This window comes from Poromitra crassiceps (genome assembly GCF_964638095.1).
Source record: "Poromitra crassiceps genome assembly, chromosome: 19".
Classification (NCBI taxonomy): Eukaryota; Metazoa; Chordata; class Actinopteri; order Beryciformes; family Melamphaidae; genus Poromitra; species Poromitra crassiceps.
In genome coordinates, this window is record NC_139646.1 from 5989695 (window position 1) to 6129694 (window position 140000).

Genomic DNA, 140000 nt, shown 5'->3' on the forward strand with positions numbered 1-140000 from the left:
TCAGGGAGGTCACGTGACGTCTACCAGACAATTATATCACTTTGAATCAGTTACATTTCTGTATCAATCATTACAAGTAGCTCCCGTGAGGTTGGGAGCAAAACTCGGCAGAACACCTGGCGGACGGCGCAAGGCGGAACGCTATCTTCCGTGCCTTAAGGCACGCGCAAACAGTGCGCAAAGCGCTGTTTAGGGATAGCGCCTGTCGGAAGATAGAGGCCCGAGGTGGGCTGCTGGAGGATGCTTTTTCGCTGGGCCCTGGCAGCTCTGTAAATAAAATAAAAAATAAGACTGTCCCATTGGCTGTCCCATGCCATTAGTACTAAGTTCATTGAAAGAAACTCTTAGTCTCTGACTGCTTCTCTTCTGTGCTGTTCAATCACAATAGCAGCAATCCTCACACCTGTGGCGGAGGGGGGCAACACCTGAATGAGGTTATTGTTTCTCCCATGTCACAGCTCTATACTCTATAACCCTACACTGTTGTTTTACATTGAGAATATAATGTCTCCTTCACACATACACACACACACACGCACACACGCATACACACACACACACACACACACACACGCACACACACACACACACACACATACACACACACACACACACGCATACACACACGCATACACACACACACACACACACACACACACACACACACACGCATACACACAAAATGTGAGAACAAATGAGTATGAAAGATGAGGTAGCCGTGTGTGTGAGCAGTGCACACACGGGATATCTCCACTGTGGTTGGGCTGGCAATGAATGATGCAAATAGGGAAAGAGGCCGACAGACTCTGAGCAGTTTCTTCTGCTCATATCATCATGTCTTAGACAAAAGGAGGCCAAGTGTAAGCCAGCAACTGTTACTGTACCACTCTGCTTGCTTTCCTTTACAGCGTCTCTGCTCTCTGCATGTCCTGCACTTTGGCTTTTTCTTCTGGCCTCTGCTTGCTTTCCTTTACAGCGTCTGTGCTCTCTGCATGTGCTGCACTTTGGCTTTTTCTTCTGGCCTCTGCTTGCTTTCCTTTGCAGCGTCTGTGCTCTCTGCATGTGCTGCACTTTGGCTTTTTCTTCTGGCCTCTGCTTGCTTTCCTTTGCAGCGTCTGTGCTCTCTGCATGTGCTGCACTTTGGCTTTTCCTTCTGGCCTCTTGGTCAACATCACCGGTTTTAGCTTGGTACAAAAAGAGGTCCGGCACAAATCACCCGTCACTGCATGTTACCTAAACTGTCCGGCCTCTCTGCATGCTTTCCACATCGCCTACTCCTTACTCAATAGTTTGTTTACCCTTCTTTAACCCTACAGTAGGTCAGCAAAATGGCCATGTCCTGTGTGTGTGTGTGTGTGTGTGTGTGTGTGTGTGTGTGTGTGTGTGTACGTATGAGTCTGTAGCTGGCAGCGGTTCCTACCCTTTTTCTGGTGACCTAACCGGCTAGTTTATCTCATGCTATGTGGGAGGAAGTATCACCATCAATTATAGATTCTGCTGACTGGGTGCAAATGCCTTGGGTGTGTACACACACACACACACACACACGTACACACACACACGCACGCACACACACACACACACGTACGCACACACACACAAACACATGCACACGTGTACAAATGCACACATTATGCACAGAGTGATGTTTACGTAAGAATATGAGAAAAAAACCATCAAGAGAAGAGAAGGTGTCAATTCATTCACAAAAGTTATGTTCTCATTCAGCCTCTGAGGAGGCACCTCATCTCATCTCTGTCTTCACCCTCTGAGGTGGCACATCATCTCTTTAAATGTATTTATTTGAACTATCCTTTTGATCTAAAACAATACCTAGTTCCATGCAGATCCTGCAGAAATTGGGTGTCGCTGCATCGGGCCTTTGAATTGGAAACGGCAATTTTGATTGGAATACTATTGGAATAACGCTCTCTGATCCCTTTCTTCTGTTTCTTAGGACATCACTAAAGCAACTTGTTCTCCTTTCTAATTGTGTTTCCTTCATTAGAAATGGTTTGTTGGGTGCGCGTGGGATGGGGGTGGTGAGTGTGTGTGGGAGTCGTGTTTGGAAGTGTGTATGTGCTCCTGCACTTTTCTTTGGATTTGTTGTGTGGTGGTACGTGGTAGATGTATTTGCGTTTCAAGGACCCCCTTGAAAAGGAGATGATTCATCTCAAGGGATTTATCCTACAATCAAGTTCAATATGGACAGAGTGGAAGCCCAAATATCTTTGGGGGGAAGACTGGACCTTACGCTCTTTCCCACTCTCTCTTAACATGAGCTTACCTCTGTGACATCACATCCTGTTTGTTGGTCTAAGTACCCAGAAGAGGGCTCTCAAAGACGAGGGGAAGTGACTGTTCTTCTAGCAAATTCCCCTGATGGAGGAACACTCTACATTCTTTCTTTTTCTCACAGACTTCCCTGGGTTCCTCCTCACCTCCTCCACCTCTGTCTCTCTCCCCCATCTCTCTCTCCCCTCCCCTCCCCTCCCCCAGCCTCTCGTGGACCCGATTTCCCTCCTCCACTCCTCCCTACTCCATAGCTCTTTCTTGCCTGCTCGTCTCCCCCTCGTTCTCTCTGCCGTTCCATCAGACATCAGCTGTTTTTCCAGGGAAGTGTTTTATTTATAGCAGATGAATGAATTAGATACAGTATCAGAGCCATGTCCATCCTTAGCCCGGGCTATCAGGGCCCTGAAGCTAATGCTGTGGCAGAGAATGTCATGTGTGTGTGCTAATTGGACTCGTCAAGAAGTGTCTTTTGTGCTGTAGGATAGTTGTGTATGGATACCAGTGTGCACACGCACACACACACTGTATGTGTGTGTGTGTTAGGGCATTCACAGTCGACTAGTAAAACCACTAGTCGACACTGTGCTTAGTAGTCGACTAGTCGTTTTTTTTTTTTTTTTTTAAGAAAGAACATGAGGTATTTACACGACATACATGGACTATCATATCCCATATCCCCCACAAAGAACAGCAAAACACAGCAAAACAAAACAAGAAAACTGCATAGGCTAAGATACACAATAATCCAAGAACAAACAAGACAATTGGACAAACAACCAAACAAAAACAATGCATTCAAAGTAAATACATAGATCTTGCCCTGTTGGCAGCTAGGAAATGCATAGCTTTAAATTGGAAAGCATCCAATCCCCCAGGTGTAGTTCACTGGTGGAATAGTGAACTCTCAAGCTACCATAAGTTGGATAACATTTACTACAAGAGCAAAGGCAGATTCTTAGACATCCCCAAAATATGGCAACCACATGAAGAGTTTGACTTTAAGAACTTTTTACCCCAGTGTCATTAGGCTTATCAGGATAGGAGCTGAATGCATTGTTTTTGTTTGGTTGTTTGTCCAATAGTCTTGTTTGTTCTTGGATTATTCTGTATCTTATGCAGTTTTCTTGTTTTGTTTTGTTGTGTTTTGATGTTCTTTGTGGGGGATATGGGATATGGGATATGATAGTCCATGTATGTCGTGTAAATACCTCATGTTCTTTCTTAAAGATAAAAAATATATATATATATATATATATATATATATATATATATATATATATATATATATATATATATATATATATATTAAAAATAAAAATAAAACGACTAGTCGACTACCTTTACGGACGACTAGTCGACTAGTAAAATTCACTAGTCGTGAATGCCCTAGTGTGTGTGTGTGTGTGTGTGTAAGTGCACCAGACTGTTACATAAGTAGACCTAGCTACCTCTATGTCATCATGCTGGTAACAGGGTTGAGCTTGTTGCTCTCTCACAAAATAAAGCACAGTGTTTCATTAGTGCTTCTTTTCTAACACCTCCCCTCTCCATCCTGTTTGTTTCTGTCTCCCTCTCCGTCTGCAGGGAGCGCTTCTTTTCTAACACCTCCCCTCTCCATCCTGTTTGTTTCTGTCTCCCTCTCCGTCTGCAGGGAGCGCTTCTTTTCTAACACCTTCCCTCTCCATCCTGTTTGTTTCTGTCTCCCTCTCCGTCTGCAGGGAGCGCTTCTTTTCTAACACCTCCCCTCCCCATCCTGTTTTGTTTCTGTCTCCCTCTCCATCTGCAGGGAACACTTCTTTTCTAACACCTCCCCTCTCCATCCTGTTTTGTTTCTGTCTCCCTCTCCGTCTGCAGGGAGCGCTTCTTTTCTAACACCTCCCCTCCCCATCCTGTTTTGTTTCTGTCTCCCTCTCCATCTGCAGGGAACACTTCTTTTCTAACACCTCCCCTCTCCATCCTGTTTTGTTCTGTCTCCCTCTCCGTCTGCAGGGAGCGCTTCTTTTCTAACACCTCCCCTCTCCATCCTGTTTGTTTCTGTCTCCCTCTCTGTCTGCAGGGAGCGCTTCTTTTCTAACACATCCCCTCTCCATCCTGTTTTGTTTCTGTCTCCCTCTCCGTCTGCAGGGAGCGCTTCTTTTCTAACACCTCCCCTCTCCATCCTGTTTGTTTCTGTCTCCCTCTTCGTCTGCAGGGAGCGCTTCTTTTCTAACACCTCCCCTCTCCATCCTGTTTGTTTCTGTCTCCCCCTCTGTCTGCAGGGAGCTCTTCTCACACCCAGCACCACCCAGCGCTGAGAGATGAGGAGGAAAGACCAGAGATGCTTGTCCAGTCAGAGATGCAGATGGCCACAGAAGGCGGCGGGAGCAGCAGCCAATCTGGCATGAGGAAGAGCTTCACGTGCCAATTCATACATAACAAATCAAATGCGACCACCCCGCAATTAAACAATTGATACAGTTTACTTAGACACACTTACTGCCAATGAGGAGCTGCCCTAACCTCATTTGTTCATTAGTTAATCCTTTATTTCTCAGGCAGATCCACATCAAGGAGGAGCATAACTGGAACTTCAACACACACACTGTAAGCATTCGAGTTGAGTGAAGCAGGCACAGGGACATTTTATTAAAGCTATATGGTTTGCCTATATGCCTCGAGGCACGGACACAACTCAGAAGAAATAGGCAACAGCAGACGAGGCACTCTGAGATATTATCATATAAACGAGCCACATCGCTCACTCCCTTTCTCGATGGCTCTCGCCTGCATGAGTCAATGTTAGATGGCAAGCACCTCTGGACGGCTTCCTCCGATGGATATTGTAAAGACATCCCAGATGGCCCAAGGGGGGGCAGGACTGGGTCGGCAGAGACACAAAGTGACTGGAGCTTCGTCGTCGTCAGTGGCCCTGTCCACCGCCAAGTCCTTCCTCTATTGGCTGGCCCTGCTGTCCGTCATGCGGCTGCCGACGGTGACGTCGGACTGCTGGCTGATCGAAGGGGAAAAGGGCTACGTGTGGCTGGCTATCTGCAGTATGAACCAGCCGCCTTATGAGGCGATCCCCGCCCACATTAACAGGTAAGAAAAAGCCCTGGAGGAGGAACGTGCCATCCTGAAAAGCACAGCAGGTGTTTCCTCCTCCGCAAGTATTTGACACTAACAGTCTTCACACCTTTCTCTCAACAGCACTATTGTGGACCTGAGGCTGAACGAGAACAAGATACGCTCGGTGCACTACTCTTCTCTCAGTCGCTTCGGCAACCTCACCTACCTGAACCTCACCAAGAACGACATCAGCTATGTGGAAGACGGAGCCTTCTCAGCACAATTCAACCTGCAGGTTAGTCATCAGACAGACAGAGAGACGCGCGCACGCACGCACGGACGCACGCACGCACGCACGCACGCACGCACACACACGCACGCACGCACGCACACACACGGACGCACGCACACACACACACACACGCACACACACACACACACACACACACACATTTTGGCATACAGAAATGCTCAAGCAAGAGCACAAAGTATTTTCACCAGACTGAGCTGCTCAACACAGGCGGCCATAATGAGCTGGCATTCTTACACATCTACCACAAGTGCTGGCACTGCGCCAGGAGGGAAAATGTGAACAAGGCTTAGATCAGCAGGTGAAGCATGAAGGATTGTACTGAGCAGTTTTGTGTTTATACCGTACGTTACCTGCTGGCCAGCTCCTCAGAGATTATACTAATACTGTATGTTACCTGCTTGTAGCTTGTGATGCCTGGTGCTGGCCAGCTCCTCAGAGATTAGACTAATACTGTATGTTACCTGCTTGTAGCTGGTGCTGGCCAGCTCCTCAGAGATTAGACTAATACTGTATGTTACCTGCTTGTAGCTGGTGCTGGCCAGCTCCTCAGAGATTAGACTAATACTGTATGTTACCTGCTTGTAGCTGGTGCTGACCAGCTCCTCAGAGATTAGACTAATACTGTATGTTACCTGCTTGTAGCTTGTGATGCCTGGTGCTGGCCAGCTCCTCAGAGATTAGACTAATACTGTATGTTACCTGCTTGTAGCTTGTGATGCCTGGTGCTGGCCAGCTCCTCAGAGATTAGACTAATACTGTATGTTACCTGCTTGTAGCTTGTGATGCCTGGTGCTGACCAGCTCCTCAGAGATTAGACTAATACTGTATGGCTACGTTCACACAGCCATCCTTAGTGCTTGAATCTAATCTTTTCCCCCCTAAGTGACTCAGATCAGTCTTTTTCATGACTGTGTGAACAGTACAAGTCACATTGAAAGTGACTTTTTTAAAGACGACCTGGGCTACTTTCAAATGTGGTAAAACATCAGATTCGAATCTGATGTTTTTGAAAGTGACTCCGGTGTGAACAGGCATCTGGCCCATATCTGACTTAATGCTTCAATGTGACTTCTTCTTCTGTTGAGTTTTATGGCAGTTAGCATCTTTAAATGGTGCATTACCGCTACCTACTGTATTGCTAAAACTATAGTGCAAATACAATATCAATAAAAAGTGTCCACCCAAAATGCGCCCATTCACCCCAATATCCATACTGTGGCCCAGACCAGTCGTCTAGGCCGACGCGAACGCTTCATTCAGCGTTTTCACAAGTCATCTCCCGAAATGTCTTCAATATCCAAAGATTTCCTGGCAGCGTCCACCACTTCAATGTGACTTTTACGTCATTCCAGAGCCACATTCGTCACTATTCTGCGCTGGCGGGGGGAGGGAGGGGGAGGACCAACACGCGGGCATTGAAATTAAACCGTGAACAACAGATGAAACAACATCGTCAGCTACTGCCATGTTTACTGCTGTCTTCTTCCGGGTTGACGTAGAACAGCAGTGTGCTGCGTGTGACGTTATTGTTGTTCTTGTGCGCATGCGGGTCACTTCATGTCCGTGATCTGTTCACACTGGAGTCGGATATGGGCCACTTTTAAAAAGTCTGTGTGAACAGCCACACATAAAAATCACATGTGAGCATCAAGTCAGATTCAAGCACTAAGGATGGCTGTGTGAACGTAGCCTTAGTTACCTGCTTGTAGCTTGTGATGCCTGGTGCTGGCCAGCTCCTCAGAGATTAGACTAATACTGTATGTTACCTGCTTGTAGCTTGTGATGCCTGGTGCTGACCAGCTCCTCAGAGATTAGACTAATACTGTATGTTACCTGCTTGTAGCTTGTGATGCCTGGTGCTGGTCAGCTCCTCAGAGATTATACTAATACTGTATGTTACCTGCTTGTAGCTTGTGATGCCTGGTGCTGGCCAGCTCCTCAGAGATTAGACTAATACTGTATGTTACCTGCTTGTAGCTTGTGATGCCTGGTGCTGACCAGCTCCTCAGAGATTAGACTAATACTGTATGTTACCTGCTTGTAGCTTGTGATGCCTGGTGCTGGTCAGCTCCTCAGAGATTATACTAATACTGTATGTTACCTGCTTGTAGCTTGTGATGCCTGGTGCTGGCCAGCTCCTCAGAGATTAGACTAATACTGTATGTTACCTGCTTGTAGTGTGTGATGCCTGGTGCTGGCCAGCTCCTCAGAGATTAGACTAATACTGTATGTTACCTGCTTGTAGCTTGTGATGCCTGGTGCTGACCAGCTCCTCAGAGATTAGACTAATACTGTACGTTACCTTCTTGTAGTGTGTGATGCCTGGTGCTGGTCAGCTCCTCAGAGATTAGACTAATACTGTATGTTACCTGCTTGTAGCCGGTGCTGGTCAGCTCCTCAGAGATTAGACTAATACTGTATGTTACCTGCTTGTAGCCGGTGCTGGCCAGCTCCTCAGAGATTAGACTAATACTGTATGTTACCTGCTTGTAGCTGGTGCTGGCCAGCTCCTCAGAGATTAGACTAATACTGTATGTTACCTGCTTGTAGCCGGTGCTGGCCAGCTCCTCAGAGATTAGGATAATCCCCCCTTGTCTTTCTCTCCCCAGGTTCTCCAGATGGGCTTTAACAAGCTGAGGAACCTGACAGAGGGGATGCTGCGAGGCCTGGGCAAGCTGCAGTATCTCTACCTGCAAGCCAACCTCATTGAGACTGTTACACCCAACACCTTCTGGGAATGCCCCAACATCGAGAATATAGACCTCTCCATGAATAGGTACAGGCGTGTGTGTGTAAATAAGTGTCCCGTGTGTGTGTGTGTGTGTGTGTGTGTGTGTGTGTATGTGTGTGTGTGTGTGTGTGTGTGTGTGTGTGTGTGTGTATGTGTGTGTGTGTGTGTGTGTGTGTGTGTGTGTGTGTGAGAGAGAGAGAGAGAGAGAGAGGATACATCGAAGTGTAGATGCCTAGTTGTCGAATGTCATGAAGTTAAGGGGAAATAGATGCTACTTTATCTCAGTATTAGTGATCTATCTTGCATTATGTCTGGTCAGTTTGCTGTCTGATGTATTTTTCTTATTCAGTGGATAACTGGCAGTTTTTTCTGCTAAATGGTTTTTGTGTTAGCCCCTCTGAATACAAGAATAAGGGCTTTGTGTCTGTGTGTGTGTGTGTGTGTGTGTGTGTGTGTGTGTGTGTGCGTGTGCGTGTGCGTGTGTGTGTGTGCGTGTCTGTGTGTGTGTGTGTGTGTGTGTGTGCGTGCGTGTGTGTGTGTGTGTCGCCAGCCCTCAACCCCTCCCCCCCCCCCCCTCCTCCATCCACAGAGGTCAACTTATTTTTAGTTACAATTGTGATGAACAAAACATGGTGACGCCTCTCTGAGGGAAGAAGGCTCTAACAAAACTATACTAATTAAACAAAACAATATCAAACAATGGAGAACACAATACAGCCTAATGTTGGTGATGCAACTGAAGGGGACAGAGATAGACTGAAGGACCAAAGGACACAGACAGAGACATGGACAGAACAAAGAGGCACAGGACATAGACTAAACAACTAAAGAAGTCAACTGATATACATTATAGACGTAGACAGATGACATATTGACAAGGAGATAGGCATGACTTTCAGGCTGAGGTTACTAGCAATAGTAATTGATATGTAGGGTGGGAGATTAAGAAGCATGAGTGTATGTACTGTATGTGAGAAGAGAGATGTGTGTGTGTTGGTGTGAAATAGATGTGTGAGTGAGTGGGATTAGTTAACAGGCAGGTTTGGTGAATGAATGAAAGGAGTTTTCAGAAAGCGAGGGCTGATGTTCAACAGATGGATATGTCTTCTTTGATATGGATATGGATATGGATCTTCTTAGAGGAGGTTTAGCCATTTTATAGAGTTTATTGTGATTCTGTATTTTCCAATTAAGGGGGATGGTTTTCAAGGGCATCGTTGTACACTCGCCAATTTGTATCGACGTTCAGCAATCTCACAGGGAGAAATGCAACACGAAAGAGTTCTGAAATCTGAGGATAAAATCTGAATTTGGACTTTAAAAGATTATTATTATTATTACCGTATTATTATTATTATTATTATTATTATTATTATTATTTTTTTTTTTTTGGGAAATCACGGGGAAGGTTGTGGGAAATGACAACACTCATAGCTCACAGATTGATGCTATATAGCATTGTAAGTATCCAAGGTTTGGAATTTTTCTTTAAATCTGCGATTATTACTCTTATCTCTTTCTCAGGATCCAGGTGTTGGACGGCAGTTTGTTTTCTGGACTCACCAAGCTGACCACCTGTGAGCTGTACACCAACCCCTTCAACTGCTCCTGTGAGCTGCTGGGCTTCCTGCGCTGGCTCTCCGTCTTCCCCAACAGGACCAACGAGCGGATGGTGTGCGACGCTCCCGCGGGTTTCTCCGGCTACAACCTCCTCAGCCAGAACCCCCGGATGCCCGCCCACCGCAACGCTCTGCACATGCTCAGCATCGTCTGCACGGACGACGGCAGCAGCGTGACGCCGTACTTTGTGATCGGCTCGTCCGACTCCACCACGCCGCCGCAGGACTTCGCCTCTCCCTGTGGATCGGACGATTGTCCTTCTGGGATCCCTCCCGACGAGACCATCAGCCTGAGCCCCATCTTCTCCGATACCAATCCGGTCATGAAGCTGAAACAGGTGTTGCACTCGAGCGCCGTGATCACGGTTCAAATCCCGCACCCCTACCGGAAGATGTACATCTTGGTGCTTTACAACAACAGCTTCTTCACGGATATCCAGAATCTGAGAAGTCAAAAGGAAGATATTGAGTTGAAGAACTTAAAGGCGCACACGGACTACACTTACTGTGTGGCTTCCATAAGGAACTCCCTGCGCTTCAACCACACCTGTCTGACCATCTCCACGGGGCGCCGGAACGGGGTGGGGAGGGTGGCCAACGAGTCGTCGGCCACCCACTACATCATGACCATTCTGGGCTGTTTGTTTGGCATGCTGATCTTCCTGGGCGTGGTCGTCCACTGCCTGAGGAAGAAGAGGCTGATGGAAGAGAAGGAGAGGAAGATGAGCAGGATACAAAGGACTCTGATAGAGCTCAAGTACGGTGGAGGAGGGGAGATAGAGGGAGGAGGGGGCGGAGGGGGCTCTGTTTCCCAGAAACAAATGCTCGGCGCTGGAGAGAGTCTGTCCAGAATGCCCTATCTGCCCCAGGGTGGCGACATAGATCCATACAAGCTACAGGAGGTGATCGAAACACCGGCACACAAGCCTGCTAAACTGAACTATATGGAAGTCAGAGGGTCCGGTGTGGAGAGAGAGAGAGAGAGGGAGAGAGAGCGGGAACGAGAGAGAGAACGAGAGATGTCACCGCAAGCCAACCCGCAGGGGTCAGTGGCGGAGATCTCCACCATCGCTAAAGAGGTCGACAAAGTGAACCAGATCATCAACAACTGTATCGATGCTCTCAAATCTGAGTCGACCTCCTTCCAACAGGGGATGAAGTCGCCCTCGTCTGCAGGCGGAGGGGCCGTGTCGACAGCTGAGCCGCAGCTGGTGCTCCTCTCTGACCAGGGAGGAGAACGAGGGGAAAGAGGAGGCGAGTTCCTCTCCCCGGTGTATAAGGGAGGAAGAGGAGGAAGGGGAGAGGAGAGGGGGAGGAGCTACCACCACTCGCTGCAGCGACACCACAGCATGGAAGCCCCTCCCACCTCCAAACGGCCCAGCACCTCCTCTTCTCCCGGCTCCGCCCGCAGCCCCCGCTCGTTCCGCTCCGAGGGAGGCTACCACTCCTCTGAGACCCGCTACATCGAGAGGAGCTCGCCCGGAGAGAGAGGAGGGGGCGAGAGGGGAGGGGGCGAGAGAGGAGGGGGCGAGAGAGGAGGGGGCGAGAGGGGAGGGGGAGAGAGAGGAGGGGGAGAGAGAGGAGGGGGAGAGAGAGGAGGGGGCGGAGGAGGAGGAGAGGCCATCCGCACGGTCACCCCGGCGGCGGCTATCTTACGAGCCGAAGCCCAGAGGATCCGCCAGTACAACGAACACCGTCACTCTTACCCCGGCTCACAGCAGCACCTCCAGGACCTGCAGCACCACCCTCAGGTCCTGCAGGAGCTCCACCACCACCCGGGGGGACGGGGGAAGCCCTCTGTCCTCGACCCCCTCACCCTCAGCCGGCAAGCCAAGCAGCGGGATCTGGCCTACTCCCAGCTGTCCCCGCACTACCCCCTCTCGCCCCAGTACCACAACCTCAGCTACTGCTCCAGCCCCGAGGAAGACGAAGAGGAGGAAGGGCTCCTCTGCACCCCGACCCTGGGGCTGTGGGAGAGGTTCAAACTGCACCGCAAGAGGCACCGGCAGGCTTCCATGGAGGAGGAGGGATACGTGGCGGCGGGACACGCGCTGAGGCGAAAGGTGCAATTTGCCAAGGATGAGGATCTCCATGACATCCTGGACTACTGGAAGGGCGTGTCCGCACAGCAGAAGGCCTGAGGCCACACCTGGAGAGACGGAGACCGTTCTGCAGATGGAAAAACATAATGCACTGCATACGTACCATGTTGACAGAGATACACAGACCTATATGAAAAAGACCTGTAAATACACACACACACACACACCCACACACGCACACACACACACACACACACACTAGACAAACTAAGCCTTCGCTTCTGAGAACATGGACCAAAACTAATATATTAATTACATTGAACGACAAAAATCAGATAACTTATAAAGACTGAATTACCTTTTGTAATGTAATGACAATTATATAGCTCAGACTTATGTAGCTATTTGTACTAAGTTTTGAATGGGAGAAAAAAATCAACATCTTGTGAAACAGAAACCATAAATGTTGCCGAGCAACCCATCCTGAAACAGATTTTCTGCCCCCCCGCTACCCTTTTAATCTGCCCGGAGACTGACATTCATCCAAACTGACCACGGCGGCGGGGCTAACCTCACCTCACCACACAGTGAGTGTGTTCTCATTACGCCAGTGGATTGATGGAGATCTCCATCTGAGAGAGAGACCATCCGTTTGCCGGGGAATTCGTTTTTTTGCATCTCTCTCTGCAATATTTGCTGTGGGAGCAGATATTGAGAACGACAGCGGATTCAGACTGATTGGGGAGAAGTGAAACATTACAACAACACATTCTGGATGGGTAGCCAGGCAACAGTATTATTGTTCAACTGTGCTGAGAGAATGAGTAGGTTGCTCTCACCGGAGAGCCAGTATATAATGTGCCAAATCAACCAGGGGGGGTAGTAGAACCCTACTGTGTACCGACTTCTCCTCCTCTTCACTCTTTTTTATATACAGAATTTAAAAACCCTAGAATGATATGTTGTTATTACTATTATAATTATTATTATTATCATTACTAGTCTTCTTCTTATTACTACGATCATCATCATTGATATTCTTATTTGGATATGGCATGGCTCTGTCGTGTGACTGTGTTTTTGACTGTTTTGAACCTCTCGGCTGAGGAGAAGTTACACACCAACAGAGACATTATGACGGACGAGACGCTTCAGTTCTCCTTTTCTACCAAGAGGAATGTGCTCCCCACAGGGCCAGAAAAACAAACCCATCTTTCTCTTGGTCGAGCCCTGCTACGTTCAACCGCTCCTCCTCCTCCTACAGAGGGAGCGCTGTACAGACGCGAGAGAGAGAGAGAAGATCTATATTTGCAACAGAGGTGACTGTTTTCGTTTGTACAACATGGTTTTTTGAAATCTTTCAGACTTTTCAGAAACCAGAATTCCAAGTTAGTTAACCTACCTACCTACACCTACTCACTTACAATGGTACGTTTTTGATTTTGAAAATCAACCAGAAAAAATTCTGATCTTCAATGAATGTCTTGAATTCCGCCACCGGGGGAAAACGTATCTGCACTGTTCAAAATCAAAAAACGACTCTTTGGAAAGACCTAAAACTCTCAGCTTCCTTCCCGACACACTGTAGCTTCACTGTGTTTTTACCCACGATTGATTTCTCCTCCCGTCTCCCAGGTTTTTACTTTTTGGATTCCTCTGGTTCCACTGTGGTGCCATTGTGCCAGGCAAACTTGATCAATCACAAACAAGTATTTGAAAGGATTTTAAATGCCATTTACAGACCTCTTCTCCTTTGCATCGGTACACATCAGTTTGCCAGACAAACAATTTGCACAAAATGACCCACCGCCATTGGCTCACTGCTCTCCTCCTATCCTCCAATCACATAAGACCAAAGTACTGTGGTAGCAGAGTGACCCTTGTAGCCCCTGACCTGGCCCCGAGTATTTTCACACCATCATCGCACCAGTCACTGCTCTAGCACACGCACACGCACACACACACACACACACGCACGCACGCACACACACACACACACACACACACACACCGACATACATACATACACACAGATGAATGTATTTTCTGCGTAATAATACTGTTTATCAGCTGGATTTTCTGTTTCTGATGTACAAGCTGTATTCAACACAGTGTCTTGATCTGTCCATCGGACTTGCTATTAGCTTCTCACCACAGACGGCTTCACAGTTTCTCAAACAAACAAGGAACTATTGGCTTAGAAAAAAAAGAGAAAAAAAAAGAAATTCTAGACAAGATTCTCTTGGATTACTTCCCTCGCACCAGTTTGTGTCACCAATTCAACCAAATGTTTACTAGGAAAAATGTAATAGCTGCTATAAAGCAGCTGCAACCATTGTGTATTAGAATAGCAAAGGATTAAGTTTTACAATATTGAAGAGATTCAACTGAAGAAGTTCCTGACATGAGAAGTGAAACAGAGAGGAAGAGCGATCAGTATCGCTTGCGTGGTGAAAATGGGACTACATGTATATCAATACCTGTATCTGCAGTATCTTACATGTATATCAATACCTGTATCTGCAGTATCTTACATGTATATCAATACCTGTATCTGCAGTACATGTATTATCAATACCTGTATCTGCAGTACATGTATATCAATACCTGTATCTGCAGTACATGTATACCAATATCTGTATCTGCAGTACATGTATATCAATACCTGTATCTGCAGTACATGTATACCAATATCTGTATCTGCAGTACATGTATATCAATACCTGTATCTGCAGTACATGTATATCAATACCTGTATCTGCAGTACATGTATTATCAATACCTGTATCTGCAGTACATGTATATCAATACCTGTATCTGCAGTACATGTATATCAATACCTGTATCTGCAGTACATGTATATCAATACCTGTATCTGCAGTACATGTATATCAATACCTGTATCTGCAGTACATGTATATCAATACCTGTATCTGCAGTACATGTATATCAATACCTGTATCTGCAGTACATGTATATCAATACCTGTATCTGCAGTACATGTATATCAATACCTGTATCTGCAGTACATGTATATCAATACCTGTACTGTATATCAATACCTGTATCTGCAGTACATGTATATAAATACCTGTATCTGCAGTACATGTATATCAATACCTGTATCTGCAGTACATGTATATCAATACCTGTATCTGCAGTACATGTATATCAATACCTGTATCTGCAGTACATGTATATCAATACCTGTATCTCCAGTACATGTATTATCAATACCTGTATCTCCAGTACATGTATATCAATACCTGTATCTGCAGTACATGTATATCAATACCTGTATCTGCAGTACATGTATATCAATACCTGTATCTGCAGTACATGTATTATCAATACCTGTATCTGCAGTACATGTATATCAATACCTGTATCTGCAGTACATGTATTATCAATACCTGTATCTCCAGTACATGTATATCAATACCTGTATCTGCAGTACATGTATATCAATACCTGTACTGTATATCAATACCTGTATCTGCAGTACATGTATATCAATACCTGTATCTGCAGTACATGTATATCAATACCTGTATCTGCAGTACATGTATATCAATACCTGTATCTGCAGTACATGTATATCAATACCTGTATCTGCAGTACATGTATTATCAATACCTGTATCTGCGGTATCTCTGGAAGGTGGAGGCCTAAACGAGGGGAGAACTGTTGATGATACAAAAATAACGAGCTGTGAAAAAAATCATTTAAGTGCAGAGTGAAACAGGGATGGGTCGAGGCCATTTCAATTCAATCGATTTTGAATTGACAAAGATTCAAGTGTTCACATGGAAAAATATTTTGTAATTCTAAGCGCTTAGATCGACCGAATTGCATCCACTTTTCTTCGTGAATTGAAATAGAATTGACTCCAATCTGGATACTCATTAAAAAGACACGATAGAAGCAACAGAGCCAGCAAACTATGAAAAGTTTATTGGTGAAGGGAAACACTGTATAAAACATTTTTTTCTCTGCTAATGAATTTAGAATGCTCAAGTCATTAAGCCCAGTTAAAGCCATAATCGTGGGTTAGTGAGATCGTCCACAGCACATTTTGTGTGGTAAAAAGGCAGTTCCCCCCGCACACTGCAGGAGGAGCTACAGGTACTACTGTACTACAAGGATCCTACAGAGAAACACTGCTTCTACGCTACTGCAGCAAACGTTGCAATCCAACTCGGATCCAAAAGGAAGCTGGCGAGCTGTGGTTGGTTCTGTATTACGTATCCCAGATTGCGGCTTTAACTAAACAACAGCCTTAAAACATTAGATTTTCTTTAATCTTTTGAACTTGAGCATCATTTTCCTGGTTTCTTTACTTATACTTTTCTGTCTGCAATTTTATAATTGCTTGATTCTTAAGCCTCACTTGAGCATTCTTTGAATAACGGTAATATCAATGTAGCGATGTATTAAACTACTGTTTTTGTTGTTGTTTTTTCCCCTTCTGTTTACGATCAATGGCCTGTATTTATCCTGTGTCTGAGAGTAACAGTGCTAGTTTAGAATCAGACGATAACAATGAGATGGTCCAGGGACCAGTCGACAGCGACCCTAATAAGCACTGCTCCTCCTTGAAGCGTGATGAAGGGAAACTGTGTTTTAGAAGCAGCAGTGCCAGGAAAGTAGAACTAGAGGTCCTAGAGACAACAGACGGAAACAACCAATGGAGCATGCTGCGAGGAGCTTGGTGGAAGCTTGTTCTTCTACTGAATGACTCAGGAAAGAGAGAGAGAGAGAGAGAGAGAGAGAGAGAGAGAGAGAGAGAGAACGCTTTGCCATAGGATCTTCTCAGAGGTTTCTTCTTTTATTTTTCTTGTCGGAAATTAAAATGAGCACAATAAAATAGCCTTTCTTTCACTGTCTCCTTTCCTGGAGAAATCGTACGTGTGGCCAGAAATGTTCAGCCTTTCTTAGGACATTCATTTCATTTCAGATTCAAAGATGGCTGCCTACTCTTGCTTGGGGACTACTGAAGCTACAGATGTGTTGGCTCATCACATGGACACACAAACATGCTATTAAAAAAACATTCTCCCGATACCGGATATGTGGTAGCAAAGAATATCACTTCAATAGTACAACTGAAGTCCCTACCATATGCCAAGCGCAAATAGTTTTATCAGTTTACTATGATATTATTCAGGTGTGCCACTAGGCCACCTGACAAGTAAAGTAGCCTATAATAATAACAACAACACCACCCACACAAACACACATATACATACACTCTCTGTGTGTGTGTGTGTGTGTGTGTGTGTGTGTGTGTGTGTGTGTGTGTATGTGTGTGTGTATGTATGTATGTATATATGTATGTATGTATGTATGTGTATATATATATATATATATATATATATATATATATATACATACATATACACACACACACACACACACACACACCATATATATATGGCTTTATAATAGTCATATAACATGGAAACGTCCAAAGTAATAAATAATTAAAAATGAATTGCTTAATCCGTGACTGTATTTGTGAACAGTCTATGGCGTGTAGTTAAATACAATCCTGTTAAATAAATTGCATAATCCCTGTAAAATATTAATTCTGGCAAAAGTACACCCATTTTATATGCACACTCAGTCCAAACAAAACGAGGGCAAATGCAGCAGAAGTGGGCTAAAACTGCTTCAAGAAAACGTGAGCGTATTTGACAAAGCCAATTCTGTAAGTCAGGATATTTCACATAGACAACTGTAAATAAAATTCTGTAAGTCAAGATATTTCAAAAGAAAGCACACGGTATGGTGGTACTGTAACCTCGCACCACAGACGCTGTGGAGAGCCTGGTTTCTATTACTGTTCAGGTTCCGATCCAGTCTAGAGACTATCTTCGAAGCCACTACAGAAGTGTAGCGGTGGCTCAGTGGTAAGCGCTGTTGCCACACAGCAAGAAGGTTCTGGGTAGGATGGTTCCTATCAGACATTTAATCCACAAAAGAGACGTCCAGGTACCGACCTTCCAATATGAGCAGAATTGCAGAATTGTTTTTTGGAGCACAGACTGTTTCCGTATCCCGCTCTAGAACCGATCTGCCGCTGCAAAAGCGAATGGCCCAGACTAACATGATCAAGCGCACTTACTTTACACTAAGTTTGTAAACTAACTAACTAACTAACCCTAACCGGCTTGAGCACACTTTCTCCGTTAGACGTTGTCCTTCTCTACAGGCAGTCGCAGCGTCCATTTCAACCGCATGTGTTTGTAATAAGCTGCTCCAGTGGAGCAGGCAGCAGACATCAACACTGGAGCACAAAGAAGCGGCGTTCCTCTCACTTTTCCTGCCCACATTGTCTGATACCGCCACAGCAGATGGGCCCAAAATAAAGCTCCACCGCTAATCCAGCTGCTGGACGCCTCGTCCAAAACTCGAAAGGTTCAATCGCATCGAGTGGATTGAAGCACCTTCAGCTCTCCTGACAACAATAAGAGGGAACACCCCCGCTTGCTCTCCTAACAAAACCTCGGTGTGGAGACACTCGGTGTCGTCTCACAGTGCTGACATGTGAACACATATACTGCTGCATGGGGGAAATAGCACAGGCAGAGACAGTAGTGTGTGTCTGGACCAAGACCTTATCTTTCCGTGTGAAGAAACAGCCTTTGGATTCAGAAGAACGGCAGAGGAACACGCTGGCAGGAGTACAGTCTGAACTCCACGTGAACCGACTGGAGATGCAACTTCAAAACAACACTGGCGAGGTTCATCACTTCCTTATCTTAAGGTTCATCCACTTCCTTATCTTAAACTGCTCTGGTCCAAGTGGCTTATAGGGGCGTGCGGGTGGTGGGGGCCTTCCCTACGGAGAGTAAAGAAACGCAGACACATTCTATCCGTCTCTTCGTTATCTCTCCATCTCATATCTGTCCTATGTGATTGTAACCCAGGGCAGGTGACTGAGTTCGCTATGTCTCCATGGTTACATCATCTGTCTCTCCCCAACCTCCTGTCGAACATCTTACATCTCCCTCGCTCCCGCTGTCTCTCTCAAACACACACACACATGCTGCTGAACTCTGTGTACATGTGCATTTGTGTGTGGGCACACACGCACACACACACACACACACACACCATGAACAACAATAGATACGGGGAGGGGAAATACTATTCTTTTTTCAAACTGAGCCACTTCACACAGCTGATATAATTCAGTTGAAAACTTTTGAAAACTGTTGTGGAACTTTGCTCTAAGTCACAGCACAGGGCAACTTATGAAAAGAGCACTGCTGGCAGGGCGGAACGACACACTTCAGTCTCTCGTAGCCACTGGGGGGGACGTTGGAAAGGGCAACCAAACAGCTACTGGTATTACTGCTACTCACACGGTGGTGGAGAACCTACACGCAGCGCTGTGCTGTGGTGGAGTGCTGCCCTTTCGAGATGTGCTCTTATCAAAACAGTCTGATGCGGAGAAGGAGCCTCAAGCCTGCACACACACACACACACACACAAACACACACACACACATACACACACACACACACACACAAACACACACACACACACACACACACACAGGGGCGTTGGAAGTACTTTTAGGTAGGGGGTGCTGCCACCGATTCAACATTGGGGGGGACGGCTGACGGCGCCCACAGGGCGGCAAAAAATTTGGCCACTTTGTCGCCAGATTAGAGGAATATTAATATTAAGATTAGACTGTTGTGTCATTATTCAGTCACCTTTTCTCACTCACCTCCATGTCACCACTTGCTCCCACTGCTGTGTTGGAATCCTCATTCTCTCTCCCACCCTTTTTGGACTTTTAGCCATATTTAGAGGAATATTAAATTTTAAATTAACATTAGGATTATACTGTTGTGATGTCATTATTCAGTGTCTTCTCCTCTTCTCTGCAGCATTACTCAATTTACCCTCAGGACTCAGGGACAGTGATAGCCTACCTGCTATTCCTCCGATATATCCAGGGCCGGATTAATAGTACCATGGGCCCCCGGTGCTATTCATTTTCTAAGCTATTCATTTAGCCTTTTAAGGTAGTCATAAAGATTATATCTTCCAGACTGAAATGTTATAACAGAAGTGGAGTATTGGCCAGAATTACATGAACATTTGGACACTTATTCAGCGGGTATTTTGCATGTTGCGTTCAGGTGCACTGTAAAAAAAAAAAAAAATTTTTTTTTTTTTTACATCTCTTGCCACCAGGGGGTGCTGCAGCGCCCACCGCACCGTGCTTCCAACGCCTTTGCACACACACACACACACGGTTTACAACACAAGCAGTTGGGTGACGCGTCACAGTCTGGTGGGGCCGCAAATTTGACCACAATATCTGTCTCTCTCTCTCTGTGTGTAGTACCGCCTGTCTCCATGTCACTCTGTAGCCATCCATGCTGATACAATGACACACACACACACACACAAATCATTCCCCACATGCTATTTACACTGACGCCTAAGGCATCAGTGTAAATGAGGGTGGAGGGTAGGAGATATATGAGGACAGAAGAAAGTAAAAAAAAAGGAAGAAGAAAGGAGCAGGAAAACTGAATTAAGAATGGGAGGGGGGCTAAGGGAGATAACAGAGGACACGGAGACAGGTGGGGGGGGGGCTAAGGGAGATAACAGAGGACATGGAGACAGGTGGGGGGGGGCTAAGGGAGATAACGGAGGACATGGAGACAGGTGGGGGGGGGGCTAAGGGAGATAACGGAGGACATGGAGACAGGTGGGGGGGGGGGGCTAAGGGAGATAACGGAGGACATGGAGACAGGTGGGGGGGGCTAAGGGAGATAACAGAGGACATGGAGACAGGTGGGGGGGGGCTAAGGGAGATAACAGAGGACACGGAGACAGGTGGGGGGGGGGGCTAAGGGAGATAACGGAGGACATGGAGACAGGTGAGGGGGGGCTAAGGGAGATAACGGAGGACATGGAGACAGGTGGGGGGGGGGGGCTAAGGGAGATAACAGAGGACATGGAGACAGGTGGGGGGGGGGGGCTAAGGGAGATAACAGAGGACATGGAGACAGGTGGGGGGGGGGCTAAGGGAGATAACGGAGGACATGGAGACAGGTGGGGGGGGGGCTAAGGGAGATAACAGAGGACATGGAGACAGGTGGGGGGGGGCTAAGGGAGATAACGGAGGACATGGAGACAGGTGAGGGGGGGCTAAGGGAGATAACAGGACATGGAGACAGGTGGGGGGGGGGCTAAGGGAGATAACAGAGGACACGGAGACAGGTGGGGGGGGGGGGGGGCTAAGGGAGATAACAGAGGACATGGAGACAGGTGGGGGGGGGGCTAAGGGAGATAACAGAGGACATGGAGACAGGTGGGGGGGGGGCTAAGGGAGATAACAGAGGACATGGAGACAGGTGGGGGGGGGGCTAAGGGAGATAACAGAGGACATGGAGACAGGTGGGGGGGGGCTAAGGGAGATAACAGAGGACATGGAGACAGGTGGGGGGGGGGGCTAAGGGAGATAACAGAGGACATGGAGACAGGTGGGGGGGGGGGCTAAGGGAGATAACAGAGGACATGGAGACAGGTGGGGGGGGGGGGCTAAGGGAGATAACAGAGGACATGGAGACAGGTGGGGGGGGGCTAAGGGAGATAACAGAGGACATGGAGACAGGTGGGGGGGGGGCTAAGGGAGATAACAGAGGACATGGAGACAGGTGGGGGGGGGGCTAAGGGAGATAACAGAGGACACGGAGACAGGGTTCGTTTTCATCGTTCTCCAAGTTGTGATTTCTCTCTGAACCCTGGGGTCTTCTTTGTGAAATAACCTTCTTTTCAAAATGCTTTCTCAAAGATCCGAGTGTAATGTGGGCCTGGCCTGCAGAGGGAGGCTTGATAGAGCAAGATGATCAAGTTCATATTTGGGAAGATTCTCACCACTGTATTAACTCATTGAGTGCCAGCCACTTTTGGAAAACGGATGCTCCCAGTGCCAGAGTTTCAGAGCGTTTTCAGTGATTTCTCGAGGCCCACAGAATATTGTGTGATATTACTATGTAAACACCGAACACGCCCAAAGAACGATGAGACTCTCTTCTATCATCAGCAAAAAAAAGTTTATTGATATAATTTTCCGTTCTTTAGTTATCAGCCGGAGAAGATAGGTTGATTTCACCAAAAACAGACGTTTCCATCTAGAAGCTGAGATAATGAGCCTTTTGTGAAATGAAGCATTTCAAGCAAATCACTGACTCTGAAGCTAATATTTTCTGACCTGAAACATCTGAACAGTAATTTCCTTCAATAAAACAGCACCCCCACCCCCCTCAACTCCAAACTCCTCCTCCGTGGGAGTGTCTCTGGTGGCTCTGCTCGCTCTGCTGCGTGTGTCAGGCGAGTCTCTGCTGCCTGCTATGGCAGGCTCTGCTGCCTGCGGATCCACGTTCGGATGGCGGCCGCTCGTCGGGGGAGTCTGGATCGGGCTCGCTGAGTTCGTCTGCGTTTCTGGGGTTTCGGTTGTGAGCTGGGATGAAGCTGCGTCCGATTCTAGGCTTTCTGCTGCGCGTTTCAAAGTGCGCTGCACCCAGTCTATTTTTGGAGCGCTCCGCCTTGTGCTTCGGCTCCCAGCGTGACACCGAAAAAGCCAAACCATTCTCATGAGAATGGTTTGGCTTTGGTTTTCTTTTCTGGCGGCTAATCGTGTGGAGAAACTATGCAGCAGAGACAGAGGGGCTCAGTTGTGGGAGCGGATTGGCTGCTGTTCGCAGCTAACGTTAGCTCCAGCCAGAGCAATCTGTGCCACTCTGGCTCATGCATCGGTTTCTCTTTCATCACGGCTTTTTCTGCTGTTTTTCCTCAACTTTCTCTAATCTGGAGAGCACTGTCGCCACCTAATGGGTCTGTAAAATAGGTTATACACCTTCAATAGCTCCAATATTTTTACAGGAGATGCATGAGGCTTTGATCCACATCCCACCGTCAAAAAACGCATTTGACGTCGTTCGACGTCATTGGCACTCTACGTTACTATTTGATTTGACGCCAATCGACGTTATTGGCACTCAATGAGTTAATACATATTGAAATCAAGTCTCAAAAAGGAGAGTCTCTAACTTCACACACACACACACACACACACAGACACACATGGAAAAGCAGTATTAATAATGTACAGTGCACTGCAGGATAGAGAGAACAGTGTGGAAAGGCTGGCTGTGAGGGGAACAACACGGTTACACGGGTTAACTTCTCTCTGTGTGAATGTATAACCTGCTCCATTTTAAATATCTCATGAGGCCAACCATCCAAGAAATAAAATCACAGCACAAGGCAATAACATAAAAATAAATAAAGTAGTTGCATTTAGTAAGGAGAACACTGACTGAATAACTACTGGAGAGCTGGAGATTGTTGACCCTGAATCTCTGTTTTCATTATGGGAGTGTAGGGATTGGGGGCCAACATGGAGAAACAGGACACGTGATTGGGGGCCAACATGGAGAAACAGAAAGATACTGTAATGGAATTAGTGTAGAAAGAGAAGTAGAGCAGTGGTTGGACCCCCTAAACTGACACAAATCAGACCACGGACCCCCATTTGACAAGATTTTTGTCCAAGGGTCCCGCTTCTGATAACATTTTAGCTTTCGAGTTGTAACATATGAGGCGAGTCATGACACCAAAGTACAAGTTAAAACAATAATTTATCGCAGTAACTAAAACGAAGGGAAAATGTTCACCCAAACATTGGACCGGGCAGGTGCACTCAATCAGCCTAACAATCCCCCCGACACCAGGCTCCTCCTGCAAGACAGGGCAACACACATATAAATGTTTTATTACAAAAAGTGTATGAAACCCACGGCCAAACTAGTCATAGTACGTTCTGTACTATGACTACTAAATGATTACCCTTTTTTGCTGGGGGACCCTCTGGAACCCTCTCAAGGACCCCTGGGGGGCCCTGGACCCCACTTTGAGAACCACCGACGCAGAGGACAGAGGAAGTTGGGGGGGAGCCTGCCTTAATGACAGATGCTCTGTGGCCATGCAGCCATCTCACCTCTCTCAATCACTATACAGCACAAGGTGACACTGGACTACCTCAAAATACACACACACACACACACACACACACATGACACACACACACACACACACACGACACACACACACACACACACCAAGATTGAAGGGGGGCTAAGACAAGAGATCAAGGAAGTGCAAATTAAAACGGCTCTAATTAGCCCAACTGCCACTCTCCTGTTCTGGCAGCCATATTGGAGCCTGCCTGGAGCCTGGCCTGCCAGTCTGCCTCCATCTCCAGTGGGCCACAGAGCAGAACAGCCATAGAGAATATATGACTGACTGTTCGAACGTTCTTGCCAGATCTGACGGTGAACGGAGAGAGCTCCATTAAGGAAGCAGCCGTGGGAGGATCCGTGGCCACAGTTATGCTTTGCCTCCTGCTACAACTCTTTCACCATTTGTTCTCTTGGCCTGGCACCAGCTCCACATTAATTAACAGGCTTGGCTGGTCGCTACGCCAGAGAGGATGGCAGCTAGTAGTGACAATGACTAATACACTGAAATGTTCCAAGGAGGCAGCATCTTTTGCATAGGGCTGTGTCACAATATCACATTTTCACTACACGCTTAAGAGAAAGAAGTGGTATGTCGTATACGGTCACACGTATATAAAAACATATCATTTAAAAAGGGCATCTTTAACACCTAATAAAATGTGAGCATCGGATATTTGTCTCTTCTTCGTCGATCACAGAAAAGTACGATACATTCACTTTCAATAATGTGTCGTACTTTTCTGCCATTGGCCATACTGTGAATTCTTGTGTTTTAGTTGTTTCCAGTGCACATTTGATTTGATAGTCCCCAGGGAAAACACACACACACACACACACCTATCCCTAGTGTGTGTGTGCGTGTGTACAGTAAATGTGTGAGAGAGCAAAGTTAGCTGAAGTGAGGAGTCACCAGTCAGAGGTTCCTCTGAGAGTCCAGACCTTGACCCACATACGGCCGCTTCAAAGTCACAACGTACTGAACAGATGAAAGAAACGCAGTGTGAAGCGCTGCGAGGCGTGTGTGTGTGTGTGTGTGTCTGCCATGTTATCAGTCTAATGGCTATGGATCGGGACGGAGACACACACCAGGTGGGATTCATTCTCTCCCAGATGCTCGGTACTTTTAATTGATCAATATGTAACACACACACACGCCCTCAGCAGGAGACCGTGCCGAGAGCAGAGAATGAGCAGGGTGCAGAAAATGATATGAGGAGAGTTAAGAGTTTGATTAACGGCTCGCTGACCACACGCATTACCTACTACACCTTAACACTAACACAGATTCACTCACACACCTGCCTCCGCAGTGAGCACAGCACAGTATCATACTGTATCGTTTCTACTCTAAGGAGGAAGCCAAGTTAGAGAAGCTCAGGACTGAACTAAAGTATGACAGCTGTTCTGTGATTCTCTCTCTCTCTCTCTCTCCCTCTCTGCTGGCACCTTAGGGAGGACAGAGAGAGAGAGAGAGAGAGAGACCTTAGGGAGGACAGAGAGAGAGAGAGAGAGAGACCTTAGGGAGGACAGAGAGAGAGAGAGAGAGAGAGACCTTAGGGAGGACAGAGAGAGACCTTAGGGAGGACAGAATGACAGAGAGAGAGAGACCTTAGGGAGGACAGAATGACTGAGAGAGAGAGAGAGAGAGAGAGACCTTAGGGAGGACAGAATGACAGAGAGAGAGAGACCTTAGGGAGGACAGAATGACTGAGAGAGAGAGAGAGAGAGAGAGACCTTAGGGAGGACAGAATGACTGAGAGAGAGAGAGACAGAGAGGTGGGGTGGGGTGGTGATAGGAAGACATGGGCCTTCAAAGAGGATATATAGAACTTTCTGTGTGAGTGGAATCGGGCGAATGGAGAGATTAGTGATGAAGGTATAGACAGGCAGAAGGGAGGGATGAGGGATGAAAGAAAGAACTGGCAGGTCATTTCCTGTGTGGTCTCTCCTCTCTCACTCTCTTCTCTGTGGTCATTTCCTGTGTGGTCTCTCCTCTCTCTCTCTTCTCTGTGGTCTCCAGCTGAGACTCCTAGTGGGGATGTCGCTTCTCAACGGCTCTATCAATATTTCTGCATGGGGGAAATAATAACAATAACAATAACAATAATAATAACTAGAACGACCGCAAGGCGGACTTATGCCTCCGCCATTAGTTCATTCTTGAGTCCAAGTGGATGTTGGAGCCAAATTGGAAGAAATTGCATCAAGGCGTTTCTGTGCAGAATTGGATATTTGAGCCAAATGTGAAGAAATTTAGTCAATGTGTTACTGAGATATGGCGTTACCGAGCTTGAAAATGGCGTCGAGAGGTCACAGTGACCTTGACCTTTGACCTTTGATAACCAAAATGGAATCAGTTCATCCTTGAGCCTAAGTGAATGTTTAAGGCGAATCTGATGAAATTCCGTCCAGGCGTTCCTCAGATATGGCGTTAACAAGCTTGAAAATGGCGTTCGAGAGGTCACAGTGACCTTGACCTTTGACCTTTGACCACCAAAATCTAATCAGATCATCCTTGAGCCTAAGTGAATGTTTAAGGCGAATCTGATGAAATTCCGTCCAGGCGTTCCTCAGATATCGCGTTAACAAGCTTGAAAATGGCGTTCGAGAGGTCACAGTGACCTTGACCTTTGACCTTTGACCACCAAAATCTAATCAGATCATCCTTGAGCCTAAGTGAATGTTTAAGGCGAATCTGATGAAATTCCGTCCAGGCGTTCCTCAGATATCGCGTTAACAAGCTTGAAAATGGCGTTCGAGAGGTCACAGTGACCTTGACCTTTGACCACCAAAATCTAATCAGATCATCCTTGAGCCTAAGTGAATGTTTAAGGCGAATCTGATGAAATTCCGTCCAGGCGTTCCTCAGATATCGCGTTAACAAGCTTGAAAATGGCGTTCGAGAGGTCACAGTGACCTTGACCTTTGACCTTTGACCACCAAAATCTAATCAGATCATCCTTGAGCCTAAGTGAATGTTTAAGGCGAATCTGATGAAATTCCGTCAAGGCGTTCCTCAGATATGGCGTTAACAAACATCGTACGGACGTACGGACAGCCGTACGTACGTACGTACGGACGGACAACCCGGATCCATAATGCCTTCGGCCTGGCTTCGCCGGCGGAGGCATAATAACTGGCCTATTTAATAAATGAACAAATAAAAGTAGAGCATGCACATCCACTCTTCAGTTAGCAGGACAAACAAAATGATCAGCAACAGGTTAAAAAAGGTAGTCTGCACACTGCGTAGAGACTTGCTCCCAGTAGATTTATTGTATGGCTTTACATTTCAGTCAATGCGATCATTCTGATGAAGGTCGCTTTGACCAAAACGTAAAGTCTCTACGCAGTGTGCAGACTCTACGTTTTTTCTTTTTTTACCTATTTAATAAATGAAACATGCATGGCACTTGCTATTTAAAGACTCAGTAGTACTGCCTTGAAATGGCGAAATGTTTTACACTGCATATATTTAAAAATCTGTCCATTTTGTTTAGCCTACTGATTGATGAAAGTGTGTGTGTGTGTGTGTGTGTGTGTGTGTGTGTGCGCGTGCATGCGGGTGTGTGTATGCTGTGTAGTTATAAAGGCCAACCTTGGTATTTTCAACCTCACTCAACCACTTCATTTATTGTTAATGAGATATCAGGAGGTGTAGGTAATTGTTTTGAACGGAGGGTTGATGAGATGATGAAATAAAGATAAAGGAATGAATAAGAGAGTGGAGAGAAGTGGGCACAGCGGAGAGTGAGGGGCAGAGAGAGACCGGAGTTTAATAATAGGTCGTGAGCAGTGTTGGGGGTAACTCATTACAAAAGTAACATATTACATGTAATATATTACTTTTAGCAGTAACTCAGTAATATAACTTATTACTTATAGGATTTCAGTAATATTATACCAGTTACTTTGTCAAGTAATTCAAGTTACAAATTGAGTTACATTCGATAAAATAAAAAGCACATATTTAAAAAAGATACAATTATTTCCTAATCAAACTGTGTTTTTATGCAAATAACCACTATAGATGACAATAACAAAGGAAAAGAAAACATTTAGAATTTTGGATTTCAAGGCGGTTGAAATTATTTTTCTGGATGGTTCCGGGGCGGTCATCAATGTCATTCTGCTGCTGCTGTTGTTTTGGTCAAAGTAATGCAAAAGTAGTGTAATAAGTAACGAGTTACTCTACACAGAAAGTAATATTGTAAAGTAACTTATTACTGTCAAATGAAAGTAACTAGTAATATGTAGTATATTACATTTTGAAAGTAACTTGCCCAACACTGGTCATGAGAGAGAAATATAGAAATAAAAAAATATAGCCTATATAAAAAATCTCTCACATAAACGCAGAACTCAAACTATATCTTCCTTTGCTATTGTCTGTTTATACATTTCCCAACCACATGGTGGGTTGCCTACCAAGATGGCTGTCATGAATGCCTTTTGCATACAATAGCCCATTATAGGCAATGTAACTGTAGTGTTATTATTTAATGTGGTCAAAACATATAGCAACGCCATGATGGAAGTGAATGCTATACCCATAGTGCAGTGGTTCCAAAACTTGTTAAAGTCCTATACCCCTCAAAGATTCAACCTCCTGCTGTGTACCCCCTCTACCTCCAGAAGGTACTACAGATTTGTTTGCAACTGCAACTGCGAGTCCGGCTGGGGGTACATGTACGCCACTTTGGGAATAAGTGCCATAGTGCAACTTGCAACAGATTGGTGTGGAACGGTTAGTGGAAGTGTTTATAAGAGTCTCCAGATTGGTCTTAAAAGGGGAATGCCACCCATTTTATTAAGAATTCACATACAGGACGTTATTGCTGTGGCACAGGACTATTTCAATTCAGTCAATACTTGTAAACATGCAGCACTCTAAATCTAAAGCGATAAACTTGAGAGCTAAGCCTTGAATTTGTGGAGTCACTGGGATGTAACAAATGGCCCTGCTCCATAGACAATGGATGGGGGACTGACTTTGTTTACGCATAAAACTTTGTGAGAATGTTTGCACCCAAATGAAGATCAAAGAAAAAGATCTTATGGCTCCACAAAGTATTAAATAAATTCATTGTGTATGGAGCCCTTGATTTTCCATCTGCAATTTCTAGCTTTAGGAGACTGCTGCAAGTTCACAAACATTGCCTGACCTGTCCTGGGGCAGAGAGATACCTTATAGATTCTTACAATGGGTGGCATCACCCTTTAAGACTTGAACGTTGACCTTGATTTATACCGGGTCTGGAATCTCTCACAGTTCCCTTTCTTTCATTGTTTTTGTAATCTCCTCTTGTCGTTCACATTTGAAAACCTTGACAGGAGGAGGTCAAAGATCTGCCTCTGTAGCAGCACACACACCTACAGCAGCATTGATCGGCAACTTCCCATGGCAGCAGCCAGGCTGTCTGTCAGGTTCACAATGCAGGCAGTTACGTCAGCTACCCTGCATTTCAAGAGATTTCTTGAGATTATTATTATAACTGTGCAGTATTAAAGAAAATACTTCTCAAGACTGGAGAGACATGAAATCAATCATTTGAAATATAACTGGTTTAGTGCACGTTTGTGGTCAAGAAAGCAAACATTTCTCTTCTGAGACTGTAGTATGTTGTGCTGGTTTGAGTATAAAGGTAAGCTCCACTATGCACGTATTCCAAATATATAGGTGTTCCATTAGAACATATTCACATAACATACTTTTCCAAACACCGACACCCATTTTTCTCAATCTCAGAAAAGATTCACCTTGTCCCAGTTGAGGTTTTGGACTCTCTCTCAGCCACCTTGGGCTGTGATCTCGTCTCATCTACTGTACAGTAGGTCAGGTCTTGGACTCAATCCGGTCTCAACACTGCAGTTAATAGTGACACTGAGGCTTATATAACACTGCTGCAAAAATGAAACAATTGTCACATTAACTTTGCTTTGTTGATTTTATTTATAATTATTCGACATGAATAATTTCCGTTTACTTTTTTGACATGTATCGCAGCGTCTTTGCACTCATCTTTGTATTTTATTTTACTTTATTTTTGTTTAGTTTGTTGTGCATCAAACAAGGGAGCTGCAAACACAATTTTATTGTAGTTGTATAATGACAATAAAAAGGAAAATAAAACTATGGCTGATATGTGATGGTGAAAAAACAAACGATGGTGGCGATACAGCTAGATCGAGTACAATCCAGTACATAATACCGTTGAAGGAAAAAGCTCTATGCCATATACTGTATTGCTATACTTGCTTGTGTATCTGTCCTTACAAACTGATGACCTGTATTAACAGCAGTAGGGTGCAGCAGACAAACTGCACTGAAAATGAATGAGTGTGCAGGAAAAGGGGACAGCGCGCGACACGCATAAGACGAATGCTGTTTCTCGTGAGACTTATGGGCTCACCAGCTGGCCTTTTGATATTGTTGTTGTGATAAGTGGCTTCGTTCTCTGTTCTCACTCTGCTGTTGCGTTGTTTTATTGGATTACCCCAATGTTTTATCCCTTCTCTCCATGTTTATTTCAGTCAAGTCTCTTTGTTGCTGCCTGGGAGTATCTCTTGTCCCGTCTCACATTCTTACGCAGTCGAATATTGAGTAATGCTTTAGACTAGTTCCACTTCCATGTAATCGTAACATCACAATGAGTCTTTTTGGTGTGCGAGCTATTTTACGGAGCTTCCTCGTAGTTAAAGCTAGGAGTGATTTAAGTTTATTTTGCACCGTGTGCTTTTATTTTGAAGGCTAGAAATGGAGGTGGGTTAGGTCAGAGCCGTATAATAGAAGAGTTCCGACATCTCCATTCACTCCAATGGACCAGTTTTTTTCCAGGAAGTAGAAAGTGGAACTCTTCAGTAAAAAAAAGCAGCACTGTCGAGTTGCATCAAAATAGACAGTGTTGTACTTTGAAAGGGTTTTTCATCCCTTGAAATGAATCAAATTGTACATTATCGGCTTTATTTTAGCATGCAAAAGTAGCGCGAGACCCATTCCTGGCTGTTCATTGGCTAATGATTCTTGCATTTTGGTCCTCCGCTGACGCCACTCTCTTACTAGAGGACACTAGGTTAGGTTATTTGCCATGCTCTTGAAACTGCTTCTGGTTCTCTCTACTTTACGCCTCCGTGTTGTGTTACTTTCTGTGAAGAGTGCAACAGTTAGATTACCTTACAGCCGCTGTTAAATCATCCAAAATGAACATGAATAATATATTCACACACACGCACTCATACCTGCACACATATTCACTCCTCTTTTCCCATACAAAGGACCACAATGGAAACAAGCCCTTGGGCTTTATTGTGTTTTATTCCTTTTGATCAATATTTTTGTTGTATTGTCTTGCACAATTCTGCTCTTATTGAATCAATAAAGTTATCAATCAATCAATCAATCAATTATGATTGATCCCCCCTCCAAATTATTAATGCCATTAAATAGGAATAGGTTTCTTTATAAAAAAAAAAGTAATAATTAAAATGGACAATTACAGTGCATTATGGTCGCTGCTATAACTTACCGAAATAAAGTCCCAGTTCCTCCATTCCTGACTTGTGACGGCAAAACAACATCGCTGCTGCCTGCTAATGTTACAGCCAGCAGCCATGACAGCTGCATCAAATGACTTACTATTGAGATAGGAGTAGGGCAGGAAGTGAGGCGGTTTTTGGTCTTCAGAATAAAAGCGTTGATTGTGTCACTTGAGAAAAATCTGAGAATAATGCTGTCTTTTATAATTGGGGCCCCCTGGAGAGCACACAGAAAGCCAGAAACAGAAGAGCGTCAGTCAACATAGGCTGAGCCCCCCGGTAACGACCAAGTAAAACATATCAATTAGAGATCCAGAGAACCACACCAACGCGGTGAGCGGTCTCTTTCGCTCCATACAGACTGTGAGTTCAACTTACTGAGGGGAAAAAAACATTTTTATTTTCAACTCACACAGTTAAAAACAAGTTCCAAACCCTGCAGCTGGTGACATATTCAGCGTACAAGTAGGGACACAACAAGTAACTGTTTCTCGCCTGTTCTGATGTGAAAGCAAAATGGAGGTGTTCTGTCAAACAAGGCGCTCATTCACCACAACACTGTAGTGCACTTACTAGTCATGACTCGTGTTAGATTTGTTGAGAAATACTGGGATATTTTCATCACCTAGTGATATATCTTATATCTTATATGTGAGAGAAGGTCAAAAAAAGAGAGAGCGTGCAAGAGAGAAAAAATTACAAGAACAAAATCAGGCATTTCACAGCCGTGGGTCTGAGATGGCGTCAGACGGCGTCAGACACGACCTGTGTCACAGCACAGGTTGTTCGGCTGAAGAGCTCGAGGGTCACCGCGGAGAGGAACACCGGGATGCTCTTCTGGTGATGCAGGTGCATGGTCACCATCTCTCCCAGAGTCTTGGAGAACTCGGTTTCCATGAGCTGCATACTTCCACCGGAGCCCTGCGCGCACAGAAACACACATCCCATCAAAACACACACCACCTACATCTCCAGAGAAGAACTTTCAAAGTGAAGCGAGATCACTTAAAAAAGTTGTTATTGTCTATTGGGGATTCTCAAGTGTGTGTGTGTGTGTGTGTGTGTGTGTGTGTGTGTGTGTGTGTGTGTGTGTGTGTACGCGCGCACGCACAGCAGGGTGAAGGTGTCTAAATCTGTGTGGATTAATTAAAAGGAATGAGGAGCAGCTCGGGGCGATGGAGTGAAGGAGAGAGAGATGAGGGAAACGAGGGATAAAGTAATTAAAGCAATTCAGGGAGGGAGGGAGGCGGAGACGAAGCAGAGTTCCAAGCCATGCTGGGAAGATATTGAGACGTTGGAGAAATGTCCCGTGTTAATGTGCGTATGCACGTGTGGTGTGTGCGAGAGACGCAGATCCTTATTTCACAAGTATTCCCGTTAAACACATACATGGGATTATAAAAGAAGAGGGCAGGAGGAAATAGTAAGAAATCAGGAAATCAGAGGTAAAGAACAAAACACCAAAGGAGAAAAAGAAGCGCGAACAGACGGAGGCTCCAGTTGGTGGAAGGTCAAGTACTGCAGTGCATTATCTATTATCTCCCACATAGAGGCTTTGTATTGAAGGCCCGACCAAGACAATGTTCAGCCAGCGAGCACAATATTGAGCTAAATACCTCCCTAAACTGACACAAGATACTGCTTGATGATATACCACCTTGTCACGATGGCTTGTTCAACACATATTTCACACACAACAGGCTGTGCTGCAACTCACAGTCTTGTGTGAAAAGCCACAAATCCCCGATGGGAGAGCGCAGGATAACTGAACTAATAGCATTCGCTAATGTCGCTGACTGTGCAATGCTAAAACCAAGGTTAAATGAAGTATGAAGAGTGCTTGAGAGAGAGAGAGAGAGAGAGAGATGGAGAGAGAGAGAGAGAGAGAGAGTGAGAGAGAGATGGAGAGAGAGAGAGAGATGGAGAGAGAGAGAGATGGAGAGAGAGAGAGAGAGAGAGAGAGAGAGAGAGAGGGAGAGAGAGAGAGAGCGAGAGAGAGAGAGAGAGAGTGAGAGAGAGAGAGAGAGGGAGAGAGAGCGAGAGAGAGAGAGAGAGAGAGAGAGTGAGAGAGAGAGTGAGAGAGAGAGAGAGAGAGAGGGAGAGAGAGAGAGAGAGGGAGAGAGAGAGAGAGAGCGAGAGAGAGAGAGAGAGAGAGTGAGAGAGAGAGAGAGGGAGAGAGAGAGAGAGAGCGAGAGAGAGAGAGAGAGAGAGAGAGAAGAGAATTCCTTGCTGTTGCAAGTCTCAGTGTTTATTTTCAAGCTAAATGTATTAAGTGGATTAAGTCAAGGCTGACTGCAAGCTAGCATGTAGCTGCTGCTCGGCTGCTAGAGGCTAAGTCCTAATCACAGACGCACGGGTTTGAATCCGGCCTGTGCCCTTTGCTGCATGTCATCCCCTCTCTCTGCCCTGTGATTCATGTCTCTCACTCTCTCTACTGTGACTGTCCAATACAGCAGAAACGCGTGCGCAAGCACACACACACACACACACACACACACACACACACACACACACACACGCACACACGCACACACACACACACACAGATAGATACATACATAGCTAGATCGATGGATAGCTAGTAGCTAGATAGCTAGCTAGCTAGATAAAGTTAGGTCGCAGTCCACTCCATCTACAACTTTCATCTAGTACATACACTATATTGTACGTATTGTACCACTTCAGTCGCCTGGCTCTGTGCTGTAGCACAGAGCAGAGTCAACCACTGTGTAGTAAACTTGCCATTTTCAGCGTGTAGCAACAAGCAAGCGTTGTTGTTGTTGTTGTTTCACAGCGGCGGAGGCATTTGAGATAGACAGATTCGACACGCAGGGAGCGGAAAAGGAAATCCATAAATGGTCACAGCCAGTCAGCCGGAGCCAATGGCAGAGCTTGCAGGGAGCGGAAATGGATTTTCAACATAGTGTGACCCCAAATATTCGACGATTCGTTCGAAGGATCCTGATTTGACTGCCAACGTGCCAATCTCACAGTCCAATACAGTCGCAAAATGTGCTTATGAAACAAGGCGTGCCAGATGGTTTGTTGCACAGAACCACCTCTGAAGTCATCTTTGGAAACTGTTTGGAAAAGGGCGGGCACTTGCAAAAAAATACTTGGCAGGTGATTGGATGAACCATCTGTCTATCACGGGCGACTGGCCATCGTCACACCTGAACCACGCCCGTAGCTGCCAGTAGAGGACACAGGCTGTTCAGCTCCATGTTCGTCTTTACGGCCTGGTTCAAAACATGCTTTTGGAGTAAAATATACGTTAGAAAAGACTATGTTTTGGGCGTGATTGACAGGTTGCCTGTCCAGTGATCACACAGTTTGCCGATCACGGACCAATAGCAGGCAGAGCTGCGGCTCTGGGAAACTCCTGGGGCCGGTCGCACCAACTGGTCTTACGACTGGTCTTAAGCTAAGTCGGTCGTAACTTTACGACCTAACAGCTACGCCGGGCGTAAACCTTTTTCTCACTAAGACCGGTCGTAAATATTACGCCTAGTCCAGAGCAGGCGGGTTATAGACGGTTTTCACCTGTGTGTTGCGCAATAGCTACAAGCCCTCAGCACTCTGGCTGTATTCAGACCCGAGTTATAAACTGGAAACGCAGTACGTTATAAACGTTATAAATAATAGTCATGTTATAAACAACTAACCAATGCTGGGGGTCCGTATGGAAAGTGGAAATCGAAATGGTTAAAAGTTAAATCAAGTTGGTCATTCAGTGGCGTTTTACTGCCATGTAAAGTAACGACAAGTAAGAGTTAGCCGCTAACATTAGCCACACTATTACAGCCGATTACCCATCAGCGGAGCGTCATTTGACGTCAGCACACTCTTCTAAGCAGGTCGCGTGCCGCATCCCAGTGGGCATTCCCATGCTTTCACATGGACGCGCATCGCTACGACCGGCGTAGTTAAGACCTGACGTAATAAGCCCTGTTGGTGCAACAGGCGTAAATCCACTCTAAAGACTGGTCTTAACTAAGACCGACGTAGGAGTTACGACCAGGCATAGTTAAGACTAGGGATGGGAATTGATAAGATTTTAGCGATTCCGATTCCATTTTCGATTCTGCCTATCGATCCGATTCCTTATCGATTCTCTTATCGATTCTCATTGGGCAAGGAAAAAAAAAAAAGAGTACAAACGGGTTTATTAACATTAATTTTCTTTTATATTATTATCATAATTATGTATTCTTATTCAGCTCTGAGATCAGATTACTCTTTTCAATCCCATACCAAGCAGGGATCAGTGTCTGTTAAACTGGCTTTGTTTGGGGGTTTGTATTTTGGGTTGAGCATCTTTGTCATCTCCCTATAGAAAATATATAGTGGGAATGAATGAAACAGAACTAGTGCTTAGAATGACAACATGCAACTTTGACATTTTACTTTAGCTGGCATGTCAGACAAACTACTGCTCGGTGACATTCGTTTACCCTCGCCTCGGTCATTTTACTCTTCCCTGCCTGGGTGAATGGAGGGGCTAGAAGTGCGCAGCACAATAAGTACTCGCTGCAGCCTCTGTCCCAGAGCGACTACCAGCCTCTGAACCAGTCTGACTCTGAACGTCATCATCCTCTAAATTAAATGGATGGAAATGGAGTATTGGTGAAATCTGGTTTACGCAATGAAACAAATGGCACAAACAATAAACACACAATAGACAGGGTCTGGAGGAGCGCTAACGTTAGCCGCGCTGCTGTTAGCCACGTTATCGTCACTCCGTAGCACATCAGAAACGTGACATTCCTCCAAAATTATTGCATGCTGTGTGGACAAATGTTTCTGCATATTGCTAGTATTTCCCCCCTTTGACGAAATAGAGGTTTTGCAAGCATTGCAAGTGGCACTGTGGTCATCGTTTTGCTTCTGCCTAGACGGTGGCTAGACCGGTGGCTGCGGTCTAAACAAAACAAGGCTGCGTTGCGTGCGTGTCGCAGCGTGTGACGTCATCGCGCATGGAATCGATAGTGGAATTGTTAAGGATTTTGGCTAACGATTCCAAGGAATTGATCCACTGGGACCCGGTTCTCAACAAGAACCGGTTCTCGATTCCCATCCCTAGTTAAGACCAGTCGGTGCAACCGGCCCCTGGTCTCGCACGAGATGCACACAAACCCCAAGATGGCGATGGCCAGATCACGGCCACACTAGGCTCAAAACGAGAGTCCAAAAGTCAATGAGTGGAGTCACGCTAATCTGTCCATATTTTTTAGACGGTCTATAGTGAAATATTGGTATATTGCCCGGCTCTACTTACGCACATCCTTGAATTCCATCGGGGTCTACATTAAACAACTCTTTACTTCATTTGCCTGGATAGGAGTTTGATCCGACCACATGTTGCGTGCTCTGCATGTCTACCACCACACTGCGAGCACACTGCCGTCCTGCGGGACGCACTGCAGTGGGATGATGCAATGGCCTTTCTTCACCGGCTTTCCTCCCTAACACTCTGCTCCTCCACTCCATCTAACCACAGCACTCTGTTCTCTTTACCGATCATCACCGGCTTCCTCCCCAACACTGCTCCACTCCATCTAACCACCAAGTGTCCCTGGTGCTTTCTGTCCCTGTGTGGCTGTCTGAAAGCGATGCCATATCCTCAGGCTCCTCTGACTCTCATCACAGGCACACACACACACACACACACACACACACACACACACACAAACACGTGTGTGCGCACGGCTCGAGAAACTGCAGGGGCTCTGGGAACATGGAACACATCAAAGAAAAACACTGCGACCAGTTACCATGGAGATCCCAGTGTCTCAAACACCTTCTGCTGAAGTTTGTCCTCAGAACAGTCTGTGTGTGTGTGTGTGTGTGTGTGTGTGTGCGTGTGCGTGTGCGTGTGTGTGTGTGTGTGTGTGTGTGGGTGGGTGGATAATGTGTGCGAGACACAGTGGACATGTTGATGGAGCCTATGGGAGCGGAGGACAGAGGAATCCCACAGCCAATCAGAAAATAAGTAACATAACACCATTCTCGTTCTCTGGAGAAAACACTATTGTACACACATTTAGGTTTCACACACACACACACACACACACACGGCGGAGTAAAGGTTATGCAGATTTATACAGTTTACAAAAATAGTTATGGACACAAAACGGAAGTGTTGGTGCTCTGGGTCTGAGATACAGAAGGACGGAGTATTAGTGCAACATGGAGAGAAAGAGAGAAATGAAGTGAGCGACAAGCTGATGGCAGTTTCAGGATGTAAACTAAAAGCCAAACAAACTTTAGGTAAACTCACCATATCAACAAAATGTGTTCATAGAACTGGTCTGAAACTATATCAAGGCTTTCCACTAAATGTAGCTTACGGTACATATATAGGTGGATTCCGACACACACAAACACAATCAAGCTCCGACACACAAACACAATTAACATCCACAATCCTATGACATCATCAGTGATGTCATGTCATAGGAAGAATGGAAGAGTGGTAAACACAATACTCATTTCTCCTATCTGTGAAGTCTATAAACACAATATTGATTTCTCCTCTGTGGTCACTGGTCATACCTCATACATTGTGCCTTTTGTCAAATCCTTTATTGAATTATTGAATGAAATTCCAGCACGAATGTATTTCGATGTCATTTCTGCCTTATGCAGCACAACGCTGAAGAAGCTTTTCGCTGAAACGTCGCTTGTTGCTGCTGTCTGTCCCAGATGATACAGGATAATTACACTTTGCAAAGGACATTTAGTGTGGTGGCCTGTTCTCTTTTCTATTCAGTGTATTTTGGCCCTGCACCTTAAGTGTTCTCGGTTGGATTGAGTGTGCTGGCTGTTGGTGAGTATGTACTGAACTTTCTCATCTATACACATTTTTCACCATTTGATTGAGGAGAAATATTAGGGTCGAGTACTGAGGTCAGATCCAATCCAGCTCTGAAGTAAACTGGTCTAACAGTACACCCACCACCAAGCCTATCTTTAACAATATAAAGACGCTCTTAACACAGCCCGGGTCCACCTACTACTCCCACCTTCATTCACTCCGGCTCCACCAACCCCAAGTCTCTTTTTTCTCCACCATAAACAAACTCCTCAAACCCAGTGACAAATAATACCTCCACATCCTTCACAGTTTATAAGTGCAACTCTTTCCTCTCTTTTTCCCCCCCAAAAATATCAACACCATCTACAGCAACCTGACCACCTCCCCCTCACTCAGCCCCTCCCCCTCACTCAGCCCCTCCCCCTCACTCAGCCCCTCCGCCTCACTCAGCCCCTCCCCCTCACTCAGCCCCTGTCTCAGTTCTGCCCTGTGTCTCCAATAGAACTGTCCAAAATCTGGTGTCCAAGCCCGTCTCTAATCTCCCCTTTCTGTCATCAAAAATGCTGGAACGTGTTGGCGCCTCTCAACTCAAAACCCACCTCATCTCCGTCGCATTTTCACAAATACTCATTAGCTTGATTCTCGTGTTTCTCTTTCCTCGCACAGAGAAAATTCCAAAAGACTTTAATAAAAAGGTCAAGGGAGGTTTTTTTCAAATCAGCTTTATTCAAATCCTGACCTTATCAATGCTTATTATTCACGCTTCCCTAAAAAGTGTTTTGAACAATATGTGACCTTTATGAAAACATCAAGGTTGTGTTTGTGTTTGAAAACAACAGCATTTTCCTCATTCAGCAGGGCTGGAGATGTGGAAAGAAAAAAGAAAAAGCAGGGATGAGGTGAAGGTAAATGCCAGTATCAAAAGGCTCTTCCCAAAGAGCAAAGCAGATATAGCTGGGGAGCTAACGAAGGCTACGTGCTGAAACGCGTACGTTGTACTACTTTGAAACAGGAATAAAAAACCCTCAAAAGGACATCTTCGAGTGCTGGCTCCTTCTCTACTACTTCTTCCCAAAGAGCGGCATCAACCTGATACTGCATGGCAGGCGGAGGGAGACCGGAGGAAACTTTTATCTGTTTCACCGAGAACAGGGACAAGAATCTAATACCTTTTTTACATCAAAAGTCCCACTAGTACACGTGTTTTTGTTACCCAGGAAAGCAGCAGGGGGTAGCAGCAGCAGCATCGCCTTTTAAACCTTTATATCGCACTCTCAACCTGTCTCTTCCCCCTCCCTTTCCCCTTCTTCTCTCACGGCTGTCCGCTGTCCAGGCGCAGTGTCTGCAGCCAAAACAAAATGGAAACTTCCGCGTAAAAATGTCAAACTAATGTCCTTTAAACACGTAAATAGCCTCACTGATGCACGTCGGGTGAGAAAAGGGTGTTTCAACAAACGAAGCAGCAAACGTATCAAAATACTCGCTTTGATGTTAAGATGACATAATAGTGAAACCGTGGTGGCTGTAAAGCATTGCTCAAAATGTGAACGTTAAAGCGAGGGCTTTATTTTGAAAGAGCTAAAGCGGACGACCTACTTACATTCTGGCTGACTTGACACAGTCTATGTGCCTGGGGCTGAGCTGTGCATGACGAGAGACACTTTTTTCTCTCGGCATGTTCCGTCAATGTAAATTAATTAACTGTTGAGAAAGTCAAATTTCAGCCTGTGGGAATCACTGAATCTCACTGACTCACGCTGGAAAATGGGCGGCAACTCAGGAGGAGAAGCAGGGTTGGAAAATCACACATTGGACCACCGCCAAGATTTATATCGCAGTGGCATGCAGAGTGGTAGCATAAAAACCCACCTAACTTGCAGGATCGCTCTATTGGCTAAACCGCCCAGCTTGGAAAAAGTTAGACTGAAGAAAATGCCACTAGTTTGTGGATATTAGTGGGATTTTTTGGCCAGTCTAAAAGGGGCTTAACAGAGCAACTGGCGCACTACATTTAGGAAGGACAGAGCTCAACAATAGAGAGGAGAGGACGAGTGCTATCACATTTATCCCTTCTTTTCATTTGTCTATCCAATTAAAGGAAATCAATACTTTCAGGCTTGAGCTGCAGGGCGGGGCTTTACAACGACCTCGCCCAACCAAGGAGCTGCGTGCTGACTGAATGGCAATCATGCTGGTTTCTCCGTGCAGACAGGGTCAGAGTGGAGGCGCACACCCACGCCCTCAAAGCAAATTTATACTGACTGCGGAGTGTCCGGTGTCCGCGGTGTTCACGGCAAGACCGTTCTCTCCGCAGAGGCACATCCTTTTATGGTAAATACGGTAGCAGTGCAGCGTCTGCAGAGAGCGGAGAATCCCCCTCCAGGCTCTCGTTGTGTTTGCAAATGTCACATCAGTTCTTCCGTGTGTGATCCTGATTTATATCGGCGAATAATCAATCCTAGTGCAATTGTAGGCTATTTTCAGTTTGTTTTTAGCAAGTAAGTTTGTTGTCTTCTTGTTTTTGTGCTTTGCATTAAATTTTTTCGATCTCAAATCGTTTTTATTGACGTAGTAAATTGTAGGCTATTCACTCTAAAATGGGCTCCCTCATGGCTGTGAGAAAAGGATCATGTTGCTCCCTCACTCATGTGGCGATGCTCAAACCCGTTCATTTTGCACTGATTTCGCCGGTCACTTGGTCAGTTTGTGGAGGCTTCTTCCCTATACAAACCATAGCAAACATTAGCCAATCATAGCCTCGGAATTGACTGCACGAGCTCGCGGCAGGCTCCGCGGAGTTACATTTTTTGAGAGGAGCGCGGAGCTCCGTGCAGTCCCTCCACAGAGCCTGTGCGGAGCGTCGCGCTCGCCGCACAGAGCCTCCGCTCCGCGAAAACCGGACACTCCGCAGTTACTATAAATGAGCTTTCAGAGGTACACCCAACAATGACAGAAACCGTATGTGCAGGTGTGTCTCTGACAGAAGGCTCTACATTGAGGTGGTGACAGGCGCTTCACAGATCAGCTAACCTCTGTCTCCATCATCCACTGCTAATGAGGAGACTTCTCTCCTCCTCGCTCTGTCTTTCCTTCTCAGTCTCGCTCGCTCTTCACTTCATCTCAGCACAGAGAGACAGAGAGGCACGCATTGAAACTCAACCATTCAACTCTCATTTACACACACACACACACACACACACACACACAAACACACACACACGGCCATCATCAACAACAATAAAGGCGAGGAAAGCACAGCCGCTACCAAAAATAATTTACTTTATTCATATTTATATTCTGATCTTTTGGTTTACAGTTTATTTGTGCTTTGCTCATTCTGTGTATAGCAATAAAGCACCATATATGCATAAAGAGCAGAAAAACCTCACAGAATGCTATGTGTATGGTGGTGTGCCAGCCACCCCAACTGGGCTCAACCTGGATCCCAGTAATCACTGTTCTGAGCCCAATCTAAACACGGTTAAATAAGTTCAAGAAAGGCATGTGGCAGAACAGTTGGCTCTAAAGGGCAATATAAAAAACTCCACCTTCCTACTTTGCTTTCGCTTCCCCTGAACAACTTAATCTTCTAGAGCATTAGGCACATTGTATGAGGTGCTGCTTTCCTTAATGCGTGTCACAGTGTGATGTAGGAGGATCAGACTGAAGCATAAAGCCTGCCTGCGTGTGTCACAGTGTGATGTAGGAGGATCAGACTTAAGCATAAAGCCTGCCTGCGTGTGTCACAGTGTGATGTAGGAGGATCAGACTTAAGCATAAAGCCTGCCCGCGTGTGTCACAGTGTGATGTAGGAGGATCAGACTTAAGCATAAAGCCTGCCTGCGTGTGTCACAGTGTGATGTAGGAGGATCAGACTTAAGCATAAAGCCTGCCTGCGTGTGTCACAGTGTGATGTAGGAGGATCAGACTGAAGCATAAAGCCTGCCTGCGTGTCACAGTGATGTAGGAGGATCAGACTGAAGCATAAAGCCTGCCCGCGTGTCACAGTGTGATGTAGGGAGGATCAGACTGAAGCATAAAGCCTGCATGCGTGTGTCACAGTGTGATGTAGGAGGATCAGACTGAAGCATAAAGCCTGCCCGCGTGTCACAGTGATGTAGGAGGATCAGACTGAAGCATAAAGCCTGCCCGCGTGTCACAGTGATGTAGGAGGATCAGACTGAAGCATAAAGCCTGCCCGCGTGTCACAGTGATGTAGGAGGATCAGACTGAAGCATAAAGCCTGCCCGCGTGTCACAGTGATGTAGGAGAGAGAATCAGACTGAAGCATAAAGCCTGCCTGCGTGTGTCACAGTGTGATGTAGGAGGATCAGACTGAAGCATAAAGCCTGCCCGCGTGTCACAGTGTGATGTAGGAGGATCAGACTGAAGCATAAAGCCTGCCCGCGTGTCACAGTGTGATGTAGGAGGATCAGACTGAAGCATAAAGCCTGCCCGCGTGTCACAGTGTGATGTAGGAGGATCAGACTGAAGCATAAAGCCTGCCCGCGTGTCACAGTGTGATGTAGGAGGATCAGACTGAAGCATAAAGCCTGCCCGCGTGTCACAGTGATGTAGGAGGATCAGACTGAAGCATAAAGCCTGCCCGCGTGTCACAGTGATGTAGGAGAGAGAATCAGACTGAAGCATAAAGCCTGCCTGCGTGTGTCACAGTGTGATGTAGGAGGATCAGACTGAAGCATAAAGCCTGCCCGCGTGTCACAGTGTGATGTAGGAGGATCAGACTGAAGCATAAAGCCTGCCCGCGTGTCACAGTGTGATGTAGGAGGATCAGACTGAAGCATAAAGCCTGCCCGCGTGTCACAGTGTGATGTAGGAGGATCAGACTGAAGCATAAAGCCTGCCCGCGTGTCACAGTGTGATGTAGGAGGATCAGACTGAAGCATAAAGCCTGCCCGCGTGTCACAGTGTGATGTAGGAGGATCAGACTGAAGCATAAAGCCTGCCCGCGTGTCACAGTGTGATGTAGGAGGATCAGACTGAAGCATAAAGCCTGCCCGCGTGTCACAGTGTGATGTAGGAGGATCAGACTGAAGCATAAAGCCTGCCCGCGTGTCACAGTGTGATGTAGGAGGATCAGACTGAAGCATAAAGCCTGCCTGCGTGTCACAGTGTGATGTAGGAGGATCAGACTGAAGCATAAAGCCTGCCCGCGTGTCACAGTGTGATGTAGGAGGATCAGACTGAAGCATAAAGCCTGCCCGCGTGTCACAGTGATGTAGGAGGATCAGACTGAAGCATAAAGCCTGCCTGCGTGTCACAGTGTGATGTAGGAGGATCAGACTGAAGCATAAAGCCTGCCCGCGTGTCACAGTGTGATGTAGGAGGATCAGACTGAAGCATAAAGCCTGCCCGCGTGTCACAGTGTGATGTAGGAGGATCAGACTGAAGCATAAAGCCTGCCCGCGTGTCACAGTGTGATGTAGGAGGATCAGACTGAAGCATAAAGCCTGTCTGCGTGTGTCACAGTGTGATGTAGGAGGATCAGACTGAAGCATAAAGCCTGCCCGCGTGTCACAGTGTGATGTAGGAGGATCAGACTGAAGCATAAAGCCTGCCCGCGTGTCACAGTGTGATGTAGGAGGATCAGACTGAAGCATAAAGCCTGCCTGCGTGTCACAGTGTGATGTAGGAGGATCAGACTGAAGCATAAAGCCTGCCCGCGTGTCACAGTGTGATGTAGGAGGATCAGACTGAAGCATAAAGCCTGCCCGCGTGTCACAGTGATGTAGGAGGATCAGACTGAAGCATAAAGCCTGCCTGCGTGTCACAGTGTGATGTAGGAGGATCAGACTGAAGCATAAAGCCTGCCCGCGTGTCACAGTGTGATGTAGGAGGATCAGACTGAAGCATAAAGCCTGCCCGCGTGTCACAGTGTGATGTAGGAGGATCAGACTGAAGCATAAAGCCTGCCCGCGTGTCACAGTGTGATGTAGGAGGATCAGACTGAAGCATAAAGCCTGTCTGCGTGTGTCACAGTGTGATGTAGGAGGATCAGACTGAAGCATAAAGCCTGCCCGCGTGTCACAGTGATGTAGGAGGATCAGACTGAAGCATAAAGCCTGCCCGCGTGTCACAGTGATGTAGGAGGATCAGACTGAAGCATAAAGCCTGCCCGCGTGTCACAGTGATGTAGGAGGATCAGACTGAAGCATAAAGCCTGCCCGCGTGTCACAGTGATGTAGGAGGATCAGACTGAAGCATAAAGCCTGCCCGCGTGTCACAGTGATGTAGGAGGATCAGACTGAAGCATAAAGCCTGCCCGCGTGTCACAGTGTGATGTAGGAGGATCAGACTGAAGCATAAAGCCTGCCCGCGTGTCACAGTGTGATGTAGGAGGATCAGACTGAAGCATAAAGCCTGCCCGCGTGTCACAGTGTGATGTAGGAGGATCAGACTGAAGCATAAAGCCTGCCCGCGTGTCACAGTGTGATGTAGGAGGATCAGACTGAAGCATAAAGCCTGCCCGCGTGTCACAGTGTGATGTAGGAGGATCAGACTGAAGCATAAAGCCTGCCCGCGTGTCACAGTGTGATGTAGGAGGATCAGACTGAAGCATAAAGCCTGCCCGCGTGTCACAGTGTGATGTAGGAGGATCAGACTGAAGCATAAAGCCTGCCCGCGTGTCACAGTGTGATGTAGGAGGATCAGACTGAAGCATAAAGCCTGCCCGCGTGTCACAGTGTGATGTAGGAGGATCAGACTGAAGCATAAAGCCTGCCCGCGTGTCACAGTGTGGCTTTAAGTGCTGAGATAAAGTGGTTAATTAGCTAATCAGTTTACCACTGCGGCGGATGGCACTTTTGTGCTCGGTTACATGTGTGCGTAAAGGGTAGTGGGATCCACATCACTGATGATGTCACAGTGGGATTTAAGACATCACTGATGATGTCACAGTGGGACAATCACAGTGGGACAGACAGAGAAACAGACAGAGCCCTAGCTAGATTTAGTTAGATGTGGGGTTTAGTTACTCTTTGAGCACAAAAAGTCATATCCACCGAAACGGTAGATCATTTATTCATTCTTGTATTCCCATCAGCCTTTGGGTTTACTGTTTATTACTATTAGTACTTATTAGTATTAGTGCTCATGTTTATCATCATAGCTATGAGCAATACATGAGTGTTTTGTTTCAGGGAGCAAAGTGAAATTCTGTCCAACCAAGAAGCTATATCTCTTCCCACAATATGTCAAGTCAACACCCACTCATTTAGACTTTTCATTCTCATATTCCTTTTATTGCTCTAATCTCCATCTCTCAGAGACGTGAACAAAGACACACGTGCACAAACACACAAAGACACACGTGCACAAACACACAAAGACACACGTGCACAAACACACAAAGACACACGTGCACAAACACACAGGATTGTGAGTTGATTGAAGACAGTGCACGAGAGGAAGGTTCTGTAATCCCAGTAATAGAAGGAGACCTGTAACAGCATGGGAGGGATTAAAGATACACAAACACACACAAAAGACAAACACTGCACCATTCGCAAACATTAGCTCAGCAATATCTTCAAAGAAAAAGCATATTGATTTGTTTTTCTATGATTGCATTAGTGTCTGTCTAGTGGATATCATAATCTTGTTTGATCACATACCACTGCCAACACGATCAGGTACAACCGTGCAGAGTCATCTTGCCAAAAATGAATGGATATTGTTTTAAGGGCTTAACATTTGAAAATGAACAAATGTCAGTTCACATTCATAATGTGTAATCATCCGCTCCAAATTCAATTTCAACTGGCATCGCCAAAATAGGCGGAATAGGAATGGTAAGTGTACAACTCAGTAGGTGGCATGATGCACAACCCCCTGAACACAAAGTTGAAATGAAGCAGCGTTTTACGTGTGGGTAAGAATTGTATACGTATACATGATGTAGTATGATATACAGTATTACATGTCTTATGGGATGTGTACACCCATTTTGACTTGACTGTGATAAAGGGCTGTAAATAAACTAAAGTATTGTATTAAATAAACAATTCTGTTAAATTGGCCGTTATGAATTGGCACTTATAGTATTCATGTATGAAACCAACTGATTAAAAGGTTTTCTGTAGATGTAAGCAGCAATAACATGTAACAAGACTAAGCAAGCCTAGTTAAAGGAGAATTCAGTTTTTTTTACAACCTGGACCATATATATTTCCAGCTTTATTTATCCTTTACAACTCACCCAGAAGTATACATGAATTGTCCCCTTCCGTCCCCAACTCACATTAACACACACACACACACACACACACACACACACACACACACACACACACACACACACACACACACACACACACACACACACACACACACACACACAGTGTTTTTCCTTTTCAAAATAAAATAGACACCTTCAACTCTACTTTAAACCATTTAACAACACACAGACACACACACAAAGTGCTTTTCCTTTTCAAAATAAAATACACACCTTCAAGTCTACTCACAAACACAGTGTTTTCCTTTTCAAAATAAATTACACACCTTCAACTCTACTTTAAACCATTTAACACACACACACACACACACACACACACACACACACACACACACACACACACACACACACACGTACGTGTTGGCTTTCTCCTCAGCACCTACAGTAGACTCTAGGGATGTCAATTTTCGGTTAATTTCACTTTCGATTAACCGACGCTAATAATCGATTAACCTATCGGTTAATTCATAATTTTTTAATATTATTATTATTTTTGTCTATTTACTCAATGAGCTCATGCCCAAACAAGGCGTGTCTATTTAGATGCTGAAATGTTAATGCTTTTTGTGTTAGAATTATGCCTTTATTTTTTGTTGGCTTTGCTGAAATTTATAAGTTTATTGCCACATTTTGATCAAACATTAATGTTTACATAAACAGGAAATAAAGCTCTCAAAAATATATTTCCTTGTCATCCATATAAGAGCCAGAATGATTTTGGAATGATTACCTGATCAAAATGTGGCAATAAACTTATAAATTTCAGCAAAGCCAACAAAAAATAAAGGCATAATTCTAACACAAAAAGCATTAACATTTCAGCATCTAAATAGACACGCCTTGTTTGGGCATGAGCTCATTGAGTAAATAGTCAATTTTTTTTTTTTTTTTAATATTAACTGATAGACCGACAGCAATAACCGAACAACGACGTTAGCGACGGTTAATCGATTAACGGTTAACCGTTGACATCCCTAGTAGACTCCACTCTTTTCCTTCCCTCCATGTCTTTCTGGTAAGAGGGTTGACAGTTAATTGAGTGTATGTTTTAATGAGCTGGCCCAGAGATTCTATCTCCTCTGTTCATTAGTGAGGATCAAGAGGGGAGTGAGTGTCAAGGAAAGGGGGGGGGGGGGGGGAGAGAGAGAGAGAGAGAGAGAGAGAGAGAGAGAGAGAGAGAGAGAGAGACACACACGGAGGGGTGGGGGGGTCTCTTAACTGTCAATGGAGAACATCTACAAGTTTTTAAGTCCATAATTGAGTACTGTGTGTGAGGTGTGTAGTAGGCCTAGCAGTTGGTCTGTTTTGGTGGATCAGTTACAGGAACAGACAATTGATAGGACTTGTAATTGTCTAAAATGTGCTTTGTTTAACTTTTAAAATTCTGGCTAAACTAAATTTACCTTTAGGTTTCCCACCAAAAAATAAATGGTACAAATGAGAGAAACACTATTTTATGCTCATATTGTTCATCTACAGATTGCAATGATTCAAGCTATTGCACGTCTGTAGACAGTGATACATTCGAACAGAAGATGACATCTTTAGAGACATTACTAAAAAAAAGTGATAAAAAAAAAAGTGCTAACAACAACGCCTCAACATCTTCTGGTCAGACATCTTCTGGTCAGACAATCTAATCATTTTATGTGTGACCATAATAAAAGAAAATAGCAGCTGCCAACCAAGTCTCTATCTATCCTATGATGTCAAGCTGTTGTACAGCCTAGAGTTATTCCATCGATAATAAATGAAAAAGTGACTTTGTGACTTTGTGTATAATGTTTACCTGAACCTTTAAATGTGCAAATGTTAATGTTTTGGAATGCCACAGCGCCTGTTTATCCTTGAAATTTCCAGAAGAAAAGAATGTTCAAATCTCTCGCACACAGAGCGAATGTGTTTATCTAGCTGATGAGGAGAGCATTATAAATACCTAATCACTGATGCAAATCACACCTCTCACCTAGGGGTGAGCTAAAAATATGCACGCATGTTAAAGTCAATGCGCGCAAACATTTTCCGCATACTTTCTCTTTTCCATTTCAAAAGCTTCATCTTGGCTTCACACTCATTTTAACATAACTTTGCATACAGGATTTAAAATAGCTATGACTGAATCTCCTTTGTGTTGTACTGGTTCTGGTTGCAACATATACAGAAGGGCCACACAGTTACAGACCGCTCTGACGTCTCTTTTGATCTCTGAACCGTAACCTTCGAGTCCACTGTGGGAAGCAGATCTACATGAAGAAATCAATAACATAGAAGGATTCTCAACACTTTGCACTGTGAAAATGTATTTGAAACCAACACATGTATTATGGTCAGTTAGGGATGGGCATCAATAATCAGAAATCGATAATTGATCGTTAAGGAATCAATTCAATCATGTGGAATTTTGATCGAATTATTATAAATGTTTTTGCGGACTAGGTTTGGGTGGAATTATTTCCTCCTCTCCCCTCTCCATTGCACAGCTGTCTAACGTGAGGTGGAGCTTCGTATTAGTCTCTAGTGGTCTGCGGACCTGTTTGAGGCCGCGTATAAACATGAAACTTCGTACACGTCTTTGCTAATTTTCAACAAAGTGTGAGTAACGTTAATTTGTTTATAATGTTATGAAGTAGCAGCAGTCAGCATGGCTGGGCATGGACTCAGCTAGCCGTTAGCAGGGTGCTAAGATTCAGCATAAACGCCCACCTGAATCAATTCACACATCGTTGCAAATAATAATATCCACAAGTCGGACTGAGAGCCGTTGGATGGAAATCGACCATCAGGACACATGAGGAGGTTTTTGTCACGAGTTTATAAGCCTGGAAGCCGCGGACGGTGACCTGTCCTACTTTCAAAATGTGAGTACAGTAGCCTAACGTTACATGTTTGTTTTGCTGCGTTGTTAGTCACAGCGCTACGGTTGTCTGATAGTGATATTCTTACTACACAGCGGCATCGCCAAATATTGTCCCGTCTACTAGTTAGCAGTCGCAATGGATTTGATGTAGGCTTGTCTCACATGAGCTAACAATAGAGATCTCCATATGATCACAAAGCAGATGGCTTATTCTACAATACACATAATACAGAGGATCAGATAATAAAGGCCTCGAAGGCATCGGCATTTCAAAATTGTTATTCTTACGCTTCAGCATGCCGGTAAGGTTAGATAAATTCCATCACAAATATTCTTTAACAGTCAAAAATGGATTTCACATTTGAAGTCAATCTGAAAATATCACCAACAAAATAAAATCAGCAACAAATTGTCTTCATAATCTAACTATATGTACTATTATTTACATAATTGATTTATCACCGTACTGCAGTAATCTACTATTAACTTTTTCCAAAACCCTCCGTCAGTGCTCTATTGTGATGAATCATCATTCAGATGGCAAAAACAGTTATATCACTGCATCTGTGCCAAGTTAGACTGACAAAGATGGATTAAACTAAATGTTTCTTGCAGTCATAATTACAACTGTCATTGTGTCCCTGCTACCACCCTGTTGAGACCCACACAGTTGTAGTAGTATGAACTCACGAGAGAGGTGGATAGAGAGACAGAAGTGCCTCCTCTGGAGAATTTCACTTTTAACATTTCTCTTACCAAATGATGGCAAGGTCAAAAGATTGAAAATGAAATGACAGAATAAGAAAAGGGTGAAGAAACTATTAGAACGGGAGGGAGACTTAGTGAGTAAGTGAGATGCAGAGAGAGAGACGGAGAGAGAGAGTGTGACAGAGAATGTGACAGAGGGGCAGGTTAAACAGCTTATATCATAGGAGGGCAGATTTAGGTGCTTCTGCTAGAGGGGGATATTAGCAGGATTATCTGGCAACCCTGTGGCTGAGGTGAATAACATTAGAATCCTATCTGTAAAGACTTAATACTTTCTGCCCAAAATCCCCCTTTTCACTCAACTTACTCATGCCGCCCTCAGCCTACAATTAGTCAACTTTATTCTCTTATTATAACCCAGATTACACCCACACATTTCAGTTCAATAAAGCTATATTTCTCTTCAAAACAAAATTATTTTGTTAATACCATGAAATACCGCATACCGTGGTGTTTTGGATACCATAGTAACCGTACCTTGAAATGTCATACCGTTGCATCCCTAACACACACACAACAAAACAAGCATGTTAAGTGTGTGTGCGTTATCGTGCGTGTGTGCGTGTGGTATATGTGTGCCTATTCCATTAGTTGTAGTACAGGCCTCTCTGCTCCCTTAGGCCACCAGGCGTGTGTGTCACAAGACAGTGGAGATCACCCTGAATACTAATACTGGAAATACTGGAGGTGTTAACATCTGGTGTGTGTGTGTGTGTGTGTGTATGTATGTATGTATGTGTGTGTGTGTGTGTGCGTGTTGTGTGTATACGTCTTTATGTATCTGTATGCATGTGCTCACCACAGGGAGGGCGGGTTGTGTGGTGTGACGCCCAGTGTTGAGATTGGAGTATGTGTGCATTTGAGTGTGACAGGGTGCACTAGGAGGGCATTACGATTGTGTGTGTGTGTGTGTGTGTGTGTGTGTGTGTGTGTGTGTGTGTGTGTGTGTGTGTGTGTGTGTGTGCGTGTGTGTGTGTGTGTGTGTGTGGATGCAGTCTGAGGGTAATAAATATTGACAGTGAATTATCTCTTCCTGCAGGGTCGCAGGTGGGCTCGCTGGAGCAGATTGGACACACCAAGAAGAAGAAGAAATACACACACACACACACATGCACCTTGTGACTGTTTCTCCTTCCATTCCTCCTATCCGCCTGTTGTTCTTCTCTTCGCAAGGCATTCAAGTCCTTGAGCAAGGCAGTAATAATGACCCGACGTCGCAATTGACTGGATTTTGCCCACAGTAATGAACCTGCCATGGTAATAAAGCTGCCTTCTACCTTGTTGCCAGTAGGGCTTCTCCACAGCTGGAGAGCCCCTATCATCATATCATAGAGAAACAACAGTGATGATGAGCTACGGCAGCTTCCGGATCACAAACGTGTGAGAAAGAGAGAGACAGAGAAAGAGGGAGATATAAACAGATAAGAGAGAGAAGGAGAGAAAGAGAGGAGGAGGAGGAGGAGGGAGCGACAGAGAGATGAGTGGGCAGAGAACAAAACAAGAGGATGTTTTCACTACAAAGCTAATGGACACACACACACGCACACACACACACACACACACACACACACACACACACACACACACACACACACACACACTTTTTATTTAGCCCACTCAATGAGTGTATGTGGAGAGGAGATCGATTAATGCAGCCCAGCCCACTGACATCGCACAGTCATCACTCCCTCTCTCACGCACGCACACACGGATGCACACACGCACACACACGCATGCACGCACGGACGTACACAGCCATTCTTCTTCTCACAGGGTACACAAGCGTTCAATACGGGAAAGTCTGCATAGCGTTCACCCCCCTACGGGCACAGTCGGGCACAATACTGTAACCTACTGGTGCATAAACATGGACACCAGGGATACAGAAACACCTCACAAGGTCAAATGTGCCACTTCCTGAAGTGTTCATGAGAGAAAGAGAGAGCTCACCTAGACAGATATCAGCACTCACACATGGTGAACTGTGATGTTGACAGAGGGTTTCACATTCCATGTTAATGCATTATAACCTGAGAGCTTTAAGAAATACACACATTTCTCATCTCTGTCACATCCCTACCTCCAAGCATATCTCATCACAGCAAGAGGTGTGTGTGTGTGTGTGTGTGTGTGTGTGTGTGTGTGTGTGTGTGTGTGTGTGTGTGTGTGTGTGTGTGTGTGTGTGTGTGTGTGTGTGTGTGTGTGCGTTGTGTGTGTGTACCTTTTTGAAGAGCAGGGTGTCTTCCTCATGCTCTGCATAGAGAGAGGTGAGACTATACTGGTTCTCGATGGGCATTTTGATCAGGTAGCCGGTCAGGATGTAGCAGGCCGTACGAAACTCCTGGATCTTGGTCTGAAACACCTCCCTCAGCCTCTGGTTCTGCAGCTCAACCGACTTGATCTTCTCATGCAGGTCTGAAACATACACAGCAGTGTGGAAGAACACTGACATTGGTCTCAGGAAGATGAGAAGGGGTGGCAGTTAGTACATTGCTCTTCATTTGCATAATGAAAGTCTGAAAGACATTTTATATTTCATACTCATGACGTCCCTGGGGTCCAAGTGCCAGTCTAAGGGCTAATGTACACCGCCTCAGTCCGGAACAGATGCGGTACGGCTCTGGTACGGCTGCGAACAGACCTACACTCATGTACTCTGTATGTGGGATCCAACAAAAATAGAACAGGTGCGTATTTTTTCCTTACCGCATGTATCGCCCATCAATTAACATGGGCGAAACTGCCAGATCCGCAACACAGCCGTAACGCCTCTGGTGTACACTGCCTGTAAGTGCTGTGTTCACACAGCAAACCGTTGGTGCTCATTCAGATTTTTTGTGTGGCTGTTCACACTATCTTTTTAAAAGTAAAGTAAGTGAAAATATCAGATCAAAAGAACAATAACGTCACACGCAGCAGCATGACCAGCTAGCCCAGAGTGGAGGTAAGGCCAGCCAGACTAGTTGGAGACTAGTTGTTGGAGTGTGACATGATGACATCATCGGCTCGTGTCGTGCTTGGCCATGTGCCAATGTGCCAGGGATGATGTCATATTTGACATCATGATCATTGTCATACATCGTGATGTCACATGGAGGAGGAGGTCCATCATGTGATCATCGCTTGGGGATGATGACATCACGGTGATGAGGTCAACTGACATCTCTATCAGCTTAGGAAGACGCATCGATCAGACCTCCGTCTCCAGGCCGGATTTGATCTGGCAACAGCTTTATCCACTGTGCTACCATCCCTCATCCCTTTGAGCACATTGACCAGAACCTTCTGAACAAGCCTATTGTACTTTTTCTCTCCCATTCTTAAACAAGATGGTTAGAAAGTATCAACTCAAGTCTCTGTCTGTCTCCTGGGTGACTGTGCTCCTCGAGTGCCAGTCGAGTCAGTCACGACAAGACGAGCACTCTGTTTCTAGAGTTTGGGATTGTGTCAAAACTGTCACTTTATGACAGCTATCAAAATGGTTCCAAAACGGCAGTTAATTCACCACTAGACTCAGTTGTCGCCGTCTCTAATCGCTCAACTACAGACTGAGGACAATCTCCCAGCTTTCTTTCGTTGCTAAACCTGGGTGAAAACAATGAGTTAAAAATGGCAGAAGCTATCCAAAGTCTTTAGGACTGCCCTTCATAGAGTAAAAAAACAAACACACAAAGATCATTGGTTGCCCTTCATATTGGGGCTGTGACTAATCACGAGACTAATTCGCCAGTGGTCAGCCTGAAGTAGACTGATTAAATCTACTCTAACATGCACATAAATGGACATTTCCATGACAACATATGAGTGTGTGTCCACAAACATGAACACGCACACATGTATACACAAAATGCCACTGTGTGTTTAGTCAGTAAATCAAAGCATTGTGGGTGTTAGATCATTTTGACAGACGCTGTCAGGATTTAAGAAAGGTACTGGCTTCTGACTGTCGACATTAATTGATCCCTCTGGGTCTCTGGGCACTGTCTCTTAAAAGCTGTCAGAAAAAAAGTCCACTGCTGGGTGAGTTGGTTATTTAACTCGAGCATCATACCACACACCTCATTCATGAGATTCATATCACTTTTGCCAACTCTTTCTCACAAAAAAACACTATCACAATCACTATAATTGCATTTGTATTGGTTTAAACCTGCAAGGAACAAAATGTAAAACATAACATGTTTTTTCCCCCTTTTAATCCAACTAGAAACGGAGTGCGTGTTCCTTTCTAGCCTACCTTCCCGTCCTTCTCATCTTTGCTCATTTCTACCGTACCTCGGTGGTTTTCCCTGGAGGTCGCGGCCTCGCCTGCTCAGGCACAGTTGGGCACGCGCTCTCCAATTATAGGGTGGTGAGATAAGAATAAAGTGTCTGTGTGTGTGTGAGTGAGCAAATTGTGTTCGGCCACAGTTATGCCATTTCCATTTTACATGCGATTGTAACCTAACCGAGCTGGATTTTTGAATTCGGTAATTAGGGCCTATCAAATGGGCAAAATGTCTATTTAGTGAATGAATCAACACAAGTTAAGCATCATGGAGTTAACTACTGATGGAGCACACCTGAGTGCAAACGCTGTGAGCGAGGCCTGACTAGATGGCCGGTGATGATGTGCTCCAGGCAGCATGTATCAGATGCTGCTGACTTGAGTGAGAAAGGGAGAAAGTGTTGGAAAATCCTCGAAGTTAGAGGGCCGTGAAAATACACATTGAAAAATCTGTCACATTACATTACAAAGTAGAAAAGTGCAGTTAGTTGAGTGCAGATCTCTGGCCGGCTCCGCTCAGCTACGCACAGCTTATGACGTAAACACACTGGGAACGGAAGTGGTGGTGCGCGTAGGTAAATGCAGCTGGAGCAGGAGCCTGGCCATTCACACCAGGGGCCGGTTGCACCAAGTGGTCTTAACTATGCCTGGTCGTAACTCCTACGTCGGTCTAAGTTAAGACCAGTCTTTAGAGTGGATTTATGCCTGTTTCACCAACAGGGCTTATGTCTGGTCTTAACTACGCCGGTCGTAGCAATGCGCGTCCATGTGAATTGCCGGGGAATGCCCCCTGATTGGATGATGTTGCAAAAATGTGCCTCGCGACCTGCTTGGAGCGTCACTGTGCCACTACGCTCTATCAGCCACTACTGTATGTGCATCACTACACCCTCCCTCGCTCCGGGGGGAAAAATGGCAGCGATTGAGTGCCAGACAGTGTGAATGAAATTGAATTTAACGTTCCCAATTCTATGTATTAAATTCTAAAAAACTAACGTCAACATTTGGGAAGGCTAAGCCACACAACTAGTTCGTTATAATCTAACTTCGTGCTTCAAAGGCGACTTTACGATGATGACGATGAGGACGGGTCTCCGCTGATAGACACGGAGATCTCTGTTACAGACAGGCACCCTTACCCTTAGACTCTTACGCCTCCTGCTGACCAGGCGTAAGAGTTACGCCTGGGCGTAGTGAAAAGAAGGCTTAAGCCCTCTTGGTGCAACCGGCCCCAGATGTGCAAACTATCGCTGCAGGCCCTGAGCCGCTCACGCCGTGGCCGGTGTGACCGCTCTAATCTGGTAACAAGGGCGCCTGCCTGCGCTTCCAGGCGCATTGCGTCGCTTCCGTTTCCATTGTGTACTTTGCGCCGATATAGGTACGTGGTGGTTTGTTTACATGGCGTAACACTGTGCGCCTTAACACACAGGTCACTCTGATCCACGTTCACTCACCACAGTGAACTAGGAAGGCTAAGATATATAGGCACAAAGTAACACATCGCCTGCCAAGCAGGGTATGGTGGCGCTTCACAAACAACAAATGTAAACTATGATCTATTCTCTCCACAGCTGTAGGGAAAAACAAACTGGTTTCACCTCACACTGTAATCGTTGCTCATGGTCAGGCTCAGGCATCATGTAAAATGTAAAATCAATGCATGCATAGGTTTTTTTTAGCAATTCCAATATCAGCATTTTTTCTGTTTTTTTTTAATCGGAACACTAGAATTCAAAAAAGCCGCACCAGACAAATGGATTCAGTGTGGAGGGAGAGCATCTGATGCACCGCGATACGATCAGATTGACGCCTGCTGGACACGGTATCAACGGCCACACCGCCACTCCCTCAACCGCTCGCCCACTCAATCAATCACTCCGCTGATGTTAGCCAATTAGCCTGCAGCTAAAACACGACTGGTGCGTCACGTTGTCAAGACTGCTCTTCAGTACAAAATACCAACAAAACGTGTTCTCCCTAACGGCTGCTGGCCTGGGACACACCAGAAGCTTCTCCGACGCATTGTGTTACGGAAGCGTTGAGCAGCAGGAGCCTTGCCGTTCACACCAGGAGCGCTCTGTTTTGCTCCACGCCTCGCTCTGTTTAGCCGCACGCCGGTCACAACTTGTATTGACTTCATGGCCGGCTGCACGCGGCTGCTCGCATCACACGTCAAAAATGGACCCGACACTGAAACTCTTACTTCAGTGTCGCGAGGCGAGGCACATTGCATGTCCCTTTGCGAGAGAAACCTTTCAAAGGGTTCCTACAACAAATTTTCAATTTCCAAATTCCAGAGCTTAATTTCTTGGTTGAACTTGAATTTCAATAGTTTAGTAGTTGGTGTTCAATAAGATGCTAGGCTAATATTCGCTGCGCAAAATGACTGTGAAATCTGCTCTCCTAAAAATGGAGCACAATGGTAAGAAACCCAATTAGCGTTTCATATGTGGCAGAGAAAGGAAGAAGAAAAGGAAGGGTCATGTACTGACTGACAAAACTAAAGCAAGGGTGAACAACAAAGAGAAGACAGAGAGTACATGGAAGATATAAAACAGTAAAAAAAGTATGACCAGAGAGAGAAAGAGAGAGAGAGGGGAGAGAGACAGGCGGACACGAGGGGAAAGGGTAGTTAAGAATTAGAAGGGAGAGAGGGGGTGAGAGATCGAGGGAGAGGGACAGGCTACGGTTCACACTTCACAGAAGATAAATTAGCCGACAGACTTCCAGATCCTAACTGCTCTGAAGTTGAACTCCAATTAAATATTTAACCCTGTCATAACTACCCCTCCTCCTTGTCTGTGTCTCTCTTTTCTCTCTCTCTCTCTCTCTCTCTCTCTCTCTTCCAAAGGACAAATGCTTTGATTGCCTCTTATCCAAAGCACTTCACAGTTCACACCATTACCAGAAGTGGAGCTCTTTAGTACGAGTTCTGCCCCAGCAGGAATCTAATCCCCAACCCGACGCTTGAACCCACAGAGCCGTACAACACGAGTATCCACTATGATCACACAAAGCCCACTGAAAGCACTCATCCCACACCACACATTTGCACCATTTGTTGGACAGACATGTGTGAGAGTGTATGTGCGACAGATTGCCTGCGTGCATCTCATGAATTGTGCAAGTTTGGCTCAGCCTGATGGACGACTACATGATGTGCCGCGACAGGCGTGCTATCGCAGTGGTGGTCCGGGGATTGTAGGTTACCCTAGGCAAGATCATGCAGTCTCTCCCCTGACCTCACCATGTCACATACATTATCTCACTCACTGCTCCTCTTGTTCTTTTGTTGCTGTTTTTTTAACCTGCACACCTCATGGCTTTGACCTCTTGACCTCATGATGTCACATACATTATCTCACTGCTGCTCTTGTTCTTTTGTTGCTGTTTTTTAACCTGCACACCTCATGGCTTTGACCTCTGACCTCACCATGTCACATAAATTACTCACTGCTCCTCTTGTTCTTTTGTTGCTGTTTTTTAACCTGCACACCTCATGGCTTTGACCTCTGACCTCATGATGTCACATACATTATCTCACTGCTGCTCTTGTTCTTCTGTTGCTGTTTTTTAACCTGCACACCTCATGGCTTTGACCTCTGACCTCATGATGTCACATACATTATCTCACTGCTCCTCTTGTTCTTTTGTTGCCGTTTTTTAACCTGCACACCTCATGGCTTTGACCTCTGACCTCATGATGTCACATACATTATCTCACTGCTCCGCTGGTTCTTTTGTTGCCGTTTTTTAACCTGCACACCTCATGGCTTTGACCTCTGACCTCATGATGTCACATACATTATCTCACTGCTCCTCTTTGTTATTTTATACTGTATGCCTGTTGGTGTATTGTATTTTTTATTTTATTTTGTCAAATAAATTCATTCATTCATTCAGACAGACACACACCCCTACCGTAAAATACTGCAAGTGCAACACAAAACATACATGGCTCCTACGTTGTTTTCACCCATTACCCATTTGCATTTAGTTCATTTTTACCCACACCCCAACCTGTTATTTAATAGAAGTATATATTTTAATTTTGACCCGTTATACACAAGCTTTTTTGGTACCTGACCCGGTGCAGGACTCACTCTGCACCAGGCTAGGGTCTCCGTGCGTGCAGGATGCTTACCCATTAAGTGAGTCACCTCACTCCTATTATTCATGGAAACCGGGGTTATATTCATAACCTGAAGTTCATGTTTGTCAGCTAAATGATATAAGCAATGCCCTTTCAACCTATTTAAGCAGAATCATCATCAGCTAAACTTCCATTCACTGTCACGTCTATCTGCCACCACTTTCCACTCAGTTAAAGTTAGCCTAAGTAAAAAATATAATAATGTGAAAATAAAATGTTGTTTTATTTTAATTGCCAGTGAAAGTTCATTATAGCTCATTACAGCTCAGGATTGACCTCATCACTTGTATGTTCCTACTAGAATGTGGCCGCCTTCTAATCTCAGCTGTTGCTGTTGCACCGATGCAGAACTCCATCAAACATTAATTGGAACGGGGATGTGATGACAATGGAAAGGTCAACACAATCACCCAAGCCTGTTGTGTATGTTATGAGGCTAGTATGAACAAATGAGCTAATTACTATGACATCATTAAGAGTGAGTCGCGCAGTACAGTAAGTGCGTGCGTGCGCGTGCGTGTATGTGTGTGTATGTGTGTGTGTGCCTTACCCAGCACCTCCTTTGATGGCGGCAGGCTGAGGCTGAGTTTGCGGGTGTGTGCACTGGCGTCGTCTTGTGCGTTGCCCCTGTCCTGCAGCATGCGCAGGTGTTCCCTCAGACATGTCACTTCCTCCCGAAGAGCGGTCACTTCCTCCTGGCGCTCTTGCTTAGCAACGTTAGTGGGGTTCATCTTGAAGTGGAGGACTCGGGTCTTGACTGGATCATAGTCTCCCTGAGTCAGAAAGAGAGAGATTAGGATGAAGATGAAATGGCCATAAACAGGACAGAATTTCTTGCAGAGTATTGCAAGGTACCTCTTGATAAACAAGAGTACTTTCATTATGAATTTGGGTTTAATATTTGAAAAACTCATTCAGTCTGCAACCAGAGTCAACGTAGAATGTAACCAACTCCAGCCCTTTAGCTTTGATGAAGATTCATTCACATTAAGAGAGAACATTTCTTACAAGAATTAAACAATCAAATAAATGCACTAAAATATATAAGTAAATATACTGCTACATTTCTTATTTATTCTTTGTATATTATGTATTGAAATAAATGTATATTTAATGCAAGTATTTAACTTTTTTGTATTAATTTCTCCCAAAATGCTTTCATAGCTTTTTAACATGTACTTTGCATTTTTTTTTACCTATACTTCAAAATGTTGGCAATGAAATAGTTGAACTGAATGCACCACAATACTGTAAATTGATATTATTAGATTATTTTAGCACACAAGTTTCAATCCATGCAGCTGTAAAAAAAGACAAACACATATTACATAACAGACTTAGTAATAAATACTGCTGGATGTGAGAGACTGAGGAGAGAAGAGGCATCAGACAGTAGAAGATGCCCACACTAAAGCAGAAAAGGGAATGTTATTGCCTGACAACATGATTTCCTTTTTTTACTTTGTTTTCTCCTGACTCTAGGGTCTTGGTAAATGAGAGAGTCCATCTTAGCTTAATGTCAATATAAGGCGCGCACACGGACGCGCGCACACGGACACACACACACACACACACACACACACACACACACACACACACACACACACACCAATCTGAGCCCTTGATTACTGGCTAAATTAGATTCCATATGCCCCCAAGCGATGGTTGCCAAATAAACTACAGGCGTGGGGGACAGCAGAGTAGCAGAGAAGGAGAAACAAAGTACAGACGTGGGGGACAGCAGAGAGGCAGAGGAATAAACTACATGCGTGGGGGACAGCAGAGAGGCAGAGGAGGAGAAATAAACTACAGGCGTGGGGGACAGCAGAGAGGCAGAGGAGGTGAAATAAACTACAGGCGTGGGGGACAACAGAGAGGCAGAGGAGGTGAAATAAACTACATGCGTGGGGGACAACAGAGAGGCAGAGGAGGTGAAATAAACTACATACGTGGGGGACAGCAGAGAGGCAGAGGAGGTGAAATAAACTACAGACGTGGGGGACAGCAGAGAGGCAGAGGAGGAGAAATAAACTACAGACGTGGGGGACAGCAGAGAGACAGAGGAGGTGAAATAAACTACAGGCGTGGGGGACAGCAGAGAGACAGAGGAGGTGAAATAAACTACAGGCGTGGGGGACAACAGAGAGGCAGAGGAGGTGAAATAAACTACAGGCGTGGGGGACAACAGAGAGGCAGAGGAGGTGAAATAAACTACATGCGTGGGGGACAACAGAGAGGCAGAGGAGGTGAAATAAACTACATACGTGGGGGACAGCAGAGAGGCAGAGGAGGTGAAATAAACTACAGACGTGGGGGACAGCAGAGAGGCAGAGGAGGAGAAATAAACTACAGACGTGGGGGACAGCAGAGAGACAGAGGAGGTGAAATAAACTACAGGCGTGGGGGACAGCAGAGAGACAGAGGAGGTGAAATAAACTACAGGCGTGGGGGACAACAGAGAGGCAGAGGAGGTGAAATAAACTACAGGCGTGGGGGACAGCAGAGAGGCAGAGGAGGTTAAATAAACTACAGGCGTGGGGGACAGCAGAGAGAGAGGCAGAGGAGGAGAAATAAACTACAGACGTGGGGGACAACAGAGAGGCAGAGGAGGTTAAATAAACTACAGGCGTGGGGGACAACAGAGAGGCAGAGGAGGAGAAATAAACTACAGACGTGGGGGACAACAGAGAGGCAGAGGAGGTTAAATAAACTACAGACGTGGGGGACAACAGAGAGGCAGAGGAGGTTAAATAAACTACAGGCGTGGGGGACAACAGAGAGGCAGAGGAGGAGAAATAAACTACAGACGTGGGGGACAACAGAGAGGCAGAGGAGGTTAAATAAACTACAGGCGTGGGGGACAACAGAGAGGCAGAGGAGGAGAAATAAACTACAGACGTGGGGGACAACAGAGAGGCAGAGGAGGTTAAATAAACTACAGACGTGGGGGACAGCAGAGAGACAGAGGAGGTGAAATAAACTACAGATGTGGGGGACAGCAGAGAGACAGAGGAGGTGAAATAAACTACAGACGTGGGGGACAGCAGAGAGGCAGAGGAGGTGAAAGGGGATAGGAAGATGGGAAACCATGAAGGATGAAGAAAAGAATGGCAAAGTGAGTGAGAGTGAAAACCATGGACAGATGGAGTATTACCGCCTTAAGTAACATGGATGGGGGCAGGGAGGGAATGTCACACTCTCCTATAAATACAGCCTTGTATATAATTTAAAAGGAACAGAGTAAGGGCCTGTGTCCACCTAGCGTCTTTTTCCGACATTAAACGCTGGGAGTGCGCTGGGAAACGCTGATCTCGGCACACAATATAACAAGGAAGCAGTCTGAAACTAACGTTAGCTCAGTGCGGTAGTAGCTTGATAGCTGACAGCTAACATTAGCAAACAACACACATACAGTGATTTAGCTCAACACTCACCAGAAATATCAAGTGTCTAGCCAATCTGCTCCCACAATTGACCCTTCCTGTCTCTGTTGCGATAGTTTTTTCATATGATTAGTTGCCAGAAAAGGAGCACCCAACACCAGCGTCTTTCTGAAAAGTTAAAATAATTTCAGCTGGAAGCACTGGGAGCGCTGGGAGTTGGGCGCACAAAAACACCAGAGCGCTGTGAAAATAAGACGCTGGACGCAGTGCACTTTCTCTAGACGTCCGTGTGCGCTCGCATACGCTCTCCCCCCATTGGAAACAATTGAAAATAGACGCCGGAGCTGATGAAAAGACGCTAGGTGGACACAGGCCCTTAGCTTTCCAAAATGAGGAACAGGGAACATGTGTGTATTTATATCGATCCATTTCCAATGGGACTACGAACACACGTCACTGCCAAATAAACTCCCGGCTTATTTTCCTTCTCCCCCAGATATTTGGAAGTTCTACATCTGCACATGGACGGTTTATTCCAGGGGGTGCCTGCCTGCCTGCTGCATGTGTGTAATGTAATATAATCTAGTAAAAATGTTGGTAACACTTTATTTAAACAGGTGTGCGTAAGACTGACATGACACTGTCATAACCGTGACATGTCATGAACATGGGAGGCTTTATGAATGTTTTAATTTTGACATAAATATTGATATATTATTATTATAAATGATGTCATTGTTAATGCAATGTTGACAATTGTTTGAGATGTCTTTGTTATGACAACTTGACATGAACCAAGACAGGATATCCTCCTGTCAATGTCTTTGTTATGACAACTTGACATTGAATTAAAATGGTATGACTGTAGGTGAGGTCAGTATGTGTATGATATGTAACCTATGTTGTGTGTAGATATAGGATGTAGTACATGACTGTGATGATGCTGTCAAGCCCTTTGAGACATGCCTGTGATGAGGTGCTACAAACATAACTGAAGTAAGAATGAGGAGCAAAAGGAGAGGCGGCTAGTGTGAGAACGATATGTAGATTAGATTAGTGCTATAATAACAGCCTGGGGGAAAATGTAAAGTCGTCAAAAAGCAGCAAACGGCTGCATGCGTCACTGTCAAAGGCAAGAAACTATTGAGAAACATGCTTCCTTCAAACTAGGTCAAGCTTAAGAAAATGAGGATGATTTGGCCACGGAATTCATATTTCACTTTCAGGATGTCGGCGCTGAGCTGAGGGGCAAACTTTTAATTGACTGCTTCAATGGAAGAAAACAAAGGAAATGTATGTCTCTCTTTGCCATCAGCAGCACACTGCTCCCACAGTGAGCCAACAAACAGCATCAGCTTGTTTTTTCATTGGTTGAGCTCTTCCGTAAGCCAACTGCTTAATATTACAGTATGTCTAGTAGTTGGCCTATTTTGTGTGTGTGTGTGTGTGTGTGTGTGTGTGTGTGTGTGTGTGTGTGTGTGTGTGTGTACATAATATATACAGGCCACTCTTCCACACACAGGTAGAGTGCCGTTATAAGTGCCTTAGGCTACATATCTCTTATTCATGTAGCAACAATAACAACTAGGGATGCACCGATGTGAACATTTTGGCCGATGCCGATAACCGATATTAACATTGCTGTTATGGCCGATAACCGACATTATAACCGATGTCGATATGATCTGTATAAAACCACATTTTTATGATCATCACATTTTGTACATACTGAAAAACACATGTTAACACTGAATTTGAAAAAGTTATGCATTTCTTTATTTGCAAAGCCTTTGGAAAAGCCCATAGATCATAGATTTACTGCATTATTTCATATCAACGTGAAGAATTTGGCTGATAATGATAACCGATATTAACATTGCAACATCTGACCGATACCGACATGACCGATATGTTAAAAAGATTACTAACATCGGCCGATACCGATATGATTGCCGATATATTGTGCATCCCTAATAACAACACATCTAAGACCAGAGAGCAGAGTCTGTTATGAGAGAGAGAGAGAGAGACAGAGAGAGAGAGAGAGAGAGACAGAGAGAGTGAGAGAGAGAGAGACAGAGAGAGAGAGAGACAGAGAGAGAGAGAGAGAGAGAGAGAGACAGAGAGAGAGAGAGAGAGAGAGAGACAGAGAGAGTGAGAGAGACAGAGAGAGAGAGAGAGAGAGAGAGAAAGAGAGAGAGAGAGAGAGAGAGAGAGAGAGAGACAGCAACGAAGGAGAGAGCATCTAAATCTGGGGAACAATGTCTGTGTTTAACACAGCTGAACAAATTGCTCTGAAACATCCACTTATATACTCAACACAGCACAGAGCACAGGGGACACATGAGTCACTGATGGAACAGGTGACACCCTAATGGTCAGTGAGTGTGTAATATGAGAGTCGGGGGTGCCATCATAAAAAAGAAAACATACTCTGTCTTCACTTTCCCCTAAAAACACACACTGATTGAGGTGGGGTTTTGGAGAGAGAAGAAAGACTGTAGAGGCAAACTAATGAGTCGGAGGACAGGTTTGAGCACCTTCAACTATTTTAGCCTCTCCTCTTTACGAGCTACCGGCAAGTCCTAAACACCTTAAAGGGACAGCTCACCCTAAAATCCAAAATACATATTTTTCCTCTCACCTGTAGTGCTATTTATCCATCTATATCGTTTTGGGATAGTTGCCTGAGTTTTGGAGATATCGGCCGCAGAGATGTCTGCCTTCTCTTGCATACAATGGAACTGGATGGCACTCGGCTTGTGGTGCTCGAAGCACCCAAAAAGATACATTTGAAAAACTCAACAGCAATGTCTCTTTCCAGAAATCATGACCCGGTTACTCAATATAATGCACAGACTTTGTTGTGAGCAGTTTCATGTAGGAACTATTTTCTTTTGCAGTCTCATGTAGGAACTAGCTAGCAGCTAGCGGGTGTAGTTCGGTCAAAAGAAACGAGTTCCTCTATGAAACTGCTCATAACGAGGTCTGTGGATTATCTTGAGTAACGGGGTCATGATTTCTGGAAAGAGACATTGCTGTTGAGTTTATCAAATGCATTTATTTGGCCCTTTGAGCACCACAAGCCGAGTGCCATCCACTTTCATTGTATTGGAGAGAAGGCAGAAACTCTGCGGCCGATATCTCCAAAACTCAGGCAACTAACACAAAACAATCTACGGTAGATGGATAAATAGCACTATATAATAACACTACAGGTGAAAGGGAACTTATGTATTTTGGATTTTAGGGTGAGCTGTCCCTTTAAGCATCCCCCTTCTTGAGAGTCACTGCAATCCTCTGACTCCTTTGAGTGGCTCCCCCCTTCTAGAGTACATACAGTATATGTATCTGATGTACCACTCACAATGGTCACAATCGCAATACCCCCACTGGCCAGAACAGTCTGTTACTTCAATTATCCCATCCTCTAGCTCGCAAGACTCATCTACAACAATACAGCATTCACTCCTCATTTCTCCCCTATTTTCCCCAGTCTACTGATATTATGCAGGATTACCCCCTTTTGAAATAGGATTTGCACTAGATGTTGCTACTTACATTTTATTGTACCATTTGCATGATTATTGAAATTGTATTTTTACCTCTGTGCTGCTTTTTAATATATTGTATGTATAATATATAATAATGTGTAATTGTTGTGTGTGATTTCAGTCTGGAAATGAGTGTGAAGCAGCCACAATAAAACCTGCTAGTACTACTACCACCAAATTGTGTGCACGTGTTGGGAGAGCGTGCAGAATTAAATTTGTAAGACATGAAATATGGTCTATGCAAAAACTGTATACTGTAATGTTATTCATGCATATACACATCCTTTCAGCAAAGTCAAACAGCACTGCACTGTATTTGGTTCTGGGTATCTGTGAGCTTTAACAACAACAACAACAACAAGCAGAAATACTATGAAGGCTGTTTGTGTTCTGGATTGGTTACAATGAAAACTGACCATGAATTGGTCTGGGTGAATGGTACAGCAGCTGCAGGAATTCTTTGATGGCTGCCAAAGCCTTTTCCTTTAGTGCCAAAGTGAGAGAAAAAAACATAACTTCAAATTGACTTTTGCTGTAATTCAACCATCTGACAAGCAGAGGGCGCACGTTAACAACTGTCATTTGCTAGGCAGAATACAAAGCAGGACAAGTCATCTCATTGGCTATGGAGGCGGGACTTCCCGTTGTGCTGCTTGCTTGGCTAACAGCAACTCACATAGGGAAACATGTTCATATGTTGACTCGCTTTTGGCCACATTTTTTTCTTGTCTGGAGTCCCTGAAAATGTTTTCTTCAATTTGATATATTCCTATAAATACCGTGAGTCTGCTTACAGGCGCGAGATCGACCATCTGATGACTTGGTACAGTCAAAGCAACCTGGAGCTCAACGGTCAAAAGACAGTGGAGATTGTTGTGGACTACAGGAGGAATGGAGCCCCACCATCCTCCGCCAAACATTGTGGAGTTCGCTTCCTGGGGTCCATCATCACCCGGGATCTGAAATGGGACGGGAGCTGAGCATTGGAGCTCGCACCAAGAAGGCACAGCAGAGGATGTATTTTCCTGCGGGCACCTGAAGAAATTCAAAGTTCCAAAAGTAACGATGGTGCTCTTCTATACATCCACTGTCGAGTCCATCCTCACCTCCTCCTCCACCACCGTCTGGTACGCTACTGCTGCTGCCCTCAAGGCCATCTCCAGACTGCAGCGCATCAGCCACTGTGCTGAGAAGGTGACCGGATGCAGCCTGCCATGCCTTCAGGACCTGTACACCATCAGAAAGCTGAAGCGGTCTTGGGAAATCACGGCTGACCCCTCCCACCCAGGCCACAAACTCTTTGAGGCACCCCCCCCTTGGCAATAGACTGAGGTGTGGCAGAACCAGAACCTCTCGTCACAATGACAGTTTCTTCCCAAGTGCCGTCCCCCTTGTGCAGGGGGTCCCTGAGCACAGCCAGCTTGGTAACGGGCCGAGACCCCCCCACTGACTTGATCCTAGCCCCTCCCGGCCTCCCCATCATGTCACTTTAAAGGACTGCACTTTAAATGTTTCTATATAGCTTTGTCTTCTACTATTGATGTGACTGCTACGCTGCATACTTGCACTAATAAGACAAATTTCTTGTCTGTGATCCGATTACTTACAGCGGCTATTAAACTCAATCTTGAATATTGAATCTTAAATTCCTTCATTTAATTTTTGTAAACTTTCAATGTTGGTAAATGTCCATTTTGGGAATTTAAGGTACCGTAAATTCCGCACTATAAGCCGCACCGGAGTATAAGCCGCACCTGCAAAGTTGACTGTTTTTTACATATATAAGCCGCACCGGACTATAAGCCGCGGGTGTTTTAATGGTATTTTTTTTATTTATTTATTTATTTATTTTATTGTGTTTTAATGTTTAATTACCATATGTAAGGGTTCATGCACAGAGGGGATTGTCGGGAAAGAGATGGCTGTTTGAGGAAGCTCCCATTTATTAACATTTCAACAAAACAACATAACACAACACCACCTGTGTTGTGTTATGTTATGTTATGTTATGTTATGTTATGTTGTTAAAAGAGGGCAAGAGAGGAAATTAAAACAGAAGTGGATTTATAGTTAGAAAGAGTGCTAAAAAAGAGAGTTTTTTTTTTTTTTTGAAAAAATCCATAGATAAGCCGCACCGTTATATAAGCCGCAGGGGCCAAAAAAGGCCAAAAAACGGGAAAAAAGCCGCGGCTTATAGTCCGGAATTTACGGTATTTTGAAATAAATACAAAAAACACAATGTATATCATCCAAATTGCACTCTTCTACTGCTGTCCAAACTCACTTGATATCAGGGTAGGTAATACTACTAGGTATGTCAAACAAATAGTGAGCAGCCCTGACATGTCCACCAGATGTGGTCCGGCTCTGTGCGGTGCCAGTAAAACTGCCGGAACAGACTCTCAACCATGTTAATAGATGGGCAATACAAGTGGTTAGGGATGCAGTTTGAAAATGTCACGGTATCAAAACCACTAAAATTTGCCGTCATACCTTCCCCACAGTATCAGCTGTTTCCCCAAAACAAAGTGCCCAGGTCGCTTGCAGAGTGCAGCTTACATGGCTCCTCCCCCTGGCTGCATGCCTACCTAGACTAGAGCACAGTAGAGAGGAGCCGCAAGGACCCCCCTGAACTTTCCCCCATCTAAAAAGACGACGTCGGCTGTATGGGAATATTTCGGCTATTGTAAAAACACAAATGGTCCGCGATACCGTGAAACCGTGGTCTTTTTGTCCAAGGTTATCATACCATCAAAAACTCATACCGTTGCATCCCTACATGTGGTACGGAAAAAATATGCACACCATGTTCTCTTTTTGCCAGATATGCATGTGTCTGACAAGATGACATGGGTGTGTGAGTCTGTTCAAGCAGCAGCACTGAACCGTACCACAGCTGGTGGACATAGGCCTCTCCCAATTTCATCTTACACTGAGCAGGTTGAGGGGGGGGGTGAGGCCTTTGGCTGTTTGACAGGATACAAGCAGTGGTGCGTTGTCATCATCTCTACTGCTCAAAGCAGATAATGCACTTCCAAGTTCAAGTTCAAGTCCCCGAAGGACAATTGGTTTTGCAGCATAAGCCATACATACAAAAAGTGCAATTGACGTATACAATACAATACAAGGGTGGTGACCTGAGTACAGAGGGCTAGAAGGCCAAACAACAAGAAGTCTTCACCGACCAACCTGTATGTGCAAAATTACAATATACGCTGAACTCGGTAGCATCTGCTACAGCGATAAAAACAATAGGATTTAAGACCAAAATAGAAAAGATAAAGGATCAGAAACGATAAAAAGATAAAAGTATAAAAATATAAAAGGGGGTAAAGGAGTGCTTATACCTGTTAAGTCTTTATAGGTGGTAATCTATACCTGGAGCCAGAGGGCAGGGGCTGAAACTCTGAGTATAGGGGGTGAGAGCTGTCAGTTAGGATGGCCCCGGCCTTTCTTCCAACCTGTCTATTAAAAAGCTCAGACATCATATTCTGCTGGACACATTCAGAAACATCACAGCGTTTACATCTAGCTCGTTCATGCAGCTGCCTCCATCCTAGACACTAAAAGTACTGAGTGAAGCATATGTTCCTATTAAAGTGCTCAGTGCTAATAATGGTTAGCGATCAGCTAGCGAAGTGACATCTGTCTGCCTCCAGGTTGGACGTGTTGTGCATCCTGAGATGCTTTTCTGCTCACCACAGCTGTCAAGAGGTGATCTGAGTTCTGTCAGCTCCAACCAGTCTGGCCATTCTCCTCTGACCTCTCTCATCAACAAGGTGTTTCTGTCTGCAGTAGGGATGTTCATTTTGAAAAATTTCCATAATCGAAAATTGGGAAAATTAACGATCAATTATCGATTATATTAATAATAATATTTTTTATTTTTATTTATTTTTTACAAAATGAATGCCTATGGCAGAAAATACGAAAGACAACGTGTTCTCCTCAATGAACTCTTTATTTCAATGTGTCTCCTCTCCAACACTGCTGTCCCCGACGCATGCCGGTGTGAATTCCCCATGTTTAAAACAGTTTTGTTGGCACAAAGGCCCATGCCCAGCCAGAAAACTAGAGACTATATGAAGCTCCACCTCACGTTAGTCGGCTGTGCAATGGAGTGGGGCGAGGAGGAACGAATTCCACCCAAACCTAGTCCACAAAAAAAAAAAATAATAATAATAATAATAATAACAATAATAATAACAATAATCGATACAAAAATTCCACATGATCGATTCAATTCCTTAACGATCAATTATCGATTTTCGATAATTGATGAACATCCCTAGTACGCAGAACGGTGTGTGTGTGTGTGTTTATTTTTTCCACCATTCTGTATAAACTAACTTGTGTGTGAAACTCCCAGGAGATCAGTGGTTTCAGAAATACCCAAACCAATCTGGCACCAATGCCATGCCACAGTCAAAGTCACTGAGATCACATTTGTTCCACTTTCTGATGTTTGATGTGAACATGAACTGAAGCTTGTTACAGTGTTCAGGCCTTGAATGTGTTTCTCTGCTCTATTATTGTCAAACTACTTTGGCTTCGTTTGAGTCTCTAGGGTAACATTTAATTAGCACACTCAAGGCCCACCACCAGACACTAGCGTGAACATTTGGTATGGGGCTGATGTTGACATTCCTATGACACTTAGCTTAAAGTCCCTGGAAACCAGAAATATTTCTTTATTATTTCACATTTTGAGTTCATCACATCACAGGAGCCTATGTTAATAAGCCACCAGCCAAATTTGAACGATGATGAACATCGCAAAGTATATACCGGTAAATTTAGGTTTGACAGTCATGGCAAAAGTCATGAGAATCAATTAGTTTTTAGAGTGTATTTTCTCCCGCGGACTGTGTGGGCGTGTCCCGTCTGCAGCAGGGAAATTTCTCTCTCCTTCTCTCTCTCTCGGAGAGAGAGGGAGATAAGGAGAGAGAGAGAAGGAAAGAGACATACATGGGGTGAGTGTGTGTGTGTGTGTCTGTGTGTGTTCGTGTGTGTGTTCGCGCGTTGCTCCGTGCATAGCGTACTGAGAGGAAGAGATCTCTGTTCCGCGAGTGCACAGCGCTACCGTGTGTGTGTGTGTGTGTGCCTGTGTGTGTGAGTAACCTCGCACACACTGCCTGCTCTCTCTCTCTCTCTCTCTCACACTACTCCCGAGAGAGAGAGAGAGCGAGCAGGCAGATAGCGCTGACACACAGCACACAGAGTGGGAGGGAGGCAGACAGACACGAGCGAGCGCTGTGGGGCAAAGAACGGACAAAAGGAGAAGGGCGGATTGCGCGCGTGTACAAAGGTTATATAGAGCTTATGACGTCATAAGATTCTGCATTTGGGCACCTCGCGCACTGCTGTCTTCAATGAGGAAGTACCTTGTAGAATCTTGTAGAAAAGTCGATTTTAAGGCTTTGGGTTGAAAGTAATGTATAATAATTTCGGAGGCACACAATTACTAACATAAGACCCTAAATAACATAGTTAGAACGTTTTTGTGGATTTTGGTTTCCAGGGACTTTAACACATTCACTGCCAGACGTTTTTTTTTTTACTGTAGTTAGCTTCTGCCAGAGGGTTTTTTTGAGGATTCTGGCTCATCTTTCAAGACCCGAGGATTCTTTTCTGCTAAGATTTTGTGAACACACAATATCTCAAAAGAACTAATAGAATGTGTGCTTTCTCTGTCTAAAAGAGTTAGTTTGTAGAGTTAGTAGTTATGTAAGCATTAGCAGTTGAATACAGCATGGTTTCAGTGTCAGAAAAATTATTCAGAGATAAACGGCTTTTTGTGAAATTCGATAGAACAGTCACTTTAACCATTCATTTTTGGCTCTCTCTCTCTCTCTCTCCCTCCCCCTCTCGCTCTCTCTCTCTCTCTCTCTCTCCCTCCCTCTCTCTCTCTCTCCCTCCCCCTCTCGCTCTCTCTCTCTCTCTCCCTCCCTCTCGCTCTCCCTCCCTCTCTCTCTCTCTCTCTCTCTCTCCCTCTCGCTCTCCCTCCCTCTCTCTCTCTCTCCCTCCCTCTCGGGAGGGAGACGCACTAGGTTTAATCCTAGTGAGAGGGGGAGAGGGAGAGAGAGAGAGAGAGAGAGAGAGGGAGGGAGGGAGAGAGAGAGCGAGAGAGAGAGAGAGAGGGAGAGAGCGAGAGGGAGAGTTGCTTCCAACTCCTCCCTCCGTGGGCGTTCTTCTTGGCTGCAGCGGCCGTCACAAGCTTGTCACCAGTCTCACTGCTTTGCTGCTGTCCTGTGCCTGTCTGCGCGGCCGCTGTTTGAGGAAGTCTGGATGGACTCGCTCGCTTCTTGGAGTTTTGGTTGAGAGAAGCTTTTGCGATTCTGGTCATATTTATGCTGCGTGTTTCAAAGTGTGTTCCACCTGTAATCTATTATGCAAATTTGCAATCCCGCATCGCCAGCAATCAGCGCGAAAACGAAAGCGTTTTCCCCCATCCATTTTCATGAGAATGGCTGCTTTTTGCTTGCCTTCCTGTAGTCAGCTGAGCACTGTCGCCACTTAGTGGCTCGGTGGAATGGGTTGTAAATGTTCGGTGGCTCTAATAATTATATAAGAGATGTAAAAGGGTTAGATGCACATCCCACGGTCAACAAAAAAAAAATCATTTTTTTGACGTATTAATACGTCATTGCCAGTCAACCGTTGGATTATTTTTGACGTATTAATACGTCAATGGCAGTGAACGTGTTAACAATGAAGGCTCTCTGCCCTCGCCTGGAAGAAGCACTGGGTTGTATCAGCCTCACTGTTGAACCCTGTCTCTCTCTGTGTGGAATTGTGAGCCCCTTGTCTCTTCTCCTGGCAGATCCCATGGATCCCTGGAGAATCCAAGCGGCTATCGTGTCGGGCTGGTTCCCAACGCACAGAGGAGACCCTCCAAAAGGTCCACAGAGAGACGGCTACATACATAAACATCTAATGGGGTTCAGTTCATTGTCAAACAGTCTTTCAGCAGTTCATGGTTTTGGTCAGAGTCAAGCATTCCATCCTGACAGCACAAACATCTCCCCGTGTGTTTCTCACGGAACCACCACCACGGCTCCCATTGTCCTCCTCATTCCTCTTCGTTGACAGCCAGACTGCCCTCTAGCCAGGTCAGCAGATAACAGTCCAAACCCTCTTATACACACAAATCCTTAGCCTATTACTCAAACGGTGGGGCAGTGGTAGCGTAGCGCTGTCGCCTCACGGCAAGAAGGTCCTGGGTTCGATTTCCCATCTGGGTTGCTGTGGCACCGTGGGCATCCCCCCCCCCCCCCCCATGTATTCAGTGCCTCATGTCCAGGTTGGTTATCTCGTGATAAGGGCCTTTCTGTGGAGTTTGCATTTTTTTCCCTGAGCTCACCTGGGGTTTCCTCCATAACATCAATATGAACCCCCCACTAAAAACATACGGAAGATCGTCATGTGTCACGGCCAGTGCTCCTAGCATTAACAGTAACATTCATCAGAGCTGGTTGTCTAGGAAGTTCTAGCAAAACCCTGGAACCATGACATGATTGTCTTCATCAAACCGAGGCGCTAGCTCACCTGTTAGCAGTCTTGCGTAGCTGTATCTCTGTTTGGCTTGCTGACCGGACAGCTCGGTCAGCTTGGTGTGTCGAGAGCACTTGGCGGTGCTGAGCATTACACTATTCGTTTAGACATTTAATACACATCAATACAAGACGCCTATTCTAACAAACTAAGGAATACGCTTGTCACAAACGCATCACATCCATCTTCTGTATGGACCACGTGCTAAGAGGGAAGGGATAACACTGCTATGGAAGCCGCTGTAGAGCTGAACAGTCACGTGACATCTCTTGCCCCGGAAGTGAGTTTCCCATTAATTTTCTTCATAGACATTTCGAAAAATCCTTATATATATATAATGCATTTTAAGGCTGGAACCAACCAAGCCAACCCGTGACCTACTGAAGCGTGAGTGACCGTAAAGCATTTCACAGCAAAAACAAAGATAAAGACGGGGAATATGTTTTTTCCCGCTCTGTCTCTTTCTTTTGTTTTGGAATCATGTTTCAGCAATTAGATATTATGTAAAATGCATCGTGGAGGACACAATAAACACAATGTTATTGACTGTTGGGAGAGAGAGATAAAAACCTTTTAGCCTGATAGTGTATATAAAACAGACATTGGCCTTATTTAGCTTTAGAACACAGCTCTCTCGAATACTCGATTCTGATTGGTCAATCAACAATATTCACCGGTCATTATTTCTCGACAACCGACCGCTGCTCTGCCACACCTGGATTAATCAGTTGGTAAGAGCATTTTGTCCGCAGACGCTACTAATTAGGCCAACCAGTTGCAGCTGTGGTGTCTTGTGTGCCAATTACGAATGAAACCACTTTGTGTTGAAAACGCTATTAAAAAATCTATTTGAATAATTATTTTTGTCAGATTATTGAATGATTTAGTTGTAGGCCGTGTTCTAAGCGGGATAATGTATACTGAGCCGGTGATTACTGGAAATAATGACCTTCAGGTGAATATTAAATCATTCACCTGTCGGTCATTATTTCCACAGTAATCACCGGCTCAGTATACATTATCCCTTACGTAAATACCCCAATTACTATTACTCACTTTCCAAGTTTGACACACACAGTAGTAAAGGACCAAGGAACAAACTTTAACGTTGCCTTTGTCAACACACATTGGCCAGGTCAAGATCTCAATAACCTCTTCCCCGAGGACTCTTTCTATCAATAACCTCTTCCCAGAGGACTCTTTCTATCAATAACCTCTTCCCAGAGGACTCTTTCTATCAATAATCTCTTCCCAGAGGACTCTTTCTATCAATAACCTCTTCCCAGAGGACTGTTTCTATCAATAACCTCTTCCCAGAGGACTCTTTCTATCAATAGAGGGTATGCATGTGATGTCACAGAGGCAGAAGTCACTGTGGGGTCACGCCCACTGAGTCACAGCAAGACTGAGCTTGAATGCAGTAATCAGCCTAGATAACTGACACCTGCTGCTCAGGGAGGAACTTGACACTCATTTTGACACTCGTTCCTGATTGAGGGGGCGTGTTTCAGTGGGTGTGCATACCCTCTATAACCTCTTCCCAGAGGACTCTTTCTATCAATAACCTCTTCCCAGAGGACTCTTTCTATCAATAACCTCTTCCCAGAGGACAATTTCTATCAATAACCTCTTCCCAGAGGACTCTTTCTATCTGCTAATTATGTCTAAACTAAATGTTGCTGAAGATAAATATTGTACATTTGGGGATGCCCATGTGAGCCCATACACATCAGAGAGGCACTGTTGATGCAATGGCGACAGTTAGCTCTGTCTAGACGCTGGCCATGACAGCAAGAGCAAAAGAAACGGAGTTTGGCAGCTCTGTTCAGTCCACCATTATCACTATTATGTTTTGTTGTACAAGGGAAAAAACATAAGCCAAGAAAATAACACAAACAAGAAAAGGATAGGAAAGTCGTCAGTGAGGTTGGGGTTAAGTAAGGAGTGCTGATCTTTACTAGTCATCAGCTCCATTCAAAACAGTTATCTTGATGTGGAAGGCTCCCTCCCGATTGGCTCTGAAAGCCTGTATGCTAATGAGCTTGTGTTCTCAATAATATGACTAGATGGGACTGCAGGCTCTGGGAAACAGCCTTCACAGCTTGTGGTGTCAGGGAGAAAAAATAATGAGAAAAATCACAAAATACCCTAATAATAATTAGGATATTTCATGATTTTTCTAATTCTAGGTTTAATTAGGGCCTAATTAAACCTCAAACACCATCAAACAGCCAATGATATGTACGTGCTGCTGGTGCATGTAAATGCATAGCTTTATATGGGTATGTGTACATTTACGGTGCAAATTTCTACTGTCTGCATTTTGGCATCCTTAGGGGAATTAGTGCATTAGTGGGGGCAAGGCCTGGGAGAGGGTTTTTAAGCAGTGTGGAGAAATTGAATAGTTGGCGTCAAAATAATACAATTCTGCTATTACCTGTGCCTTTTTGATTGCATGATGCAGGTTAAATGCAATGCATGTATTTAACAGTCTTTTGCGCTGTGAGCTTTGCAAAACTGAGCATGTTTATATGCTTTAAATCCGTATGTACAAGAATGTAGTTAGAATTTTCGTAAGAACACCGCCTAATAATAATGTTTTCAGTGGGGTAGAATTGTTTGCAGGGGTTTGAATATGTGTCCTCCGATTGAAGGGAAGTCCCCCTATTCTGGTCGTCAGTGGTTGACAATCGGACCAGTAAGAATGGTCTCAGTCTAACATTCATAAAGAGCAACAAACAACATTAAGCGCGGCATTCAACGTGTTCTCTACTTTCTGCGGTGAGTGATATGGCTCAACGATTTTGAAAAGTCTAATTGTGATTATTTTGACTGATACTGTATTGCAATTGCGATATGATTATGTCTTTAACAAATATCGTGTCTCTTGAGATTTGGAAGTTGCATTAGGCCATATTGTGATTTCAGTAAAATTCTGATTAATTGTTCAGCCATAGTGAGTGACAGATCAAACGTTGTCTCAGAGTGTAGATAATGCATATTTAATAGTTTGTAAAGACAGATTGCACAGAGAGAAAGATCATGTATGTTTGTATTTATGCTTTGGCAAAATATGCACGAGAGAGAGGCAGATCATTTATGCTCTGGCAACATATGCTCATGTACAGTACATCTGTAAGAAGATCTGTAAGAAGATCACAAAATCCCTTGGAATTATTAGAAGGATTTGTGGACTTCTTAATTTCTCTTGTCTTCTAACTTTATATTACAGTCTAATATTCCCATACCTTTCATACTGTAATATTGTTTGGGCTAGTACCTTCCCCACTCATTTGCATAAACTTTTATTGCTACAAAAACGTTTTGTTAGACTAGCAACATTTTCAAAGCCGTATGCTGAAACTGCCGCGCTCTTTTGTAAATGTGGTGTGATGTCAATTTTTGATATCAACATTTTTCAAACCTGCATTTTCATTTTCAAATTGAAGTATATGAGTACTGACTTACCAGAAAATTGTAAATTATTTTTCATCTGTAATTCACAAATTCATTCTTATCCTACTAGACAAAGCAATAACCTTAATATACCATTGTATCGTACATCCAGAGGTCAATTTTCGTTAAAATATCATGGAGCCAAAATATGGAATTCAAACTTACATTTATTGACTGTTTCTCTATCCCTGTCTGTGTACAAAAAGAAACTAAAAGGTTTTCTAATGTCTGGTAAATTTGGCACTGAGTGAGCTATGGCATTTCTGAGAGAGGTCTAAACCACATTCTCATTTTTATTTCTCTTTTTATTCCTATTTTTTTTATTTTTTTATTTTTTTTATTTCACTAATCTGAATTATCATTGCATTTAATGTTTGTTCAATGTTAATTGAGTAACTTGTATTATTATGTTTTTCTCTTGAGGTGAGATCTTTATATAAACCCGTAGTGGGTTTCTATCTCACCTGCACATGTTTTTTTCTCCAATGTTGTAAACATTTTTTATTTTGTTCTGTTTTCCTTTAATGTGCAAATAAACATAAACATAAACATAATCATGCCTGCCATTTGAATTGAATTGAGAGAGAGAGAGAATATGATTCAAGCATGTTCCTGAATTATGTTATGCTACATTTCAGCTGACTGATATTTACATACCTGTAACTCTCTGGTCTCTTTCTGTCCTCCCTGAGTCTACACTGTCGCTTCATTAAGGAGAGCAACACATGTTATGAATACACTGAATTTGTTTGAATAAATAAATAAGCTACAGGGAGAACATGGGGCTGTTTACACCAATAACACACTAACTTTACGTAGCAAACAGACTTGGATGGCTGTAATTAGCTTTGGCATCCAACAAGCTATCTAACATTAATGTTAATCTACCTGTGCATGTGCTCAGATCATCATGACTTGCCTTCCTTGCTGGACCGTTCAACAAACAAACTTTCAACAAACTTTGACGGTGACGTTTCATCTTTAGCCTGCACAGTCACAGTAGCTGACATCGGTTTGACAGACTTGTTTGAGTGCAGCACGGTGCGGATTGAAAACCAACCAGACAGTTAACGTAATTAGCGTATCTTATCGTGCATTCCTTTATAACTGGGGACTGGTAATCTTACGACTTCAAAGGTCATGAGCTGGGCGGTGACGTCATCAGAGCTGGTATTTCCCATTCCAAACTCGTCGGAGTCTCAGCAGCCCCAACCTCAAAACTCCAAGATGGCTGCGCTGCGCAACAACAGTAGTAGTAATCGTAGTAATATTGTTTAGCACTTCTGTTTTGTTTGTGTCTCATTAAATCAGCTGTACACACAGCACTGCCTAACTTCTATCTGTGTGGACATGAGGCTGCAGTGTTTGTATGCACAAAATGCCGCGAGATGCCATGTTGTCAATTGTTATTGCTAACAATGGCTAGCCTGGCTAGCGACTGGATCTGACCAATGAACAATGAACTTCCCAGCTCAAGTTTTCTGCAAATGGAACGCTAACAAAACGGATGTGATGTCATTTAGCCTCCACATCCCAGTTATTTTGCGATAAAGGAACGCACGGTTACGTACAGTAGTACTCCGGTAAAGCTGTGCGTGACCTGACGTCACTATAGAGGAGCGCTTGTTTCATGCACCATGATAGTTGTAACAACGGGATGCTATTGGACGTACTATGTTCGACGTAATGGGCCATATTCCATTGTGTTTTTAACATTCACAGCGGGCCACTTGAAAACGGCTAACGGGCCACAGTTGGCCCAAGTGCCGTAGTTTGGCCACCCTCGCTCTAGGCAGTACGACAGCACCGCCTGGAGAGGTCAGATGAAAGCAGAGATCTTTACACAGGGCAACGCGTCCTCGGATTCAAAATAACTGCAACCAAAAGTCAGACTGACATTTGAACACAAAGCAGCCTGTAGAAGTCTCAAGTCGCCACTCTGTCCGTCTGTCTGTCTCTCTGCTTGTCTGTCTGTCTGATGTTTATCACATAGCTATTTCATTTTTTTATTTCATCTTTATTTTCTCAGTGTTCAATTCTAGAATTCATTGACAATGTATAATAATGTGAAATATTATTTAATCATGAACTTCCCTACAGCTGTGCAACAATCTCAGACACTGGAGACAACTGTCGCCAAAAGACTCATTCTGACGGAATGGAAGTCCTCCTCTGGGACCTGTTTTGGGCCTATTTTGACGAGGTTAAGAATGACTAGTGACTGAGGTTAGGGGTGATGGATGGCTTGCCCGGCTGGTTTCCCATGGACCCCTTGCAAGAGATCCCATGCACAATATCTCTTACAAGCACATAAGCATCTTATGCGGCTGGTAGCACCACACTGTAATGCTAAATGTCAAGGATGTATGTATTTCTTTTCCTTTTCTTTTCCTGTGTCTGAGCCCGTTTGTTAGTCTGGTTTGTTATTAAATATTGAAAATTAAAAATAAATAAAAAATCTTTAATCAAGTTATTTGTTTAAGAAATCAGCCTTCTGAGTACCTTTGCATAGTCATATCGGTCCAGAATACACATTCCAGGTGAAAAATGCACTACATCGGCCACCATATCAGTAATCATCAGTGAATTGTCCTCTAAAGTCAGTCTGAAAAACACCATATCAGTAATCATCAGTGAATTGTCCTCCTCTAAAGTCAGTCTGAAAAACACCATATCGGTCAGACACGGCTCCTTTCAAATAGTCCTCCATTCAGTGACTCATCTGTTCACTTGGGTCCCATCCACACATATATTGGTGTGCATTAGACCATGGAGGAGACAGAGAAGTCTACTGCTTACAACTGACCCGATCCACTCACAGCACAACCTTGAAAGCTGCACACATGCACACCCACCCGCACACAAACAAAATGGTCAATTGCCTAAAATGTGGTGGTCATGCTTGAAAAGCCACAGATTCCTTACACCCCACTGCTAAACGCAACAACACGCACACCCACACACGTTTCATTAAAACGCCCTGGTAGGCTCAGTTTGGCACAGTGTGAGTCAAGGGAGTTAGAGGGTCTGAGTAAGATCGAGCACGCAACGCACGGCACACACACACGCATGCACACACGCACGCACACACACACACACACATGCACGCACACACACACGCAATTTAAAAAGGAGAAGGGATCAGGTATAAGTGAGAGAGTTAGTTAAAAAACTTTGCAAGATGAAAGTAGCCAGATTAGGTGTGTGTGTGTGTGTGTGTGTGTTGCCCAACCAAGCAGGATTCATTGCGGACAGTTCCATTCCCAGCTGACACTGAAGGAGGTCTACAATTGTCAGCTCCATCTCTCCTCCCCTATCTGCTCTGTCCATTCTAATCCCTTCAGCCAATAAGGGGGACTTTAAATTAGCCACAGGTCCTACAACTTTCCATTGGACGCTGCTGGAATCACACCTGGGTCCAATTGTGCTTGAAAACGTGTCAGATATGGGAAGTGTTTGTGTGAATCAATCTGTGGTGTCATACGGGCGACGTCGCTGCCCTCGGGTTTATTAAATTGGTTCCTTTGTGCCAGACGAGTCAATCCATCACACAAAACAGTTGGAGGGGTGTCTTGCTGCTACCGACCTGGAGGTTGTGTCTCTCCAGTCTCATCTCCAGAATGTTGTTCTGCTCCTCCAGACGCTGTCGCTCTCCCTCCAAATCCTCAATCTTCTGCCTGCAGATTGCATGTAACACGCACTTATTGACTTATTACTGTCTATCACATAGAATGATGACCATGCACCTTTAAAAAAAATAAAAAATAAATCGGAACTTTCTACTTGGCCAATGACCTGTCCCGGTCGTTGCTCCACCCCCTCACATCAAGATGGCGACCGGGGCGAGACCGGCTTGTTTGCAAACCACGTGATCATGCTGTGGGGGCAACCAGCAGCAGGCTACATAGGAAAGCACGAGCAAAATCAGACGAGTTGCTGGAAAAATCGCTTCTCTTCATTGTACAGTATATGGATTATATGTTTTGCAATCTTCTGGCCTGCAGTGTGGAGCGGCATCCAAACATCTTGCATACTCACTTTCCTCAATTCTCCATAGTAGCTCTGGGAAGGCTGCCCCCCAGCGACGTCATCAGAATCACGTGGTTGCAAACAAGCTATTGTGGTCCCGAATCCGATATTCCATGAGACTGGTGTGCTACAGCCAGGGAGCCCAGACACTGGCAAACATTACCCATGCTGTCTGTGAACACGGAGTGATACTGAGTTCTAGGGGTGGGGGGAAAATCGATACAGCATAGTATCGCGATATTCTCGAATGCCAAATATCGTGATATTTTATTATACAAAATGTCAAGTGCATGCAACATTTACGACAGGCTTTTATGACGGTGTTGGTCAGTCTGCCTGCTTGACAATCCCATTTTGCTGCAATAAAAATGATTGAAGTGAGATGAACAGACTAGAAACTTTATCTCTTTAGATAAAACAGATGTTGACAAAGTTTTTTCCTTTGCGGACATCATTTGCAGTTGAAAAAAGGTAATAAATCAGTTCAAGTATACATACTACTGCATGCGCTGGGACGCGTCATCAGTGATGTTAACTGGGGTCGTGGGGTGTTTCGGGTCTGTCAACATCATACACCCTCGCCCAGTAGACCCAGCCGAGGCCGATTACGACCCCGACCCGCGTCCCAGAAGCAGCCGCTCACGGATCAGCCTTCCTACTCTGTCTGCAACGTTGCCCGCGGAAGGGTTGATCACGCCCAATCCGCTGCAATAGAGCTTAGTGCTACACCGCAGTATTGTGAGACCTTCGGTGCATGGAGGTCTAAGGCCCTGTGGCGATAAATCGCAATATCGCAGTACTCAATATATCACAATACTAGCATATCACAATACTATCGTATCGTGACTTAAGTATTGTGATAATATCGTATCGTGGAGCATCTGGTGATTCCCACCCCTACTGAGTTCTGTTCTCCTCTGCAGGCCGTTTTATGGTGGGAGGGGTGGGGCGTTTGGTGATGACACAAACCACCAATGTCACATAACCCAATCGTTCAGCAAACGGGAAGAGCAGGAAATTTGAACTTTTAACTGCTACTAGTGCTGCACGATATTGGAAAAAACGGACATTGCAATATATCTTGTTTCTGCGATATATACTGTGAAGTGAAAAAATACGAGAATTTTCACCAAATGACTTGAATAGCTCATCAAGCCTTGCCGCTTTAAGAAGGTAGTGGGTAACCTGCGTGGGTGACGTAGTAGCAAGAGTTTTTAGCTGCGGCCAGAGCGATTGGCAGGATGCTAGTGTGCTACGTGCTGAGTATTAGGAAAAAGTTATAGCATGACATATAACATGACGTGTTTGAGTTAATTTGCCTTATTACTTGACATCGCACGTCCTGCGATGTGACTATCGCACATTGCGATGACGATTAGGCTTGGGTATTAAGGTATTACCGTATACCGGGGTATTTAGAAAAATACCGACGGTATGATTTTCAATACTGTCAAAACTGTATTCTATCCTTTTTGTTCAGCCAACAAAATAGTCGCAACTGTCCTTGCCTGTGCTGGGCTTAGCCTAAATTATTTTTATTCATTTATTATTTTTCTTTTCTTTTTATTCACCATTTGTAGGCTACTTTTTTATATCTTACTGATAGACAAGCATATACGGGTTACAAGCAACACTATATTGTTTAAGACCACTTTAAACTGAACGTTACAGGCTTGCCAATAACGACGTCCATTCCGTTCCGTTTAATTGTCATTGTCCATTGAGGCCATTTGTGAACAATATCGTGCATGTTTATACAACAGGAACTTAGCCAACAAAATAATTATTTGGAGGTAGAAAATAAACACTTGACACAATTGGCTGGTTACAGACACCCTGAATAGGCCGATCCTAGGGGCATAGCTCTGCTCACAAACCACGCAATGAGGCATGCAAGCCCTGGGTGAGGTCAAAACAGGCTAGCTGTAGGCGTGACTCTTTCATGTCCAAGCCAACCAAGTTGGTAGTGGTTTGTTACAGTGTGTGTGTGTGTGTGTGTGTGTGTGTGTGTGTGTGTGTGTGTGCGCGCGGTACTGTACATAAACAGTGTGCGTGCTCAGTACCTCAGTGTGCTGAGCTCTTCTCTGGTCACCAGAGAGTTGCCCTCGGCAACAGATGCCTGCTGCCTCTTTACAGACTCCAGCTCCAACTCCACCTGCGAAAGGTAGAGAGAAGTTAAAACAAAATTGGGCTGGGTGGGTGGGTGGGTGCACAGGCATCAAACCACCTTTGGCCAGAAACATTGTGGTTGGAGATAAATCGGGACAACTCTTATTTCATTGTAGTGCTATATTATATTTGTAACATTGTATATTCTCCAGACAGATAAACAGATATGTCCTTTATCCTCCATTAATACACTCATTTTCCGTGCCACAACGTTCCACTCTTTGTTGTGCCAATGGGTTGTTTTTAAGTCTCTCTATATCTCTGTTAGTTTCCCCTCTGATGTCTCACTCCTCTCTCTAATTGTATACTTCATTTCCATTTTTCCACACCGTTGCTCTATTTCTCTGACAGCGTCTGTCTGTCTGTCTCTCCACTCATCTCGATTCCCTCTCTTCCCAGGACGGACAAGTAATTACTGCTCTACCAGACGGGTGGATTTCACGCGTCAATTCTCATTGCCGTGGCTATGTTGATGTCTCATCGGCAACAAGAGGCCATGAAAGGGAGAGAGAGAGAGACAGACAGACAGACAGACAGACAGACAGACAGACAGACAGGGGAAGAGAGACAGACAGACAGACAGACAGGGGAAGAGAGACAGACAGACAGACAGGGGAAGAGAGAGAGACAGACAGACAGGGGAAGAGAGAGAGACAGACAGACAGACAGACAGACAGGGGAAGAGAGAGAGACAGACAGACAGACAGACAGGGGAAGAGAGAGAGAGACAGACAGACAGGGGAAGAGAGAGAGACAGACAGACAGACAGACAGGGGAAGAGAGAGAGACAGACAGACAGACAGGGGAAGAGAGAGAGACAGACAGACAGACAGACAGACAGACAGGGGAAGAGAGAGAGACAGACAGACAGACAGACAGGGGAAGAGAGAGAGACAGACAGACAGACAGACAGGGGAAGAGAGAGAGACAGACAGACAGACAGGGGAAGAGAGATAGATAGACAGACAGATGCAGAGTGAGAGAGAAAGAGCGTAAGTACCTGATTAGTAGGGGTGGGGGGGGGGAAATCGATACACCATGGTATCACGATATTTTGCCTGACGATATTGTATCGATTTTTTTTATTTTTTTTTGCAGGCCATGCCATGCCAGGCCACTGGGCATCTGCCCAAAGCGCCCAATGTTGCAGTCCGCGCCTGCAGTGGCATATTGAGTCCAGAGAAGCTTAATAATGTAGCCTACATGTGGGGCAAAAACAAAACAAAACAAAAAAACACTGCATGTTTTACCTCCGGTGAGGTCAAGGAAAAGGTAGGAAAAGGAGTTAGACAATATATCGAAATATCGCAATATTCAATATATCGCAATTCAATATATCGCAATATTCAATATATCGCAATATCGGCAATATCGCAATATCGCAATACTATCGTATCGTGACTCAAGTATCGTTTTAGTATCGTATCGTGGGCATCTGGTGATTCCCACCCCTACTGATTAGCAGTAAATTGTCCCAGCCAAGGTATGGCATACAGTACCAAGAACGTGTGTGTGTGTGTGTGTGTGTGTGTGTGTGTGTGTGTGTGTGTGTGTGTGTGTGTGCGTGTGTGTACTAACAGTTTGCAGCTGCAGTTTGAGGGCCCCCGTTTCTTCCTGTGCTTTGGTCAGCTGAGCCTGCAAAAGAGAGGGCAGGAAAACGGGGGAGGAAAAAGATTATAGGTATAAAATATAAATCATTAAAAACGACTTTCTGTCCTTATCCTCATGATATATTGACAGCAACGGAGCACGTGAGCAGAGCCTGAGTGGAGCAGCCATATATTAATCGTGAATTAATTATTAATGTGTAGGAGTGCATACGTCAAACTTTAAGACATGGCTGCTGTGACTCGCTCCACTGCGTTCCAGTGTCGTTCACCCATGAGCGCTCAGCTTCCTGTAGGCAGACATTTACCTCGGGGGCTATTAGTTCGTGATTTTAGACCCGTGTTGCACTTTATCGTCTTCTGCGTCAAATAAGCTTTTCCACGTAGCATACGCACACATGCCGCCTCCAGACAGTAACAGATTTTATGCCTAGGTAACATTACTCTATTCAGTATTTCAGTAATGTTAGCGTCGCCGCTAGTGAAACTCCACTAGACTTTTTCTCTCCATCAAATGTTACATTATTCTGCCGAGATGCATCTTCATGGTGGAGATGACTAAGTGACATGTGGTCGTGGAAAAAGCGTCAACCCCCCCGCGCTGTCAGGGGGGAAAAATACACAGAAAAGAATAACGTTAACATTATTGCAGCTAACGTTCGAGTGTGTGTGCGTGTTCGCAAGTTTTACCTGTCCAATAAACATAAGGCCAACCCCGCATCGCTCATGTTTTCACAGTCCGTCCACCTTTGCAGCAATAAATTAACTCTGGGTTTGGAGTTGTGGCTGTCAGGATTTGTAAGCATTGCTGCAGTTCGCTCTGTCATGGTTGCAGGGTTAGTTTGCGGTAGCATTTCCATTAGCTGGAGATAGTACGTGTTGGATAGGCTGTTCACGACGACAGCAATCGCCAACATCATCTATTCTGTTCACTCACTCCAATTCTCACAATGACAAACGTCTTCAGTCCAATGCTGTCGTTAGGGATCATTTAACATTAGGAGCTCATGTTTGAGTGACAGATCTGCAACAGTGTTTTGTTTACATCGGGAGCGGCTGCATGAAGTGAGCAGGGTCACGTTGACAAGTTCAGTGGGCCGACAACATAGCAGCACAGGCGAGCAAACATGATGTCTGGAAACCGTAGCTAAATGTTTTCAGACTTATTGTGGCTTGAACACACCCCAGGAGGATCATTTGGATGTCCGGTCAGAATCTTTCAAAATAAAAGCTTTCATTCAAATTCAAATTGAAAATATACATAGGGGCTTTAATTTTGGTATTTTTCACGTTTCATATCTTGCTCCAATTGACGGAAATCCGTCGTAGCGAGGGAGAACTTTAATCCCTGCGAACGAGGAGAACATAGTGAAGGTAAGAAGGTACAGCTAAGCAGCACACAATCACAATGTGTACTAGGCACTGAGCAAAATGTCAGGTCACTCAACTATAGCCTGGGTAAACCCAGCCCCCAGTGACCTACTCTCAGACAGACCCTGCTCACTAGTCACAGAGCAGGTCTGAGAGCAGGTCACGTGGGGGCTGGGTTTACCCAGGCTAACTCAACTACACTCACTCTGGACGGCACCAAAGGAGTTCAAATCAGTGCTGTATGAATATATAATTTGACTGAAGTGCGTGTGTGTGTGTGTGTGTGTGTGTGTGTGCGTGCGTGCGTGCGTGCGTGCGTGCGTGCGTGCACCCACCTCCATCTCTGCATGGTGGCTCTGTGTCTTCTGCAATATGTCCTCTGCCTCTCTGAGCCGTTTGCTGAGCTGGGGAGAATACTCAGTGGGTGTCAGCTCACTGTCGTACGACTCTAGGATGGCACGCATTCCATCACGCTCCTAGAACACGCACACAAAACAAACACATGCACGCATTAGCATTAGCATAGCATAACCCTTCAGAGAGGAAGTCCTTGAGAATTTGTAACAAAATGTATCCATGTAGCCAGGAAGAAAAGTAATGTTATGTGAGTCTTGTGTAGAAGGTTGAGTAAGGTGTTCCTGTGCATGTGTGTGTGTGAATAAATTGAGCGTATATCAACGCTTTTGAATGTTTGTATAATGTGTCTGTGTCTGCTTTGATTGTTTGGTGTCTTAATAAGATGGGCAAACGCCTTTGTAAATGAGGCGGCTACGTCTTTCTCATCCGGGCTGTGACGAGATAAGCCTAGGGTCTATGGTTGTGCTCATTTGCATGTCTCCTCTTGTAATAATCAAATGAAAGACAAATGTCTTCGTAGACAAAAGAGAAGGAATACATCAAATTCAAGTCAAAGAGTCATGACAGACAAATGTCTCTGCAAATGAAGCGTAAAGTATGACGCTGCCTCATGTCTCTTATCTGAGAAGCCATGATTTCAGCTTGGCTCGGTACTCTCATCTATAACAATGTAATGGACACGTCCCCGACACTGTACTACTCTCTGCCCAGTAAATCAACACACCAAACAGAGCAGCAAAGGATAAGGGCTTCTCCAAACTCCTCTTTTCTTTTTTTTCTGCTTCTTTTCTCTCCTCCTGTGTGTCTTTCTAATACACAAAAACATACACATAGGGCTCTATTTTCCCCCTGGCCTTGAAGTGTCAACTTTTCTCTGATTGGATAGTTTGAGGTTGGACCCAATCAGAGAAAAGTTGTCATTTTCTTGGAAACGGAAGGTCAGATCGCCATCCCGGTAAACGACTATATGTATTTTTTCACCCCGAATCCAATGCCATCCGTGAGTCTCTATGGCTTACGGTTGCGGAGATACGTCCGCCCTGCCTGCAGGACTACAGGAGAGAGATAGAGGACAGCGGAGGGTTGGGGGTTTCAAGTCACTGACCAAACACTCTATTTCAGTGATTGCTGTCAGAATATAGAGCCATTTAACACTTATTTGAACACAAAAACATCACTGAATGCAGCTTTAAGTAGATCTGCACTCTGTCTGCACTGCACTTTTTTTAAATAAAAAATGAATTGTCAACCAATCAAATATCCACAGATAATCAAAAAACTAAAAAAAAAAACGTACGGTGAATAAACAATTACGTTTTCGTGCACTTAACATTCATCAGCGACAGGCGGCAGCATCGCCTCGTTTCTGAGAGAGAACGGGAATGTGTAAACGTGCATAAATAAATAAAAGATCAATAAACAAAACCCAGACATTTTTTTGTTCATCTGCCTTGTGAGCACAGGGATCGGCCAATGCCGATTATCCCAAAATGCCATTAATCTGCCCGATGAATCAGTCTATCTCACTCATTTTATGACTTACTAGCAACGATTCATAGTCGCGGCCTCGCCCGCACTGCAGCTCGCCCACTGAGCATTTACATATTAAGAATATAAACAGCCAGCTGGGTTAGGGGTCAAGCATGAATTGTAAGGCACGCTGAGACCTCCGCACTTAACTATTATGGGGGATCATTTGGGGACACTTATGAAACGTAAATACAAGTCAGGTTACTTACCGTACTTTTCGGACTATAAGCCGCGGCTTTTCCCCCATTTTTCGGCCCTGCGGCTTATATAACGGTGCGGCTAATCTATGGATTTTTACATCGAACGGCCACTAGGGGACCTCCTAAATCTATGGATTTTGGTACGAGAGACAGAACGAGAGCAAGACAGACAGACCCTGATTGGATGATGTTGTAAAAAATGTGCCTCGCGACCTGCTTGGAGCACTGAGCCACTATAGTCTCTCAGCCACTACTGTAAAACACCCTCCCTCCTCCCACCCTCCCTCGCTCCGGGGGAAAAATGGCGGCGATTGAGCCAGAAAGACAGTCTGAATGAAATTGAATGTAACGTTCCCAATTCTATGTATTACATTCTAAAAAATTAACGGCAACATTTTGGAAGGCTAAGCCACACAACTAGCTCGTTGTAATCTAACATCAGGCTTCAAAAGATGGAGAACTGGCTGTGTTACGACGATGAGGGTAAGGACTCAAAACGGTCTCCGCTGATAAGACACGGAGATCTCTGTTACTTACAGGCAGGCGCTACGCCTCCTCCTGGTTGGTAGTTAAACATTAAAACACCTGCGGCTTATAGTCCAGTGCGGCTTATATATGTAACACTCATTCAATTTAGCTGCTGCGGCTTATATTCAGGTGCGCCTTATAGTACGGAAAGTACGGTACTTTAGCAATAAATATTGTCTGTTTAAATAATTACATGAAATACATCTTGCATGCTCAATGGTGCCTTCTTTCAAGAATGGCCGAGAAGCACATTTGAATTCCTACATTTAAAAGTCTATGAATAATGGGGCTGCAATTGCCCTGTCAAATGAGCTCATAGGCTACTATTTGAAAACAAACCACGGTTACCCTAATCAGATTCTGTCTGTGATTAAGCCTGATCAAAGACAACTTAATCCATTTAAAGACGACGGGGTTTGGTTCATTTAAAAACACTATATGCTGAACTCATCCTTAATACAACTTTTCCTGTTTTGGCACCAGAGCAGAGCCATTTATCACACAACATTAGACAATTAGCCTAATACACCGTGTGAGAAGCAAGACGACAAGAAGACAGACCAAACACAAATAAACACAAAGAACACAAATACCTTCAGAGGTCAGTGAGCGCGCATGTGTGTGTGTGTGTGTGTGTGTGTGTGTGTGTGTGCGTGTGTGTGCGTGTGCGTGTGCGTGTGCGTGTGCGTGTGCGTGTGCGTGTGTGTGCGTGCGTGTGCGTGCGTGTGCGCGCGCGGTGCCCATACCAAAGCAGCAGGCCCTTTGGCTATTTACCGTCTATTAAAGTGCAATGAAATTCACTCACTTAATCTAAATCAAAAATCTGCAAGCTCTTCTGTGATAACACAACCCTCATTTTAAACACACAAACAGGGAGAGAGAGATAAAACTATCATTAGTGTTTCCATCACTTTATTTTCCTCTTTTTTAAATTGCTTTTATGTCAACTCCATTATCTGTAGCAGCACATGAAGATACTGTGATGTTGCCCCTATTGGGTCAGCCAGTTCCTCACACAGGAGCATAACAAACACAACAAAGAGCTCAGGGGGTCAACAGTCGCCTACAGATGAGAGAAGTGGCCTTGTAGCCAAGACATCAGGGCTGAGCCGCTGCGTGTAAGAAAAATAAGCTATTTACAGGATGTGAATACATGCATTATTACGCATCCCTCGTATTCCTCCTTTCCAGGCGGCTGCTCTGCATGTAATACCGTTGTGGTGGATCCAGTTCAAAAAATAACTTTTCAGGGTGAGTTAAAAATCATAATTAAAGCCGGAAATAAGGTCCAGGTTGTAAAAAAAAACATAATTATCCTTTAAGAATGGCATCACTGGTCCACAACTTAGCTCAAATCAACATCATCAAATAACTGTCAAACTAAACGAATGCCTGCAAAACTGTTCACACATTTCGGATATATGTGAGATTATGCGCAAAATAAATCAACATTGTTTTTCGGTGGAGTTCTCCTTTAACAACTACTGTTGAGTGTTGATGTGCAGCTGAGCAAGGCAGTGAGGCACTTCATCTCCACTGATGCCACTTGTCCAACAGTAGAAGAGTGAACATCACTGAATATATGAAGCAAAGTAGACCTGAAGCGAGCTACAGACCAGGGCAACGGCAAAGAACTAGCAAGAAGGAAGGCAGAATGTTACAGTACGTCACCTCACGTCACCTTGTTCAGAGGCAAAACGTTGCATTTGAACACACTGCAAACACAGCAGATTCATGAAACAAAGCAGCATTTGCGTATTGTTTGTCACCACTTAAACGGGTTGGTAATATAGCTACTTAATGGAGAATGGGTCTGATAATCGTTGATCGTTGTCAGCATTTTGCTTGTGGAAGAAAGAAAACGAGGAGAAACGGCACTAAACGGGTGATATAGAGCGACAGGCTCAAGGGGCTTTGGCGAAGGTCACGTGACACGTCGTCGCCGTGAAGATATTTGTGTATCGGAATGATCAGATGAGATGAAGTTGAAAAACGAGAAGAGTGTTTTGTGTGTGCCCTCTCTTCTCTTGCACCGCTTCGCTTAACCAGCTGACCACCACCATCCAATCAGAGTGATTTCTCTCACAGACGGGCCGACGCCCATTCAACATGTTGAAGAATTGTGGGAAAAAGTGGCCGACAAGGCCGAGGAGAGCACAAACGGTGCAGGACACACGGCGAAGACGAGGGGGCGACAGACGCTCGGACAGCCCAGACATGGCCCCCACGCAGATGAATGGGCTGCTGTGTGTCAGGGGTTTAATTAACACTGAGCACAAAAGTCAACACAAATGCTCAGCAAACTATCCCTGAATAAATAAAGGTCACATTTTTGAAAAAGCCAAGTGTTCAGCAACAATTGGAATAGTGTTTTATTCAAACACTACACTGGGGTTGAATAATAAACACTATTTGTACTTTACCGCATGAAGTACAAATGCATGATTGCACTCTCAATAATCTGAAATAATCTTGGGCCAACCCTATTTCCATTTTCCATGCCTCTATAGTGTGCCTGTAGCCCTCCTTAGATATATGGTGGTGGTGTGTGTGTGTGTGTGTGTGTGTGTGTGTGTACTAAAGTGTACTAAAGAGAGTGAGCATGTTGACCTAGGGAATTACACACAGAGAGAAAAATCAATATCACAGAGAGAACCTAGTCAGGAGCTGCAGAGCAGGGGGAAGCAGGGCAGACAGATATAGCTACCCCTTGATGCCATGTGACACTCCTGGGCCAATCGGAGGGAGAGAGGGAATGCCAGAGATTAAGAATTCTTGGTCGACCTTAAGATTACAGTGCCTGGTGTGTCTCCTGTGATTCCAATGTAAAATTCTGGCGTGTGTGTGTGTGTGTGTGTGTGTGTGTGGTGCTGTATGCTTACTTTATTAAACAATTTAGCAGCACACACAGGTGGCAGTTAAACACACGCTTTATTGGTCATATAGATAGGGATAGGTATCGTTAAGATTTTAACTGTAGCCTACTAGTTACCAATACTGCATATCGATCCAGTACTTTAACGGCATTCTTAGGGGACATTCAGACCAATAGTGTTTTTGGAGCTGCCAGCGTCTTTCTGCAATTCATTCTCTATGTAAGGACGCGCTAGACGTGCTCCTCTTTTAATGAACGCACCTGGCGTTTCAGCGCTGGTGGCGCCTGTTGTTTTTGGAGGAGCGCTGTGTGGGCGTTTTAAAGCTGAAAAAAGTTGAAAATTAGAGGAAAAGCGCCCTGCTCGTCTTTTCCTCTCCTCCTACCTTTTCTCCTCCCGAGGGATTTTCAACCTCCGCTGCTGCCAGAATTGGCAATAATCTGGCTTTCATGTTGACAGTGAACAACATCAAACAGAAAAAACTAGCTGGCTACCGTGCGTGTGGTCGTTGTGTTCTGATCTGTACTGCACGTGACTACAGGGGGAAACAAACGGAGCACAAAAGAAAACGCTCCGTGTGCTGTGTTTTGTGCACAATGGAAGCGCTCTCAACATGATTTTCATAGCGTTCTGAATGAAAAAAAACGCTTTTGCTGTGAATGTCCCCTTATCTGTTCTTTTTGTCAAATTAAGAACAGAAATGTCTTTAACGTATCCACCTTATTTCTAGCTGCCATGATGTGACGTGGGTGCTGCTTCCGGTGCCCGCCACCCGTTACGTTACTGACAGCCTGACACTAGTCTCGCTGGCCAGCCGCCCCTCCCCTCCCGACACAGACACAACATAGCAAGTGCCCCTCTGTAAACGACAGCTGCAGGCGAACGGAGCAAATCGCGTCCAGCTTGGCAAAAATCTCGTCGATAAATATCCCGAGCAACAGAAATAGGGGATGTGATAGATACAATTATTAAATTCCCTCAAATAAGTCGTGTCAAAAGTGACAAGCAACTTTTTTCCCCCCAGCGTCGGAGTTTTGAAGAGGAAATGTCAAGCTGCGACAATCAGTCACGTTCAGACCGGACCATGCACCCATCATTATTTTACAGCAGGGCATTCCAAAAAATAAGGTGGATATGTTACACTTGCAACTCACTCACACCCATGCATGGTGTGTGTGTGTGTGTGTGTGTGTGTGTGTGTGTGTGTGTGTGTGTGTGTGTGTGGGGGTGTGTGGGGGTGTGTGTCTGTGTGCTGGGCGGGTACCTTGGTTAGCAACAGCACTTTTTTGTGCAGTCGACGGACAAGACCCTCCTGCGCCTCTCTCTTCTTCTGCTCCTCCAGAGCCTTGGTGCGCTGCTGGGACAGCTCTCCATGGAGCTCAGCCTGAGCACGCTCCACACTCCTCACACTGACACAACAGGGACAAAGAAAGTGAGTGTGTGTGTGTGTGTGTGTGTGTGTGTGTGTGTGTGTGTGCGTGCGTGTGTGTGTGTGTGTCTCTGTGTGTGTGTGTGTGTGTGCGTGTGTGTGTGCGTGCATGCGTGCGTGTGTGCGTGCGTGTGAGAAAGAGAGAGAGTGTGTGTGTGTGTGTGCGTGCGTCCGTGCGTGTGTGAGAAAGAGAGAGAGAGAGAGTGTGTGTGAGGGTGTGTGTCTACTCTAGGTTAATAACAAGGGGAAGAGAGGGCGGAGAGATAGGGAGACAGGTTGATTAAGTGAGTGGTGAAAGTTTAGACAAGCAGAGGGACTCATTTCATCGTCAATTTAAGGTAAGAATGCTACTTAGTAAGCGACAATGTGGCCGACACTATCTGAATTATTTGCAGCAAACATTGGAGTCAGGCCTGATCAATAGGACAATAATTATACTGGAGGAGGATAATTACAGCAAAGGTGTTATTACAGCCTCCCTAAAGACAGTACCTTCTCCACCCCTTCTCCATCTCCCCGCACAGCCACCCCTCCTCGCCCATTCTGCCGTTTCTAATATTTCATAATGAGCCCAATACGCTCATCAGAATAGAGAGGCTCGTTAGCTAATGAGCTTTCTTAGCTAGGCCGAGCTGCAGCGTGGATGTAGTGAAGCACGTGCACAGCCCTCCCGCCAGACATCACCTACGCCTAAACAGGCCAAGTCTAATTAGTGCGTTCTCCATCTCGCTCACTCACAATCTCTCACACACGCGCGCACGCGCACACACACACACACACACACACACACACACACACACACACACACACACACCAGTGGTTACTGTCAGGAGTGCCATTAGAATCTGGACCAGTTTAATTAACTTAGTGACAATTAAAGAGTTCTCAGAGATAGGCTCTGCTAGATACATCGGGGGGGGGGGGGGGGGGGGGGGAGGTCATACAAAAAGACAGAGAATGAGAGAAAAGGGCTTGAGGCAGAGGGGGACTTTGAATGCGTGTGTGTGTGTGTGTGTGTGTGTGTGTGTGCGTGCGTGCGTGCGTGCGTGCGTGCATGCGTGCGTGCGCGTGCGTGCGCGCGCGCACGTGCGTGCGTGTGTGTGTGTGTGCGTGTGTGTGTGTGTGTGTGCGCGTGCGTGCGTGCGTGCGTGCGCGTTTTACCGGCTGGTGAGTGTATAGTTCTGCTCTTTCAAAGTAATTTCTCTCTGCTGGATCTGAATCACCTCCCTGGACAGATCTTCTGGTTTCCTACAGACAGACACAGCACAGAACAGTTAGCATAAACACACACACACACACACACACACACACACACACACACACACACACACACACACACACACAAACAAACACACAAAAATCAATATGACAGAGAGGAGAGCACAGAGCATAGATGAAAACTGTGGTGTTTCCATATGTTTTGTTAGCCAGCCAGTGGGGGGAGCTGTGGAGCAGCAGATGCACAGATGAGGATAGTGGGCTAAATACTGGTCACAGCTCATGGGAGAGATTGACAGATTACAATAAAACACTGACAATGGGAAGGCAACAATGCAGAAGGTCACATACTCCGAGACAGAGACAGACACAGACAGACAGAGAGAGACACAGACAGACAGAGACAGACACAGACAGATAGACAGAGAGAGACACAGACAGACGGAGACAGACAGAGACAGACAGACAGAGAGAGACAGACAGAGACAGACAGACAGACAGAGAGAGACACAGACAGACGGAGACAGACAGACAGAGAGAGACACAGACAGATGGAGACAGACAGAGACAGACAGACAGACAGATAGACAGAGACAGACAGACAGACAGACAGACAGACAGACAGAACACCAGGAGAGGCAAGGATTGGCACATCACCTCCAAACGCTAAATCCTAACTAGTATGGATCTGTCCAAAATTTCCTTTCCAGTCAAGAAATGGTCATTATCTGTTTGGAACTGGGAACAAGTAAAGGCAGTTTGGGAAGGCAAGCAGACCAGACCTTCACCAGAGATAGTTAGTGCCAGACAGTCTAAGATGTGACCTCTGCTCCAACACACAGGGCGCTATTCAGAAGCAGAGCTGAAGCTGAGTGTCACGCTAAACCAGTCACACAAGAAGCCCTCTCTTTTCCTCAGTGCCTCGCTCGGCGCTGCCTTCCCTCCGCCCACAACTTGCACTGACTTCACACCCACGGAAAATAGAACAGAAGCCTGAGCTATCGCATCAGCGCAGCTTCTGCATGGCTTCAGCGTGGCGTGCGGCTGGTGTGAACGCTCTCGCCTGTTAACAAGGACGCCGAAATGAAACTGTGGACCGCACACGCGTGAAGAATTCACAGACCTTTACTGTGGCTGCTGCTGCCACTGTGGTTCCTCTGTGAGACGGAAAACAAGATGTCATACTGTGACGAGGTCAACATGTGAGATCTACTTCCCCTACACGCAATACAAAGACATGTGTTGTAGAGCTTAGAAGAAGAACAAGAAGAACAACAACAACAACAACAACAACAACAACAACAACAACAACAACAACAACAACAACAACAAACACACCGGCAGTGACATTGGAGAGGGTTAAGAGAGAGAACAAAAACAGTAAGAACCCATTAGTCAAGGAAATTCAGATTCAGATTCATTTATTTAAAGAATGGGACTTTACACGTTAATGAACAGTACAGCCGTACAGTAAACATGCCAGGTTATAGCCCAAGGGCTAGTTTCCACCTGTAGTCCCATGGCAGGTTGATGTAATCATGAAAGAGAGAGAAAAAAAAATAAAAAAAATAATAGTACTAAAAAGATTAATAGTACAGAAGATTAGTAAAACCAAAAATGATTAAAACACACACAATTAATAGTACCAAAAAATGAATAGTACAAAAGGTTAGTAAAACCTAAAATGAATAAAACACACAGAGCATGTGTTTGAAATGAAAATGGAGGAAAGGAAGCATTAACACACACATGATATACATGACACTACATAGCCCAGTATGTGAACTAGCTTACTATTAGCCCAATTAGTTTTGCCTTTGAGTTGAGACCATTTCTCCAGCGAGGACAAAACTTCACACACACATGCACAAAACCATCTCAACTATCCCATTAGCTAGTGAAAACTGAAAAGAAAATCCATTTCCAGAAAAGCTCCTCGTATTATAATTTTCATTTTCTACTTTATCGCCTCTCCCTTCAACAACGCTTCACCACATCACCGCCGCCTAATTGAAAGGAAATATTTTCATTCCATTTCTGTCCATTTCATTTTCAATTGTCAACCACATGGGTGGTGGTACTGGGTACACACACACATAATATAAGCAGGCACAATGTTATCAGACAGTGAAGCAGACGGATGGGAAATAGACACACCAGCCATGGTGGCAATGCAAGACTTCCACCAGACACTTTGACTAGTGTTCGAACAGGGCAAAAGAGCAAAAATGTAAGCAAACAACCCCGCATGACACAGACTCTTCAAGTATTAGTCTGTTCCAACCATGCATGACCCAGACTCTTCAAGTATTAGTCTGTTCCAACCATGCATGACCCAGACTCTTCAAGTATTAGTCTGTTCCAACCATGCATGACACAGACTCTTCAAGTATTAGTTTGTTCCAAATCAACCATGCATGACACAGACTCTTCAAGTATTAGTCTGTTCCAACCATGCATGACACAGACTCTTCAAGTATTAGTCTGTTCCAACCATGCATGACCCAGACTCTTCAAGTATTAGTCTGTTCCAACCATGCATGACACAGACTCTTCAAGTATTAGTCTGTTCCAACCATGCATGACACAGACTCTTCAAGTATTAGTATGTTCCAACCATGCATGACCCAGACTCTTCAAGTATTAGTCTGTTCCAACCATGCATGACACAGACTCTTCCAACCATGCATGACACAGACTCTTCAAGTATTAGTCTGTTCCAACCATGCATGACACAGACTCTTCAAGTATTAGTCTGTTCCAAATCGACCATGCATGACACAGACTCTTCAAGTATTAGTCTATTCCAAATCTGGGCACGGCTCATTAACAGTCACCATTTCTCTCCACATTTGCTCACTTTCCCTGTGGGAAGGACAGGACCTGCGACAATGTGTCCTAACAAAATAAAATAATACAGTAGTAGGGTATCAATTACCAGTATGTGTAGTTATGAGACATGTGGCATCTGTTACAACCACAGTCTTATGGCCAAAACACACAGGACGCGTAAGCGGTGCCCATGTTAACTGATCTGACTGTCCGCGCTGCCCGCGCCGCGCAGTGCTCTGCTGCGCTTTATTTCGGCGTCTGTTCTATTTTTCACGAGAGAGCGGTGGGAGTGACGTTGCTATCTGAACAACAACGTTGTTAACAAACACTCTTTGTCCTACTGTGGTCAGTCATTCAGTGTTTACCCCAATCCCAAGACATGGACATGTCATGAACAGTTGTCATGAACACATGATGTTATACATGACAACATGAGGTTGTAAACTCCTGATACAAATGAGGTAGATAGATATGTGAAAACAAAAGATGAAGACGAGCGAGTCGATGATGCCCGGCGCTGAAAAATGCACTCCTTGTGTGGACAGCCAGGCACCTGCTCCTGAGGAAAATGCACTTCGCTTCTGCGCTTACGCGTCCTGTCTGTCCATACTGGACAGCGAGGGACCAGGGAGGGGGGTGCGGGTGCGGCAGCAGCAGTGGAGTAGGCGGTTATGCGGGTTATACTATTTAATATTGCTCTTATTAGATTGTATAATACTGTAATACCTCAAAAGGTGTGGCTTTTACTGCAGAATTGTGTCTGCGAGAGTGTGAATAAAACTGTCTGAGAAAAAAACCTTGCTTGCTTTTCCCCGCAGCGCACCAGACCCTTATGCAACCAACGCACGCAGCACACGGCTCTTATACTAGACATCACGATGTTACGACAGTGGGGGTGAGACCATCGGCTGTGGCCGACACCGTCGCACCAACCCTAGTTGCCCCAGAGGTTCCTCTACCAATCTTGGCCACCGCTGCTTCAACATAATATGAAATGTCATGAAAAATGTCATGAAGTCAGGGCAGCTACTTCAAAAATAGAATAAAAAATATAAGCTAGCTTTGATTTGTTTGACTTTGTTGTCACAGCACAATTCCATTTGTGTTATTTTATAGTTTTGATGTCTTCACTATTATTCTAAATGGTAAATAAAAATGAAGAAAAATATGGTGTGTCAAACCTTTTGAATGGTAGTGTAATATGGATATTATGCAAATGTTCTAGGTGAGTAATGTTGCTAAAGTATAACTGAAATAACATTTAGTTCTTGGGGGACCTGGCCAAGAAAAGCAGCAAAAAGTTACAGATGCTACAAACAAATATTACATTAAATAACATTACTTTTATAGAGAAATAAATGTTGATAAAGAAATCCTGGAGTAAACACTGTGACCTTATGCAACATTTCAGATTAAGGAGATCATAAATCGCAGCCTAAACATGTTCTGTAACAGGGAGTTTAGTTTTGATATTGCGACATTATCATATTGCCACTGCGCTATCATGTACTGCACTACTGACAGTTGCAACGCTTTCTTAATTTCCCAAGAAACCGCGTGATGATGAAAATCCAGCTTCCATCATCACTGAGCTGCGTCAGAAAAACATTGACAATTAGACCCCCGAAAAGAATCAGTGTTGCGCAAATTAAATTATGTCTACATAATAGCCTACAAGGTAATAATCACCATATCTCACTAATAGACACAACTCTGAGTCAACACACTAGTGTGTGAGTGTGATCAAATGTTGTGTAACACACTGGTACACGCAGCATCGTTGTACTGAGTGCAATCAAGTTAAGTGGAATGCTGAATTCAATGTTTTTGCTTTCCTTTTGCCTTTACTGTACATCAGACCAGTGTTTGGGGAAAATAGCCTCCCCTCCTACAATGAAGCTATACAGTTTGTAAACATAGCTTGCAGGAGTTTGTGAACCAATTACATTTTCATGAACTTTGTTGATTTGCAAGCTGCACTAACCATTCGTTTGGATCAATATGGAACCCCCCCCACACACATTTACGCCTGAGCTTTTTGGAGCCGTATGTGTGAGACTGTATGTCTAATGTTTAATTGTATGTTTAATTAGGTATATGCTATTTGCACCTGTACGTCAAATACGTCGAATTTAAAATGTTTAAGTACGTCCAAAGTATGCACATGACATGTGCACCTATGTGCAGTGAATATGCCACTGTCTCTGACTTGTCTTATCACTCTACTGCCTTATTGCTTGTTGTGTCTCTTGTTGTTTTTGCACTCGTATGCCCTGTTATATTTGTATTATGTTGTAAACGGAGTTCACAGCACAAGAATTTCACACGTGATACTTGTACTACGGAGTGACAATAAAAATCTTGACTGTTAGTTTTATTTTATCAATAACAACCAGGCAGCCAATGACACGCCATTTGAGGATGATAATTTGTCCGTTTCAAATTTTCCAACTCAAATGAACTGAACGCCGCCCACCCCGCTCATAACAGCTTGATTTGCAATTTTCAGCTAAATGGGACACAGCCCTGTACCACATACATTATGAGCCAAGTCTGTCATTTATTCATATAAACCTTCAGATGGTTTAAATACATGTTAACCTAAAGAATGCTGTCACAGTCTCATCTCATATCACATTAACAAAGAGTCAAATCAAACCTTACATTGGGAAAGAATGATTCATTTTTTTAAATTACACTAGCTTTTCTTCTCATCTTGTAGGAGGCTACAGCAAACACATAGACGCACACACGCCGCAGGCATTCATGGTCTAAGACAAAAAGGATGTGCTGCTGTGTGGATGTGTTGCATTTAACATTCTGTTTACATCACAGACTGAGTTAATCATCGAGAAAATGGTGTGTGTGTGTGCGTGCGTGCGTGTGTGTGTGTGTGTGTGTGTGTGTGTGCGTGCATGTGTGTGTCTGTGTGTGTGATGAACAAGGAGGCTGCTGTGTTCATCTGCTCCACTGCTCACAAGGAAACATGCAATCATTCTCTCATTAGCAGCTTTGAAGGGATGCACAGAGACAGAGAGACACATTCACCACAGACACAATCACACATAGTGTAGCTGTTGAGCTAAAGACACACACACACACACACACAATGCAAATAAACCTATACACACACACACACACACACACACTGGTGGAAACAAACCCCAGTCAATACTAAGGAAGAGCCACATTTATTAAGAGTGACCACAGCTCCCCCTGGTGGTTTTCTTCCCTGGTGATTTACCGGTACACAATAATCCAGTTTCCAGATAAAAGTGTGGAGTCCAGTAGGGGTGCTCCAAAAAATCGATTCTGAAAGGATCACGATTCTTAATGCCACGATTCCTGGATCGATTCCAAACTCCCAAGAATCGATTCTTCTTCGTATTGTAAAAAATATTTAATTTGTGTACTGTACTGCCACGGTGCCACCACCTCTTGCACTTAAGAACTCTGGTTAATGTATTCCCCCCAAAATCTATAAATCCTTCTCAAAGTCTACAGATCCCCCCCAGCCTATAAATCCATCTTATCTGAAGAACGTAAGGGGGGAATTCCCCCCTAGTTTGCAAAATGAATTTAGGCCCTGACTGTAATACTTTAGAAGTTGAATTTGAAGTTCAGCATTAATACATTTGTCATTGTTTGTCTTATATTTACCTTTGTGTGTTATTGCAATATAAAACTACATAATTGAGAATCGATTCTAGATTCTGGAATCGAGAATCGTTGGAATCGAGAATCGTTGGAATCGAGAATCATTGGAATCGAGAATCGATTCTGGAATCGGATCGTGACCCCAGGAATCGGAATCGGATCGGATCGTGGCTTAGCCGGATAGGAGCACGCCTAGAGTCCAGTGTGGACCACACGCATGTGCGCGCAGACATGCGCAGACATGCACGCAGGCACGCACGCACACACACACACACACACACACACACACACACACACACACACAGACAAAATGCCTAACCTTATGTTGAGTCCAGTAGACTGTCCCAGTTTCTCCCAGGCCAGGAGCTTCTCACAGATCCTCTATATTTTCAAGAAACACATGGAAGTACGCAATGTTCATATTACAGCTGAACAATGCAGAGAAACAGCAACATGCAAGTTCAATATAACAAGTTATGTATCCATGTCATGTTCATACTAACAGAATGTTTAGGAATATGCTACAAAATCAAATAGACAAAACACTCTCACCCCAACACACACAGCGTACCTCTTTCTCCAGTTCCATATTGACCAGCTCTTCCTTGGTTTTCTCCATCCTTTCTAGTTTCTTCCTCAGCCCTTCTACCTCTTCCTTCAGCAGGCTGATATTCTCTTTGCTCCCCCTGCAGGGAGGAAGGGGAATGGACAAGAGAAAAAACTAAAACAACTTTAAAGCTTGGGACAAGGTATATGCTATTGGGAGGATGTTGTTTGGCTTCAATGTTTTGTTTTTTCATATCATTTTTTTAACCTGTTTTTGGATTTCGTGAGATCACGTCACTGTATGTATGCACTTGGTCTGCATGGCTGTTACATGCCTCACATGGCATTACTTTTGCCACACCCACTCTCTTCATGTTTTTTACATGGCTTGTATGCACACTGCAGTTTGATGGCATCAGACTATGTAGAATGCGAGCCTGACCAATTCCATATCTGGTTTTGAAGATCCAATAGCAATGTGAGCAAAATGACTTCACCGAATGTGTTCTAGTTGTATCAGATGATGTCAACATAGTGAGTGGTTAATCTAAATATTGATGAGCATTATGGAGTTGGACTGGGCAACAAATAACAAATGCATGTATATGTGAAAGGCACCAACCACAGTGTGTAAACTAGCACCTCTTAGCAAGGCATTAAAAACTTCAAAACGTGTTTCACCTCAGGTAGGCATTTTCATCCCGGAGGTGCCTCAGCTCCTTGTCCATATCTGGAACCCTGGCCACCTCTGACTTCATAGTCCTCACCATGGTCATGTCTTGATCATGCAGGGCAAGACCCCTCTCTAACTCCTGGTGAGATGGAGAGAGAGAGAATCACAACAGGGCCTAAAATTTATTTTACAAATTGGGTGATCTGCCTCGCCATTTCTTTTGATGTCTGCTGTATGAGAAATGCCATCTAAGTAAAACATTTTGTATTCAGTGTTTCCCCTAGAATAGATTTGTAGGAGCAGGGGTGAAGCACACATGCAATATTTCTCTTTTCTCTCCAAAAAAGTTATTTTGCTTGCAATACAATTGTATTTGGCAATAGGGATCTACAGTATTCCTATACTATTCCTATAGTAATCCTGTAATGTTCCTTACAGTGTCAGCAGTGAGGGGGCATATTTCAGCAGCAGGGGGCGCTGGTACTGTATTTGTAACTTCGGCTGGTGAACCACACTGTACATTTTACAAATGAGCATCTCATTTCCTTTTCACTTCAGTTAGCCTGAAACTCTCTTTGGACTGTTTGCTGCTTCACCTTCACGTTACTTAAGCTGCGTTCACACCGACCTATTAAAGTTTTTCGCTGGCGTCGAGTTTACATACAAAGTCAATGCAAACGAGCGATTGAGCGTATATTCGCCTCGGAGAAAAATCGCTGGGCGTCCGAGCGGCAGAGACAGAGCGATAGGGAGAAAATTCGCTCGTCGCCCGAGATGAAATATCCCAACTCGAGCGAAAATACGCTGGCATCAGTCGCTCGCTGCTCAACGCTGATTGGCTGCCGTGTCAGAGCGAGTCAAGGATCACACTGGCTTGGAACAAACCGCTGGTTTATTGTGTGGCAACAAACCGCATTGACAGGCTGACAGCTGACATGAAGTGAAGTCTGTCCTACCGGTATAGAGCTCGCATTAGGAGCACGCTGATAGGCTTTAGCTTGTAAACAATGACGGTGGCTCGTAGTGGACAAATATCATGACATTGCGTAACGTTATAGCCCCCACATGTCCGTCAAATCGTGTGCCTGTTGATGAGAGATTTAAACAGAGCGACAGAGCGATTCCAAAGGGTTGAATCAAGCGACAGAGCGAAAAATAAATATCTTGGTGTGAACACAGCTTTAGTAACGTTACCATTGCCTGTCTGAAGGACCCGGACGACATTGTTAACGATAATTAATGCTGTGCTACAACGGCGAGCGTTATGTTTTAGCGAGCTGTCCGTGTTTGCATCGCATGCATTCAAATTCTGTCTCAGCTAGCGAGAGATGCTGCTTCTCTTGCTGCGCTCACAGCAGAGACAGGGGGCTTGCGTCGGGGCTAGCGAGAATAACAATAAGACTCCCGTTCAGATTTTTTCCAAAATAAAAGAACGATCCTGCAATCTGTACAAGTTTAAATCACACAGAAGCCAGTGAAAGGGGTTTATGTTGACATCGCTGTCCGTGTGCAGGACTTCTCCCGCATTATAAATGCAGTTAGTCATTAAATTATGCGCAATACCCGCAATCCGCACAGAATTTTAGGCCCTGGAATCAGCCAAAAAGATTACAGACTAGGGATGCACGATAATTATCGGACCGATAAATTATCGGCCGATATGGCCATTTTGCGTTATTATTTATTATTCCGATAATGGCCTTTTTCCGATAAATTAACAGCCGATAATCAGGCTTTGTTTTTGCCTCGGACCGGAGCTATTGTTGTCGCACGCTCGTGACATCACAGCTGCGACGGCTAAACATGGCTGCTGCCATGCAGTATGTTGCCGTTTTTCACAGTTTAGATGATCACAGGCACAGCTATTGTAATTTGCAATCCATGTCCCGCACGGGTTCCGAGAGGAGGGCAAACGTCTATTACGTTAAACAAAAGCTGGCGATGATGCAGCGGATTTGTTTGTTGTTTACGTTAGCTGTTGTTAGCGTCAGCGTTAGCTCGTAGCGCGGCCTACACTTCAGCTTCGCCGGCTTGGCAGACACACTGACACTGCTTGTGATCAAACAGCCCCGCAAAATAACTTCATACTCATAGAGCTGGTGTAAACATATAGAAACTAATGGAAACCCCTTTACCCGAAATGAAACATCCAGGGATTGTGTATTTAACTCCAAAAAAAACAACACGCTAACGTTAAGCTAACCGCGCTAGCCGGGAGTCCCACTACAACAAAGCGACTTTGGAGTTGAGCTAGCTGCTGGACAGAGCCATCTAACAGAGCCAATAAGGAAAACAAAGGTGCAGTCGTGCACATTAGGCTACATAAAAAGCATGAGTCAACATAACATGACAATAAGAGTCTAAATTACTATGCCTTTTGTCATTGTGTTTTGTCTGCAGACTAAGCAGTCATTGGCTTCCCGTTCTATAAAAGCCTTTATTTTTGTATTGACTATAATTGAGTGATAGGCCTACACTTTATTAAAAAAATCATATTATATCAGAAGTTTTCTTTGTTTTGTGTTCACAGTGATGTCAGTTAGATTTGGTTAGGGCAGAGCTATGCTCACTACATCTGCCTTTTTTTAACCCCAGGTGTGCATAAAATACAGCTAATTTTTTTTTTATATATATATATTTTTTATTATAATAATTATCGCTTATTGTATCGGTTATCGGCCAGGAGAAGCAGATATTTATCGATTATCGTATCGGTTGAAAAAAATCCATATCGTGCATCCCTAATACTGACAGACAGTACATGTGTATGTGTAGCATACCTTGATCTTGATGATGTATTCAGAGCAGGATGACTGGGCAGACTGCAGACTTTGACGCAGCTGAGACACGTCCTGGTACTTCCTGACCAAGTAGAACAATACCAATATTAAGTACAGAGGATTGCAAATACTAAAGTGTGTCGGTCACTGGTCATTATTAATTATATCTCACGGTGTATATTTAGCTCACTGTCCAATAGCATGAATAGAGCTAGATAATTGGCAAACCATGTGAGTGGCTGTGGATGTACCTGTGCTGTAAGTCCAGCTGTTCTTGCAGTGCCTGCTTATCCAGGGTCTGAGTGGAAATGGCAAAGTCCTGGTTTTGAATCTTCTGCTTCAGCTCTCTGATCTCATCCTTCAAGCCACTGATGGTCTGCAAGACAGATTAGAGAAAAGAGATTGTGTAAGATAGGAAAGAGGAGCAGAGTAAGAAAGAAAGTGTGCCTGCGTGCGTGTGTACCTGGTTAGCGGTGTTTAGTCTTGTGTCTCGCTCCTCCAGTTTCTTGTTCAAGCCCTCCAGGTCCTTCCGGAGAATTCGGTTTGCCTCCACCTGCTCCGATTTGCTCTTAATGGCCTCTGCCTCTCTCTCTTCCAGCCGTTTGATTCGCCCCAAGAGTCCCTGGTTCCGGCCCACCTCGTGCTGGAACACAAAACATTGAGATAGCCGTGTTCGGAATGGTTCACTCATTCACTATTCCCCATGTAGTGTTTGTCATTTAACTATATGGGTAATGATCAAAGAAGTAAGAGGATGGATGACCTGTAAGTTACCTCAAAGTCTCGTGCGCTGTCAGAGGCAGCCTTCTCTAGTTCAAAACGAGCTCGCTTGTGGCTCAGCTCCATCTGTTTGTTCTCCTTCTCCAACTGATGGTACTGGTTCTTAGAGTGAACCCTGTCTGCTGCTTCCAGGAACTAAAAGATAAGAAACTCTGTTAGTGAGAGCGTGTTTGTTTACGGTGCCTTGACACATCTCATTATTGAGGGCATTTTTAGTACCTCCATGCTGCGGTTGTACTTTATCTGCAGGTTTCCTCCACTCCCTGCTGGATCTTCAGTTAGGCTCGGTGCACGATCAGGACGGGAGCAGAAGGAATTGAAGGACTTGAGGGTTGCAAAAACCGTGGTGTCATCTTCTAAATCCATCGTCACAGCCACTGGCGGTGCTATGCACAAACGGAAGGAGAGTTTGGATTAACAAGTGTCAGTATAACACCAACGTTAACACATTGAGTGCCACAGCGCTTCAGTAAAATTGTCTGGAGCCTGTGCCAGATTCACTTCCATTCAGTTGAAAACAGCTATAGAATTTTTTCTATTAGGGCTATATGAACAGGGCTGGACTCTAATGAAACATTGGACACTCCTGCTTCTTTCAAAGAAGAAATTTTGTTTCTAGACAGTTCCATTATGAAATGACAGCCTCTGAAAGAAGAGCACTTTCAAGGGTTTTCTGCTGTCTTTTTTTACTTTTCAAGATAAAGTCACTTTTATGAATACTTTTTGCACTCTAATTTCAAGCACATTCACTGACTCTAGCTACTATTTTCTGATGTAGTGACATGGTGTAGTTCTGTGCAGCCTGCATGCCCCACCCCCCTTGCTCCCGATGGTGTGTAGGCACCCTGCGTGGCAGCCTGCCGCCATCGGTGTATGAATGGGTGAATGTAGACTATCTACTGATTGTAAAGCGCTTTGGATAAAAGCGCTATATAAATGCAGGCCATTTACCATTTACCATCTCCAATGCGCCCCGCGCGCGTCATAACGCATCATTACTTGCCGGCATCCAGTCCAATTGCCTATTAACACCTTGAATCTGTCCGATTTAATTGTGACAAACTGGGTCTCTGATAAAAGACGATGTGTAGGCTACTTAAGACTAATTCACACCACGTCAGTTAATGCCATGTTTGTAGACGCTTTTTGGACAGCCGATCGGCTTGGGAATTAAAGCAACAAAGATGCTTTTAGACGTTCTGTGGACAATAACTATATGCTATTATTAGAGGGGTAACTTGGTGTGGAGTCGGCCTGGAAATTAACTGTGTAAGTCATTGTTTGCTTCATTTTAGCCTATACTTTACCATCCCAGTCGCCGTTTCCCACTGTCTCCAAAATGTGTATGGATCAAAGTTAACATTCTCCCATTAAAGTTTGTTTTATAGATCACAACTTCTGCGTGGGGAAGTGGCATATGCACCTCTTTCAGGCCCCTTTTGTGTGCTACAGACGGTTAATGAGACACTCGATTCTAGTAGCTACAAAGGATCGGAAGATTATTCGAGAAGAATGCATAGAGGCACTTTGACTATATCATCTACAATTTACTACTATTATTGTTTTGATACCATTAAAGCACGAAATTCAATTAGCCTAAGAGAAATTGCAATTGCATGCAAGGAGGAGATCCTCAAGTTTAAATAAACAATAAGTTATTAAAGGTGGCTCTGAATTAGTCATCAAATCAATTTCTGTACTAAGCCTTTTAATATCTTCAAATATGTGATCTGGGCCACTTCCTCTGGATTAAATGACCAAATGTTTAAAACAAATTATCATGCTAGTATAGCCAGATAAAAGTGGTTGTTACATAGTGCAGTCTATATGAATGGTTCTACTTATTTTTACTCTAGCACAGGCTACTGATGAATGGATGTGCCTGTGTATGTGGCACTGTTTATTTACATATATAACTAATAGTGATTAGCCTAATTTGTCTGTAAGATATAGCACATTTCTTTTGTGTAACTTGTGACTATAAACTCTTGATTTACCGTCTAAACTTGTGTGCTGCATTATAGCCTTGTCAGTCTTAACATAATATACACAGTCTTCAGCTCATTGAAACATTCGTAATGTTGGGTTCACTGAGCTATGATGGTAACGTTACGTTCTAAGATGAGTTATCGACCAAAATGTCCTTGCTTGTTAACCCAAGCCACAGTAACGTAAACGTAGGTTAGCTAACTTGGCTAATAAACAAAGCTAAATATTTAGCAACACAACGTTACCCTGTAATGTTAGTTACGACCATGCTAGTGCCCTTTCGTTAACCTAGCTACTAGGCAAGTTGGTTATCTCAAACTACGCTACATGTCAACGTTCTGTTTTGTTGTTCTTGCCCATGTGTGAATCCAAGTAGCTAACTGCTAACGTTAGCTATTCAAAGGTTTGTCGTTTGTACGTAGGTTAGCTAATACTTTACGTTACGTTAGCTAGGTTTACGTTATGACAGTCTTGTAAGCTTAACCACGTCCTCAGCTCGCACACTTGTCTAAATTTGTTGTAGATAGATAGCGTAAAGTTGGTTTTTAACCTGTTAGCCGGTTAGCTGAACACAGTCAGAAAGCCCTCCCTCCAGTTTACTTTTTGAACGGGATGTCACGTGTGTGTTGTGTATCGGCGCGCGACGATTCGCGAGACCATACCATTCGAGAGCGTTGACTTGCGCAGAGAGGGGCATTCACTATCCCTATCCAGCACGCGGGGCTGATTACCAGGCTAGCATTTCACAGCAACCAATAGACCAAATCACCGTGACGTCACCATGTAAACAAATTTACTTCCGGGTACCACTTGGGGAAGGCGGCAGGTTTAAATGTGCGTGTTGTCAAATAAATGCTGTCAAACCCTCTCGTTGTTTTCGGCCGACTACTTTCAATTTAAATGGTTAAACGGTTGGTAAACATGCTTGTCCGACGTATCTAGCCTTTCTTCTGTGTTTGTTTTATGTAGTGTTAGCTAGCTAATAACGTGTGTTTGTCTGTCAAACTCGCTGTTTTTTTACGTTACAGACAGAGTAACCTCGCGTCACCAGGCTCTTTCTCGCCGAGAAGACAGAGCTAGTCTGGGCACCTTCCACCCCGCTTTTTGTCATGGGGGCGTAAACCCCGGACCCAGAATTAACACCGGATGGCAATGCGCCTAACAACGTCTTTGTTGCCGTTAGCTTGACGCGGTGATGTTACCTAAACTAGAGTCTGATCAAAACAAAGCTAGCGTTACATAAAACAAAACGTTCATGCAATATGGCATTTCCGCCACCACCGCCTGACACACCGGTCAAAACGGTGAAAGAGGATTCTGATACTTGGGTCAAATTGTCAAGTTAACGTGAAAGTTGACGAGCTAGAAACGCTGCCATCCGGTCTAGGGCGGGCTCTAGGCCGGACCCAGTAGGGTGACAAAATCAATTGTGGGCGGGAGCCAGGCTCTTATCGTGCGTTCCTTTATCACAAAATAACTGGGATGTGGAGGCTAAATGACATCACATCCGTTTTGTTAGCGTTCCATTTGCAGAAAACTTGAGCTGGGAAGTTCACTGTTCATTGGTAGAGCCTGGTGACGCGAGGTTAGACAGAGCAGACAGAGCTACTGACGCCACGTCAATTTAATTTAGCTTCAAGTCTACTCTAGTCTGGTCCAACAGGTAAATTAGCTAGTCTGGTCTCCACTAACGTTAGTGAAAGTGTTGTTATGAATGATATTAAACAACAACACAACACGGACGAACCATTTTTGTCTTCTTTGTCTGTTTTTGTCTTCAACACGTCAGTTTGTGCCGTCCACCGCCATTATAATGTGTGGACCTCAGGGGTACCCGGAAGTAAATGTAAACATCCCGCTGATTTGGTCTATACCATTTAATAATGGTTCCAGTCTGGTTCCAGTGCCAGGGCCTCGATGTTATTGGTTACACCTGCTTTACTTCCTGCTTTACCACTTCAAAATTATTGCTGTAAACAAAGGGCATATTATATAATATATGGCCCAATTAACCACTTGATTAATTTTGGTCCTAGACCTTTATGTAATCAGTCGGGCACTATTTCTTTACTTAGCCATTCAAACATTAGGCTGAATCATTACTGTACAATTAACAACAGGGTTGCAAAATGGAACTATTGCACCACTACTTCTTGAATCTTGAATCTGAAGTTCTGAACCACTTCTGAATAAAACAGACCACAAAGTGTAGTTACATAGTTCCTCCCACAGAGGGCAGCACTGCTACATGACGTCTACATTTGACACAAGCTGAAGCTGATGAGAGAGAGTAAAGACTTCTGAGTTGAGGGCGCTGGGGTAAGCTGTCTGCTCAGACTGAATTATTATTCATTGTTTATCATGGACCCTATCATGGTACTTTTGGTTACGCACTTCTGAACTACAAACAGCACAACCATTATTCCCAGACCTTGTCATTCCTACTGACTCGGCTCCATTTTACACACCAAAATAAACATGCAAGTGTTTTTTCATTGTTTTTCTGTTGTGATTGCTTTGCTTTTGGTATCAAGCAGCACATTTTGAAAGTGTACGGTAGGCTATAATAGGCTACACTATGTTCTTGATGTCGCAGTAGGTGTAGTAGTGACATGGAAAGGCAGGGTAAACTTACACAGGTGCAAGCAAAACACTAATGAGGGTTTCAAACTTCCATGATTGGAATTTGGAAACTCATTAGTGTTTTGCTTGCACCTGTGTTTACCCTGCCTTTTCGACACAAAATGGCCCCTGTGAAAAGGGTCTATACTATACCTCTATACCCAATGCATGTAGATGTGGGAGAAGTGCTCAAATAATATTATCGACAGTCATAGAGGGCAGTTTGTGTTTTGTTTTTGTTTTTTAAGGTTGGGTGAGAGGCCCAAGAGGAAGCGAATGGCCCATGAGGGAGCGAATGGAGGGGGTGTGAATTGATCTGAAAAGGTCAGACAGTAGACTAGACATGTACCCTTCACAGCAGGCACGTGCAGAGAATGTTAGAGGGGCAGGGGCTGAAATTCCAGAAAAGGCCAAATTAACCTTAGGATGATACTAAATACTAAAGAGTCTATAGTGAATGCTGCTATTAACTTGTGTTTACTTTTGCTACTAAACAAACATCAGGACATCCAAGCAAGTTCTGACAGAGAGCAATGCCATTGGACCCATTGGACAAACACATTTGCATATCTCCCAGCATGCATTGTTCCTTCCAAACTTTTGACCACAAAGTAAAGTAACCACATTAAATAAGTGGTGAGTGGAAATAATCATTAGCCTATTTCTTAGTTAAACATGCAGTTTTGGAACATTCAATAAAGACAGGGCCTAAGTGATACACACGTTATGAGAGTGGTATATATACCCCTCACACTAATATCTGTTTTAGTGTAGAATGGTTACTTCCTTGCTCTGCTCTCCCCTAGAGTGCAACGGACAAACAATCATGTCCAACCCCTGTATGCAGCAGAGCGCCTCTATATCAGCTGTGGGGCCCTGGGCACACGCACACGCCATTGATAGGAAAGAAGGCACTAATCTATAGAGAGCCATTCTTTCACCTAGAAATGCTGCAGGAGCGCTCAGAAAAGAGCACTTTTCTCAGAGACGGAAAAAAGGGCAGGGGCTCAGGCCCCCTTTGTCTATGTCTATGTGTGGACATGCCTGCTTCACAGTGACACAAGATCCCTCGTTCTCTCTGTCTCTGTCTCTCATCCTTTTGCCCCCAAGAGTAGGCTATTCTGTCTGTTTCTGTCTATTGCCTTTAACCTAGTCTCCCTGGCCAGCCTCCTCTCCCTTCCGTCCGAGGAGTCTGGCGACGCAGGGCTCTATAAATGGGATAAACCCTCCCCTGCTCTACTCTGCTCTCCCATTGGAGCGACTGTTTCGGTGGCAGCCGGATGTCCGCTCCCGGCTTATTACAAGCTCTGTCATTGGCTCCGACCATGTCAATCAGAGCGGCTTCCGCTCCCTCCTCCCTGTGTGTCGCTGTAAATAGTGCCCTGCCGCCGCAGTGAAAACAACAACGCTAACTAGCTAGCAAGCTAACGGCAGAAACCTACACGCTAGCCTGTTGCTACACGCTGAAAACGGCACGTTGGATTGTTGGAAACTATTTTCCAAGGGCACTGCCGCTAAGCGCCGCCCATCGCAATCCCACTATGGAGACCTGCGGCGCCAGACTCCTCGGACGGTCAACGAGACTACCTTTAATCTAAATGAAAAGGAGAAGGGATTCTGCACACAATAGTTCACTTAACGTTGCCTTTAACCTCCCATCCCCTCCTCTAAACCCTTCTCTCCTTTTATTGGACCCTTTTCTGTCCCCTTATTCGGTGGCCAGCAACACTTTCCTCCTCTCACTGAGTTTCAGGTTTTGTATCTCAGTCTGCCTCAGCCTCTCTCTCTCTTTTGGGGATTATTGTTGTTTCCTGTTCTGTCTCCACCTGGCCTCGCCCTCCTGAGGTTGCCCTGAATGCAGCATTCGTGGAAAAAATATAAATGCTTATGTGCACACGCACAGACACACATGCAGAGACACACACACACACACACACACACACACACACACGGATATAGAGTAACTCAGCAGAAGTGCCTGCAGATGTGCCCTCCATTGCCATCTGTTGGGTGTTTAGACTGTGATTTTGCCATCACACAACCCCCCCAAAACACGTGTGTACGTACACACACACGCACGCAAGCACGCACGCACACACACACACACACACACACACACACACACACACACACACACACACACACACACACACACACACAGCACAGCACAGGCGTTAGGGTGGATATTTTTGCCTTTAATGAACAGTTCAAAGTAGAGATAGACAGGATCGATTGGAAGAGAGAAGGGGATGATATGTAACCCAGGGCGTTGTGTTTATATGGTAAGTAACCCAGGGCGTTGTGTTTATATGGTAAGCACCATAGACCACTAATGCCCCAGGATGCCCAGATACTTGTATAATTTCTGCAAACACATGCAAATTTTAATGGTACCTTATCTGCTACTCGTGTGTGTGTGTGTGTGTGTGTGTGTGTGTGTGTGTGTGTGTGCGCGCGCGCGTGCGTGCGTGCGTGCGTGCGTGCGTGTGGCAATATATCTGACTCTAATATTGTATTTCAGAACACTGTCATGTTGTTAGCTACAATGAACCTTTATGTCTCAACCATAAAATGGTGACAATAACTGTAATTCAAACAGCAACGAAAAAGGCTTTTAGCGATGCCAGCCATCCAAGGATGTGCAGTGCTGTCATTAAATGTGTGCACCATATTATTACTACAGAGTAGGCTATTACAATACGTGTTTTCTCTTTTGATCCAAATTGGGTTTATTCCAATGAATGACGGAGTCGGATGCTCAATTTCAGACACGTTCATAGTCATAGCCCCACTATAGCCCCACCTACTGGCAACACAAAAAGCGGTGTATCTCGAGAACCATTCATCCGATCGACTTTAAACTTGGTGAGTGCGCTGCCGGGAACCCGATGGAGTGCGGTGCTGAATTTCGGACACGCACATAGTCATAGTGCCACCTACTGGCAACACAAAAAGCGGGTTTATCCAGAGAAATGTTCATCTGATTGACTTCAACCTTGGGGAGTGCGCCGCCGGGAAGTATAGAGTCAAATTCTACTTAAAAAATACAAAATTTTCTACTGGAGCCACAAGTTCAACATCACTTGTGTCCTCTTGGCGACGGATTCCCTAAGAGGACATAAGTATCCCTATACATGTACCGTGTGTGTGTACAGACAGTATATGATTTATTGATTTATGATTTATTTATTTATTTATAGTATATATATACTAGGCTCGGCCGCTCTCGCCTGCCCTTTTGGCGCGCTGGTGTATGTGTGTTGCTCACAAAATGTTATTGCCCTTAAGTTTACCTGCGTGTGTGTGTGTGTGTGTGTGTGTGTGTGTGTGTGTGTGCCCCCTTATGACATCACTAATGATATCATAAGGCTTATGACATCACTGATTACATCATCAGGCGAGATGCCTATACGTATCTATATATATATATGTATATATATATATATATATATGTATATATATATATATATATATGTATATATATATATATATATATATATATATATATATATATATATATATATATATATCCTATAATGAGGGATGAAGTTATCAATGAGTAAGAAACAATGAAAAAAATACTATAAAATTCACCCTTGTCAAGGATGGAGGACGGAATCCGTCTTTAGGGGGACAGTGAGGACCATTTAGTGTGCAGGCAGGGTACAAAGGGTTAAGAGAACACAATTAGAGTGGTAAAGGTACTTTGCCTGCCATTTTTTTCCCCCTGAACACGTTAATCTGCTCTTCACAGGATTGTGGGAAGGTCTGACCTGTCAATCAAACCGCGGTTCACTCAGCGGGTACGGACAGACAAGGTCATTCCAAGGTCGGCCAGTTGTAATGTGTTGCCTCAATGGACCTCTACGTCTGAGAAGTGAAGATGGGGAAAGAAAATGGACAATTAGGAGGAAAAGGAAAGCACAGAGATAAGAGGATAAGAGGGTGAGAGGAAAGATGGAAATGTAACATTACTGAAGCGAAATGGGAGGAAGGAGGATGGACGGAAGTAGGGGATACTGGAGGGAAAAAGAGAATGAAATTAGATAAAACAGGGAAAGACATGGACAGAGAAAGAGTGTTATAGATCAAAGGAGGTAAAGGTTAGAGAAGAATCAATAAAGTAAAGATTTGATAGGCCTACTCTTCTAATGAAGGAGGACAGAGTCGATAGCTGATTCAAGCTTTCTGTGTTCTCAAGCCCCAGGGAATACCTTAACAATATTAGTTTATGGGGTGATGGGCATGCAGACACACGCACACACGCACGCGCGCGCACACACACACACACACACACACACACACACACACACACACACACACACACACACACACACACACACACACACACACACACACACACACACACACACACACACACAGAGAGAGAGAGAGGAGAGGAGAGGGGAAACACAGCCAGTACAAACCACAATCAAAATAAACTTACTAATGAATAAAAGCAGCAAACTCAGTGAAGCAGTTAGTTTGAGATGTGCGTCACAGGATTTGATGGAAAAGTAGCTCACATTTGCGGATTCATTTCAGACCCGTGATGTTTTGTGCTCTCGCTCTTCTTCAGACATAAAAACATACATAGACAGACGCCATCTTAAATAACCCTTTCCCTCGGTCACATGACTCACAGGATAACCACATGACCTCGGTGGTGGTAGGTTTGACCCAGAGCAATCTAGAGAGAGAGTGGCGTCAGCGGGAGGAACCAAAATGCGTGACTCATTAGCCAATGAACAGCCAGGAAGGGATCTCGTGCTACTTTTGAATGCTAAAATAAAGCTGATCATGTACAATTTGATAAAAATAAATCAATCAATCAAAGTACAACACAAACTGTCCATTTTGCTGCAACTCGACACTGCTGCTTAATCCAGGAACTTACTTCCTGGAACTCTTGAGAGTAAAAAACTGGTCCAATAAAATGGAGATGTCGCGACTCTTCTATATATACGGCTTTGGTTTGACCCAGTGATAGAAAATGCACTTAAATCAATACATGTCAATAAATATATACAGATATGTACAAATATAATACAATCAAATATAGGAAATATAAGAAAATCACATCAGGCCAGAAGGCCGTCATACCTAAAAATGGCCAGATATAAAACAGAGAGAGGCGCCTCTATATTTAAAAATAGGGGGGAAAGTCACTCAGACATCAAAAGAGGAAACAACAACAAAATCCATAAGGTCACACTACATATCACTGAATATGCACGGCACAACCACAGCCAAAGAAACCATCACAGTAACATATCATTTCACAAAAAAAGTCTGATACCTCAGTACCGGTGCCCCCCAGGGCTGCATCTTTTCTCCCTGGCTCTTCTCCATCTACACCAATCTTCTAACATCCCACCACAGATCAGTCTCCATCTATAAATATGCCGATGATACCACCATAACCGGACTCATCACCAACAACAACGAGACTCAGTACCGTGAACAGGTGGCCCAAGCTGTCACTTGGTGCCAGGACAATAACCTCCAACTCAACTCTTCCAAAACCAAAGAACTCATCACAGACTTCAGACGGAACCCACCCCCCAAGACACCCCTCTACATCTCCGGAGAATCCATAACCATCACTCATACAAATTCCTTGGCACCCACATCAGCAACACACTCAAATGGCACCAGTCACATAATCAAAAAGGCCAATCAAAGACTATTCCACCTCCGGCAGCTCAAAAAATTCAAAGTCAAACATAATATCCTCCTCCAGTTCTATACAGCCAACCTAGAAAGCATCCTCACCTCATCCATCACAGTTTGGTACGGCAATCTGGACAATCAATCACGTAATAAAGTCCCAACGCATAATCAAAAAGGCATCAAAAATCACAGGCACCCCCCTCTCATCATTAGACTCACTCTACCATAAACCCACAATCACTAGAGCACAAAAGATCGTTTCTGATCCATCTCATCCAGCTAACCACCTGTTCCAACTAGTCCAGGCATTTTACGCAAATATGTGGGTCAACCTCACACTAATTGCAACAAAACCAAACTCAACTGATTTTGTATCCTCAATATGTCCTCAATGAAGGAAAAAAAGTGTTAAGGAAATGTATGAAGGGAAAGTTTTGAAAATGACCTAAATATGATGGTAGCCTATGGAAGCCTATGGAAGCCTTTTTTTTTTTTTTTTTATGTGCCATAAATCTCATCACTTATATCCTGTATGTGTTTTTTGCTTCAAGGAGAAAATAAAATAAATAAATAAATAAATAAAAAAAAATGTTAAAAAATAAATAAATAAACGTTTTTGGTAGCATCATATGGGTCATTTTCAAAAATTTCCCTTCATACATTTCCTTAACACTTTTTTTCCTTCATTGAGGACATATTGAGGATACAAAATCAGTTGAGTTTGGTTTTGTTGCAATTAGTGTGAGGTCAAGTGACATTTTTACTGGACTAAACTGCTGCCCTCTGGCCCGGCGCTACAGACAGGCCCGTAGCTACCATTGAGGACACCGAGGTCATGACCTCGGTATTTTCCACACCAATCTTTTTTTTTTTTTTTTTTTTGAAAAATAGCCCCAGTCCCCAGATCTATTAATCTGTCATTGATGTTTTAATGCGACAGTTGATCGGAAATGCAACAATTTGCTTCCTCTCTGTGTGCTATAGAAGGAAGAGAGATAACTCACAACATTCAGATTTTGCATTGAGGCTAGATTGGGGCTAGACTTTGGGGACAGTTCTATTGAAGTGAATGGGTAAGTAACTCCCCTGTAAGTGATGTTTGTGTAGATGGGCCATTGTATTTAATTGAGCAGTATTCTGCTCTGCTATGTGACCTGTATGCAGAATATAAATTATATCATATGGGGAGACATTTATTTTTTGTATAATTTTAAAGCAACAGCACAGTAAAGAGGATATTAATCTAACATGATGTATGTAGTTCTTTATAGATCTAGCCTCTTCATTTTGCTCTCAAAGTGCACCAGATTGAAGCATTTTACTTTAAAATGGACAAAATGTTCTATCCGCGGGGGGGCACAGCCCCCCCTGGGCACCCCACACCGCGCTAAAATGACCTCGGTATTTCTCAAACCCTGGCTACGGGCCGGCGCTACAGATCCATATCCCCCAAAACAACCCGGTTCAAAAACAGCTTTTTCCCCACAGCCATCAGGTCACTGAACTCCACTCACTCCTGTTCATGTTGAATGTCCTGTATTTGTCTTTACAGTATATGCTACCTGTACTGTCTGTGTATTGTTTGATATCTGTACTGTCCATGTTGCTGGTGCTGACACAGTAGCTAATGTGCTACAATATGCTGTACCGAAAGCAAATTCTGCCGACTTTGTTGTGCAGTCCTTAAAGGAACACTCTGCCCATTTTCAACCAGCTTTGTATCATTACAACATCAGTAGTATATCAGAAAACTGTAAACTGTTTTGAAGTCTGTCATTTAATTTGACAGTTATTGAGTGTTAAAGTGTGGACCAGTGACATCACTGGTCCACACTAACTCAAATTAATAACTCATTAACTCAAATCAACTCTCAATAACTGTCAAACTAGAGGAAGGATGAATAGTTTGACAGTTATTGAGAGTTGATTTGAGTTAATGAGTTATACATTTGAGTTAGTGTGGACCAGTGATGTCACTGGTCCACACTTTAACACTCAATAACTGTCAAATTAAATGACAGACTTCAAAACCGTTTACAGTTTTCTAATATACTACTGATGTTCTAATGATACAAAGCTGGTTGAAAATGGGCGGAGTGTTCCTTTAATAAATTAATCTGAATCTGAATCTGATAATAAAGTCCTCATTCAGTGTGTGAAGTGTGTAAATCCAAAACACTCTCTTCACTGTTTTGTCACAGGATTTTATTCTTCCCCGCCCAGAGGTGTTCAGCATCCACAGCCTCTCTGCCCTCCCTCCCTCTCCAACATGAACACAGCCTCTCTGCCCTCCCTCCCTCTCCAACATGAACACAGCCTCTCTGCCCTCCCTCCCTCTCCAACATGAACACAGACCCATGAGCCTCTCTGCCCTCCCTCCCTCTCCAACATGAACACAGACCCATGAGCCTCTCTGCCCTCCCTCCCTCTCCAACATGAACACAGCCTCTCTGCCCTCCCTCCCTCTCCAACATGAACACAGCCTCTCTGCCCTCCCTCCCTCTCCAACATGAACACAGACCCATGAGCCTCTCTGCCCTCCCTCCCTCTCCAACATGAACACAGCCTCTCTGCCCTCCCTCCCTCTCCAACATGAACACAGCCTCTCTGCCCTCCCTCCCTCTCCAACATGAACACAGACCCATGAGCCTCTCTGCCCTCCCTCCCTCTCCAACATGAACACAGCCTCTCTGCCCTCCCTCCCTCTCCAACATGAACACAGCCTCTCTGCCCTCCCTCCCTCTCCAACATGAACACAGCCTCTCTGCCCTCCCTCCCTCTCCAACATGAACACAGCCTCTCTGCCCTCCCTCCCTCTCCAACATGAACACAGCCTCTCTGCCCTCCCTCCCTCTCCAACATGAACACACACAGCCTCTCTGCCCTCCCTCCCTCTCCAACATGAACACACACAGCCTCTCTGCCCTCCCTCCCTCTCCAACATGAACACAGCCTCTCTGCCCTCCCTCCCTCTCCAACATGAACACAGCCTCTCTGCCCTCCCTCCCTCTCCAACATGAACACAGCCTCTCTGCCCTCCCTCCCTCTCCAACATGAACACAGCCTCTCTGCCCTCCCTCCCTCTCCAACATGAACACAGCCTCTCTGCCCTCCCTCCCTCTCCAACATGAACACAGCCTCTCTGCCCTCCCTCCCTCTCCAACATGAACACAGCCTCTCTGCCCTCCCTCCCTCTCCAACATGAACACAGCCTCTCTGCCCTCCCTCCCTCTCCAACATGAACACAGACCCATGAGCCTCTCTGCCCTCCCTCCCTCTCCAACATGAACACACACAGCCTCTCTGCCCTCCCTCCCTCTCCAACATGAACACACACAGCCTCTCTGCCCTCCCTCCCTCTCCAACATGAACACACACAGCCTCTCTGCCCTCCCTCCCTCTCCAACATGAACACAGACCCATGAGCCTCTCTGCCCTCCCTCCCTCTCCAACATGAACACACACAGCCTCTCTGCCCTCCCTCCCTCTCCAACATGAACACACACAGCCTCTCTGCCCTCCCTCCCTCTCCAACATGAACACAGACCCATGAGCCTCTCTGCCCTCCCTCCCTCTCCAACATGAACACAGACCCATGAGCCTCTCTGCCCTCCCTCCCTCTCCAACATGAACACAGACCCATGAGCCTCTCTGCCCTCCCTCCCTCTCCAACATGAACACACACAGCCTCTCTGCCCTCCCTCCCTCTCCAACATGAACACAGACCCATGAGCCTCTCTGCCCTCCCTCCCTCTCCAACATGAACACACACAGCCTCTCTGCCCTCCCTCCCTCTCCAACATCAACACAGACCCATGAGTGCCTTTTTGTTTGCCAGAGTAATAATGTAAATTACAATTAGCAATAAATAATAATAATCGGATGTATCTACGGGGTATTTTGATTGAAAGACAGAAACACCATGGCTTTGCTGGAGGTGAGTCGGAGGAACAGAGAGAGATTAAGAAGCAGAAAAACATGAGGTGAGGAGGATGGTGGTATGAAGAGGAGATACAGAGAGGTGGGACGGAGAGTGAAGAGGGGAGTGCACATATAGAGAGATGTTCCTATAAAGAGGTACCACGAGGATGCAGACTGTGGGTTGAGAGATGGAAAAGGAGGTGCAGGCAGACAATCATTTCAATAATAATTTCAATAAACTCAATAAACCGTGGCGGCTGTGGCTCGGAGGGTAGAGTGGGTCCTCCACTAATCAGAAGATCGGTGGTTCGAGCCCCGGCTCTTCCAGTCCACATGTCAATGTGTCCTTGGGCAAGATACTGAACTCCAAATTGCTCCTGATGGCTGTGCCAGCACCCTGTGTGCATGGCAGCTTGCCGCCTTCGGTGTATGAATGTGTGTGTGAATGGGTGAATGTAGGCACATTGTAAAGCACTTTGGATAAAAGCACTAGCCTATATAAATGCAGTCCATTTGACCATTTACCAACTTAGCATGGATGTTTTTGAACAACAATATTTGTAGATTGAAATCATATATAGGCAATTTCTTTTGCCAATTTCTTTACATTTGATCATTTTCATTCCAAATAATTACAAGGATTCAGTGTTTTATTCCCGTGAGGATGGAAAAGCGACGAAACAGACACAAAAACTCAGAATCTATTTTAGGTGAGTTAAATAGCAGCCCTAAGAGAAATTTCAGAAGAATATTCTGATAATAAAGTGGAATCAAATCTAAATCCAATCTGAAGCATCCTATTTGGAAATTTAAACTTTTCAGTTCTCTTGTCTGACATGCAGATTGATAATAATCTTATTTTTTTTTATCCATTTGACCTTGGTCATCTTGTATAATTATCAAACGTTTGAACCGATCAAAGAACTCACCGCATTAATTGTTTGACCAGTTCATTCAAGCATGGATTAAAGTTACCTTTTTTCTTCCCTTTGCCGCTCCAACATGTTAAAAGAAAATGTCTTGCTGCAACAAGACGTCCGTTAACATTAAACCCGTGAGCCTGTGAACCCGTTATTTATTCACCAGTCCATGTGGACCCAGAGAGAGGGAAGGGGGGGGGGAGCGCTTAACTGGAAGAGACCTGGGAAGCAGGACATTGAATTCCAAATATTAATGTGCTGATAATGGACTAGAAGAGACCTGGGATAGCAGGGCATTGAATTCCCAATATTAATGTGCTGATAATGGACTAGAAGAGACCTGGGAAGCAGGACATTGAATTCCCAATATTAATGTGCTGATAATGGACTAGAAGAGACCTGGGATAGCAGGGCATTGAATTCCCACTTTAACCTTCCCAGTTAATTATGGGGAGCAAGTCATTAGGGGTCATTAGGGGGGAAATGCCAGTGCTGTGTCCACATCCAGCTGAGCGAAGCATCTCTGCCCCAAGGTCTTCTGCTGTAGCCTTGCAAACATGACGTATCCTTGCCCTGAGGCTCCTGAATGGGGGTATCAATATTAATAGAGAGAAGGTAGCCTAGGGTATATAGTGTGCATCAAGTGTTATTTCAGCCTACACGTTTGATTTAAATCAATTTCCTATTTCACCAACAGCAAGACAATGCCTGGAGCAACAAACTGGTAAGCCATCTATAGCTACAGTTGTAAGCCATGGCTGGACTGGGACAAAAAAAAACGGCCCTCGCATTTTGGCTCCCATGACTGGCCCACAATCGACCACACACGACACCACCCATTGCTCAGCCCATAATATAATGTATACCAACCGTGCCACTACCTAAAAACACTAAATCTACCTGTTTTATGGGCCGGTCAGACAATTACCCCCCCCCTCCCCTTTTTTGTGTTTTTTTTTTACCTGACCAGCCCACATAGGCATGTCAGATTGTCGTCCCACCGGGCAAATGCCCTGTATGCCAGATGGCCAGTCCAGCCCTGGTGGTAACTCATTTATTTTACAGTAGCAGCTACTGCTAGGCTGGTGGTTTTCAGCGTAGGGTCCTGGGACCATGCACCAAGCTTGAGGGGTTCCAGGGGGTATCCAGCAAATTGATGATTATGATTTTTTTTGCACGTTTTTTTTTTTGCGGGGGCTTCCTATCTGGGGGGAACCCCAGGGGAGCACAGGGCGAACATGCAATCTCCACACAGAAAGGCCCTTTTGATGACCCCACCTGAGCCATATAGGCACTGAGGACATGGGAATGGGGACGCACCCTCAGCGCCCACAGCGTCCCGAGTCGGAATCGAACCCAGGACCTTCTTGCTATGAGGCGACAGCGCTACCACTGTGCCACCTGCCCCCTAATTGATGAATTGTTCAACTTCAGCATTACTTCATTTACAAGAAATTGCCACAATTAGAGAATATGACTGTTGCTCATAGTTTCTCTGTTCTCTACCTACAATAGCCTACGGTCCGGATACAGATAGGTTACCATCATGGCATTCTGGACAAAACCTAACCAACTAACTGACCAAAAAGTTCAACTTCATCATCGTCCTTAGATCAGAAGCACATGCCAGCCAGGCGTTACTTTTATATTTATATATATATATATATATGCTACAACACACACACACATAACCTATATAGCCTAATAGGCTAATAGGCTTTCCAGCCTATTAGCACACACACATATATATATATATATATATATATATATATATATACACACACACACACACACACACACACACGCACGCACGCACGCACGCACACACACACACTACACACGAACACCCCGAAGAGGCGAAGATCAATGCTTATGATAGTGGAAAGCCAAGTTACAGGTATAGCTGCTCACAGGGAGTGTATCTACTTGAATTGCGTAACGAGTGGGCTACGGCTACTATGCTAGTTATAATAAGCCAGTCTATCCCCAAGTGTGTGTGTGTAGCCTTGGCTGGGAATGTGGGAAACCGCTGACAACAGCTGAAAACCATCGTAGCTTGACTTTCTTTCTGTTGATGAGTCCTGCAGTGGTGCTGCTGTCTGTTCCCGCGGCACCCATCGGAGCGCAGACATCTGAGCAGCAAGAAAGGATGAGGGACACCTGCGGCTGTTCTATCAAATCCCTCTTTTGCCAGGCACCCAAAGGCGGATTATAGAACACATATTGGCATCAAGCGTCCATAAACAACTTTCCCCGGTGTGCCACACAGTCTGTCTCTATATCTTCCGTTTTGGTGCAGCTGTCCAGTCAGCACCTGGCCGCCTCTTCAGCATATTTTCCTACCAGCATAGCATGAAGGATGAGGAGGATCCGCACATACGGTAAGTAAACAATTTGATTAGATTATTTTTTACTTTATTTATTTATTTATTTATTTATTTATTTATTTATTTATTTATTTATTTATTTTTTTATTTTTTTTCCTCGTTACTTGCTTATCTTTCTAAATAGGCGCCCTCTTCCTTTATTCAGTGAGGCTTGAAATAGCCTATGTATTTTCTGTGATGTGGTTTGGAAATTCTTCAATTCCCATTAAGCGCCCAATTTTAGCCGCAAACACTTCTGACTCCTCATTTATAGCCTAATTTGATGGTGGCAAGCATGGCAAGGGTTAGGCTGGCTGGTGCAGCAAACCCAGGAGATCTCTTGGTTCACAAAATGAAAGATGGGTTATCTGTGTAATTCAACATGCATGCCTGCTACACATAGGCTAATAAATGCTGTGGCATCTGTTCAGAATAATAATCATCTTCATGAATGATGATTTCTTGAAATTTACTCCATTTAGCATAGCCTAAGTCCACTAGTAAAATGCTAAGTAGCCTAGACTTTCAAGAGCAATTTCACAGACAATCTTTGCTGTATGGGTCTTTACTGACCTAACTGGGTAAGCTGTGAGCTGAATTCGCTGTATGGAGATCAACCACTCTGTTAAGGAATGTTTTATTTGTAGTTGTTTTAGTACACTGCAAATATTGAAGGTGGTAATAGCCTCTGATTTCTCTGATGTTTCTCCAAACAGATCTGACTGCACCCTGGAGATAGACTGAAGGTGTGAGGAGAGGGAGCGAGAAGGAGAGGGGAGAAAGAAGGTTCTGCATGAGGAGGGATACCATCCTTGGAGGTGAGACAGTCCATTAGATGCTAATCTTGGATCAGGGTCAGCCATCACTCCTAATAGAGATCAAAATGTAGTGGAACACTGACTCACCTGCTGACTCATAGAACATGATATAAGATTCTTTACGTTTACCTGCAATGCAAGTGCATCACGGGGGAGTGCACAGACCTACAGAACATGGGACTGTCAACCACACTGATTTTGGAGTGTTTCGAATGGGATTGTTTGGGAGGAGATTTACCAGGACTTCCTGCATAATTGGATTCATTCATTGACGCAGTGAGTGAAATTGGCTTTTTGTTTGCTTTAATTTTACTCGTAATTGTTCTACTCTATGAGAGGAATTAAATGAGGACAAGTAGACTTTGGTATCAGTGTTGGGCAACTTACTTTCAAAATGTAATATATTACATATTACTAGTTACTTTCATTTGAAAGTAATAAGTTACTTTACAATATTACTGTCTGTGTAGAGTAACTATACTTTTGCATTACTTTCACCAAAACAACAGCAGCAGTAGAATGACATTGCCACCCCGGAACCATCCCAAAAAATAATTTCAACCGCCTTGAAGTCAGTGTAAACAATCCAAAATTCAAAATTGTATTATGTTCCTTTGTTATTGTCATCTATAGTGGTTATTTGCATAAAAACACATGGTTTGATTAGGAAATGATTGTATCTTTATTGAAATAGGTGCTTTGATAAAAATAAAAAAACTCAATTTGTAACTTGAGTTACTTAACAAAGTAACTGGTATAATATTACTGAAATCCTATAAGTAATAAGTTATATTACTGAGTTACTGCTAAAAGTAATATATTACATGTAATATGTTACTTTTGTAATGAGTTACCCCCAACACTGTTTGGTATACACATCACAGAGAGTTCCATTCTCCAAGGTCTCTCTCTCTGCCTCCACCCCCCCCCCCCCCCCTCATCCTCCTCCTCCTCCTCCCACAGCAACATGGCTCTGTCCCAGGAGCGGCTGTCAGACAGAAGCTCAGTCCAGCCCAGCTTGTCACCACTGCTGCAGCATGACGCCTCTCAGTCGGGACTCAACCACACCTACAGCTTCCACAGTGCCCACATCCTGCCCTTCACCTCCACCCTGCCCTCTGCCTCCCTCCGGCAGCCTCTACTGCCCTCTCTCCACCCCTCCTCCTCCTCCTCCTCCACCACCTCCTCCTCCTCTCCTCTGTCCCAGAATGATCTGGCCGATCTGGAGAGCATGGTGCTGTGGACCCTCCGCGAGCCCGGCACCATCGCTCTGACCGTCATGTACTGCCTGTCCTTTGTGCTGGGCTTCGTCGGGAACCTCATGTCCCTGCGCGTGCTCACCAGCCGCCGCAGCCGCCGGCTGGCCGGCGTCAGCGCCACCCGCAGCCTCCTGGTGAACCTGGCGGTGTGCGACCTGGCCGTGGTGTGCGTGTGCATGCCCGTCACGCTGGGCAGCCAGATCTACATGGCCTGGGTGTACGGCGACCTCCTGTGTCGAGCCGTGCCGTTCACGCAGGCCGTCTCGGTCTCGGCCAGCGTGCTGACCCTGACGGTGATCAGCGTGAATCGCTACTACAGCGTTCGATCCCCGCTGCGAGCCCGCTCCATGTTTACGCGCCGACGTATCCTGGCGACCGTCGCTGTGGTGTGGACGGTGTCCTCGGTGATGTGCGCCCCGCTCGCGGTGATGAACCGGCGACGGGAGATCAGCTTTGGAACCTTTGCCATCTTGGTCTGTCAGGAGGAGTGGCCTCAACCTCGCCTTAAACAGGGGTATGTATAATAGTGACTGACTGTTTTTGTTGTTTTTTATTTACCTATCCTTTAAAGCAGTGGTTCTCAAATGGGGGTCCGCGGACCCCCAGGGGTCCGTGGCACTTTGCCAGGGGGTCCGCAAAAAGTTTTCAGGTAAAAAAAGAAAAGAAAATGCTACATGTTACTTATTCCTTCTCAAACTACTTCCTACATGGTGCTAGTCTATCAAAATATCTTGGCTGTCATTGATTGTGTTGCATAGTGGTTTTCTGTACTGTTGACAAATTGTGATATTGTAAGTCGCTTTGGACAAAACAAAAGCGTCTGCTAAATGACGTAATGTAAATGTAATGTAATAAAAAAAAGAAATTGTGTGTGCAAAATCTTCATAGTTCAACGAAAATAGTTTATGCTTTAAATCTAAAATGGTTCATGGATTACATTCTAATAACAAACCTATCAAATTAAAAGTCAAGCACGTTACCGTGGAAACAATTAAGCTTAGCCCAAAATCACAAATCAGAATGAGGGGGTCCCCGGTATATTTTCTATCTTGTAAGGGGTCCTTGGCTGAAAAACATTTGAGAACCTCTGCTTTAAAGGACGGCATACAGAGAGTTTATATAACACAATACAACATTACATCAAAGAAAAAGAATGGTTAAAAACACACAAGAAAATAAAGATGCAATAATGAACGTCAACACACCAGTTACGCTGCAACATGTCCTCCAACTTATACGATCATAATTAGTCTGGGCACCTTTCATCCCGCTTTTTGTCATGGGGCGTAAACCACGGAACCAGAATGAACACCGGAAGGCAGTGCGCCAAAAAACGTCTTTGTTGCCGTTAGCTTGACGTCTCTTGCCTCGATTAATTGTCTGATGCAAAGCTTCTGTATTGGCTTAAAAGATGTGAGATTGTGAATCCGCAATGTTTCTAAAAGAACTTCTTCAAAAACTTTGTTCGGTACATCCATCTTTTGTTTTGTTGTTTGCCGTTCTGATACTTGTGTCAAATTGTCAAGTTAACGTAAAAGTTGACGAGCTAGAAACGCTGCCCATCCGGTCTAGGGCGGGCTCTAGGCCGGAACCAGGTAGGGTGACAAAATCAATTGTGAACGGAAGCCAGGCTCTTTCTCACCGAGAAGAGCCTGGTGACGCGAGGTTAATCATAATCACGTAGCAGTGCAATACGACCACATATCACGTCTGCTAGACTAGCGCCCCTCAGTGGCAGAGAAAAAGTACTATGCTACTTCCGCACAAAAGCAAGTTGAAAAAACGACTTTTAGGGCTAGACGTCGCTTAACGTTGAAACGTGATTTTAGGTCGTATTCAGCTGCTGGTAAAAACGACGTCTTGGGTCGTATCCACTTGGAGGTCAGGCTAAGCAGGCCTCCAATTTGCTCAAGATTCAGGTTTAGCTCAAGAATCATCACTAATCTTAACACTCTGCATTATCATCAAAACCCAGCCCAAGATGCTCAGGCAGATCTTTGCTCCAGGGGCGGATGGGGAATGTCCTGTTTGGGGAGCTCAGGCTTTGAAACTCTGCTCTATATTTTAAATCACTTCTCAAAAGAGAGAGGTTTTATTTTGTGCTGCCTGTTTTTTCCCTTTTCACTTCATTATGACTGGTCAAGTCGTTCAGCATATGTTTTCTTTTTTCAATGTGGCTTTTGTCCCATTGCTTTGCTTAGTTCACACCGGCGACCCAAGCCTTGCCTACCCCTTGCCTTTACCCACGCTTTTAAATAGGCGTCCGTTTTAGTCAACGAGGCTGTGTACACCGGGCGCCTGAGCGTGAACCCTGCGTGTACCCACGCCTCGCCTGTGTCTTGCCGATTTTATCATTTAGGCATGAGTTCTATTTTCAAGCCGACTAGGCGCGTGCAGGCAGGCTTCTTCTATCAATCCATGAAAGAAAAATGCAACAATATCCGTGGGAAATGGCAAAGTCAACTGAATTTCAAAATAAAATGGAGTTACTACAACAGTGCTGAGCAGAGAGAGAGAGAGAGAGAGAGAGAGATTGACGGGTGGCTATCACGTGGGGCTTTCTCCCCGTTGGCAAACACATCTTCAGGAGAGAGAATAGCGACCGAAGAAGCAAGATGGACAATGTTGTTGTGCCAGCACATATTCTTGCAAGATTACCTCTCTAAAAAGTCAGAGTACAGACCTGGTTATACATATCCAGCATCAATAGAACATTAAATATAGCCTATCAGATTTATTTGACCTACCCATGATAATTCGGGACCACATGTGAAAAAATACAGTCGGGAGAGAGGAGAGGCGCTTGTGACTCGGCTCCAGGTTCAGCGTGCAAAGGCGTGCGGTGTGATCGCAAAAGCGTGTAATAGGTTCACGCCCAGCTCAAGGTCTGCAGGCGTAGGCGTGGGTTGAGGCAAGGCGAGGCGTAGGTTCTCCGTGTGAATGTAGCGTTATTGTCTGTGAGGGACGATGCAACTCTGTATGGAAGCGCTATACTGTAGAAGTCATGATCCACACACTGCTTTCACACACTATTCTCCTGGGAGTTCTAAGAGGCTGCTGCTGGCTGTAATATTGTCATAACCACCCACCACCACCTGTCCTTGTTTTGCAGGTACAATGTGTTGCTGTTTGTGGCGCTCTACTGCCTGCCAGTGACCTTTAACCTCACCATAGGCTTCCTGACTGGCAGGCGTCTCTGGGGTGGGAAGAAGTCGACCTTCTGTGATCTCGACCCCCGCAGCCAAGCGCTGCACGTCGCACGCCTCAAGACACGCCAGAAGATCGCCAAAATGGTGGTGTGTCTGGTGCTGCTGTTTGCCGTCTCCTGGCTGCCCCTCTACCTGGCCGACCTTTGGATCGACCGGGAGCACAGGCCACCGTCTTGGCTCCTGCAGACTCGTCCGTTCGCTCAGTGGCTGGGCCTGACCAACTCCAGCCTCAATCCCATCTGTTACTGTTTCATCGGGGACCTGTACCGCTCCGCCAAGGTGATACGGACGCGATACTACCAGAAAGTGGTCGCCCTCTTCGGCTCCGCCTCTTTCTCCAACTCGACGACGATGACGTCCGCTCCGACGATCACCGACGCCGAAGGCCCCGCTGCTGCTCAACGCCACTGTCTCGCCGCGGCTACCGTGGCTACAGCGTCTGCCTCCATGGTGACCGTCCCCAGCCTGTTCAGCTTGGCTAGAAGACGGGAGCTGGGTCTGAGGCCGGGCCGGGGGCTCGGAGGAGACGACACGGACTGCGGAGGAGAGTCCGACCTCAGCATCTCGGACTGGTACCGGTCCAGCCCCAGTGTGTATGACAGCGCCCTGCTGGACACGCTCCAGTACTCCACGCACAGCGCAGAGCGGCTGCCTTCGAGGAGACATTCTGTCCACGAGAACATAGGATCATTATCATTAAGAATAGAGTCCGTGGAAATAGACATGCTGCCTTTGAGGAGGCATTCAGGCGGCCGGATATACGGTCCGTCATCTGATAGGAGAGACATCATTTTCACGGACAGAGACACTCTCTCTTCAAGTGGGCAGTGCAGAGATAACGCATCATCACATCACTTCTCTGGAGCAGGAGGAGACGGTGAGGATGAACCCACGGATATTACCAGCCTGTAAAGAGCAGCACATTATCTGATCTATCAGCAGGGAAACTCAAGAGACACTTTTTTCTGTCCTGTAGGCAGCAGAAACACGGCACCATTCACAGTTTGCAATCCTAATTGACAGTGTGCGGTTAATCCCTTCCAAAAGCCATGATCTCAGGCAGGATAGACGGACTCCTCTCTCCTCCTCCTCCTCTCCACCTCTTGTGTTCTCTGTGTCATCTAACTCCATGGGGATGCAGGACTGCTGTACGCCTGAGTTCTTCAAAAGAGAGTTTTCAAAGCCACCTGAGACAGATGACAGATGATGGAGTGAACCCTCCAGGGGAAGGAAGGGCTGGAGTACAAATTAGCCCCAGGCTGGGCAACCCGTCAGCAGTCAGCCGGATGGATTGTAGCAGTGTGTCGTCATGTTCACATGCAATCATAACCATACGTGATTCAGCTACATACTCACAGTTGTGTCTGACATCTGTTTGAAACAATAAGCCAGCTGTACTTAAAGGAGAATTTCGTTTTTTTTAACCCGCAGCCCTCTCCTCACATTAATTATGATCTGACGACTCACCTAGTGCTCTCTGCAGCGTTTTTGTCGTCCTAGGCGTTGTTTTGAGATCAACAGCGTCCAAGCCACTCCTAGAATGGAGCTCCGTGAGGGCCAAGTGGCAGCATGCTTTTCCTCCATTTAAATAGACAGTTTTATTCCCGTTTTCGACGCATATCGTCATAAACTGTTCCCTAAGGAACGATCAGACTGCATTTCTCCCCCTCGCTCTTTTCACTAGTTACAGGCAGCCCATTTTTGCCTGTCGGGTCAGTGAGAGACCCAACTCTCGTCTGGAAAGTCTCGCGGGACTTTCCAGACTTTCCAGACGAGAGTTGCCTGGCTTGGACGCTATTGATCTCAAAACAACGCCTAGGACGACAAAGACGCTGCGGAGAGCACTGGGTGAGTCATCAGATCATAATTAATGTGAGGAGAGGGCTGCAGGTTAAAAAAACCCGAAATTCTCTTTTAAGTGTACTACTGTGTTGTGTATTTTTGGATCATTTTCTTCTTTCATATTGGTCTGCCAAATGGTTAGATTGTATTTATTGTTGACGGAAAAAGGTCAAACCCCCGTCTTCGGATGCAAGTGTGACATGACACACACAGACAGACACACCCAGATGTCTGCGTAAACAGTTTACGACAGATCATTAACAGCGTGTTGTTGTCGCCATCGATGTCTGCAATTTATGTTCGCAAATATGTCGCAGCAGTGCCAGGTGGTTGGTTGTGTGGCCACACACAGGATTTGCAGGTTGTGGGTATAAGAGATATATATATCAAGCAGCGAATTAAATACAGGAGAATGCCATGCACGTGTTTCATGTGTACACATACACTAGCGGTAGTAGGCTAACTACCTGATAATGTGATCATATGAGACATTTGAAAACACTTGTGATTAATGAGATTTATGAAAGCTAGTCTGACCTATAGACTAGCTTAGACCTAGAGAGGCGGGGCATCATCACATACAAGAGTATTAATAGAAATGGAGATTGTTGATCGCTAATATCACATCGTTCAGTGTTAAACAGTTACGGACAGAGACAATGAGTGCGTTTACATGCACACTAATAAACTGTTTATTAGCGGATTTCTAGAGTTACCTGATGATTCAAGTGTCATGTACAGTAAACATCATCCTTTATCGGATAAAGGCCGTTATCAGTTTATGAGAAAACCCATAAACACACCTAGGTTACTGCTGAGTCATCAGGTTTAATCATTGCTGTCAATGTCCACTCATGCACCTTGAGGTTCCCACTATTTACTAAGTGCATGTAAACGCAGAAATCAGATTATTGCCAGTTACCTGATTATTCTCAGTTATCTGTGTATTGTTTGCATGTAAACGCACTCAATGACAAGGTCTCCATGTTTCCATGCTTGTTAACATTTAACCTGCACATAACATGTAGAGTACAGGACTGAGACAACACGCGCGCGCACACACACACACACACACACACATCACACACACACACACACACACACACACACACACACACACACACACACACACACACACACACACACACACACACACACACACACACACACACACACAATCTAAACTACCCTCAACTACCCTGTTTTCAGTTGTGTCGAAGACAGAGGTGGCGTGAGCATGAAATGCTGCGGTGACATCAAGCTGCTAATCACACACACACACACACACACACACACACACACACACACACACAGATTTGTCATAGCAAAAGTGATGCTTCACTCAAGACATGCCACGGTGTTGAAACTGTCCTGTTGGATATGGGATATTTGCTTTGTACCAATACAAATCTAAATACTACCCGTTATGCTGTGACTGTCTTTCATCTCTCCTTCCCTCTTTTCTTTGATCTAGCCTACCTCTCTCATACCTGCCAACATTGGCGTGTGAAACAGAGGGAGATTTTCTGAGGTACCAGTGAATGGCCTACCCTCAACACCCCCCGCCCCCATATAACCCTACACCACAAATCCATAGAATAAATACAAGGGTGTAAAGTCAATGACTTTTTAATTAGTCTTAAATTCATAACTCACAGTAAAGTGGACTGACATTCGGAAGCATACTTCTTCTTCTTGGGACCGGTCCTCACCTCACCCTAGAGCTTGAGCGAGCGCAAACGAGTGACGCACGGCATCATGTCAGGCAGGGTCGTTTGGTTCGGTTGCCAGGTAACACGACACATGTCCTACAGTCTGGACCTGGACATACAGAAACTGTGAAACACGCAGCCATGAGTTGTGTCACTATGAAAACAGGAGATTAACGAGAGAAATGACCAATCGGGAAGCAGGGCAAAGGGTTAAAATATAGGGAGACTCCCGTGTAAATTGGGAGTATTGGCGCGCGCGTGCACGCACACACACACACACACACACACACACACACACACACACACACACACACACACACACACACACACACACACACACACACACACACACACACACACACAGCCACCTAGGCCTCTACCTGAAAGGTTTCCAAGGCATTCACAGTTGTTTCCTTTTTTCCCCAGAATGGGACAATGCTGTGGATAGCATCAGTGGAGTGTAGTTCCATCTTTTCACATGTGTTCATAGAGAAGTGATGAGTGGTGGGAGGCCTGGAATGGACTGATAAAAGGTTTCGCAGGAATGCTTTGTCCAATCATGCTGTTGTTCCCTCAGGCATGATTAAACCTTAATGGGCTGTGGATTTGGTTATGAATAGCTTGTATAGCTCATATATAGTTACATATAGAAGTTCGAGCCAGAGCTATAGAATTGGTGCTTAGACCCATTCCATCAGTCTCATAATATGCAAATCAGATGTTGTGTGGACACACATTTTATGAACATTATGTTCCTCTACCACTAATTGGATTATGTGACAATGGCATTTCATTGGACACAGCATGGTTTAATTTGGTTTAATTAACACAATTTGGTTTAGGTTGGTTACTTAGGGTATGCTTTTGAATTAAATAAAAACATTTATACAAATGTATAACCCCCCAACCCCCCCCCCCCGCTCAGAATTTGCATATATATATATATATATTGCACAGTTTGTTGGGAATTGAACCAGCTGAAGTCGAGTTTGTGTTCTGCCTCAATTTCCACCATGTTATTTCAGTATCAGTCTGTGCCATGGAGAGATGTATTTCTCTCAGTCTTCATGCAGGGAGCAGACGCCATGCTCCTGGACCTTCACTACAAACACCTGGGTTCAAAGAGTGAATTTCTTTCTCCCTCCCTCTCCGAATGGACTTGAGTTTAGCTTAACTATAGGTGCTGACAGGGCCATGATCTGTTTGGAGAGAAAAAACATCAGTTAACATCATAACATACAACATCATGTATTTTATTTAATCTGGTGGAAGCAGACAACCGATTTCGTTGCAAGTAACATGATAATAGAATAAGCAGGGATGCAAACTAGTCACCTCTAGGTAACAGTGAGTCACCTTTTTCATCCCAAAATAGGGCACTTAAGTGAATGATTTTGTGTCTGCCCTGGTATCTGTCACCTTTTTAACCATGACTTTGCATCCCTGAATAAGAGTCTAATTACTATGTCTTTTGTCATTGTGTTTTATCTGGAGACTAAGCAGCCATAGGCTTTCGGTTGTATTAAAGCCTTTATTTTTTGTATTGAGTGATACGCTTTACTAAAACACTCATATCATATTATAATACCCCAGGTGTGCATAAACTACAGGTTAAGTAAAGACAAAAATGTGAAATTATTATTGGTTATCGTATCTGTTATCGTACAGGAGAAGCAAATATTTACCGGTTATCGTATCGGCTGAAAAAATCCTCCCCAAAGTCTATAAATCCCCCCTATCTGAAGAACATAAGGGGGAATCCCCCTTGGCCCCTTGGCTGTCTCTGCCTCTCTGTCAGCCACTCTCTCCTTGCGTCATAGCTGTAGCAGTGTGAGAAAACAGTGCTAACAATAGGCTGTTTCTCAGACTCTTCCTTCATTACGGTCTTCACTTTGGCAAAAGGGCGAGAAACGTTTAACAGCAGAGAACATACCCAGAGGGGTGTGTGTGACCGACTAAAGGAAGTGAAATGGCAAACTAAAAATATTGTGAAATATAAAAGTTGACAGCCAGGTCACTGTTAAAAATAAAGCTGTTCATTCCAACTATGAAAATAAAGGTTAAATGAACACACAAGAACTCAAGCAGGCCTGACCGGGCCGAGCCCCCCCCATTCAACAAACTGGCCCCCCCATTCAAATTTTTTTTTTTTTCTGGCTGTCATTAGGCATTGATTAACTGAATGCTATTGCTAACTGTTACTTTGAACATCCATTTGCAATGATTCTGGCTGGATATTAACTATTGTAAATTTGTCACAATGAATGCAATTTGTGCACAATGTGTAAATACACTTAATATTAATTGTTTAGGCCTAATTATTTGTAAAGTCACAACACATTAGAGATGTGTGTAGTTCTTCACAGATTTAGCCTCTTCATTTTGCTCTCAAATGCACCAGGTTGACGAATTTTACTTTAAAATGTACAAAATCTTCTTCCGGGGGAGAATCCCCCCGGACCCCCCTTGGGTAGCTTGGCCCCCCCAAGCTAGGGGCAGGCCCCCTCTGTAACCTGGGTCTGGAGCCGGGCCTGCACACAAGTAAGAGCTCAGAGGACTCGATATTACAATCCCGAAGATTAAACAGCAATTTCTTGAGGTCTTGTGTGGAGATAATGCTTAACACATCATCGGGGGTCATCAGATGGTTCACCCTCCTTCACTGGTGTTTCGTTGATAGGCCCGCAACACCTCGAGAGGGCTCAACAGCGACACCCGGTGTCCAAGGTGTGCGTGCTCCCCTCCGCTGGTCATTTTGCAGCCAGTTGGGATCTTTTCTTTTCATCCAAAGCCAGTTGTCGGAAGGCCGCCTGTCCTCCAACTCCTATCCTCTTCAGGAGCCTAGTGGTTGATGTGGCTACAAACCCTCTACAGCTGACCTCTGTAGGGAGGTACCTTGGTATAATACCAGCCATGTTGTTCTGCCTCGGCTGCTGTGTGCATACATCAGCCTCTTGCATTCATATGCTTCATCAACTGGAGCCTCCCATGGCACAGTTAGCACCACAATGTCTTCAAGGACTTCTGCGAGGTGGACCACAAGATCATGTCTGGCCTGAGATTAGTTGCAATGATCTCTGGTGGAGACTAAAGATGAGCTTTTGGCCTAGGTCAACCTGCATTTTCCAGTCACCGGGCAGTATCCAGGAGGGTCGATTCCATCGTTGCCAGATGGCTTCCCTGGGAGTTGTCCTGCTCGTACAAAGGGGGGTGCTGTTTGAGAAACTGGATGTCTGGGGAGGGAGGGCATTGATGGTAGTACAGTAGTTGTTGACCTGGTTGTGCCTCCAGGTGTAGCGGCCTTTTGGCAAAGACTGAATTTGCAGCCGGCGAGGATGTGTCGTAATGTTGCTGGGGTTTGGCAGAGTGACCTCTGATGGCTCTTCTCCAACCCATTGATGTAGGTTCTTGGGTGTGGGAAGAACATCATAGGGGGCTCTGATGATGAAGCTAATTTGGCTTCCTTCCATCTCCCACAGATCTTTCCAGGTGAACTTGCGATGCTCCAGGTCTTCCCAGCTAGTCCACTGGCCCTGTTTGGACTGTGAGACTGCCTTTGCGTACTGTATCTCTCTGCCTCCTCTTGCTGCCCAAACTCAGCAACCACCAGCTTTCTTCTTTCGGATGATGTTGCCTTTTGCCACTTGGGTCGACTTGTCCTTGACCAACCGCACCTCTTCCCTGCTGCACCTGACCCACAATGTCTCCATGCCTGAGAGCCGATACTGCTTGCTGCATGGCGTCCGATAGGGACGCTTCCTCCCAGTTGCTAGTCTGGGAACAGCCGCTGGTATAATGTAGTAGCATCTTGCGACTCAGTCAGGGTCATGTCCAGCCTCACTTTGGTGCATTTGTGCTCTTAGGATAGCCTTGAGATGGCCAGTTCCAAATCAATAGACTCCTATTGCCGGAAACACAATTTAGCAAAGACTAATGTTAGCCCTCGTTCACACCATACGCCGAAGCCACGCTGAAGCTATGCAGCGCTATGGCAGTTTCATTTCGGCATCCGTTAATATCACACCAGCCGCACGCCACGCCACACTGAAGCTACGCTGCAGCGATAGTTTCAGCTTCCGTTCTATTTTTCAAGCATGCTGCGCTGCATGCTTGAAAAACCAGAGCACCCGAGCTTCCAGGCATGAAGTTAATGCAATTTGTGAGTGGGGGCAGGGCAGCGCCGAGCGAGGCACTGAGGAAAAGAGAGTGCTTCTGGTGTGACCGGTTTAGCGTGGCACTGAGCTTCTGTTAAGTGCTGCTTCAGCGCTGCTTGTTGTAGAGTTCCGGGTGATGAAGGATCCAGACTCTGGTTTGGATTCATTTGTTGTAGAGCTGTTTGCATCCGCCACTCGCTTCGGAGTTCATGGCGGGCAAGTTGTATTCTTGTACAGGCTTGAAGGGCCCGGACTCTTGTATCCATTCATCACTGGGCTTGAAGGGCCCAGACCCTGGTACATGTTCAGGCTTCTTCATCAGGTATAAACCTGGCTCAGATCTCGAAGCTCGCGTTGTCGCAAGTGTGTCCGTCAAGACACGGTCTAATCTCCAGGTAATCTCTTCCTCGTTGTCAAATATCGAAGCCATGGACCAACCAGAACTCAACCGGTCCTGGAAAGAGGGCCACATCGGAGATGGTGACATCGTCATTGTGATGGCATCGGTGATGATGTCATACTCAACTATGACGTCATTGGCAAGGACATCACATCTGTCATGATGTCACAGGCAGCATTGTGGATGGCGTCGGTGATGATGACATACTCGACCATGACATCATCGGCAAGGACATCACATCTGTCATGATGTCACAGGCAGCATTGTGAGGTCATCGCAGTGATGATGTCATCACTGAAGCATCATCCACATGGCTTCAGAAGCCCAGAATGATGATTCACTTCACTTTGCGTTGTTGCATTTTATATCCTGCTGTCCATTATGCCAAATAGCTGTTAACTTATATTTAGTTATAAGATGCGTCTCATCAAAGTTTCATCACACACAAGCTGTCTCCAAGTTGGCTTCAGTGTCTCCTCAAGTGAAAGATTCAAGATTCAAGATTCAAGATTTTTATTGTCACTCCGTGGTACAAGTATCACGTGTGAAATTCTTGTGCTGTGAACTCCGTTTACAACATAGTACAAATATAACAGGGCATATGAGTGCAAAAACAACAAGAGACACAACAAGCAATAAGGCAGTAGAGTGATAAGACAAGTCAGAGACAGTGTCAGAGACAGACAGGACATTGAAAGGACATTTAGAAGATTTAATTACTTCAACATATTCATGTATTCAACCACAGCAGATCAAAGATTGAATTACTTAAACATATTCATGTATTCACCCAAAGCAGAAGTGACTATTGCCCCTCAGACATATTTGAATCATTCAATAATGTGGCAGCCTTGAATGAAATCATTCATCATGGGGTCAAAATGGATAGTTAATTTATATTTAAAATACTAATAACAGTAATATAATACCGGTGAGGTCTGTGTGGTTTATTATCTGCTGAACTTAATTGCAGAGGGGAATTTTATGCGCTCTTCAGATTTGAGTCAGGTTTAGCGTTGTGTACAGCCCGTGTAACAGCCCCACAGACACCCTCAGCTTAAAGGGGCCAGAAACACTCAAACAGGTTTTCTGCCATGTTAACTGATATTGAGGTGTTTTGTTGTTTGAGATATAGATATAAGTCAATATAATACAGGGCATTAATTACCTCCACCTGTCTGTAATTCGACAGGCATTTTCACACCTGCCATGTTTGTTTCAGTTGAATCGAACTGTATTGTTTGTTTTCCCCCTTGGTGCGATCCGTTTTGGCAGGTGTGAACACAGCAATCGCACTTGGGCGTGAACCAAAACAACCGGACCGAGACCTCGTTGAAGAAGTGGCCCCTCGGTCCAGTTCCAAACTAACTTTGGTATGGTTCGTTTGTGGTGAGATAGATTGTGATCCAAGCTCGATCCGACCAAGCTGCAGGAAGCATTGCACATTTTTGATTACTGCACTGTGCATAATGGGGCTGAGGATGTCCCTTTTTATCTATAATTATGAAAGGGAGCATGTGGGCAATGTTCTCTGTTTCAATTTTGTCCCGGAAGTGATGTCATCAGTGATGTCATAAGAGCAAAGAACCCGCACAGCGGGCGAGCTGCAGGGTGGGGGAGGGGGCAAGTGATGCCCCAAAATGCTCCTGAGGTCAGCGCTCTTATTTCTGTCAAGGCAACGAGGGAAGAAGTTGATCTCAAATCACTCTTAGAGCGTTCTTGTAAACAGACATAAGTTGCTGCATGAAAAAAACGTTGTGCAGCTAAAACGCTGTGGTGAAATTAAACTGAAGACTTTTGAACTCTACTGCAGACAGTCAATGGGAGCGTCTCAAGGTCAACAGAGGTCCATACTAATCCACTGACCAATCAGCTGACTGAAGCAGTGCACAGAATTTATCATGTAAGTAGCTTAACTCCGGGATGGGCAGCTTTGATGATAGAGAGGGCCACGAGAAAATGTCCTCGCTACCAGAGGGCCAGATTGTGACCGTGCACTTCCACCAGTAGCCTACTGTAACACCATCACTCACAATTATAGCTACTAATTTGATGAAAAGGACTGATAATCAAAGTGTATTATACCAACATTTATATTTTTCATATTCAAATTTAGTAGTTCTTCCATTCAGATGACACCAGAAACTTTGCTCTAGCTTTAACACAGCCCGTTACAGGAATTTGATGGGGTACATCACCCACCAAGTATGTCATATTAATCAGATTAGTAATAATGTTGCTTGTGCAATGTGCATCCTGGATATAGTTTGTTACAATAGCATTAGCTCAAATGCTGATGTTAAACAGTATGTGGATGGACAATGCTAACACCATTAGTGCCATGTTCTGGGATGTCAAATAAAAACACAGATTTGGGTGGTCTAACCTAACCTAACCAAAAAACGTCCAACTTGTTAAAAAAAAAAAAAAAAAAAAGGAAAAAATGTATTGACCCAGGGGCCACACTGAGTGAGGTCGGGGGCCGCATGCGGGCCAGTTGCCCACCCCTGAGCTAACTGGACTCATGATGAGGATATCATTTTTCATTGAATTTCATTTCATATTCATTGACGTAATGTAATATCATTTCATGATGAGCCATCTGACCTCTCTTAGCATGTTGCAAAAACATCCTTCTCTGCCAGTTCACAACACAACACAACCTGCATGTTTCCAGTTCCACTGCACTGCCTGAGGAAACAGGGCTGTATATAGGGAAACCCTATGAGTCGCAACATCCCCATTCACTCCAATTGAACTTTTTTTTTACGTTGCAAAAGGAACTTTTGGCAAAAAGGAACTTTTGGCAAAAAGGAACTTTTGTGTAGTAAGGTTCTGGATTAAGCAGAATGGACTGTTTGTGATGTACTTTGAAAGGGTAAGACATTTAAAAAATTCTAATTGTATATTATCAGCTTTATTTTATGCATTCAAAGCGAGCCCCCTTCCAGGATCTGCATTTTGGACCTCCGCTGACGCCACTCTCTTACTAGATTGCTCTGGGGAAACCATGACCGTGCCAGTACCAGAGGTCCTGGGTTGATGTTGCACGTAAAGTTCTACAGCCCATCTGAATCTTAATCAGCATATCATTTTAGACTTTTCATTGTTTCATGAGTGGTCTGATCACCCGGACGGACCCATTTAATGGAGGGAATCTGTTTTGGATTCTGCTCTTGCTTTGTTTGACCTCTGTGAGGACAGTGAAATTGCTTCGGAGATAAGGTTTAAGGGACATAAACTATGTGGGTGTGGGTGTGTGTGTGTGTGTGTGTGTGCGTGTGTGTGTGTGTGTGTGTGTGTGTGCGTGTGTGTGTGTGTGTGTGTGTGTGTGTGTTTGTGTGTGTGTGTGTGTGTGTGTGTGTGTGTTTGTGTGTGTGTGTGTGTGTGTGTGTGTGTGTGTGTGCGTGCGTGCGTGCAGGCTCTCTCAGTGGATTGCTGTGTTTTCCCTCCATCATTGATTTCCAATAATCAACATCTAAAACAAGCAGAGGAAGCCACATAATTTTCTGACATGGCGCCAAAAGAGACAACCAATGATGGAGCTGCAGCCAAATCTCATAACGCGATTAAAACTAACTAGTGCAGTGCCCGTTCCCCTCCCTACACCGCTTTTTGTCAGTAGGTGGCACAATGCCGAACTGCTCAAAATTCTGCACTGCACTCTGTTGGGTTCCCAGCAGCGCACTCCCCAAGTTTGATGTCGATCAGACAAACAGTTCTCGAGATAAACTGCTTTTTGTTGTTGCCAGTATGTGGCACTTTGCCGAATTGCACGAAATTTAGCACTGCACTCTGTTGGGTTCACAGCAGTGCACTCACCAAGTTTGAAG

General features: G+C 44.8%; 3 protein-coding genes across 3 annotated transcripts; 2 read left to right on the forward strand and 1 right to left on the reverse strand.

Annotated features, from left to right (window-relative positions):
• Positions 1–5077: 5077 nt before the first annotated feature.
• Positions 5078–12144, forward strand: LOC310794050 (protein ELFN1-like; the record flags this gene model as incomplete). The annotated part of the gene is made up of 4 exons (XM_083655923.1): positions 5078–5373; positions 5482–5635; positions 8263–8429; positions 9909–12144. 4 exons carry the CDS (start codon positions 5078–5080, stop codon positions 12142–12144), a joined length of 2853 nt encoding a protein of 950 aa, XP_083512049.1.
• Positions 12145–32021: 19877 nt separating this feature from the next.
• mad1l1 (mitotic arrest deficient 1 like 1) lies at positions 32022–107875 on the reverse strand. The gene is made up of 18 exons (XM_083655932.1): positions 107822–107875; positions 105502–105668; positions 105277–105417; positions 104966–105145; positions 104754–104878; positions 104503–104584; positions 101731–101861; positions 101075–101189; positions 100823–100884; positions 93958–94044; positions 92632–92776; positions 86215–86355; positions 84480–84536; positions 82796–82887; positions 80290–80380; positions 59307–59529; positions 52558–52751; positions 32022–32558 (listed from the first exon to the last, which is right to left on the reverse strand). Exons 2-18 carry the CDS (start codon positions 105646–105648, stop codon positions 32382–32384), a joined length of 2190 nt encoding a protein of 729 aa, XP_083512058.1. The 5' UTR covers positions 105649–105668; positions 107822–107875; the 3' UTR covers positions 32022–32381.
• A 16683-nt stretch (positions 107876–124558) lies between these two features.
• LOC310793510 (QRFP-like peptide receptor) lies at positions 124559–129217 on the forward strand (the record flags this gene model as incomplete). The annotated part of the gene is made up of 3 exons (XM_083655309.1): positions 124559–125364; positions 127963–128822; positions 129201–129217. The coding sequence occupies 3 exons, from the start codon at positions 124559–124561 to the stop codon at positions 129215–129217; spliced, it is 1683 nt and encodes a 560-aa protein (XP_083511435.1).
• Positions 129218–140000: the final 10783 nt, after the last annotated feature.

Excerpts from the sequence above, each read along its gene's own strand:
- mad1l1 (XM_083655932.1), bottom strand. The coding sequence starts at position 105,648 with ATGGATTTAGAAGATGACACCACGGTTTTTGCAACCCTCAAGTCCTTC. Across the intron at positions 52,752-59,306 it reads GCCATCAAAGGAGGTGCTGG|ACCTGCATGAGAAGATCAAG; the intron begins GTAAGGCACACA and ends TGTATGTTTCAG. Across the intron at positions 32,559-52,557 it reads ACACCCTGCTCTTCAAAAAG|GGCTCCGGTGGAAGTATGCA; the intron begins GTACACACACAC and ends CTGTGCGCGCAG.